The 128,207-nt window shown below is 36.5% G+C and overlaps 1 protein-coding gene across 7 annotated transcripts; it reads left to right on the forward strand.

Annotated features, from left to right (window-relative positions):
- Positions 1 to 18,881: 18,881 nt before the first annotated feature.
- On the forward strand, positions 18,882 to 121,625 carry STXBP5 (syntaxin binding protein 5). Of its 7 annotated transcripts, none has more exons than XM_017813745.1 (28): positions 18,882 to 19,061; positions 20,841 to 20,938; positions 45,790 to 45,871; positions 46,648 to 46,748; positions 57,803 to 57,937; positions 59,032 to 59,095; positions 62,540 to 62,623; positions 69,499 to 69,622; positions 71,068 to 71,146; positions 77,185 to 77,339; positions 78,365 to 78,437; positions 80,536 to 80,683; positions 81,074 to 81,141; positions 82,153 to 82,193; positions 84,258 to 84,478; positions 85,917 to 86,095; positions 87,335 to 87,460; positions 87,945 to 88,096; positions 95,513 to 95,578; positions 98,948 to 99,007; positions 99,103 to 99,150; positions 105,960 to 106,010; positions 110,130 to 110,369; positions 111,797 to 112,166; positions 114,659 to 114,824; positions 115,621 to 115,732; positions 117,870 to 118,090; positions 118,779 to 121,625. In XM_017813745.1, exons 1-28 carry the CDS (start codon positions 18,909 to 18,911, stop codon positions 118,818 to 118,820), a joined length of 3,459 nt encoding a protein of 1,152 aa, XP_017669234.1. In that variant the 5' UTR covers positions 18,882 to 18,908; the 3' UTR covers positions 118,821 to 121,625. The 7 variants fall into 7 exon arrangements, with proteins under 7 accessions (XP_017669234.1, XP_017669235.1, XP_017669236.1 ...); XM_017813746.1 differs by having other exon boundaries at positions 95,516 to 95,578; XM_017813747.1 differs by lacking the exon at positions 99,103 to 99,150.
- Positions 121,626 to 128,207: the final 6,582 nt, after the last annotated feature.

The following is a 128,207-nucleotide window of genomic DNA, read 5'->3' on the forward strand; positions in this document are numbered from 1 at the left end:
AAGTGCAACTGGGAGTTGTTTAGGATTATGTTTACTGCCTCTTTGCTTACTGTTCGTCTGCCTGTAGCTACCCAAGCATCCAGTTTGTTTAAGGCAAAGTCCACTTCAGGGTCTAGAAATACTTGCATTGTCTTTCATCAGTTCTTACCCAAGAACCAGTAACTAACAGTTGAGCAACTTCTTGAATTGTCTCCTGATGCAACAGGCCATATTTGTTTGAGGGCTGTGCCCTCAGTGATTGGCCTTAAATCACCAGCACTTCACAGTGATATGCAGTGAAGGAGAAAAATTCACAATTCAGGCAACACTCTCACCTGAGAGGCCACAACAAAAAGCTGAAGGATGATCCCTGAACCTTCCAGGAAAGGTCTTTCCCTGTCTGTGGGAGTCCTTGCTGCCTTCCTCTAGAGCAAACATTGAGGAGCAACATGATTAAGTGCTTGCTGTAAGGAAGTAGCTAAGAGTTTATGCAGCTTAGGGCTACTAGAATACAGTGGGCAAAAGCAGCAGTAAAAGACCATTGACTCAGAGAAGAAAAATGGAGAGTTAGTTTAGGATGCTACTGCATCAATTCTTTTATTGCCTAAAAGCAAAGGTTCACTTAGCCTATGCTAAAGACATATTTTGCTGCAAACAACATTGGCATGACCTCTGTGTTACTGAGTAAGCTGATAATATTTTAAGATGCTTTTGGAAGAGGTCCTAATGCAGCTGCCAGAGGGCAGAAGGGCAGCACAGCTCTCATCAAAACGCAGCTGAGAGGCAGAGTTAGGACAATGCATCTCTATGAGATACCACATGTAAGGCAAGAGGAATATAAGTGCTGGTCACAGGCTACTAAGGGCTGAGAACCACCCAAACTTACCACAGAATTATCCTGCTATAACAATCCTTACATTTGCTCCTTTAACTGTTTAGTTAAAATTCTCTACAACTTTTTTCTTTGGGGCTGAGGGACTTCACCTTTGTTTGTCACTGCTCTGTCTTTGATATATAACCCACCCCTGTCAGTCAATGCGATTTATGAGCTCTTCATGTCCCCTGGCTTTCATGACATTTACATAATGTAGATTTTTAGATTTGAGATCAATAGGGAAGTGCAGATCAATTAATATGTAATGCAACCATGGCTCCTGACTTGGCAAATTAGGCAAGTATTCCATCCTGTGCACTACACAGAACTCTAACCAGCATGCTACTTGCTAAAATCCAATAGGAATCAGACACCTTAGTGGATAGGTGTCAGTCTTCTCTAAAATCACCAAAAAAATCTGTCCCCTGTTTCCTGTCTCTCAAAGAACATACGTGGTAGTGCAGGCAGTCTAAGATGAGTTTCTTAAAGGCACTTTAGCTACACAGAACTGGCATAACTCATTGTCTGTACTCAAGAGCACACCATATATAAGCTTCCAATGCGGAGAGTCTGGGGCATCACCCAGCGCAACAGTCGATAACTGATATTATTAACGTGGAGCAGTTCAGAGGACCTAATCACAATTTTGCATTCATTTCTCTTCAGAGAAAGAAAAGAGATTGGCAGGTGTCTACATTGCTCCCAGAAGTCTGAGTGTAGATCAGATGCTGATAAGAGGCAACATCACAATGTTAACATGCAACATGTGTTCAGGATAACATATGCTTCTTTTTAGCAGAGATTTGCAGCTTGGATACAATGTCTTGCTAACATGGCTATGTGATTTCCAGAGAATTTGGAAGTCAGTCAAGTACACCTATACCTGCCACATGATCACATACACAATGCATCTCAAGTTGGGGTTTTTTTGCAGTTATATGAAATCACAGTGCATCTGCATTGTTTCATTAAAGACAAAGGCAGCATCTACTTTGAACACAGCAGGAAGAAAGCATTGCTGGCTACACCAACTCTGGAAACCTGAAAGTGGTTTTTGAAGCCTGTTTTTGCCTTTGAGGTAGCCATATGCATTCCAAAATGCAGGTTGTTGTCTGATAGGCAATTACAATGTTTTGATTTATTTTCACAAGGGAGAAGATTTGAATACAAATATAAATATTGCCAAAGCAGATTGCATAAATGGCAGACTGCTTATGTAACTCTGGATATCTGTCATAGGCAAGCATTTATAGAAATTCAGCAAGTTTCCTTCATTAAGTACAGATTAATTCTCACTGATCTCTAGCTTCTGCTGCTTCAGGTCCAACTGAAAATGAGTTTGCAAAAATGTGTATTTTCTTATGTCAGCTTGAAAGCTTCTGAACCATTGACCAAACAAATTTGGAAGATTCTTGAAACATGCAGCAAAGGGAAAACAATCACGTGTCTTTTTTGAGCATAATTGGCGAGAGGGAAAGGTCATTCTATTGACAGGCTGCAAACAAAGGGCATATTTTTTTCTGGCAGCTGCAAACAAAAGTCACCGTTCCCTCAGAAGTGTAATATTTGAGAGCTTGAAATACACTACAACAGCAGGCAAAAGGCAAGAAGTGCCTCAACCCATCCAGGATACATAGGATGTACCCTGTGCCTACCATACCCACTGTTCCTCCTTCAACATCTCCCATAGGAATGGTGCAGACCTGCTAAGTAAAATTAAGGGAGGAAAAACATCAAATCAGGCAGCTGAATATCTTTAATCTGCCGGCTACCACTGTGTAACTGCTATGGTAACCAACCACTTAGGATAAGAATTAAAGTCTACTAAAAAAATGGTCAGTGTTGGTATTCTGAAATAGTGATATTTGCAAATAAGACATAGTTTTGAGAAATGGAGCTCATAACACATATTACAGCTATTGTTTTAGGCTAAGGCCCTGATAAATGCAACATTATATCCATTGGTATTTAGAATATTTTCCTTACACACACATGCATGAAACAAAAATGACAACTTAATATCTGCTCATGACAAACAGCTTATTAATTTTATAGTGAGAATGGTTTGGGTGCCTGTAATTTGTGTATCATAGGCCTACGATGCTGGATAATGTCTTTAGGGATTTTATTAGGCTTGGCAATGGACTGTGGTAAAATTGTCTCTATATTTACTGAGATCATCTTGGCTTTTACATTGCATAAGCTAAAAAAAAACTTCTATGCAGCAGCATTAAAGAATAATTATTGTGAATGATTGGCTTTTGCTATTTTAGAGGTACATTTAAGCATGTTTGCATTCTTTCCCATACATGGAACAGACACTGAAGCTTCCTGTTTTTCAACAGCCTAGTGCTAACACTTATTTGCTAGGCTCAGATTTTGGTTTTGTATTTAACATGAAGTTCTTTGTTCTGTTACATAACATGGGGCATCACTTCAACTGTGTTCTCTGCTTTTAGTCAGGTACATCACATCAATTTTTGTACAATATACATTTTTTTTCTTAGTTTTGTCTCAGCTCCAACAAGACAATGGGAAAGTGAAACAGATTCTATATTGCCAATAATTAAAACACTCATTCCATTTTCCTCATGTATTGTGTGATTACAACAGTGCAATTAGAGGCAAATCAACTATTTCTAATATGCTTAGGGTGCCAAAGGGGTGGTCTATTATCATGATATGTGAGTCAATAAAACATTAATCTTGGTTTTCACATCTCAGAAGTAGTATATTTTGTTGCCAATTAGGAAAGTCTTTTTTGCCCATAAATTTAGCAAATTATAGCAAAAAAAAAAAAAAAGCAGAGTCAATAAACATGCAATTCTAATTTTCAGAACAGAATCAACAAAGTTCAATGCAAGCCTTGAAAACAGAATATTTTAAAAATGTCATTTATAATAGGAGTATTAAGGCACCAGTTTTGTTAAGTTCACAATGTCTGTTTAAGAAGTGCATTTTCCCAATATTTTATTAAAGGAAAGGAAGCTTCCTTAGACAAAAAAAGGTTTATTTTTTATATTATTCTCAGCTGCACATACTGTGAAATACAATTTCCAGTGCAGAGATTGCAACAACCAGTCTCTTGGTATATTTAGGAAAGTAAAACATGTACACACATATTTGGGAGGCTGTTCACCCCTCAAAATTTACTGATTTCCTTATCAGCTGCAAGATCCAGCTGAGGAAACTTTAAAGACTAATTCATCTTTCATATTATCAGAAAGTTGGCTGTAAATTTGGTACTACCCATAAGGCTCCTGAGATTCTTTCACAGGGCAGAATATTAAAGGCTCAGTCCAAGTTAAAGTTAATACATCATTTGTCACATAGAGAACTTCTATTAAAAATTTCAGACTTACATCATTACGTACCATCTTACCATCATTAAGATTGTTCTTCATGGATGACTAAAGTTAGCAAAGACACACTAATAAGCAGAGAGATATTACTGCTGAGAATTGTTAATGCCTCCTTTCATGCTGACCATGCTCAAGCATGCAATAGTTATATCTTCCTTCCAGCTATCTTTGGTTACCAACAGGTTCACAAATTGTTGTCCAGCCTGGCATCTATTCCCTTATCACAAATGGTGTTAGGTGTCTAAGTATAGACACATATCTAGACTTCATTATATTTTATCTTAATCAGACTGTAGAGACTAACAGAATATTAAGCTTGATGGAAAGTCTTCTCACAGCAAGCATCAGAAGTAACTGTCTTGATTTTTTAGGTCTTCTCACCATAATGTATGCCTGGCTTACACAGGTGTATTTCAGGGATTACACTTTGATAAGGGATTCCAGATGGCTAGAGAATTGATTTGTTCCTTGAACCCTTCCCAGAAGAACTATCTGTACTTTCTTTTGACCCTTCTTGTTTGATGCGTTATACAAAAAACTCAAGGGGATTCCTACTATCATAGTGAGTTTAAGCTCTCCAAAGCTTTTTCCTTAAACACAAATTCCAATTTTTCATCCCTTTGCCAGATTTGACAGCAAAAGGCAGCTCAGACCAGAAGAGAAATCTGGTGGTAGAAAGGCATTTGGGGGAGCAGATATTTTTTTCTGCCCTGTTCTTTGACAGCTTACCAGCTTTTACCTCCACACTGAGTTTTACCTGAAGGGTAAGAGAGGAGTTGCTTTTAAGATGTTGATGCTCAGTGTGACTGAAGCTCTGGGAAGCCCAGAACAACACCAGGGAAGTCAGAGGGCTCTCCAGCAAAACTCCTGGTTAATTGCTCAGTGACAGCTGCAGACTTCAGTCAATACATAGATCTAAGACCGACCTTTCTATCTCTCTAATTAGGGATTATATAGTTTGTGCCACAGTAGCATCCAAACAATTATGGAGTTACTCCTGCTTTATGTCTATGTTGAATTCAGTCATATCCAGTGACAGGGAATTCTTGTATGAGTGATCCTACCATTGGGAAGCGCTGCCCTTTAAGGCCTGAATCTTATATCCTCCAGAGCACCATGCCCTGATTTTTCAGATTTGCATTTGATTCACTCTTTTCCTTCTTATTTTGATTATCAATCCCCATAACAAAAATACTCATCAAAGCCAGTTCTTATAAATTACATTTTAAAAATAAACAAAAAAAATATAAAATGCATATAGATAGTCATAGTATTTGCATACTTTGAAACAAATAGTTCAAAGGTGAATTTCTTTGCATTATTTTGGGGTAAAAAAACCCATTATGATAATATGAAAACTCGTAAGTGAAATAACCAGTACAGTGTTCACTCTCAAATTTCAACACAGTTGAAAAACTCATACACGGTGTTAAAATTATGGGTCCAAATGGCCATGTTAAATCTCAGACACTTAAAATAAGTCTTGTATGTATAAAGCTACTTCAGAAAAGAAACAGTGGTCCTTCTTCTTTCAAAAAAATCTCCTGTAATGTTTAAAATTTCCGTGTAAAAGGTATATAAATTCAGATCCATTATTTTAATTTTGATTATGTTGTTGGGGTTTTTTTTGCTACAGTATATAGTCTGTGTTGTGAAGGAAGTTCATACACTCTGAGAAAAGTGGTAAGTTATATGTAATCAGAGACACACAAAAAAACCCAGACACCCCTTTTTTAAACTCAGGTCGCATGAAAGGAACAAGACCTCTACACTAGAGCAATAACAGGAACAGTGAGGAGCATAAGTGCCGAATAAAACAAGTGAAAAATGCATTAAAATAGAGCAGGCAGGGTTACATAGTCCTTTGCATAGTTCTCCTTTATGTGATACTGTGGCAGTTGGGATCAGCTGAAGTACTCAGAATTCCACATTCAACTGGGCACGAGCTGAAGGAAGAGACCTCCACCAAAGGATCTTCAGTTTTAGGATGTGTTTCTCTGTTAATCCAGTGGAGCTCAAAGTCACTGATCTCTAGGTCACACTATTGTTTATCCATTTGCACACTTTGTATCATACAAAAGAAATATCCAGCTTGTTCTGACTGGGGAGAGTGTGGTAGCTAAACCCTGTCCAAAGTTGCATGTTTATTTCACAAACACTACACAATGCTCAAAATTACTTTAGAAACTAAATATTTAGTTTAGAATAAACTAAATCAATCATAATTTATTAGATTACTAGATCATAATCTACTACTGTGTAGTAGTAAAGATAGATTTATGATTTTTTTCAATATGTATGAAAAGCAAAGCAGAATTCTGCTTTTATCTATTTATGCTCTTCCTTTAACTTGTTTAATTTTGGTATTTTTCATTATGAAAATACAGGAGAACAATTTGTTCCTCTTAGATTTTAGCATGTTTTACTTCTACTGGGCATAAGTTTCACTGATTGAACTGTCTTACAGTTTTGGATAAGAAGAGTTCTGTGGGGAAAATTTATTTAAACAACATTCCTATTTAAGCATCTACTTATTCTATTTATGTTCTTAGAAGAAAGCATTTTTTTATTGTTTAAACAAAGTTCTATTTCTTCACTAAATTAAATTTGATGAAATATGGATTGTCACAAACATTTTCATTTTCTGCTTGAAGTGTAAGGCATATTTCTTTGATCATACTTTACCACGCATAAAAATACAGCAGTGCATATGTGCCACTGACTCTCCACCTCAAAGAAAACTACCAAAGGGAAGCACTACATTGCTCATATATTTCTCCTTAAAGACTGAGAGAAAAGAAGCTACATATGACATACGAGTGCTGAACACAGAACTGCAAAAGAGCGATAAGAACACATGCAGAACAGAACAGGGAGATAAACTTATTTCACTTAATCGTTTACTTAGCTCAAAGATACCATGCTTTCAAAAGATGTGAGGAAGAAAGCATTATTCTTCAGCATTATGTGAACAGTTTAATGTACAGGGTTTTTTGAGGCAATGTTTGTTAATTCTATGTTCCACTTCGAAAGAGCTGAAGTTTTATCATAGTACAACTCTAATATGCTGTTTTTGTGAGAATACATCTTTTCAATACATATGCCAACACCTGAAAGCTCCAAAGTCACAGGCATTATGAATCCATCTGTTAGAGACATTCTTTACTAAATTTATGCTTAAATGAGAATAATTCCTTGAAAATACTATTCAGTGGCCTATGTTCTTTAATCTGAAAAACTGTGTTTTGTGTGGGATCAGCAAGACAGACAAAAGTATGTCAAAGCACTTCTTGAAAGACAGAGCAGCCTCAAGAATCTTTTAAATATATGGTGGCTTCTGGTATGTGGTGGCTACAGCCACAGACTGAAATTCAGTCTGTCTACAAGTGCCTCCAAATGGCATATCCCATAGGAAGTCTGCAGACATGAATATATCACCTGATATATGGAGAATTTCTAAATACCTGGCTAGGAATTGAGGAAAAAGTGGTGGAAAAGTCTAGCCTAGCCCAGCCATTGATAACACCTGATGGGTTTACTCCATTTCTAGGGAACAACCTACACTAAAAGCTAGTGCTAGGGATGACACACTATTTCTGATAAGACTGGGGGCTACTGAATAAGAATACGGATTACGAAATCTTTCATAATCACTTCCTAAAGTGCAGCACTTCTTTAATTTTACAATATACGTAGATGGTTCTCCAAATCTATGTTAGGTTTACAGTCCATAATATATAGCAAATAAAACAGAACTGCATGTTTGCACTTATCTGTGATGGGCCATTACAAGTCCTGTTTCCTTTCACTGCCACTCATTAAGACACTATGCAGTATTGGAAATAAACAGAACTCTATTTTAGCATCAAAAAACTGTGCAGACAAACGAAAATATGCCACAAGTGAGACAGTGTGAGTGACAGATCAGAGAAGCACAGGTTTTATTTGTTCTTAAATCAGCTCTCACAAAAATGATGGACTCTCATGCTTGGAAGTTACAAGACTGAGAGTGAGAAGATCTTTCCAATTACTCCTGTAATAGGAAGTAAGTGACATTGCATGATATAAATCTTAAAACTCATTTTCACATTAAGTCATACAAAATAATAGCTTTAATAATAGCTTTAATAATATCATTCATGTTACATAGGTATTGCCAGATTTCTTGATTTTAAATTTGTGAATGGAGCAACTTCATACAATTTTTCCTGAAAAGTCATTTTAGGAGCATGTCCACACTTAATATACAACAAGAGAATAACTCGCTCACATTTGATATAAGGTTTATTTATGAAATACATTTTTATCTTCCAAAAATTTGCTTTTTCTGAACTTCTAGACAAAAATAGTCATGACATAAAAAAAAAACCATTTCCATGGGATGTAAATTGAGACTGCTCTTCAGACATGAATTGCTACTCTAGATGTAGGCATGAAAATGCCAGGGCCTCAGGGGTAGTCTCAGTTCTGACTGCGTCTGCCAGCACCCTGGGGCTCCCCATGGCCCAGGATTCCATGTCAGCCCCTGGGGCCATCAACCCCTGGCCCAGAAATGCTGCAGCAGGGCCAGTCTCCAGTTCGCTATGGCCCTGCCCAGCCTCAGCACATTCCCATGGATGTTCTGGTGCCCAGGGCCAGGGCTGCCCCCCAGACTGCCTGCTCCTGGCTAGGGGGTGGCTCACACCCTGGCTGCCAGGCGCTGTCCCAGTGGACTACTATAGGCAGCCACCGATGACCCACAGAGCCACCAGCCCTCACAGCACCCTGAACAAGTATGTATTAAACCATCTTTACAATGAAACCTTCATGGCCCATAGTTAGTGCCGTTCAGTATTTATTATCATAGAAAATCATAGAATGGCTTTGGATGGAAAGGACTTCAAGGATCATCTACTTCCAACCCCTCTGTAACAGACAGGGACACCTTCCACCAGACCAGGTTGCTCAAAGCCCTGGCCAACCTGGCCTTGGCTACTTCCAGGGATGGGTAGTGGATAGGGATATTAGTTAAGCTGGAGTGTTTTTTAAAAGGTTAGCTGGCATTTTTGCCTTGAAACCTTCACAGTGTAACTAAGGGCCATTCAGGCTCCATGAGGAGTTGTGTGCTGTATGCTGACGAGAAGGACCAAGGGAGTGGGACTGGCCAGGGAAAGAGAAAATGGATCTCCACACCCTGGCTGGGAGGCAGAGCTGTGGATACCCTCAGATTGCACCAGAATGTTCTGGGATTCTTCCAGACGCACCTCAACATTGTTACAGGGAAGCTACTTGCGCTACGGGCAAGGGGAGAGATGCAAATCTAGTGCAAATTAAACAGCTTCCACTGCAAATCATAATTTAGGCATTTAGGCATAGCTGTATGCAGTACAAACTGTACCAGAGACTTGCACAACTAAACTAGTACAGCTTTATTTCTGTGTGTATCTCAATTTCCAGTTGCTAAAATTAAGACAATCTCTTTTTTTCCCATTAACCTGTCTGTCTTGCCTTAGGAGGGGGGGCACTCTGCGCAGAGTCTTTCTCCCACTGTTTCTCAGGAAACCTCTTTTCAAACTGAGCATCTATATGGCAATGCACTATAAAATACAGGTATAATTAATAAATGTTAGCTATTCCTAAATGGTGCTGTAACCAGCCCTAACTGGAGTGCTACAGAAGAAGGGATGGTGACTCACAGGGAGATTTGCAGGAGCAGATATTAATGACTCCTTACACACCTTGCCTCAAGTAAAGCTCAAAACCGTGATAATATATCAAGTTGCTGAACCTAATCTCAGCAATAGGTCTGAATTCTGGTCAGGACAATGCCATGCACTATAGAGCTTGCTGAGCTGATCTAATTAAAGCTTACCATTTCCTCTAGGCTTTAATTCAATCAGCTACCACATGCCAAAGCTCAACTGCCTCAATTAGGGCTTCAAAATGTTTAAGCCACCAACTAGACCTAAAGTCTATTCAAGAAGCTCACTGATGAGTGTCTTGGAACAGACTCTAGAAAAAAGTAAGGAATGGGAGAAAAAAGAACTGTCAGGATCATTGACTTTAATAAGCTGGAATCTGTCCTGCATACTTTAGGTTTCTCCTACCCATTTGCCTTGTTACTCTGAAACAATTATTTGCCTAGTTAATTTCAAATTATTATGTTGCTCTAAAATTGGAGCACACTAGCATTTTCATTGGAATGTCTCAGCTCTCCTTGTATTTCACCTCCTGTTTCAGTAGTTGGGAGGGAGAGGGGAAGAGGAAGAAAGCGGTACTGTTTGCCATGCTTCAAATGAAGTTAAAAGCAAATAGAATGTTTTTACTTTTATGATTAACATTTTAATTGTCTTCAAATCTGAAATTTTCTTATACAAGGGAGCTAATCATAAAATTTAAATATATATGGTATTTTCATTCTGAAGAAGGGCTTACATGCACAAAAAGAAATGGTAACATGGATGAAAATAACTGTACTAAAAAAAGCCTAAAATTAAATGAAGCATAGATGCATTTTGGATCTTCTAGCTTCAACATCTTTAAAGGGATTGTCCGCTTGCTTGCGTGCTTAGCCTTTCAGTTTATGTAATTCTCTGCTTTTAATTTAAAGTAGAAGAAAAAATACCAGTGAAATAGTAGCCATTTTTAACAAAGGTTAATGTTTCCATAGTCTAAATGAGTACTTGTCTAGATCATTAAACTACTGTACAACAGGAATCCCCTATCAACTAATGCATTGTAAGTACAATTACAGTAAAAAAAAATATAAGGGTTTTTTTTCTTGTAGTGGGCAGTCGCTTAAAAAGACTCATTGATGAAAGCTCCTGTCTGAAATGGTACATTTCCTAGAAAATACTGTATATAAACAGACCACTATATTTGAAAGACATTGCAGCACCGTAATTCTGTTTTAAGAATGGATAAATTAGTTTTGTCCATCATATTTTAGCTTTAATTCATTTAGTCTAAGAAAAACCTTCTTCACTTGGCAGACACTCATACTTAATTCTAATTTGGCTATTTTATAAAGCTTGTGTTGATTTCTCTTCTAATATTTTGCTGTCTTTTAATGGAGACAGATTGTACTTCATATTTACTTCACTGTTACACGATTTAAAGTGGTACTGTAATAAGAAGCACTTGTATTTTACTTGATTGAATACTATGAAATGTTTATGATAAATATATATGAAACAATATTCATTACTCAGTAAAGTATTGGCCCATATTTTTCAAGATAGACAATAGCCTTAAGTTGTTTGAAACTTGTTCTGAATGTACTAGCGTTGTTTGTCTGAGGTTTTAATCCTGGCTTAGGCCTAGTATTAATGCAAAACTCAGAAAACAGAAATGCAGCACATGGGATGTGAAACTGTCATTTATATTTTGTAATAATGTTAGAAAAATGGAGGTTACAGAATCTCCATCATGAGAGAGATGTAAAAATTAGACAGGACCCTGAGCAACATGCTCTGACTTTGAAGCCGGCTCCAGTTTATGACTTGAGTAGACCATTGGATCGGATGAGTGCCAGAGATCCTTTCTCATCTCAGTTATTCTGTGCTTATACGATTCTGCATTAATATGTCTCAAATATCCATCAGAATAGATCAAATTAAAGAAGCAATAAAAGGCAAGTAATGGTGTAAGTTATGTACTGGTTACTAGTATGTCATGCTATCAGTTGCATAAACAATGTCTTCTGATGTAGCTTAATCTTACACATACTGTTAATAAGGAGCACAGATTGAATTGATGGAAACATAAGGTTAATTACATGTTGAAGTGATGGTATAGATGGTGTCAAAATTAGAAACCCCTTAGTGTCAGTATTTGTAATTTTGCTCTGGCATCTTAAGAACAACTACAACACATTAAGCAAACTTAAATATTGAATGTACAGATTACCTGCTCCTCCCGTAAATCTTTACAATCCACTAGCAGTATCTGAATAATGACTTTCTTAAAAATATACAGAGACTGAAAACCCTCCAGTTCAAGTAAGGGATAAATATTATGAAATTAATTCTTACACAAAAAAGTATCCATAAAAATTATGATCAGTAAGGAATGGAAGAAATTGATAAAGGATAAGATACAAAGTATAACAGATGTGAATTTTAGGAGCCTAAGCACAACACTGCATTTCAAAATTGCTCATTCTATGACCACTCTAGCTCTGATGGTGCTTATTCGTGAAAATAAAATGAGAATTTTAATTCAGACATCTCATCTTCCACATGAGTAGACACAATCTAGATGAAAAGGTCTTGGAAGAGAATCTATCCTCCACTTTACATATTGACTTTTTTTTTTCCCCAAAAAATAAAGTAGATAACAGAAGGAGACAGTCTCTGCAGTTTACAGAATATCCTCTTGGAAGGCCAGCATCCTGAATTGTAAACCCTGCTCCTAGGACTGTCGATGCACTATAACCTAGAAAATCATGAACAAAAAAGAAGAAATACTGCCACCAAAACTGCCTGTTTTGATTGCACAGGAGAACAACTTGAATGGTACAGGACAACTGAGATAGCTGTTGTAAATAAAAGTGTGAAGCAGGAGAGCAGAGTAGATGCTAAGGTTGAAACAACTATTCTTAACACAGAGCTGGCCCAGGCTCAAGAAAAATGAAGAAAAAAATAGAAAGCAGAAAAAATCAACAGACTATATGAACAAAAGAGAACTGCACATTTTTAGTACAACATAAGAATGAAATTATTTAAGTGCCTGCACTGGCCAAATAAGATTTGGATAAGCAGAAAAATAAATTACTCCTTCAGATAGTGATAAAAGGAAGGGATTGGCTGAAGCCAAATTGGTAGACTATGCTGCTAGAACAACCTAACCTTAGGAACTAAAGACATGGCTGAAAATAATTAAAATAAATTTGAAAATAAAAACTGTGGTGTTAACATCCTTCTTAAATTTTCCTCATGTTATTCCAAAAGACAGATGGATGCTTAAGTACAACATTTTTTGAAGCATCTGTGTATCATCAGATGAGAATAATATCTAAATAGGTCAACAGATAATAAGTAATATTAGTAATCTATTTTAACTAGATGCAGTAAATTTTTTGCAGTTTAATAGCTGACACTGCCTTTGTCTGGTCCAAGACAACAGGGGTGAAACAAAGGTGCAAAGAAGCATGTGAGATACCGAGCAGGACACTGTACAGCCCCTTTACTGAGTCTCACATTTCCATGATGTATTGCTGCTGTTGTTCATTCCTTTTGCCTTATGTACTCTGCCTTGCTAGTGCATTCTAGCCATTCACCTCTTGTCACATAGCACTGGCAGTGGCCAGCAGTCAGACACCCGCAGTGGTCAGCTGGTAACGACTCCTTCAGTTCTTCCAAGACAGCCATGCCACTTTCTTTTGCCATGCTAAAGCTCAACACACAACAGCTACACTGACACTTGTGTATTATTAGCTATACTGGTTGTGCAGAACAATGCTGCAGACCCTTTCTAGTTCATACTTCACCAACTCATGTATGCAACTGGTGTTATATTTGCTGACCTGAGCTGAATGTGCAGGAATCTTGGTGCAGACTCTGTGGCAGTAGGATATGCCCTCTCTCTGCCATCCATGTCCATACAGCCTGATGACATCCATACAGAAGATGTTAGTCATGCTGCTCCATAGGTCTTTTATTAAGGATGCTCCATGATCTGTGTGCCTGCCAAAGACCACACAGGCTTCAAATGAAGAAACTCATCATATCGGTATAGCCATGGTCAATCAGGATGTTTCTGAAATCAGTGAATTTACAAACCATAGACAGTTCATCTCCAATTGTGGTTATCCCAAGCACTAGCATAGCTTTTTTTTCCAGGAGCTGACGATCTAATTGACACATGCTCTTAATTTCCTTCTTGTTCATGGTTTATTCAAATCAAGCTGCAGAAATATCAAAAAAACCTCACCTGTAGCTGGATTTGTCACCAATGCAGATTATTGGGGGAAAAAAATCACAGATTTTTTTTGGCAACAGCTCTGAGTCTAGAAAGCTTGAGCAGCTTCCCAGCAGGCAGGAAAGATTCCAAAACTCACTGGAGCTGTGGTTACACTGCCCTGTCCAATACATTTGAGTAGGACAACCTGAATAACATTACTCCAGAAACGTTTCCCAGTTTCTTTCTATTTATAGCAAGGAAATGTTTGGCTAGGGCTCAGTCAATCCTTACTGCAGTGTGAGTGACTAAGCACCATTAAGAAGTTCTCAGAAAAGCTAAGCATTTTTCTTAGTCTTCAAAGCCTGGATTGACTGACTTTCAAAAGCTTTAGTGCAGTTAGAGGCCAAGCAGAGATCCTGAGGACACTTCTGATGGTCCATTTCTCATCTATGCTGAGTATTGCAATAATTATTATGGTGTGCAAATCACCTGGAGTACACTGCCTTCTCTGGATACAACTGGTAATGCTTTCGGAGCTTATGTACAAAGTATGACAAACAATATGTATGGACCTGTCACTTCATTACCTACCCACTGCTCTGGATTATTCCACCACATCTTAGCATCCATTATAACTGGATGGGCTTTTACTCCTGCCTCATGTGGGACTACTATAATTCTCTTTCTTCTTCAGGGTAACACTGCTGGTACAGTCACCATGGCTGGGCTTCGCGAACGAAGATTTGAGAAGGGCTTCTACCCACGTTTGTTACAAGCGCACTGGTGGCTAAAAAGGCCAATATGAGATAGACACGTCCGGTTGCAAAAGGCACAGCAGAAAGACTCCTTAGGTGGTATATTCTGCAAGACACGATTCTTTCTGAGTTGTCTTTTCTCCTCAAGAGTGATCCTGCGTCCTTTCTCAAAAGCATCAGCAGTGAAAACAAACAAAAAAACCCCAAAACCAAATAAAAAACAACTAACCAACCAAACAAAACCACAAAAAAAAACCCCAAAGGCTCATAAGCACAGTGATGACTGCACTCTGCAGTTATCTGTTAAGTTATTGTGATTATCTTGAGGCTAAAGACCCAACAATTCTGACCTGCACCAACCATTGGTCTGTAGGATTGCATTTGTATCTAGGCCAACACTTCATGCCCCATGAAGAAGTTCCCCATGGCCTCAAACAACTATTAGGAACAGTGGCTATTTACGCGGTATCTGTAGAATACTGATCAAGAAATGAGCAGGTGATCCTCTCTCTCCTTTTCTAGCAGTGTTAGCCAATAGGCAGGCAAAGAAGACCAGAGCCAAGTGGATTCATTTGGTGGCAGGGATTTGCATGGCGCTGCTGAGGCCTAAACGACTTGTGAATATTTAACACTGGCTCTGTCACAGCTGGACTCTGCCACAGCTGAGAACAAAAATGTTGCAAACTAGTTGGGTCTGACTGCTTCTTGCCCAGCTATGCAAGACACTTGGACTTTGGACTAGGGTATAAAACACTGGAAAGAAATTTCAGACATCAGAGGCCGGAAGGTCTGAGTGGGACACATGAAGGAGGTTAAGCAGAATGGTCTCATCTGTAAACAGGATGTGGTTATTGTGTAAGAACTGGAGGCCCCAAAGAAGCTCTCAAATACAGCAGCTAAATCCTGTGAGATAATGTGGATTTTTGCTGAACTATAAAATTAAAAGGCCTATTACTGTTCCCACTGACATCCCAGTGAACCCAGGGTTTTTTTCACAAATTTTCTAGAGGAAATTACTCTAAAATTTTTTACAGGAAGAGCTCTGACGTCCCAGGGAGCATTGGTTTGTTGAATGGCATCAACCAATAAGCCTGAAGAAAGAGAACTGCTGTTCTCTCAAAGTTGTGCATATTGTATCATTTGCCTAAATGTTTGCAAGTATAGATACAATGTTGCAATAATGAATGGGGGTTCTCCCCGTACGTGCTAAGGTAAACAGAAAATCCAATTTAATCTCTCCTCTAAAAATGTACAGTCCAATTAAAGAATGCATTCATGGGCTAAGCACATAGAAGGCAAGAAAAGGAAAGAAATTCTAATATAAAAAAGTGGGTTTTTCAAGTCCTTTAATTCGTCAGCCAGTGTTTGAAGATGATTAATACTACCATAAATAATGAGGTTAGTTGTGCTATCAAAGTTGTAACTAGGAGTGTTTGCAGGGCTTGGCCTAACACATACTGACAAGAGGACTCAAATGGACTATAACTTACATTCTTAAAGATATACATGTATATGTCTTTACCTGTAACAGTTTGTATTTACAGTCAAACATGGCCAAGTTCTCCAAGCTTTTTCCTGGTTTATTGTGTTACAATAAGCACAAGTGAGTAGATGGGAAAAAAGACATTACATAAAATATGTCACAGATAACTAAAGACACACTGAAAATGCACACATGTATCTTTTAAAATTTAAGTTGGTTTTTATATCAGATATTTATTGAACCTTAATTAAGTCTGATTATTTTATTTCTAGGGCTTTTGCCATCTCTGGAAGCATTCTTTCACATTTTACTAAGATGATTTCAGGAGATGTCCAACAGTCCTGGTAGCACAAAAGAACAGCTCTGTACGTTCCCTTTGCGGGAATATGTGAACTGCCTTGGTTTCTTTCAAATGCTTATACATGGTATACCTGCTGGAAATATGGCTGTAAATTAACATGGGCTTAAAGGTCTAAGAAGAGTTTGTGGATTTTTTACTTCTAATTATGATGATGGCTGCATCATAGCGGTTTCGCTGCATTCCAATTATGCTTATCCCTCTGTGCACTACGGCCTTTACTGTGCTAACAAAGCATGCCTGGCTAACAGGCTGGAAACACCATTTGAAAGGACTATTTTACAGTGTGCAGAGACTTTTAGTGCTTAGGCATTCATGCTGTAGGTTGCAGATGAGAGCCAGTGTCTTGAATCACATCTCTACAAGTTTTCTCTCCAAAAGTGATGATTGATCTTCCAGTTGATTTTAGTTGAAAAGGAAGTTCAATAATGAGTCACAAATAATACTTATCTCCACCAATGTAACAACGATTAAGACGAGTAATACTTATTACCCGAACACTGACTAGATAATCCAAAAATGCAAACTAGTACTAAAAGAAAAATAAAAGCAGAGTACAGAATACCGTACAACAGCGGTTATCAGAAAGAAACGTTTGACTCTGTGCCACCGGTTTACATTGGTCTTTCAGCCGTAAGAATGAATGGAAGCGCCTTCGTAATCCCAGCGCTCACCTGGCGACGCCAGGAACTGGCTGTGCCTCCGCCCGAGCGGTGTTGGCCGCTTTAGGCCACTCTCAGCAGGCGCTCCCAGGTCGGGGCCACACCCCCAGCACGGCGGTCGGGGTGAGGGGTACGGGGGGCTCACACACACCCCTCCGCTACCTCCCCTCTCCTCGTCCTCAGTCCCGCCGCCGCTCTGCGCTCTCCCGGCCCTGGCGGCCCCGCTGACCGGCCGCCGCCCAGGGCGGCACCACCACAGGGGAACGCCCGGCGCTGCCCTGGCCCCGGCCGACGCCCGCCCCGCCGCCCGAGATGAGGCACAGCCCCGCCGGCCCCGCCGCCGGGGAATCTCTCGCGGGAAATACGCGTGGAGGGCGGCTCCGCGGCAGCCGCCGTGCACCTCCGGCGTCGCGCCAGTGGCAGGGGTGGCGCTGCCCACGGCAGCCGCGACCTCCGGCCGCCACTACCTGTTACCAGATGCCGCCTCCGCCCGTCCGGAGGCCAACACTCGGCTCCCGCCGCCCCGCCGCGCCCCACTCGCGCCCCGCACGCCGCCCCGGCCCCTGCACGGCGCGGCGGGGCGGGGGAAGCGCGCACCGCCACATCCGGGTGCCGGCGCTCTCAGCGCGCATGAGCGGCCGCCCCGCCGCTGCTGGGCACGGCGCCGCGGTATCGCTGCTGCCGCCGCCGCCGCTCCTCCCCGGGGCGCTGCGCTCCGCGCTGTCAGGCAAGGGGGAGCGACCGCGAGGCGGGGGAGGCGCCCTCCGCAGCAGGAGGAGGAGGAGGAGGAGGAGGAGGGGGATGGTTGTGGGGGCGGGCAGCGGCAGCCGCTGGCAGCAGCCGGGAGAAGCCCCACTGGTGACTGGCTGGCGGCACAGGCAGCTCTGAGGAGGCGGAGGGTGCCTGAGCCTAGCCGCGGGGCGGGCGACTGCTGCCGCGGGGGGAGAGGCTGCGGCGGCGGGCAGGGACCGGCACACACACACACGCCCACACACACGCACGCATACACACACACACACACACACACACACACACACATACACACACACACACACACACACACGTAGGGACAGGTGACAGCGGCGGCCGCGGCTGCCACGATGTGAGGCGGGCTGTGCGGGGGGCGCGGGGGCTCCGCGGAGGGGCGAGGCGAGGCAGCCCGCACAGCTCCGGCGGCGGAGGAGCGGCTGGGGCGGGGCCGGCCGGGCCCGCGGCGATCCGCGGCGGGCAGGGCGCGGGGCGTGGAGCGGCCGCGGGCGGCGAGTCGGGACCGTCGGTGGCGTCGCTTAGTGGCCTGACCGGCTCCTGTTTGCTTGGCTCCAGTCTCCGTCTCCGAGCCCGCGGGCCCCGATGAGAAGCGCCCCTGCGCTGCCGGACTGACGCCTCGCCGCCCTCCCCGCGCACGAGAAGGAGCGCGGCGCCCCCGATCGCGGGCCGCCCCTGCACCGCCCTCCCCGGCGGGGGCTCGTCTGCCGCCTGCGGGGCGGGCGGCGCGGTGGTGACAGCGCGGCGGCGGCGAGGCCGGGGGAGCGGGAGCGCCGCCGCCGAAGACCATGAGGAAATTTAACATTAGGAAGGTGCTGGACGGCCTGACGGCGGTCTCCGCCGTCGCCTCGGCGTCGTCCGCCGCGCAGCAACAGCAGGCGGGGAACCGGGAGACGGAAATCCAGGAGACGCTCCAGTCCGAGCACTTCCAGCTCTGCAAGGTGAATGAATGCTGCAGCCCCGAGCCGGCTGGCGGCCGGGGAAGGGGGCGCGCCGCCGCGATGGGCGCTGCGGGCTTTGCTCCTCCGTGCCGACCCTGCCGAGCCTGCCCGCTGCTCCTGTTTACTTGTTGGATTTCTGTATTTCGGGGGGTGAAGAAGGGAAGAAAGCGGCGGGTGTAGCTGTACAGGTCTTGCTGGATTTCTGTAGTCATCTTTCTTGGAGAGTCTCGGGGTTTGTCGTCTTCTAGTAATACTGACCATGTTCATGAAGGCTTCGTAGAAAGAGTTGGATGGATGGGGAAAGGAGTGATACCTAGCTGTAGCGCAGATGTGATTATCGCGGCATTTGAGTAGAAGCCTCTGCTAATGGGCCCGAAGGACAGGGGATCTGTTGCTCTGCGTTATTTGGAAATGCTTTTTTCCTGTTTCTTTACGCCTGAAAAAGGCTGTCGTCGTTTGTGGTGGTTTCACTGCAGTGTGTTGCCGAGTTGCTGATGCTGCTATTGCAAATCTTCTCTGGAGACAAAGTTCCTGTTTATTTATTTGCTTGTGTGTGATACACTAACTGCGATTTGTGTCTGCACATTTCAGAAAATGATGCAGCGAATTAACCACGAGCTGTACCAAGAGGAATAAAAGCTGATTTGAATATCAATGCCCATTTTTAATTTTGCAATGCACCCATGGCCTAGCTTGACATGGATGAGCTTGTTCATGGATTCTCCTACTTGTTTTTTCTAGTATTGCAGACATTTCTGCTGCTTTTGCAAGGTGTCACAAAGGATAGGGAAGAGAGCAGAGCTGTTGTCAGTTAGATCTTATTTGGTTGTGAAATACAGAGAGTTGTGGGGTATGCCTGCAACTTCAGTTAAGTAGAAGGAGTATATCAGAAGTTTGCTTTGTGTTTATGAGATCCTGGAATACCCCTGCTTTAAACTAAAGGTTTTGAAACAGAAAAGCTAGCATTTGTATGGCTTATACTGTGTGTCTGTTTACAGCAAAAATGAGAGTAGGTGACACTTTTATTATGTTCTCAATTCTGATGAATTGCAGCCTGAGAAGCATAATGGAGTTATTGCTTGGTCAATTACCAAATTAGTCTTGGCTAACTGAAAAGCTAGAAGTGCCAATAGCTTCATATTAAGAGAGAATCCCATTGTCGAGGTGGGGTATTTTTTGGTTTTGTTAATTCTGGGGCTGGCTGTTCTCTTTGGGGAAAGTACAGAGTGAGAGTTTGGTTCTGTCAAGCTCAGGTTGTTTTCTTTTTTCCCTGCTGAGAGAGGTTGCACTGTCATGTGGAGCCCATTGGATTGAAATTGAAGTGATTCTGAGAAAAGCAAGTCTTTAGTAATTTGTAATAGCTCTGATGGCAAGTCTAGCTTTGTTGCCAAACTTGCTAGGCGTATCTCACGTTTTAATAGTTTAGGGTCTTTGTTAGAGCTAAAAATAAGATTACTCAGGGAATGAAGTAGACGAAAAAATAAAATGCTGAGTTGATACAGTCTTTGTACAGAAGAAATGTAGGATTCAAATTAAGTTTCAGTAAGTCTGACTATCACTTGGTGCTCAAGGATGAATGAGTAATTATGACTGGAAAACATCGTTTATAATTGGTTCATGTAAGACAGCTGATTTTCTCAGTCTGTCATTTAAATGCTTTGTAGTTCCTTTTTAAATTGTGATTAACGCTGAATCCTGTTTTCTAACATACAGTATTGATTCTGTTTATTTTTGGTATCCTGCTTGACACATCATTACTGCGATCCTCTGACTTGTTAGACCGTACGCCATGGTTTCCCCTATCAACCTTCAGCCTTGGCATTTGATCCGGTTCAGAAAATACTGGCCATCGGGACTCAGAGTGGAGCACTAAGGCTGTATCCTTTTGTATTCTGAAGTGGAATTAGTGCACTTTATGCAAGTGATGTTTTGATTCAGCTGCTGGAACCCTTCAGAAGTCTGGTGGGAACCAGGTATGCAGGAGGGGAGAAAAAAAGCAAGCTCTGTTTTCTCTTTGTGGGTGGCTTGGCTGTTATGGTTGCTTTTTGTGTCAGTTCAAGTTGTGTTCATGATGTGAGGCATGGCTGATCAGTCCCCATTATCTCAAGTTAATATATACATTTTGTAGAGGATTACTAGTGTGCTGACAGTTTACAGCAGCTGACTGCAAATCTGAAGAGAGACGTAGGCTGAGCTTTATTTTGTTCTGCTCTGTCCTTTGGGATTGAAACATTCTGTGCTGCTTGCTAAGGGTGGGTTTTTGAGGTTTTTTTTTTGGTTGGTTTTTTTTGGGTGGTGGGCTTACTTTTACTTTTGCTTACTTTGTTCCTGAGATAAGCTTTGCAATGCTGTAGTTACCTGCTACTATTTCTGAGTAGCCAGATGATGGTTTCAAGTGGTAACAGTAAAGGGTACAGGAATTGTATCTCGCTAATAGTTTCCTAGTGACTGAGATAAGCGGAATGAATTTTTGAAATAAGGGCACCAGTAACCCTGCTTCCTTTTGTTCACTAAAAAGTGAACTACCCATATGTTCATAGCCATATGGTACCAGAGCCATATGGTACTATCCAAGCCATGTAACAACATATGTGTTTTAACTTTTATTTTTAAAAGATGATGTCCTGTAGATTCTTTAATCCACGCTGCTGTTGCCCAAACCTTTGCTTTTCAGCATAAGATAATTAATTGAATTCTTTGTTGTCCTAAAATTGGCTGAACTCTAAACACTATGGGGAAGGCTTAGGCCATCTTGCTAGAAAAATTGACTTAATCCTCTTTAAACTGTAGGTAAATATAATATTTTCCTTTGCTACTTATATTAGTCTACAAGTACACCTTTTTTGTTTCTTTCTGGAACATCACTACTGTCTGTAAGGTTAATTGCTTTAAGAGGATTGACTTAAAAGTTGAAAAACTAGAACTGAAAAACTAGATTTGTATTATGAACTCCCAAGGTTTCTTAATTCAAAGCATGATGAACAGTGATGACAATGCAGTGTTCTTAATGCTGTATTTGAAACTACCCTTAACTCCATAAACTGTTGTTTTGAAAAGGTCATAAAGTTGGTGTAAATAAAGAGTACAGTTCGTGTAGGTGATGTTGTTAATAATAATAAGTGAGAAAGCAATAAATAAGAAAGCAAGAGACATAAAAGTAAGGATTTGGATTGGAAGAAAAGGAGAGATGAAAATGCACCTATTTAGAGCTTGCCTATTATTTTGGGCAACATAATGTTGCAGTTTGGATAATGATGACTCAACAAAACCTGTTTATGGATGCTTTTATGTGACTACACACACCTATGAATTCTTGGAGTGTGAATTACTTTCTAAATAATTGAGAGAGCAATTGGAAAATTGTTGGGGAAGAAACAGTTACTGTGAGAAAACTGCAGAAAATGTATTTTCTAAAGATAGGGAAGAGGTTGCATGCAGAGGCTGAGAGGTTAGTGCTCCCCTAACTTGGTGAGGAATATGCTTCTCAGTACTTTGATACAGTTCTTGATTCGTGGAAGAACTGCTTAAAAGTCCTCAACCTAAGCTATAAACAGACAACACTGCAAAAGTTGCATCTCCTGTGATTACTTCCTCTTGTTGATGGAGGAGTGCAGGCAGAAGGAATAGACTTAGATTCCCAATACATATTCCCAGTGTAAAACCAGCCCCTCACTTTCTGCCTAATGAAACCAGTTTGAAAAGCACTCATTGGGAAAGAGTAAAGCTTGCAAGAAGTGCTTATTTCATTCTATTGCTGAGAGATAAAAACAGAGCCAAAAAGTGCTTGTTGACCCCCAGAATGATTTGCCTGCTAAGGTTTTTATGAATAATAAATTATGTGCAAGGGTTCATTAAAGTGGGAGCCACTTACTCTTTAAAGCTGCAAGAGTGTTTTTAATTGAAATGAGGTGTGGACTAGAAAGACTGAGTGTCAGTAAAGTGATATTAATTGAGAAATAAATCCAAAAGTGGGATCTTAATTTTCTTCTGTTTTCGTGCTGTGAGAGTATAGAAGTAAAGGAATGATAATGCTTCTTTCATTGCCTACCAGCAAATGGGAGCTGGGTATTAGTGTTTTCCTTGTGTCTTCAAGTATAGGTGAATCTTTTCAAGCTTTCACTGCTTTTCTATTGTAAGTAAGTGATCTGAGGAATTGGGAAACAAGTCTTTTTTCTAGAAAGGGTATTAAAGATAAAATATTCTTGAATCAAGGAATGAGAACCTGTTTGAAATTTCAGATGAGGAAATTAATGTTAAAGTCCTGATTTGACTTCAGGTATTTATCAGCTAAATAATGTCTTTACAGAGGTTATCTGTATTTGATCAGACTTCTATCTGGGTATTTTAAATTCAGAACCAGTATCGATCGGAACAGGTGGAATTTTCTTAGCCACACTTGTCTCATTCTTCTTTATGAGGACTGTAACCACTAGTGAAAGAACAGAGAGACTTCTAATACACAAATACTAAATGTTGTCTCTAGTACTGTTATAGTGATGTGTAAAAATAGAACTAAAGCTTTTTCTGAAAACACAAAATCTGTGGATGCAAATATACTATCAGTTCACTGACTTTGTCTTTATCTCTAATAGATAAATATACTAAATAACATCAATGCTGTATTGAGTTCACTGAATCCACAAAATAATTGTAAAAATGGAAATACCTCAACTATAGATGTCATGTTTCCCTAGTTGAACTGAAGTAGAATTACTACTCTGTTAATATTCTTTGCCTCTAGGCTCGATGGGTTAAAATTGGATGGGAGTGTTGTGTAGTTGGTAACTTAGTGTGCCAGAGGTATGACTGCCTTTCCATGCCTATAACCAGCAGTTGGTTCAAGATCTTGCAGTTTTAAGAGGGAGATAAGTCCATAAAAATACGAGGAGAAGACTGCTTTTAGTGTAAAACTTAAACCTAAAGAGTCATCAAAGGTGGTTTGAGATTATTCACTACCTTAACTTCAGCAGTATATTCCTTGTATTCCTTTTAAAAATCTTGATTCTACTTCCAGAGTTACTTAGGAATATTTCTAGCTCTTTAGCTAAAAGACTAAAAAGTGTTTGAGGCAGACTGGTGTTACTCAGGTATTAACCTTAAATGGAGAAGTATTTTTTCCCTCTGTAGAAAGGAATACTTTGAGCAATTACCAGCAAAGGCTGTGTTCTGTTTTCAGCTCTGAAGAACAGCTTGGTTCCTTTACTGTGTATGAGGAAAAATTGCAGCGAGTAGCTTAGTAGAATATAAACCTTGGACAGCCAGCTGACGTGACCATCTCCCTGACATAAGGATCTGTTGAAAATAGTTGTTTGATTCTGTTTTCACTGTTGCAGGGGAAATGGAGTGATGAGGTAGGCAGAAGGGCAGATGCACGGTGCTGAGTGACATAAAATCTCAAATGATTTGTCACAAACAGTTGCACTCACCTGGATATGCTGATCCAGTTGTTCCTCTGAGTATGTGGTATGTGATGCTGATTGGAGGACACTTGTTCCAGATGCTTGAGGTGTTTGAGTCTTGGCTTGAGCCTGCCTCTAGTGTGGCACTTCTGCCTCGGGCTCCCCCCTTCTTCACAGTGCTGGATTTTTGTGGATGTGATCCCCACAGGAAGCAGTTGTGCTTTCTATTGATTTCAACCTGCTATGGTCAGTGTAAGCTGCTAGTGACCTCATTTGTCATTGCAGGTCAATGTCTTTGGCTTTCTCCATACTTGAAGGGATTTAGCTGCTGTTACCAGGATGGCTTTTGCCGTTTGATCTGCTGTTGCAACTTGTGAGATACCAAGTAGTTAAAAGTTCATCTATGCTTTGCTTCTTTTCCATGTGCATAATTGGCTTTGCTTTGTTTTCTCAGCAGATATAAAGCCTTTTAATGAGTTAGCTTAGTATATCTACTCATGGTTTAACTTGATGTCATTGGCTAGACTTCACCCCATGACATCCAGACAATGTTCAGTGTCATAGGTAATAGCCCTGCTTCCATGCTGTCCATTGCTGTCTCTCTTCTACTTAACAGTCCCTCTAGAAGTCCATTGTGATCTGAGCGGGGTGGCATATAAACTCTAAAAAGGCTTAAGATGAAATGGACTTTTTCAGGACTTTTTTTTGTCTTTAGGATGATGTTTCCTCAGAACTTTAAGTCCAGGGCCCTGTACAATTATTAATTTAATAGTCTGCTGAGCTTTTTTGTTTGCTTTTATAAGGTAGAATAAACTGTGAAGCTAAAGCAGAGGAAATTGAAGTAATTCTCATGCCCTCTGCAATTTAACTGCTCCATATTAAACAAGTTTCTTCATTTTTCTGCACTTTAATTTCTCAGTAGAAAAACTAGAACAATATATCAAATGAGATGTATTGTGATTGTCTGCCAACATGAATACAATATCTTTATTGATGCTTCATGACTTAAAAATACACATTTACAGCTTGAAGCTCAGCCTATCTCTTGATAGAAGGAATTCTTAAAAGGAAGACCATTGCCACTAGAAATTCTCGAGAAACCTGTAGAATAACTGTTGTACCTTTCACACAGACCAAATTGTGCCTCAGACTCTTTATTCCCAGCAGAATAGGTTATTTAATTTAGCTTTTTCTTTCTCTTGGAAACCAAGTTCGCAGGAAGGAGAAAAATTAGATTGTTTGTCATTCTGTCATTAAATATCTGAAGATTCCAGTCATTCTGAGTGTCTGTTACTTTCTCCACAGACTTTTATGTAAGAAAAAGGCTGAAGTTTTTATGTATTTGAGGTGTATAAAGCTTGCTTTCTGTGATTTCCATTCTCTGCCCTTTGTGAGAACTCAGAACTTACTTTTTTTTATCAAAATAACCTGGGTGTGAAGTTCCACGCAGTCAGTTTCTGAATTCTCTGGAGCTCTAACAAAATACCATTTCAAACTTGTGATGTGGTTATATCCATTAAATGTACTTTTCCTTTGGATTATTCAGACTATGTAAGGCAGTCTGACTGTGATTTTTTTCATTCTCATGGAAGCAGGAACTTCAGATATTGTATATTGGGTTTTTTGTTTTGTAGGTATTTTTTTATTGAAGTAGTTCTACACCTGCTCTTTCTCTGTAGTAGCTCTACGCTGGCAGTAGGACAGTGGCTGGAGTTGTTTACAGTATGCAGAGCAAAGATTTCAGTTTTTCAAACTGAAGTTGACACAGCTTCAATTGGGACACTGGACCACATGAATGTGGGTGATCCTTTCTGACCTAAATTATTCTGTAATTCTTTCCTTTCTATGAATATGCCCAAGTTGAACTGAACTACTCTTTTGTGGATTGTCAGGGTTTTTTGTCATTCGTACACTGAAGAAAATGGTCTCAACCTTTGTAAGTAGTGTTCTGGACTTTAAACAAGTATTCCCGTTTTGGGAAGAGTACTTTGGTAAAGCTAATAAAAATATTGCAGTAGTGTTATGCTGGACAGACTCTGTGATTATTTATTAATAAGAAAATATTTATTGGCTACCTTGCCACCCAATTCACGTAGAGTAGTTTAAACAGGAAGAGTACTTAGCTTAAAGTATACGTCAATCTTGTCACATTTCCATTTCTTTTACCATTACTGCTTTTCTTGTCATATCTTCCAGCACATAATTCATGTGGCTATCATTAGTTCTCTTATATCTTTCTTTCAATGAAAAATCTCCATTCTCTAAATGAAGAAAATAGCTACCTTTGGATATTCTGAAATGAAATATGGACAAAATAGCATGATGAGACATCTATGTCTTAAAAATGTATGGAATTAGAACAACTTAGTCCTACACAGAGAAAGCTTGGACTGAATTCTCCGTAACAAATAGGATGGTGTACTTTTTAAATCTGTGATTTTACTTACTGGGAGACTTGGTGTGCTGGTTTTGGCTGGAGCAGAATTAGTTTTCTTCACAGTAGCTGGTATGGAGCTGTGTTTTCTATTTGTGCTCAAAACAGTCTTGATAGTACAGCAATATTTTCCTTATTGCTGAGCAGGGCTTACACAGTCAAGGCCTCTTCTGTCTCTCACTCCACCCCCACAGTGAGCAGGCTGGAGATGCACAGGGAGTTGGGACAGGACACAGCCCAGGACAGCTGACCCAAGGGATACTCTATACCATATGGTATCATGCTCAGCATATAAAGCTGGGAGAAAAAGGAGGAAAGTTAGGTTGTTTGGAATGATGGCATTTGCCTTCCCAAGTTATTGCTATGGATGATGAATCCCTGCTTTCCTGGAGGTGGCTCCTGCCTGCCCATGGGAAGCAGTGAATGAATTTCTTGGTTTGCCTTGCTTTTGTGCATGGCCTTTGCTGTACTTATTGAACTGTCTTTCTCTTAAACCATGAATTGTCTCTCTTTTCTGATTTTCTCCCCCATCAAACCGGGGGAGTGAGCGAGGGCCTGTGTGGAGCCCAGTTGCTGGCTGGGGTTAAATCACAGCAGTCCTTTAGGGCACCCAATGTGAAGCTCAAAGGGTTTGAGATAACGACAGGTTTGACTGGAAATTGCCAGATTGAATTTATAGCTGTAATTGCTGATTAGCTATTAATTGGCAGGTGCTTGTAATGAGCCTTGCTTGCCTGACAGTATATTAGTCTAGTGCTTGTTAGTGGCTGGTTTTTGCTTTCTCTGCGTGCTGTGCTGCTTATCACCTTACTGTGCTGTGCCTGGGCACATTCTGATAACAGCAGCGGTGATGCGCCTGGGCTGGCGGATGGCCAGGGACGCTCTGACGTGTCTGTGCTGACGGACTGGACTGGCTGCAACTCCAGTGTGAACTCAAAGGGACTGTGACCTGTGGATGAGACCATGTGGGAGCAGCTAAATCTTGAAGTGTCTGTGAATAACCCCATGCCAGAGCAGGTACATCTTGAAGTGTCTGTGGCTGTGTCTGTGTCAGTGCAGCAGCGGGAATACCTCTGAAAGGACTGAGGCCCAAGGATAAGTCTGTGCTGGAGCAGATAGAACTTGAAGCGTCAGTGGCTGTGCCATGAGGTCACGCTGGAACACCTCAAAGTGTGTGGCCATGGATAAGGCCAAAACAGAGCAGGTATTCCTCTGGAGGGACTGCAACCATGAGTAAAGCCATGTTAGAGCAGGTTTATTTCTGAAGGCACTTTGGGTAAGGCCATGCTGGAGCAGGTGTATCTCTTAAGGCATTGTGACCCAGGGAGAGGGTCATGGTGGAACAGGTGCACCTCAGAGCAACTGTGGCTGTGGGGAAGTCTATATTGTAGCAGGTCTTTGATTTGAAGAATTATTGCCTATAATTTAGTTCTACTAAAGCAGCTTTTAGTAGTAATTCCTTTTGTTCAAAAATACCTAAAGTATAACTGTATTGAAACTCGTACTGTAATTTACAAAAATGAACTTTACAATGAAAACTTCCCTCTAGGTATTTTACCGACAGAGCAGAGGCTTAATGGCTAAAGCCTTGCAGCTTCAAACTTGCTGGGTCATGGTGAGCCCGGGGAAGGAAATCTTTGGAAGGCAGGCAAAGTTTGCAAGGCTGCAGGTTACTGTAGCACTGGCATAGTCTCTTTCCTTGTACATCGTAGCTATTTGTGAAACACTGAGGTGGTATGGATAGTGTGATCTGATGATGTTAGGATAAACTGTAATAGGAAATTGGCTGACTGGGACCCAGCTTGTGCTTACTTGTGGTACACTGATAAACTCACCAGGATTTTAATTCAACATTTTAAAGGATTTATTCTTTCTTGGTCACTGTGGAAGGGCTTTTAGAACTGAGGTAGCATTATTGCTCCAGGAGATGACATGAGCAGTTTTAGTGAAGTTATGTCCGGAAAAGTAGAAGCAGCTTAAGATTTGAGATGTGATAAAGAAAGATTGAAGCACAAATCAAGGTTGCAAACCCTTCCTAATGAAACTTTGTTTGACAGAAATTTTGTAACTGCATTAGACTTCTAGGTGTCCAGGTCTCTTTGTTGTACAAAGGTTTCTCAAGGCAAAGATAAGTGTTCTTACAAAGTAACTTTAAGGTGACTCGAAGTGCTCTCAATTGTTTTTTTGTTTCCTATTGCTCTTCTAGAACTGTTTTTTGTTTCTTAGTTTAATGGAACATTAAAACATTAAAACATAAAATGCATTATTTATCAGAGTCCCATAGCACATCTTTTTTTTTTTTTTTTTTTTTTTTTTTTGTAGGCTTATCTGTGTAGAAGCTCAGTGAAAAACAGAATAAAACTTGTACATTATTACATTCAATATAAAGTTAAATGTAACTGCTGGACATCAATTTTGGGAACAGTTCACTTTGTCCTTGATCTTAGCTAACTGGTAATGGTTTCACATTTTGAAAAATAGAGTTCTTCATAGTTTTGAGAGAGTTAAAACTATGGTAAGTCTTTATCTTTAATCTCTTGTGTCTTCTCTTTTCCTCTTGATATTCTCAATGTGACTCATCTTGGAGCGTACTATCAAACTGATCTTTATAATTTTTTTGAAAAATGCAGATTTTTAATTCTGAAAAGTACATCTTCTTAAGTAGACAAGACACTGCTTTTCCAGAGATCTAATTCTTTGACAGATAGTGATTTATTTATTTACCAGTGGGAGGAATAAGTTTGTGGTACTTGTGAGGCAAAACCGCATATGAAAGCGCCTTGCTTACCTGCTGCCAGTGTGCTGTCTGTCAGCAGCTTTTGAAGTTACCTTGTTTTGCTGAACCATAAGTTTCAGTTGTGGTGTTGTAGTTGGTACTCCAATGCTAGTCTAGCGTAGCCTCTTAGTATTCAACTGGCGATACCTTAGTGACCTTTTTCATGTCAACGCTTCCATCACAGGCACTTGATAATTGTACAGCTTACATGTTTATCAAAGGGAGCACTAAGTTACTACTACTGTTGACTTCCAGTGCAAATACAGGTGAAGGTCTAGTGACATAATTTAAATCTGTCGGTAATATTTGTATCACTGAATTTAGGCACAGTTTAAAATAATGAAGGTTTTGGAAACAGCTAAAACTGAAATATTTCAATAGAGAGGACTGGTAGAGTGGTGTAATTCCTTATTTAGTAAATTTCTAAAATGTGTAGCCTCTTTCAGCCTGTGGGGACTCTTACTGAATCCTGATTTCTCTTGATTTTTACAATACTTTCATGAAATTACTTTTTTCTGTGGCTGTCATTTAGTTTGTTCTGACACACTGATGTTTGCTTTAAGACTTTCTGACAAAAATGAGAACCATTTTGTCTTACACTTAAAATCTCTTCTTAGTAAGAGATTCTAAAACTGCTTTTGTGTGTGAGATCTGTACAACTCGCTGATAGCCTTGGTCTGTGTACTGCTTGTTCTAACTTAATTCTTGCAAAGATTTAGTCTATTTTGAATCCTTAAACTTTGCTTAAAAGAAATCTAGTAATTGATAGTGCTAATATTGAGGCAGCTATATCAATTGCTGAATTAAGATTGATTTTAGTACTGCATTAGTAAGATTTTTTTATTAAAGTTCTGGAGTAGGTCCTCCCTAGTCTTTTGTCCACAATAGTTTTAATCTTACAGCTTCTTACTTGAGAGATTTTTGAGATTTTTTCATTTGCTTTGAATTCTGAGGGCCAAGAGTACTGGAAGTAGGTGAAGCTTGAAGTGTGTGTCTGCTAGTATAGAAAACAAAGTGCAAGATGAAATACTTTGAGAAATGCTAGGTTCACAGAATCACACAATGGATAAGGTTGGAAGCAACCACTGGAGGTCATCTAATGCAACCTCCCTGCTCAAACAGGGCCCCCTAGAGCACATTACTCAGGATTTTATCCAGATGGCTTTGTTAACATGAAACCAAAAGTTTTTGTAGTAACAATGATACTGATAATGTAATACTTGAAAAAGGGCAGTCTGAAGTGTTGCAGTTTACAAAATCAATTACTTGATCGCTGTTGTACAGAGAGAAGTTTATAGATCGATAGAAATAACTAGAGGCTGCTTTATTTACACATTTTGCTGAATATCATGGTATTTTGTTTCATAAACACTTTAATAAGGTAGTAACAAAACCTAGTTTCTGTTGGGAAACCTGAAGCTTAATTTCCTTCTAAGATTGAGATAATATTATTGCAGTGGCCATTGCTTCCATGTTCACATTAAGTTTTAGCCTGGCCCACTCAGCACACAGAGTGCTCTTACAAGCAATGCTGGTGGAGAAAGGAAGTTAGGTTCTCCACCAAGAAGGCTATAGATCAAACTCACCCTTTTATGAGGTATTTCCCGTGGATTCTTCAAGAAAAAATTGTCTTCTCCTGCTTCTATATTCTTTTGAAACTCTTCACAGGAGTTTAACTTTGGAACTTTGTAAGCTAGGGAACTGAAAAACAGATACAGATCCAAAGGAAGCAAGACCTCTGTACTTCTGCTAAGTGAGCTGTTTTATTTTGTGTGATTCCTACTGTTTCAAGCAGGGGATTGTATTTTGTAGCCTCTTGAAGCTCCTTCCAGGCTTGTACTCTGTATGTGTTCAATTAATATTATTAGATTTTTGGTTCACATGAACATGATAAATTTAACACTTCATGAGTAGACAACTGAAGAGGTAATCCAGCTGGTGTCCAGTGTTTTTGATAACAGTTTCTACTAAAGACTCTTCCTCTTTCCCATCTAGTAACACTGATTTGTAGTCAGCAGCAGCAGATGGACAAAAGCGATTTGCATTTTTCTACTTGCTCATTAGGGAAAAATATAGAATGCTAATTTTTTGTGATCACTTAATGTTGAATTGATAGGATTAGCATGCCTGTTTTTTTTAGCATATGCTCTTTCCAGTCATACTACCTTGTTAAACAGAGCAGATGTTCATCTTCACAGTTGAAAAACATTCTTAACTGAACTTTGTAGTGTTGATATTAGAAGTACAGTTACTAAGCTTTAGTGATGCTTATTAATATGCAGAATGGGCTGCAGAGCGATAACGCACCTAGCATTCCCTTTTATATGTGTTCCAAACCTGTGTAGTAAACTGATGCAGTGAGATTAGCTTCACAGCCACCCTTAAATATCAGATAAAAAGGAAACTCACAAAACCCTCTCCAAAAAACAATAAACCCCCAAAAACCCAAAACTCAACCAAAACCAACAATAAACTTGCTGGCACGGTGAATATCCTCTCATTCTTTAAAATAATTAAATGAGTAACATAACATTTTAAAAAGAAATCTTGTTACTAACCTGGAAAAAGGGTGGCCTAGCTCTTAAAAGTACAGTCTTTTTAGTAATGTCTCCATGTTTTCATAAGGGCTGTTGGTCAAAGGAAATAGTATTCAAGTAGCAGTCACTCACAAAGAATACTACTGTTTTCTTACACGTATTTTGTACTTCTCTATTTTTCAGTTTAAAAAAAACTAAATAAAGGCATAGGTCCAAATTTTTTTCAATTATCCACAGTTTATGTGGCTACTTAAATGTGATGGTACTTGTTTTCTTAAAGACATTGCCTGTGGAAGCATTTTGAATATAGTCCTAATTATGTTAATAGTCAAAGGGTTAGTAAAAAAAAGATAAAATGGGATTTATAAGTGTTTTACAGGAGAGGCAGCAGGCGTGAGCTTTTATAATATTGTTTCTTTTCTTACTGGAGTAGCAAAGGACGAAAACTACTTTTGAAGTCTGGCAGTATAAAAGAATTTTTTTTTTCATATGAATACTCTACTAATAATTTCCAGATCAAATCAATGCATTCTGGGTTAAAAAAAATATAATAGAGAGGATGTGGTATTTTCTGACTAAACTTTATTGACTTTTGATGATCTGTTCTTTCTGCTGACAATTCCCATGAGAGAAGCAGCACATTAGATGCTGCTAACAGTGACGTTTGGTTACAAAATATTTAGAAACTGCAGTTTTATATTTTAGCATATCATAACCAGAAGTCATTCCAGTACTTTGATAGTCATGTTGTTTATAAGACCAGTGCATGCTGTCATTTCCACTCTAATTTTTTTGATGATGTTTTTTCACCCTCTTTTACTTCCTGTAGTTTTCTATGAATAACAGATAGCTTTCCTGCATTAAAAGAGAAGTTTCAGTTATCTATAGCACATTCGGTGTAGTATTAGTGCTAAAAGCCCTAAAGTCCTCTGTTAGAGCAGTTTGCAAATATGATTATACAGAGAGAAACTTAACTCCTACAGATCTGCAAGTATGTAGACATCAAGGCTGGTGCATAGCTGTATTTGGAGAGCTAAGTGATCAATACTTGAACGTTAATATATTTGAATGTTAACATTAATTGCTGTTGTAGGAGACACTGCTAGGCTGCATGAACCTCTGACTTGAATCAGTATGGTGGCTCCTTTTCATTGGTCTGACAGACTCCTGTCAGAGGAAAGAATTCCTTTGAAGTTGCTTAACCGTGTGGTTGCACAGACTTCATTTAAACTCAGTACTTCACGTGGTAATAATTTTTATACACACAAAAATTTCTTAGCTTTTCTGGTTTGTTAGCAAGGAAACATCTTTGCTCCTTAAGCAAAACTTGAGATGCCTGAATGAACAGTTGATGGAAATATATTTCTGGTATGGTAAAACATGAATTTCCAAGACTGCTGAAGTGGTGTAGTGGTGAGTTTAATGTCAAGGCAGCTGCTGTGCAAACAGGAGTGTGGTAATCACGCTGTAATCTGGTGATGTTCTCTGCCTTCAGTTTTTCTTGTCTGCAATGGAGGTTACTGTTGTAATTAGAACGGAGTGCTGGGCAAGTTCAGAAAACAATGGCCTTGAGTAAGTTAAAGGAGAAATACTACTCTGTACTATTCTTCAAATGTCAGTGTGCTACTAGAGTAATTGTAACCAATTTGACAAAGAAGATGCTACTAATGCTTGCTGTTGCAGTCTTCAGCATTTAAATTGGTGTTTTTAGGAGTATAATCTCACCTGCCGTAGAAAAGCTCATACAAAGAGACTGTTCTTGCAAAATATTTCTGAAATTTATTTGTCAAATTTAGTAGACTTTGGTTACAATATAGGTAAAATATTTTAAAACATAGTTTGAAAACTTTGTCCACATAGGTTGTTCTACAAAAATAGAACCCTAAAAGTTTCAGCATACAGAAGACTCTCTACCTTTCATTGTTTGCTACAGTACAGACAGTAACTGTAAATTATACAACTGTACTTAATTTGGGGGCGTTCACTTCTGATGAAATTATACTCAGGGATACTTGGTTCTAGTATTGTCTTAGTGGTTTAATGGAGAATCTTTAAAGATGATCAGTGTAAGTGTGTTCTGTATGAGTGATACTGAACCACTATAAATATATCATTTTCAGCTCCCAACAAGTAGCTCAAGGCTGGTCACAGCTATTATTTGGTATGTTACTTCTCTAGTTGTCTTTTTTGTGTATAAGGCTACTTATAGATGCCATCCAATGTACTATTTTTGTTTATGTTTGACTGGAATACATGTATTGGTCTATCATGGCAGTTTTTAATAAAATAGACTTCATCCTGGATTTTAGCAAAAAGGCACTAGTTAATGTCCCCTTTTTCACTTTTATTTGAGGAGATTTTATGAAGATACTGTTTCTTTTATAGTTGCTGTTTTGATTTATTGAAAATCATTGGTTAATAGAAATAATTTCTGCTTGTCTTTTGAAATCTCATCTGTATTTATCTTAAACATATGCAGTTCTCAGTGTCTGTATGACTGGTTTCTTTTTCTCAGAAAATAATTCTTAAAAAGTACTACTTCACAGTTTTTCAGCTATGCTTTATAGTACTGCTATAGTGCTGCTACTAGTAGTGTAAATTATAACCCTTGTCTGTGAATAGTTTCCAAGGATGTATCTGTCCTGGGTCTCTGATGATCTGGGGTGAATGATTTAACTCTTTCCTCTTTCTTCTTTGCTTCAAGAGGATCGAGTTTGTGTATATATGTGGTTTGTGAGGAGGGGTGAGGCTTGTTTCTGTTGAAATATTTTTCTCTCCTGACTCTGCAGTTTTGTTACCTCATGGTGAATTTGAAGGCTGTCAGACTCACAAATTTTAAAGAGTCAGACTGAATCTATGTGGGAAACTGTAGGTGATTCTTGTTTCGATATCGTAGTTCTTTCAGCTGTTCCTAGAACAACAGCTTTCAGCTGTTGGGAACCTGCGCATTAGTGGGAAAAATGAGTAATAAACAGAGTTCAGGTTGCAATGCTTTAGAGTCATAGAATCAACCAGGTTGGAAAAGACCTCTGAGATCATCAAGTCCAACCCTTGATCCAACACCACCGTGGTTACTAGGCCATGGCACTAAGTGCCACATCCAGTCTCATCTTAGAAACCTCCAGGGATGGTAAATCTACCACCTCCCTGGGCAGCCCATTCCAATGTCTGATTACTCCCTCTGTAAAGAATTTCTTCCTGATATCCCACCTAAACCTCCTCTGGCACAGCTTAAGACCGTCCCCTGTTGTCCTACTGCTGGTTGCCTGGGAGAAGAGACCAACACTCACCTGGCTACAACCTCCATGTATCAATCAGGAGGTTTTATAGTCCTTTGTTGCAAAAGAAGTTGGGATACGTTGCAGGCAAAACGTGTCCAGACTTGTAATGCTTCAAAGAACTAAAGGGAATCTCCATGCAGTTGGCCAGAAAAAGTTCCCTTTTTATAAGGAAAAATATGCTTAGCTTTTTCTCATAATGCGTATGTCACTTGAATTTAGTTCTGGTGGAATTCTTTACCATCAGGAAGTTTAACTCTTCAATTTTTTTTTTTAATTCACACAGAGCTATTGACCACTGTAAATATACAATGGGATTATTTGTTCCTGTTTAAGATTGCCATTCTGGTATGCTAACATTTGAAAGAAGAAATAAACTTTGAATGGTACCTTGTAAAGGTAGTGTTACTCTCTTCAAAGTTTTCTAGCAAAATCTTGGAAATAATAGTTTTTTCCCCATGTTTGTTTTGTGAACATCACAGGTGACTTTTGTCTGAAAGATACTAACTTAAATGCTTACTATTCCAGCTTATATCTGAGCTTCATGTGTTTTTACTCCCCATCATGCAGAGCATATATAAAATTCCAGAGGTTACAGCTTCTAATGAGTTATAGTAACTGGGTGATGATTACATCTGTTTTCCTCTTGTATTTTTGATGGAAGGTGTTACAGAAGTGAACTTCCAAAATTAATTTAATTTTCTCTATTGCTGAATAGAAAAAGCTGTCTGACACTCAAAACATTAAAGCAAATATTTTAATCAAAACACTTTAAGAACTGATTTACACTGTATAAATGCAAGTTCTCCTGGCTCAAAGAAGGTCTGAACTGATGAGGCTACAATGCCACATTAATTTTAATTATCTGGATTTGCTGCTTAGAAACTATCTTGAGTTTGGGTGAAGAGTCCTGTTCCAGACTTTTGTCTGAGCTCCTGGATATTTTCATGCTATGGCATTTCTGAAGTGCTCTTTTCCACAGCTGAAAACTTCCCTAGAGAAGGTAGGAAACCCCATCTATTCAACATTAAAACCTCCATAAAAGTCTAGACTGTGGTTGTAGTCTACCTCAAACAGTGAGTGCTTGATTTTTTAATATTTTTGGTCTTGTTTTAATTTTCTTTGTGGAGGTAGTGCTGTGACTCGTGGTGATGATAGAGGTTACTTTTTTGGAATATGCATGATTGTTAGGTTTTCAAACATCTTTTAACTAAGCAGCAGCCATTTCATTTTCTTGAAGTGGTTCTTGTGTACATAAGTTGCTGACGATTCCAGTGGGAACCAAATTGCTTCAAAAAAATAGTTCAGACTTTGTTTTGTATTTAACGACAGTCATTTTGAAGGTAGTAATTTTCTGAGGAATCTGTATTTTTCTTCAAGCAAATCTTGCATAGACTTACTCTTTACCTTGCCTTCTCATTTTAAAAAAATTGAGAGGAACAGCAGTGGAAATGTGAATGTCTTCTCTTGGCATTTGGGGAGCAGAGTGGTAGTGAAGGAGATGGAAGTGGTGTGTGGAAAGGAAAACCCCTACTGTTTCTGTAGCCTTTATTTTACTATGCAGCAAGTGCACACAAATAGTCAGGTTTCTTTAAACCACCGAGCCCCTTGACCCTTTCCTTGCTTCTAATAAATCAGAGGTCGAATTATTAAATTCCAGTGCTTGCATTTTTTCATAAGATTATCTTATTCATGCAGAAATATTGCTGGATATTTCCGTTAAGCTACAGGATTGTGGAAGAAACTTAGAAGTGCTGAGCAGCATAAACAGGTATAGCTCTTTGAGGGCCTTGAAGCAATACAGGTGTCTTTGAGGGGCTTGGAGCAATACTTTGCTGTATATGGCACTTCCTTCAAGCCATAATATGAAAAGAATGGGGTTTTCCCTTCCCTTGGAACTGGAACAGTTACGGGAAGTGAGTTGCAATATATGGATATCCATTATTTTGGATACTTTCATCTGGAGGAAAGACAGACATTTTGCCTGTGAAACCTGCTATCATATGATTCAATCTTGTAGTATTATTACCTGTGTTATGTAACTTTGGAAATGCTTCCTGTGATTGCATGCACCATTTTTTACAGAGTTTCTTGTTTTAGGATGTTGAGGTAATGCTTTGGATGGATTATAGGCCTAATCTGGGTTTCTCCCCTCTTATCAGCTTCCTATTTTAATAAAATTTACAGCAAAGTATTATCTGCAGGAAGGATGTATGGGAGAACTAACTTGAACTGTGTGCTTTTCTGTTGATGATCTGTTTTCCATCTTGTAGTATTAAACTGGGCTGTGTGTGCTTGGAAATCTTGTAGCACTGTTTGAATTATTCCCTTCCCAGTGCTAATAAAAGCATTTTGCTTCTGACATCCACAGCTTGTACAAAACAGAAGCTCTGTGTTTATACTCTCGTGGGAACTCTTTAGCACTGTGCAGTAGTGCATTTCTTAGGGCCAAAGAAAGGACCCATCTGAAGTCCTCTAGTACAATGAGAAATAGCAAACTACAGTATCTAAGGTGGCACCTGCAACAACTTTTAAAAGAAGAGTTAAGATGGAATAGGTAGTGTTATTTTTAAAGCCAGGGTTTATATCTTAATAATATTGAAGAACAGCATGTTTTATTGCTGGTTTTTTTTTTTTAATCTGGCCATGTAGGTTTCGTTAGTGACCACTCATCTTTTTGACATTTTTAGATAAAATTTAAGCTAAATAGTGCAAAACATTTACAATAGATGTTGAGCTAGTGCATTAGCTTTTAAAAATAAATTACCATCATGCATTTAAGGAGATGTGAATTAAGGTTGCATAAGCAACTTCTGGGGACAATGTCAACCTTTTAATAGTCCATGTCAAGTTGGATTTCTGGTAAACACAAGCCATAAAAATACCGCTCCATGCAACACTGATATGCAGCTGTTTTTGTGGTGTGAAGTGGAGCTATATGTAATAGCACAAATTTCTGGACAAAATAGCTAAGTAAAATTACAGGTATTTCAACAAAACAGTAATTTCTTTTAATGTTTTGGCATATATTTTTCCACGTTCTGTGAAAAGCACAAAAAAATATAAGACACTCTAATGACCAGGCGTTGGGTTTGCATATTTAAAATAAGAGTTCCAGCTCCATGGTACCCATTGTTTATGTGAGGACATAGTTTCCTCTTTTGATTTTAGTGGAAGAGTGCCATCTACTGAGTTGTTTGAATTGTACCTTAGTTTATTTGTGATGGTAATTTTGAGCAAACTTATAAAATTGTCACTACTGCTTTGATAGTAGTGAAATAGTAAGTTTCTCAGTCCTTTGGTGATATGCAAAACTAAACATTATGCTGTAGTGGAACCTGAGGAGTCTTAAAATAAAATGGAAAATACTTGTCTTAGAAAGAATGTGTTACAAAATACTTAGAGTACCAATTAAAGGATAGCTATTGATCACTTACGCATGCTTGAGGCTAATTTTAAAATTATTTAGTGTCATTTTGAATGAAGAATATTTAAGATGTCTCTACTTTTGCCTTTAAGCAGACAAGGGAAACTTTCTCTTAAGACCCATTTATTGCATTTCATTTGTATTTTTGGCATTTAGACACTGCTAGCTGAAATACTTAAAAAGCAATAGCAGCAGTACTGCCTGTGAACATCACTTTGGGTATTTGGAAGATTTTACAGCTTGTGACTTCTGTGAGTCTGGGGACAGATTGTAATATCAAGTTGGTATAGACAGAAGAGTTAAATTTGTACCTACCACCTTAATTTGGGGTCTGATTTTCTCCTTGCCTATACCATGGAAATGTTGATACTTCTAATCTATGACCCTCTTAGTGCTTTGACAAGTGACTTTGCTGGTAACTACTTCAAAAAGCTGTGTAAGCAAACACATGGTATACCTGCATCACTGTATTGATAAAACTTCCAGTGATGAAAGAAACTTTCTTCAAAAGGATGTTTAGAAGAGGAAATTATTTTAGCACCATCATTGGTACAATGCAAAATGGCGTGAGAAGCAGAAGGGTAGATTTAAGCCTCATACACAAGTTGAGTGATAAAGGTCGATTGGTGTTGATGGACAATAAAGAATTGGGCAAGGATTGGCAATGTTCTTTGAAGATGTTTAATTGTCCTTTTATTAGATAATATCTATGGTTATTTATGCTTTCATAAGTTAAGTATATAAATTCACTTAGCATCTAGTTCTAGAACATTATATTTGATAATGCTGCTCTTGGCAATGTCTGTACGAAGTATCTGGACTCTGGGAAAAAACATCATTCTTATTCCAAGTATACCTTGGAGTATTCTTGGCCAAGAAGCTGTTGATGTAAGAGGAAAAGCCTGGCTAATTATTAATGTTGTGATATAGTAGGATATCAGGATACCAAAAGGATGGATGAGGTAGGATATCAGTAATAACACGTTAAAATTTGACATGAGAATTAAACTGGATTAAATGGATGACAGATGAGCAGTACTTTAAAGCCTGCAACAGAATACAAAGATTTTACTTCTGAATTTTGATGGAGTTCTTAAAAAATGCATAATTATTTCCTGGATTTACTGTTGTGTATGTAGTCTTTGGAAAAACTTTAGTGAATTAGCATTTCACCCATTTCACTGCATCTGGTGTAGCCAGAAGAAACAGTGTAACAGAAACAGTTGTAACAGTGTCCTACTCTTCCCCTTGTGTTCTGCTGTTCTTCTCTTCCATCCCACTGAGAAAAAAATACTGGATTAGTCATCTTCTTTGCACTGTTAGTGCTGAAATACAACCTTTAGACTAAAGTAATAGAATCTGTATCAGAAAGTGAAGCAAGTAAAATCAAGGAAAGCCTGTAGCCCTTTTAGTTTCTTGTTGTTTGGTCTAAATTGATGTTTTTACCTTTTCATTTAACAGCATGCTTTGCCATCTGTGAATTGTGCATATAGAAACTTATCATTAAAACAAATTTTGTTTCTCGTTTAATTTTAAATCACAGGGTTTGGTTTTTTTCATCCTGTTTGCATTTGTACTTCTCAATTATGTCTTGTTCCAATGAACGATTGCCTCTCACTGGCAGCTCTGAGAAAAATTCTACCAAATACAACCTCTACAGAAAATTTGCTGACACTTTTTGTAGCTGTTTGGGAAATGCTGTATCTGTGCATTTTTATTTAGGCAACTTTGAAGTTTAAGAAGAGCTTTGACTCCTATTTGTTGTTGTTAGAAGATGGAAAGGAAGCAGAATAGACCCTCAGTAATACAGGAGGAAGTAGTTAGTGACCTCCTGAGCCATTTAGGCACTTATAAGTCTATGGGACTGAATGAGATTCATCCAAGGGTACTGAGAGAGTTGTTGGAAGAGCTTGCTAAGCCACTCTCCATCATTTATCATCAGTCCTGGCTAACCAGAGAGGTCAACTGGAGGTTGGCCAATGTAACACCCATCCACAGGATGTGCTGAAAGGAGGCTCTGGGGAGCTAAGGCCTGTTGGCCTGACCCTGGTGTCCAGGAAGTTTATGGAACAGATAATCTTGAGTGTGATCACGTGGCACATACAGGACAACCAAGGGATCAGGACCAGCCAGCATGGGTTTAGGAAAGGCAGGTTCTGCCTGATCAATCTGATCTCCTTTTGTGATCAGGTGACCCACCTAATGGATGAAGGAAAGGCCGTGGATGTTGTTTTCCTTAAGTACGTAAGGACTTAAGTAAAACCTTTGACACTGTTTCCCGCCACATTCTCCTGGAGAAACTGGCTGCTCATGGCTTGGACAGATGCACTCTTTGCTGGGTTAAAAACTGGCTGGCTGGCCAGGTCCAGAGAGTGGTGTTGAATGGTGTCATATCCAGTTGGTGGCTGGTCACTAGTGGGGCTTAGTGTTGGGGCCAGCTCTGTTTAATATCTTTACTGATGATCTGGATGAGGGAATTGGGTGTAAGTTTGAGGACAACACTAAGTTGGGTAGGAGTGTTGATCTGCTGGAGGGCAGGAAGGCTCTACAGAGGGATCTGAACAGGCTGGATCGATGGACTGAGGCCAATGGTATGAGTTCAACAAGGCCGGGGCAAGGTCCTACACTTTGGCCACAACAACCCCATGCAGTGCTACAGGCTTGGGGAAAAGTGGCTGGAAAGCTGCTCAGCAGAAAAGGACCTGGGAATGCGATCTGACAGCCATCTGAACAGAAGCCAAGAAGGCCAATGGCATCCTGGCTTGTATCAAAAATAGTGTGGCCAGTAGGACTAGAGCAGTGTACTCAGAACTGGTGAGGTTATATCTTGAGTACTGTGTCCAGTTCTGGGCCCCTCACTGCAAGAAAGACCTTGAGGGGCTGGAGTGCATCCACAGAAGAGAATGGAGCACAAGTCCTGTGAAAAGCAGCTGAGGGAGCTGGGGTTGTTTAGGCTGGAGGAAAGGAGGCTCATGGGAGACCTTATCACTTTCTACAACCACCTGAAAGGAGGTTGTAGCCAGGTGGGGGTCAGCCTCTTCTCCCAGGCAACTAGTGACAGGAAAGGAGGACATGGCCTCAAGCTGCACCAGGGAAGGTTCAGGTTGCATGTCAGGAGGAATTTCATAATGGAAAAGCTTATTAAACATGGGAATGGACTGCCCAGGGAGGTGGTAGAGTCACCATTCCTGGAGGTGTTCAAGAAATGGCTGTATGTGGCACTTAGTGCCGTGGTCTAGTTGGCAAGGTGGTGATCCGTCAGAGGTTGGACCTGATGAACTTAAAGGTTTTTTCAATCTAAATGATTCTGTGATAACTGCCTTATGCTAAGTATTGAATTGATACCTACAATTTTTTCAACTGTCTCTGATGTCAGATGGGTCAACCACAAATGAAGAATCTCCCAATATCCCCTAGATCTACTTAGGGTAACTAAAGAATTAAAAGAAGACTGCTCTTCTGTCATTTTCATAATTATTCTGGAATTAATTTTCTCTTTCAAACGTGATTTCTAAGGGCAGATGTGCACGAAGTTGCTCCCATGTAACTAAACTATAAATAAGAGTAATAACTTTAAAAAAAAAGAGTACTTTGCAGAGAAAACTTGCGTGTTGCTAATGCAAATGCTCGAAGCGTAAGCGTAAGTCTGAAGCTTGTTGGAAAAAATATCTTTTGGAAATGTTACCTTTTCTCATAAATGAAAGTAAAATCAACATGAAAATGAACACTGATGTTAGGACATGAGTATGTTATCTCTTCCTTCTCTCAGGCACAGCTGTTGTCTCTTGTTTTTTTCAGAAAACGTGCAGTGAAGACAATGAAATACTAGTGTTTTCCAGGTTTAATTTCCAAGTGGGAGTGGGGAACACAGAAGCAATATTCAAAAGTACACCTTGCTATTAATTTATCAAATTTCTTAATATTTGAAACAGGGGTTGAAGCAGAAATAGTAGAATGAACTCCCTGGACGTGAAAGAAGAAGGAATGGATCTTTGATTAGAAAACTGCTCCGAGCAGAGTATTTCCTCCAGAGCTATTCTAGGGCTTTGGCAGAGAGTTTTTCCTGTCTACAGAATTAAAATGCTTTGCCCATCATGTCATTATTCATTATAATTTTTGCCTGGTTTGGGAACCACTATATAGTAGACGATCACTTCTTAGCACAGTGAGCTCTCTTGCCTTCAGGACACATACACAAGTATAGAGGACTTGGGCAAACTGCATTCCCTGGCTTGCTGCCTGTTTTGTGTGTTTGAGAAGTGCTTCACATGTACTGAAACAGGCGTGTATTATCCTTCTACAGTCAGTATTTAAGTGACATGCTTTTTCAACTCAGCATACCCCGCAAAACTGGGAGGCTTTGCATTGCTTTAGAAAAGAAGATTAATGCTGGTTAGGAGGATGATATTAATTTGAGATGAGAAGAATAATTTTAGCTACTAGGTGAAAAAGTGAAGATGACATAATCCTTCAGCAAAGGAACTATGTAAGAGTAGCTGCAAGGACTTTTTTTTTTTTTTTTATAACAGTAAGCACTATAGAAGAGGCCAAACTCTATTTTCAGATCTTCACTAATTTGTCAGAGAAATTTACTCTGCATACTTAAAGCTTGGGTAATCTTATTCTCAGTGCTGCATGTTTACGGATTTCTGGAAAAACGGTTCAGGTGTCCTGGAAAATGTAAAAGAATTTTTTGTTTAAGGAAACATTGAAGCATTCTTAATCTTGAAATTTTTACTGACCAGCTGTAACAGTGCTTCTAGAAATATTTGCTTCAAAAGTGCTTACAGAAAACATTTGAAGTATAGAATTTGAAGGGGGAAGTAACCTAAGGAATCTGTGGGCTTTCTGTTTTTTTCTGGGTTGTACTCCTCTGGTTTTGAGGTAAGGTAGCTGTAGAGCCTCAATTCCAAATAAACTCTGGGTGGATAAATGAACAAGGTTTACATTTAATTATGTTGAAAGCTGATGTTCAGGGGACAGGCTGGGAAAATCTTCTTTTATTAGAAAACTACTTGTGTCAGCGCAGATAAATAACAAGAATCAGAATTTCACATTTGGAAATTGCTTTTCATCTATTTCTGCAAATAATTATTAATTCAAGTGAATACAGATGCATGAACAAGGCTGAAGCCAATCAGTTCTGAATCTTATGGTATTCCTTGTGGGTTTTTTCCAGTCTGGCAATTTGTGTAGTCAATCCATAGTTAATGTAAAAGCAACGACTTCACATTGAAAGTATCCTGAGTTTGTGTAGGAAGGTATCACTTATGGGGACAACACCCCCTCCGCTCTTTTTTTTTTAAAACTGTAAACTGTGACTGGAATACAGATGACTGCTTTGTAAATAACCATATTGCTAAGAATGTAAAATAAAAGCAAAAAAAACCAGGTGAGGCAAGCTGACTCTAAGTCCTTCCATGCCAGAACAAAATTAAGCTACTAATTCTGTTTGGGGAAGAAAGATGGTATTAAGTTTGCTGGATTATTCAACATCTGTTTAGTGTGTATCTCATCACTTAGCTGGATGTTATGCAGACTCATTAGAATTCTAGAAGAATTATTTAAGTTTAAATGTTAAAATATCACAGTGCACTGAAGCAGACTTTTCCTCACTGTTATTCTACTTACATTTTATTTCACCAGCTTAGAGGCTGAGCAGGAGATGTGTTTGAGTTTTGATTTACATGCAGCCTAATACTCTTTTCAGCCTTTCAGCTGTCTCTAGCATGAATGCACATATCTTTTGTGAGTATTTGTATCCACGTTGGTTTTGATCAGCAATTTCTCAGAAAATGGAAAACTTGCAGAATGGGTGTGAATTGTACTCTTCTATTAATTTCTATCATATACTGAGAGAAAAAAAATTGTACATAATATTCCCTGTTTTTAATACAGCTTTGGGATGATTTCCTTTCTTCCAAAAGCTATGATGCCTGTTTAAAAGAAGAGTTGCTCAGCCCTGACAAATTATACTCCAGAAACCATGGGCAAACTATGATGATGAAATACTGACCACTTCGCATAATTCATCTGGACTTATGTTATTTCTGCTCTGTCTCCTAGAGGTTAGAGAACTTACTTAATTTTGTATCAAAAGCAAGTGGATAATCACATTTGAAATACATAATCTTTGCAGCTAATAAATGAATCACCTATGGAGAACTAAAAGAACCAGTGTTGCTGCTACTTCTATCAATACTCATTATGGAAGTATAGGACTGATCTAAGAGTGAGAGAGAAAATCTGCAAGCTTTTGTTATCTCATAGCTGGTGTGAATCCAGAAGTCTTGATACAGAGATCCTGGAAGCTTAATTTATACATAATTTTCCATTGACTCTTCTGTATTTTGACTACTGATCTTTTCACCTCTGTTACAGCAGACTTTTTTTAACATGCCTTGCATTACTGAACTCTTCTTTCTGTAAGTATTGTTTAAAAAAAGGAGAGAAGGATCTTGAAAAGCACTTGAAAAATGTTATCATTTGTTTTATGATGCTTATTTGGATTAACTTCATTTTATTCTAGTTCTGATATTTAACACTGTTCAAAGAACTTAATATTATGTTCTCCATGATGAAGAATCTCTTAAATAACTATAAGTTAAGCATTTTTTTTGTATTTCGAGGTGTGCCTTTTAATTTCTTTCTGTTTCAAGGTGTGCCTTTTAATTTCTTTGTGTTACTTTGTGGCTTTTATGAATTACTGTTTTCATGACCACTCTGCTCTGTGTGGTTAAATATTTTGAGTGCCCTAGCTAGAAGCAGGATGTCAGCCTGTGTGAATGTGATATTAGTGAAAGTGAAAATGTTGCTTGTGGTGTGTGTTTGTTTCTGTTACATGCAACAAATTATTCCTTAATGGTACCAATTCCAGCTTTGGTCGGCCAGGAGTTGAATGCTACTGCCAACATGATAGTGGAGCTGCAGTAATCCAGCTTCAGTTCCTGATTAATGAGGTTAGTAAAATGATGTATGTGTAATTCAAAGAAGATACAGAATGTATTTTCTTTAATTTCTCATTAACCAAACATAAAAGTTAGCTAATGCAAATGACTTAGCATGAATGACAAACAGTAAAAACAGTTATAAATAAATTAACTTTTTTAGTTTTAGAAAATGCTTGACTAACTGCTGAAAATATCTTTGTCTCTAGAGTGCTCTTTTTTGTAGTAAGCAAGAACTTAATAGGAATATCTTTTCATGTTGTTGAACATTGCAACTTATCTGTAGAAGTGGTAAAGTACTTTTTCCATAGTACTGCCAGTTTCACTAGGTAGTTCATTTTATTTTGATAGAGTTACTGTTTTAGGCATGAGCTGAATAATGTTCCCTCAAGTTCAGGTGTGTGTTTATAGGGATGTAGCATCTGACATCTGCAGCAGTGCTGTACTTGAGTTAGCTAGGGACAGATTTGAAGAGGGACATCTCTAGCTTTGTCAGCACATAGATATTAGCAGTTGAGTTCATTGCTTGATTTCTTTACAGACATGGGCATGAAGGAATTGATGTGCACACAATGGAAAAAGCTCCTTCCCCATCACCTCTCAGTATAGCTCTGAACCAAATGTGAGCAAGCTGAACATGTGATCACATCAATTACCTCATTCCTACTGTATCCTGCTTGTAATTTTTTTTCATCCTGGTGATAAATACGTGATATATTTCCCCTGTGATGATGTGCTGTTACTAGGGATATGAAAACAAGTTGACTAAAACTTTTTGTTTCTCATAGGGAGCTCTTGTGAGTGCCTTGGCTGACGATACCTTACACCTGTGGAACTTGCGTCAGAAGAGACCTGCTATACTTCATTCACTCAAATTCAACCGAGAACGGTAGGGTTTGGGTTATTATTGCCTTGCCCCTTAGCATCACACTACGTCCTATTGTAAGATCAGATTTATTAATGCAGTCCAATTCATAACTTCTTAAATAATCAAAACTGGATTTGCACTGGGCTTGAATTTCAGTCTGTTAGGGCCAATAGTACTTGTGAGTAGACACACTAGTCACCTAAACTGAGATGATTTTTCTATTACTTTACATTTTGCATTGTTGAACATCAGTTTTCACATCTTTAAAATGTGGAGGGATAGAATACTTTGAATGTATGTCTGCAAAGTAATTTTGGAACAAGAGGAAGTGTATGCACCAACAAGAGGAGTACTAGTTCAATTTTTTACCTGGAAGTTTTTCTCCCTTCATGACAAATTGAAGTTCTGCAGTGTTAGAGCTCCTGTGTGTGTCAGAGAAGCTGAAAACAACTTGCATTTCGACTAACACATTTGAGACTCAAGTAACAGCATTTTAAGCATTCTAGGGAGACTTTTAAGATTAAACTTCTAAAATTCTGCTGATTAAATGTCTGGAAAAAAAAGTCCTCTTTTTAATTGCAAATAGTACTTTCTTTTTAGGAAGCAGCCCTTTTTTTCCACTATGTATAAAGTCTCAACTGGAATAGTGTGTTTGCTTTTGAGGAGTATGCATTAGAGATGGACTGCTTGGAGAGCTCAAAGGATACTAGCAAGAACATAGAATAATCTGTGACTTGTATCTCTGTTGAATAGAGCAGGAAGTAATAAGCTTTAAGTAATGGATAGCAATAGAAAGAGGTAAGTTAAATACTTATATAATACCTTCCTTCTAATGTAGTGTCATACATAGTGCTAAACAAACTGTTGGTTGGGTTATGTAGTAACCTTGTAGTTTTAAAGAGCAGGTTATAAACAGTTTGTCAGAAATAACATAAATGCAGATTACTGGGGTTTTTTTGCATAAAGGACTAAGTGATTCTAAGTCCTTTTTGAAGTTGTTTCTAAGATCACAGTGCATAAACTTTTCAATGAGGTCTTTAGGCATAGGACAGGGGGTAATAGCTTTAAACTGCAAGATTTAGATTAAGTATTAGAAAGAAATTGTTCACTGTGAGGATGGTGAAATGCTATAACAGATTGCTCAGAAAAGCGGTGGATGCCCTATCCCTTTAAGTGTTCAAGAACAGGTTGGATGGGCTTTGATATTCTGAAAGATGTCCCTGCCTAGAGCAAGTGGATTGGACTAACTGGTATTTAAAGGCCCCTTCAGACCCAAAGCATTGCGTGATTCTGAACTGTTATACAGAAAACAGAAAGCTTTGTTGACAGTGCAAAATTCTTTCCCCAAGGGAGTGACAGTGTTCCTTTATGCAGCATAAAAGTCAAATGGAGAGAAATGCAATTTACAACCGCTAGTTTAATGAGGATTGTCCAAGTGTGGGAGATAGTGTATCCAAACTGAATTTTCTCCCTCTCCCTTCCTTTTTTTTTTTAATGACTTTTCTCTTGTAGCTCCTACTTTTGTCAATATAAAATTATGATTTGCAGCCTGAAACATTGGCTTCTAACTAATGCTTTAAAACAGGTATCTGAGGAGGTGATTCTGATTGTGTGCAAATCTGTTGTAAACTGGCTTAGAGTTTTAGATGTATTGTTATATTTGGTTAAGCAGAGTGAAAGTTTTTAACTGTCTTTTTTCTGTAAATGTGATGATGTCAATAGCAAAACCTGTCACAGGACTTGAACTGTGTCTTATCAGACACAGGACTCTTATCAGAAAGAGGAGTAGGGGTAGAAAGGATTCTAGGTCACTGATGTCACTTTAGTGGCTGTATTAGTTATTAATTTTGGGCAGAGTACTGGTTTTTTTCTGGGAAAACCTGTACCTTGCTAAGATAGGTAATAAGAGCACCATAGTCACCATGAGTGGTGTCAGTATAGTTTGAGACAAGGGCTTATTCTTCTAGTAATTTTAATCTTGACATAGCCATTACAGTAACATATAAAAGTAGCCAGAACACTTAAGATCCCAGATCTGTATGTTGGCATAGCCACTTAGGTCATACTGGATGACTGTTAAGTGTTTTCAAATATTCTATTTTCATTCAACTAGTTTATAGAATACAGCGTTAAACAATAATATGTAATAACATTACCAGGAAATTTTGATTTGAACTTGAGAGAACTGCAAAAAATTCACTCTTGAATAATTCTAAAGAGATGCCCTTAAAACACTAGGAGTTCTTAGTGATGAATTATGCCTAATAGCTTCAGTATGTGTTTTATGAAATTGGAGTAAATGGGCTTTGCTTAGGTCAGTTATGATGTGTATTAACTACTAATTTTATTGAGAAGAGCATTCACGAATAAAACTGGGTCTTCTCTGTGAGAACACATCCTTAAGGGGAAGGGAGCACCTAAGATTCATAAATGCTCGTTGGTTGAAAGGAACAACAAAAGTCAGAGGGTCTGCAAACAATCAGAGTTTTATTAGTAAATTACACAGTTAGCATGGAAATGGGTATATTAGTCCCTGACCTACTATACAAGCACATGGCTGTCAGTTTTGGATATAGGGGTAGGGTGAGAGGGAAGAGAGGAGTTAAAGAGGGAGAGATGAATTAAGAAAGAGGAAAAGAGAAAAGAGACGGGAAAAAGAGAGAATTTAAGAAAGAAAAAGAGGAGAAAAGATAGAAAGAGATCAGCAGTCATTCCAGCATTCCACCAATCCAGGTGATAAGTTTTGATCCAGCTGCTTCAGTCTGGCTGTTGAGACATTCAGGATCCTGGGGGCACTGCCCGGGCTTGGGGAAGTTCCTTTTTATGGACAGGTTTCTCTACCCCAAAGATAGATTTCGTGCTTTCTATATAAATTAGTTATCATGCATAGTCTGTTCTTTCAGGCCTTTCTGGAAATGGGTCAGAGGGCTTCAGGGGTCTTTGGTAGTCTTAACCTCACCCTATAGTCCATGTTCACTGCCTGCCACTCATTCCTGTGCTTGCACTGTACTATGTTGTGGTTCTTTCTAAAGGAAAAGTGCTTCCGTACCTCCACCTGGCCCCCCTTCTCCAGCCAAATCTTATTCTTTCTCATGGTATGTTAATACCAATAGTCCTTGATTATTACCAACAATTCTTGTCTATTAGTTACTAACAGTCCTTGGCTGGCTCCACAGCCGTCTGGTTATCAGTGTTTGAGACATACACATTAGCTCCTTATCTTCTGGGAATTGAGAGCTTGAAAGGATCTCACTTTGGACTGCTATTTACAGGGTCATTAGGGAGTGGGCTTTAATATACATTAACCTCTTATAATCAAGAGTTCAAAAGGGTCTCATTTTGGACCACTCCTTATAGGGTTGTGAGAGAGTGGGCTTTAGTCATAGTAATTTTCCATCCTGGCTGTTAATTGAGTCGGTAACTTTCTTTGAAGACTCAACAACAAAAATATTATTCTACTTGGGTTGTTAGTCACACAAGAAAAATGAATTTCCAAGACTATTTGTTAAAAACAGGTACTCATTAAATACATGTTAGTTCCTGGGAACAGACAGTGTTTCTGATAAGCTTAAGGGGGGCTTAGTCCAAGTGCACTTCATCAAGGCCGAGGCCTAATGAGCATTTCTCAGATCATAGTGTGGCCTGGGTGGGGGGAAGCAGAGAATGCAGCACCACAATCCATCCCGTGACTACAGTCAACTTCTTTTGGCCTCTAAATTCTCCATTCATGAGCACAAAAGTTGTTAGAAACCTAATTAATAAAATTTTTGAAATATTGTATGTTGTGGGAATATCTGCTCATAAGGATAACTAACTTCTCAAACAGGAGTTATTTGAAGTATTAAATACTACAACACAGGCTTGTAACTATCTTCACTAATGATACTTTGTCACCTTGTAAAGGGAGATTAAATGTCTTGGAACTCTTACTATATGACTGAAGTAGTTATTCTAGTTGCATCAGTATTTGCTCTAGGAATCTGTAGATGCTAAGGTTTAAAATTATATACCTGATTGGGATTACCTGGAAGTGTATTGACATTGCAGAAAAGCAGTATTTGTGTCCTGTTTAAAAGGAGTTGAATTTCAACATGTCACAAGTGAATTTTTATTTGCATTTTATTTCTAAATTGGGATTTGTGTAAGGTTTAGATGTGAATTAAAAGATTGTAGCATTGAAAGTAAACTGTAGCAGTTAGCTACCCAGATGAAAGGATTTTCTTAGTCTTGAAAACTATTCTTGAACCATGTTTAAAGAAATTAATTAAAAAAGTAAATTATAAAGCTATGACTTATTAATGAATGCTTTATTCTTCTGGCACAGCCTTTTACTAGCTCTGGCTAATTCCCTGCTTTAACCATGTAGAAGAGTTACTGCCCAATGTCTAACAACACAACTTTTAGATTTCATATTTGCTTATCCTGTTGGTAATTGAGTTTGGCTACCTTGCTTTCAGGTCTTTTGAACAGCTTTCAGTTAAGAAAAAAACTCTGGGTGTAGCTTGTTTATAAAAGCTTGTGTCATGTATTTAAGTATTTTTGTATATTTACGTGAAAATTAGAGTATTAAATCACCTGAAAATTATTTCAGAATGCAGTTTTTAGTATATGATAGGAAAGTAATGTTAATTCTTGTGTTTCTATTCATTAATTTTAAGAGCAGGGGGTAGGGAAAGAGTTTGTTTTTGATATAATTTTATGCCATTAAAGGCTTTGTTTTGAGCTGTGGAAAATGTCTTCATTGGGTAACTTAGATCTTTTTAGATCTGAGCAAAACATTTCTTTAAAAGCAGTGGCCAAAAGTCTTGAAAGATGCTGATTTCCATTGAATCATTAAATTAGTTGAGAATCTGTAGATAAATGACCATAATTTTATAACAGTGATGGTTAGTAATTTGAAGCAAGTCTTCTGAAGCAGGGATTGGTGAAGTTTTAGATGTATAACAAATCAGTTAGTTGAAATTACTGACAGGTGTCAAAAGCATAGTGAAAAATAAGGTAGTTCTGCACATTTTCTAGCCTTTTGTTTGTTGCATTTGTTGGGGTTTGCAGCTGCTTCATGTTCTGGTTACCAAACGAGTTAGGAGATAGTAAACCAATGTCATATTTGGCCGCTGTTCCTTGACTGTGGGAATCAGTGTGTAGGGACAAAAATGCACAATAATGCTTATATGGGAACAGTTGCCTGTGTGACTTGTCATGTGAGTTAGAAGTGTCCTAAGTAGTACCTCTTTTCAGAATGCATAATTTTGAAGTGTGAACTTACTTAGTAGCCTAGCTTTTGTATTTCCCTAAGATATCTTCAGTGAATCACAAACTAGTTTCTTTGTCATCTACATATCTATGTAAAAATATCCTAAGCATAGTAAAATTGTGTGTTAACATGTAATGAAAGCTTCACATCAAATTTGTTTAAATTTACTTAGTAGTAAATATTATTGTTAGGCTAGGTTAGCTCTGAAATAAATGCAGTTAACACCTCTTATTAGAGTAAATATTGAAAGGAAGTTGAGATAGGTACCTAATCTAGCTTTAGTTTCCTACAATACAGGAACTGTTAAACAGGATCTGTGAAAGTCCCTGGCTGGTTAGTGATGCATGTTTGACCTTTCACACTACAGATCAACACCAAGTTTAAGAGGGTGGAACAGACCAACTTGATTAAAAAAAAAAGTAAAAGTAGCATGGGATGACAAATTTGACATTCCTTTGCTGCAAATCAGCTTTATATACAAGTACAAAAACTTTGTTTTGTTATCCAAGACTTAGCGTCCTTCCTGAGCTGACATTCTCTCTTGTAACGCCAAAAGAAATAGTTTACATGTCTTTATGCTGTCACAAAGCAAGAATCAGAATCATGGCATAAAAATAGAACTGAGTGTTTAGCGTGAGTGCTCTGCATATTGATCCCTGAATGCATTGATAGCAGTTTAATTTTTAATATGTCAGCTTCTGTGCTGTGAGATTTAAATAGTTTTCCTCAACATGAAACTGCATAATTCAGAATTACAAAATCATGCTTAAAATATCTGTGATGTTATATCTTGCTGTAAACAGCAACTTAAACATTGTGCTTGAAACACAAACTCTGTCTACAGAGAGTGAAAAATCCCACTTGTATTTACTTCTCATTAATAATAAGACTTTAAACTACTGTTGTCACACGTATTACCTTGTTAGATACTGTAATTTTGTACCCAACCTGTGCATTAGCAGAGGTTAGTTCTGAGAGTTTTCTTCCACGTCACTGAATTTATAAACTGACCAATTCTGCCACTTTGTGGATAGCAGAAGGACATACAGGTTTTCTTGCCTGTGAAAGCAGGTAATGATAGACATTGTTTATGTGTTTCTGGCTGTGGTTTTTTTCTTCCCCTTTCTCTGTATAAATATTACTGTTTCACTTCAGCCTTTAAGGCCTGGCTTTTTCCCTTTTGCCCTGGATTACAAATACATACCCAAAACAATAAATCTGAGAAGTTAAATACTTGGAGTCTTTGCAGTCAGTGAAATATCAACTACAAGTTTAATATACAACACAACTAAGTTTCTTGCACCTAACTAAGGTTTGTTGTTTTTTTTTAAGCCTTTTTAAAATTACTTTCTTTAGAGTGAAAAGAAGTTATCACCGGGTCTATTTACTTGACAGGGTCATATAGAGTCTTTTAGCTGCTGAGGTTAAAAATTTAACTCAGTGGTGAACCACTAGATGATGTAATTAGGAGTTTGATCTTCTTTCAGGAAATTAGCAGAAGAAGATGAATTTATTGACTCCCTGGATTTGCTGTAGATGTGAATGTTTGTTTCATGAAGATCAGATTCCTTTGAAAAGTGTTGTCTTGAGGCCATGCGTTTGTGCAGAATTCCACATGCAAATGTGGTCAATGGAACTGTAATTGCATCAGTTGCCTTCTGCTGCCTTTTGGCACTGAGACAAACCAGTGTGCTGAATCCTGTTACTCAGAAATTTCAGATTTCAGTCAGCTTTTAGATTGCCTCTGTTGCCCTGTTAGCTGTTTTCCTTTCACACCGACTTTCACAGTGGTACGAGGCATATAATGGCCAGCTGTTCTTGGGCAGAATTTGACCTCTAATCTTTAAGCCGTGCCTATCTGACAGACTTCTTCATCCGTGACAAGCATAATTTTTCTGTCTTCTGTGGGAAAGCTACATCTCTGAAATGACCATTTATTTATTTATTTTAAAACAGAGTTTGTGACTTCCTAGGTGCCTTTTGAGGCAACTGATACAAAAATGAAAAGAATTTTTCAGTATTGAAGGAATTCACACCAAACACTCTAAAGATCTGATGATTCCTTACCACTGATGAAATACCCTGCACTACATATTTGTGAACTCCTCTTGGTATGTCTGAGATGACTCAAAAAGTAACCAGACCATGGCATCACAAGACACTTGAGTAGCTTTCTCTAACACGTTTACCCATTACTCCATCTTGACACCACTAGTGTCTGCCACAACTCAGATATTGAACTTAGGTATTTCTCAGCTGCCTTAAGAGGCAGCTGTTTAAGCCAATATATTTGGAGAAGCACCATTTGGAGTGCTGTTATGGATATAAATGAAACTGGAGTACCTGGTTCAGTTCCTATGATATATTGCATTTACCTGCATGGTCTTTTAGTAGAAAATTTTGAGATACATTGAAGAGGATTTCTTCCTCTGCATGTGCCTTCTGGTCTTTGAGTGCTTTTTTTGTACAGGTAGGTGCTTTAAGCTAATTGCAGTTACCAGATGTGAAAAAAGACCCTTTGCAGGCCAGAATCAAAGCTACTGCTTGCTTCCATCAGTATGTCATTCTGACACTGGTTCTTGATTTTTTTTAAGACCCTGGAAGGCTTTGACAAGAAACCATGGGTGTGGAATCCATGCTAACATAAGAATTAAACTTCTTAGCTTCTGAATTTTACATTATCCTCTCTCATGCATGAGAGGTTGAAGATAAAGGAGTGCAGAGTACAACTCTGGTATCTTAATGCTTTGCTTCTTAGAAAATTTTTATGTTGCTTATACAATAATGGTCAGAGCAGGTAGTATAGTTACAATAACTGCAGACCTATAATGATAGCCTGAGGCACTAGAAATAGTTTTAGTGGCTTAACAATGAGACCTGTTATCAGTCTTTGTCATACTTCATAGTATTTGTCACTGTGTTCTGTTAAAGCAATGGAAAATTCTGAAGAATGTATAATGCTTCATAATGCAGTAGACTAAGGAAAGGTAAAGATGAATTTAGAAGGATTTCTGTTGTCCTAATAATACAGTCAAGATAGCAGCTTATCATTTTTCTATAATACTTCTCTTAAAAACCTAATTTTTTTACTTACATATTAATTTAATAAGTCATATTCTTTAATATTTCTATAATTCCTCTAAAATGAAATTGTTATCACTTGCTGTAGTAATTCTTCTGATATATGTTGTGAAACAACAACAATTAAGATTTTTGTGAATGCCCACTTTCACTTCTCTTGATCTTAAAATATGTTATGGATGAAGTATATTATTCTAATCTTGTGGCAGGAAGATAGGTTTCTTAAAGAAAAATTTACATTTTTTCAGAGAAAAATATATCCTGTCCTTGGCCAAGTGTCAAATAAGCAAGTATAGATAGCATCACTACCAAGAAGACTCTAGCCTTTTGTTTCCATCCTCCAAAATGAGTCTGAATCTCTTTAATCCTCAGTCCAGTTCTCAGCAGAGCAAAAAAGGCCACCAAAAGCAGCCCGTATGACCAATGCTAGTATATCATCACTGGCCATTCAGATGATGGTTTTTAGTTTTTAAGAGGGCTGTAAAACTTGCAAGGTTATTTAAGATCTATATAGTTTAAGGTGAAGCCTTACTCAGTGAAGGGACAAACTCAGTACATGAACTCTAATGTTGGAAATTTTACTCTGTAAATTGCTAAAATAAATGCGGTTATCTGAAATAAGTCACTTTGGTCAAGATATAGTTGAATTTCTGAAAGTTGGAAGGCATAGTTTTTCTATTAAGAAAATAAAGAAACAGTAAATATTTTTATTTGCAAATGGAGTATCATTTACTATATTCAAGGAGAAACGTTGATTTTTCTAGCAAGATCATTGTGGCAAATTCCTTTCGGATTTAACTGGTTGTTCTGTGAAAGAAAAGCTCTAAGGATATTTTTTTGTTTATAGAAAAATCATACAAGACTTGTTCTGCTTGTGTAAGACTGGGAAAAAGCACACTTTGAAAGATAAGGTTAGGAACCCAGTTATGTGCCTATACTTCACAATTTTGGAGTCTCTTCAACCTCCTGCCTTCAAGAGTTTGTAAATATTTTGTGAAGTTACCTGTTCTGTTCTCATTTACTATTGGTATGGAATCACTTCATTGTTTGCTAACTCTTGACAAAATTAATCTCAGTTGCACAGAGGAGACGGTAAATTAAATAGGTCTTCATATTCAAGAAGAGTATCAAGATTATTGAGGAGCTGGGCACTTTTTTAAATGTTACCCTTGTGCTATAGCAATCAAAGATGCAGCCCCAACTTTTATTTTGCCCACTTTACTTGTTGTGAAATAGATTGGTTTTTATAATGGATGTCTTGGACAACTGTAATCGACAAATATTGACTTACTAATCAAGACAGGCCCACAACCCTGCTCCTGAATACTTTTTCTGGCTGCTAGGCCATGATTTTTGATCCAGCTGATCTGGTTGCCAGCTGCTTCTGGCATATAGGGTGCTGACACGTAAAGTAGTGGTGTTGCAGAGTGCTGAGGGTTTATGTTTATCCTTTAGCTGTATATATAGTAACTGCCTGCTTAGGAAGTGCATGTGCTGATGTTTGTGATTTAGCTTCCATTAAAATATTTTTTTTCAAGGACGTTGGGGAAACACAAGTCTTTAACCTGTTGTTTTTGCAGAATAGTGTGCTTAGTTAAATGTGTTACAATGTCTATAACTTCAATGAATTGGAGAAGCATTTTAGGTCTTTTTTTCTATCAAACATCAATGAAAAAAGTGCATCTTTTTGGCATAAATGTTCAAGGAAAAGAAATCAAGTTAAAAACAAATAAATTAAAGATTTGCTTGAGATAACTGCATTTCCTAATTAAGAGGGAATTAGTGATGTAAAAACAAAGTGGTACGCTTTTGAATCCAGGTAGTGTTACTACAGAAACCTTAACTTTTGAAACCTGCAGTGCAAATTAACATCTCTTCAGCCATAGCAATTTTTCATTGCTGCCATTAGCTTTTCCTTTCTGCTCAAGTTGGTGTGCATATACGGCATCTAATGCAAAGGATCTAAAGCTGTTCTTTGCATGAACACTTATTAACAGGCTTGTGAAGTGATGCATGGATTTGGCAATAAGGCAACCCAACTGGGAAAAAACAAGAACATAAAAAATTGTAAAGCTAAGGATTAGAGCTAACAGAACAATTTCCATTTAATAATTGTTTTATCTTATCACTGAAACATTTCTGAAAGCCCAAGTTTGATAGTCAAGTAGTTTGGTAGTTACTTTCATATTAGACCTTGTCAGATTAAAGTGGTTTAGAGTTTCCAGAAAGTTTCTAGACTCCAGTTTCAAGTTAGCATTCTGTCAATTTGTACAGACATTATTTCCTTATCTTGAAGAAATAGTCAACAATAATCAGGACCCAAGAGCACAGAAATAATCAAGTTTTCAAATATTTCAAAGACTGTCTAAAATCCTTAGTTCTTTAAAACTTGAGACTAGGTAGATTCCAAAGGGAGATTTGTAGAATATAGGAGTATTGTATTTTAAGTTAAAAATGACAGAAATCTTGATCAGATACATTCAATATGATAATTTTCAAAGGAGTCTATATTTTTTCTTATCTGAATGACTTAAGAGTTTTAGAATACTTCACTTTCTATTTTTTTATTTAGTCTAAGTTTGTCCATTGTCTGTCCATCTTGTACTTTTGTCTTGTACTGCCTTTTCTACTTGAACTTGTCTTATACCTTCCTGTTTGCCTATTGCATTTTTCCTGCCTTGAAGAGTAGGATATCCAAAAAACATTTCTTTAATTTCTTTTTGGTGGCTTTCTCTTACAGGATAACATTTTGTCATCTGCCTTTCCAAAGCAAGTGGCTATATGTGGGGACCGAAAGAGGAAACATTCATATTGTCAATGTGGAATCATTTACTCTCTCAGGCTATGTCATCATGTGGAATAAAGCCATTGAACTGTGAGTTTAGTCAAGTATTGTCTGTTGAGGGGAGGGAACAGCAGTGTCCCACTTGTTATTAACATGCAGAAATGTCGTTATTTAGAGTGGCCTCCATATTAGTCTCAGCACACTAAATATACAATCAAAGTACGTAGTCACGTAAATACTTTTTGTTTTCATGAATGTGAAGTGTTAATTAGTATATATGTTTCTGCCTATAACAATATTTTATCATCATGCCTGGAATACACATAGAAATACACAAAACAGACAATATGGGAATAGACTTAAAAATCATTACATGTAGTGCTAAAATAGAAGAAAAATAATATATATTAAACTATGATGTGGCTGGTACTTGGACAGACATGTCCCATCTACAGCTTTAGAGTTAAAGACCAAAGTGTAAAGAAATGCATTTTTTAAGAGGGCTGATGATACATTCTGAGTTTAAAATGACTGTCTAAAAACCTAAATTTAAATAAGCCTGTTCCAAGAGCAAAATACGTTTTACAGCTATTGTCATTGTTCTACCTTTTTTAGTGACAAATTTGGGTGTACAAATATAGTGGGGTTTGGGTGAAAAGATATACTTGTGTGCTTCTGTTCCTGTGCAGTTATTTTGTTCCCAGTATGTCTGTTTTCAAAAACACATGAAGTCCATCAGTTTCCAAAGCTGTTGAAACAAAGACAGCTCTTCTCTAGTCCATCTTCTTAGTAAGAAGTTAACATAAAGTGTTAATTCTGTGTTATTGTAACAATGGCCACCTTGGGCATTTCATGCCATAGCTGGTTTTCCAGCATAAAAGTAAACATTTTATCCAGCTGTATCAATTGTGTAACAACAGATGTTAAGATAAATTTTGTAAAGGTAATAGCAATTTTCTTTTGTGGATAGGCAGTAAATAAGTCTTTCCTTAAGACAGAAACTAAGTGTCTACAAATAGGCACAGTATTTATGGGCTTGAAGATAAAAAGTGAAAGTAACTCCACGCTGAACAACTTGCTTACATGGAATCTGTATCTGCAGAGCCTGTATTGCTTACAATAATTTTGAGATGCAGTTTAGAGCAGAGGAAATTCTTTTTAATGGAAATATTTCTTTTTTTTAGTTCGTCCAAATCTCACCCAGGACCTATTGTCCACATTAGTGACAATCCAATGGATGAAGGAAAGGTAGGATGTGTTTAAAGACTCTTCAATACCTTATTTTTCAAGAAAGACTTATTTTTAAAGTATAGCTACCACTGCTACTTAAGGAAGGATTAAGTATATGAGGACAGTGTTTAAAGTGTAAAGGAATTCTAAATCAAGATTTTAGGCTCTGAAAGTAACATGAAATAAGGTACAGACATGTCTGTAGAGCTCATTACTGGAATAAATCATCTTAGAAGCGTTTGAAAACACAGATGAAAATGCTTAGTCCTGGAAAATAAAAGCAAAGAATTTTACTTATGGCGATAAAAGGTAAGATGTTCCAAAAAGAAAACCCCAATCATAACCTGAGTGCTGAAAGCGTGATGGAAAATAATTAAACTTTACCATGCTCTTGGGTGTTGTAATTTCACAACTGTAAAATGCTTATTTATATAGCGTATTTATATGGAATACCATATACTTTATCTTTAGATTAACTGATCTGAGACAGTGTTTTTATGGAATTTGAGGTCTAACTCACATAACCACATTTTAAGCAATTTAATATAATCACTAGCTACTGTCTGCTATTGAAACTGGTCTGTAGTCCAACTAACCACTTCAGAAAAGTAAACTCAACTAAAATGCCTAAGAAAGAGCTATGTATTAGACTTGTCATTTCCTTCTTATGAGATAGTATTAACATAATCATCTGTTCCTCTTGGCAAGAAGCTTTACAATACATGTTCTTGAAGCCCTCAGAAGACAGGAATTTTTGTCCTGCAGCATAGCAACCACAAAGAAGTTGAGCTATGAACTCAACAGTCAGGAGTTCCTTCTGTATTAAAGTAAATCTACAGGTACTACCCTTTGCTGTGGGACATCTGTTATGAGGCCCATGAAAAAACAATGTAGAATGCATAACTTAATGAATTAAGTCTTCACTGTGAGCTAAAAAGAGAAAGCAAGGAGTTAAAATGCCAGTACGTCTTCTCTAGGTGACAGCAATTGCTGCAGTACCAAATCTTCCATTCCCCACCTAAGTCATGGTTACAAGGCTAAGTAAGTGGACCTCTTTGCAAGATTTGGGTTGGTGTCACAGGGCTAAGACACTATGAAGGGTTTTCAGATGCTTTAGCTTGTGTGCCCCATATAGTTAGTTAGCACATCTTAGTGGTCTACTGCTAATTTTGTTCAGATTACTTGGTCCACATTGAAGAGTAGACAGGAGGGGTTTTCCTTAATTTTAACAATAAGAATAATGCAAAATTTTAAAGAATTATTTGAAAGCAACAGTGTTATATGAACCTTTTCCAGAACTACGTAGACCCCTGGCAAAAGTACAGTTAAAACTTAGCCAGAGAGCCCTTGATGCTGATTTAAACGTCTGCATTAATAACACCACTCTACATTAACGAGGAATAAGCGATTGAGTAGTGTGATGAATTAAATACTGAATTATTATTTTTGTCAGTGTAATGTTGCAAATATACTAGAGTTTTGAACTCCCATGTGTAAAGAGTCTTCAGGGAGAGGGAAAATAGTTTGCTTAGTAGTGTTCTCCATATGCAGGAGACACATTTTTTTTGTTTACTTTTTGTTTCACAGGTCAGTGGTAGATTAAATTGGAGACAATCGAAGAGATACTATTGTCATAGTGGTTTGAATGTTTTAGCTAGTTATGAGTATGAGCTTGTATCATAGACACCTGAAGTTTCAGTCCAATAAAGAGAATGTAATGAGTGGAGTTTTTTCATTAGGGTGAGGCTCACTGCAGTAAGTCCATAACTAATGATTTTCTCTGTAGAATTAGGTTTGAGTCACATTCCAGGCTTATGGACTCTAGAATATGAACACAATAAAGCTATGGTAGTTTCAGAAAAGAAAAATTATTTATTTATTTTGGTGTATTCCACCCCACATCTAATTTTTGTCCACTGAAGTTTAAAAATGACTGGGTTTACTGATCAGGATATCAGTGGTTTAGATTCTGACCTTACACTTCTCTTATTTCTCCTAAGAAAAATATTGCTGAAAAAAACCCTGTGCTGTTGCAAGAACCCCTTATGTACTCGTTTTTAAATTTTGTTCATTCTATTAGCCTTCTAAGCAGTGGGTTTTCTAATGTTTAAGTTAAAATAGAAAAGTTATAAAATATGGCTTATAACTGGCAAGTTGATTTAAACTAATAGTGTGCATATCACTAATGGAAAAAATTGAATATTCACTTTTACTAGATCAAACATGTCTAATTTTTATGGGGTTTTAGTGCTGAAAGAGGTAAAATATTTTGTAAGCTGATAGGAGGTCCTCTCTTATTTTTCATATTGAAAACAGCTGTACACCCTGACAATCTTAACACTGAAAAGATTGTCCAAGCAAAACATCTAGGTGGGGCAATAGATCATATTGATTTAAATCTAAGTTCATGTGAAGGCAGTGGTTTCTGACTTACAATCTGAAGGACACTCCTCAGGGCACATTGCTCACAGGAAATAGTCTGTTTCAACAGAGTAAACTGTAGCAGCCAACTTCTCCTTTTTTTGTATGTCCATGTTGGGGAAAAACTGGAAGCGAAGGCATGCTACTCAATCCTAGGAGCAGCTTCTGCTGTAGCAACAATGCTCAAAGGAAAGATCTCACAGTAGATCCAGCAACTAGGAAAGCTGAAGCTGCACTGCATTCTTCCATGTAATAAGTGGCAAGACTGTTACTACTGCCTTATATTGGCCTTGTTTGGGTTTTTTTTCCATTAAGAGAAGTGTCACTTGAAATAGGAGAGCAAAACATGTAGATACTCAGCAATGTGTTAGACCAATTATAGTGAGCAATTTGAGTCTTCTCTCCCTTCAGAAAAGGTTTAATCTTGCTTCTAGCAAAAAGATTATTTGGGAAATTATCTTCTTGAATTTTTCTAGCTTTCCTCCTATAAATAAATAATGGTTTTGGTCTTTCTTTAGCCAGTTATGTTAATTGTAAATAATATCTGGAGAAAGTTTATAGTACTTTCATTGTAGAAAATGAACTCTTACCTAAAACTTCAGGGAGGGTAGTATATTCTTCCAGCAAATCTAAGCAGAATTAATTCCAGTGAGGAAAACGCACAATGAAGTTCTATTTTTCAACACTGCCACCCGCCCCCCCAACTTTCACTCAGTAAGGAATACACTTAGCAAGGTTTAGTGTTGATCTTTCTGGAACACAAAGCGATTTCCAAGGAATCTTCAGAATGATACTTTCATTTTTTTCTAGTTTTGCATGAAAGTCCATTGTATTTGCTGGGACTTTAGGAGAATGACAAGTACAAAGTAAACTTTTCTAGCATTTAGGTCTTCGCCTCTTTAATTTTTATTTTTGTAACTACTTTCAGTTACTACATGAAGTATGGTAATGCATATCTTTGGAACAAGAACTACAGGCATTGCAAATGGTATAATTTTGCTTTTCCTTATAAAGACTTAACAATTCTGCTTATTAATGCAGCTTCTGATTGGCTTTGAATCTGGAACGGTGGTATTATGGGACCTGAAGTCAAAGAAGGCAGATTACAGATACACACATGATGAGGTAACATTTTTCATCTGCATTACTTACTCTGAGGATATCATTCACTACTCTAATGGTGATTTTTATTTTTTTTTTCATTTCTTATACAGCTTCTGTCACCAGTGGATCAATAAATAGGTTTCTTTGAAATTACAAGTACTTGAAGTTTTCTCTAATAGAGCAGTATAGTTTGGACAATGAACTTCAAATAAGTTTACTGAATTTAAGTTTGTGAAGTAGTGAATGGTGGCATGGATTGGATTTCTTCACAAATTTTTTTGTGGGTGAAGCTTTCAGATCTTTTTTCTTTTAGTCATGTGATTTTCACCTATATTAAGAGCTTGAGTCTTAAGTTGAAACTACATGGTTTAGCAATTTCTGTAATTTGGAATCTCTTGCATATTCTGAAAACAGGAGGGGGAAGAAACTACTAGATAATTCATTGCGACATTTCTATAAACACACCTTTTCTCTGTAGGATAAGATCAGGGATAAGGCTAGGGGAAGTTTAAAAAAACAATGGCATTAAATGGCATTCATTTCTTTAAACCTTTATTCTTGAGAATAAACTTTTTGAAAGACTGAGATTAAGAAAAGTCATTCAGCATAATATGCAAGTTGATGTACTTTATTTAAAAATAACAAAAAGTTGTTTCAGTTATATTTTATTGATTGTAAAATGGCTGTGTCATTGTTCAATACCAGCTAGGCCTGTTACTTGTTTCACAGCAGGTGTATTTTCCATAGCCCTGTGCTGAAGTTTTCACGAGACATGATTTAGAGGAGTTTTTTGGTGTTTTTTTGGTGGCAGTTCTGGTTTGATACTTGTATGTTCTACCAATTAAGAGTTTCTCTGAAGAGGGAAGTCTCTGAAGTAGTCTAAGCTGTAGATCATCAGAGCTGAATGAGGTTTCTTTGTATTCAGAAATGTCTGTATAAGCCTTAAAGTATGTTAAGTGAAGAATATTTTTCTCTCCCATTTTCATTGCATGCACCTATTTGTAATTTGTTTCAGAAACTTACTCATATCTCCATCTTTTTCTAGTCTGAAACTCTTTGTATACCTTTTATTCTTCATGCTCTTCTCTACTTAACTCTTTTTAACTGTTCTATTTTGTCTTATGTCTGTACACAGAACCTTTCTAGATAGTTTCTTGTTGACTCTGGTTTAGTGGCTTTACCAGGGAGCTTCTTTCATACACTGACCATAAGGTCCATGGACATGTGTGATAACGCACCCTTAAGGGGAAGGAAGTACCTAATGTCACAACATGTTTTACCTCTTCTCACATTGGTGAAGGCACATGACATTCTGCCCTGTAGCAGGAGTAGGATTTTAAACCTCAGGATTTATGTCCTTGGCTCTCCACCTGTTCTTGGTGAGAGCTCTTCTGAGTGTGGAGTTGACAACTAGTAAGAAGAGAGCTACTTAGTTCAATTTTGTCATACTTGCCATCTTAGTGGGTGGTTAGGCTTTCTCAGGCACCATGAGCTGGGTGACCAGGCACATTGGTACCATAAAGAATGGTTGCTAGAAACTTTGCCATTGGATTAGTTTCCTCCTCTCTCATCACTTTATAGATTACTTTAGTCTTAGAGCATGTAACTTGAGTGCTTGTGCAGTCTATCACAGTCATTTGATGCAACTTTTTTGACTCAAAACTTTGAATGTGTGAAGGGATCCAAATGTCATCCTTTTGTTCCTTAGCAGAGGAAGATCATAATGAGGGTCAAACTCCGTGCGTGATCAGAGGTTTGTGAAAAGATATCTGTGTTATTTCCTGAGGGAAGAAGCTGAATCCAATTACGTTTTTGTAGCTTCCTGCTTGGTTTCATTTCAAATGGCCTGACCTTTAGGAGGCTTTCCTGAAGCAAATTCCCATGTTGTAGTGCGGCAGTCTCTTTTGTTGCTGAAACCTAGGTCAGTGGAACACCATTTTCTTCACATGTGTACCTTTCCAGCACCCTGCTCTAATAGTTGTTGCACAAGAACACTAGGACACTCATCCCAAGGGCAGAAACATCACCACCCCCAAACCATTTGTAATGGTATTTCTGCTTAACCATAGCTGAGGGAGTCAGCTCTATGTCACGATTAGTGTTGATTGCTGGCATATTCTTCCTTCCACAACATTCTAGTTCATGGAAAATTCAGGGAATTTAATTGGAGTTTATTCTTGGTTTTTCTATATTGGGAATAATATCCTGACTTAAAGTGGTGTATATTTTTTATTATAACAGTAATATTTTGTGTATTTAGAATTAGTTTAAATAATACACAAATGTAATATTCTTTTTCAGATAATTTAAAGGAAATTATCTCTGCATAGTAGAACTGAAGTTGTGAAGGGACCTTTCTTTAGAAGGTTTCTTTGAAACCCTTTACTTAAAGCATCCTTTTTTTTCCTGGGCAGGCTCAATGAAAAAATAAGACTAAATTTTTTTTGCACCATTCTTAAGCCTTTTATGTTCAGGCATTGGGGACTTAAAGTAAGCTTTGCATTTCTTATGTGGAATACACTTATATTGCAGTTATTTCCCAGCCTGTATTTTGATCCAGGAAAGAAATAAAACAAATTTCTCAACTATAAGTTTTGTTTCTAAAAAATACCCCTCAAATGTAACTTCTGAAAACTAAAACTAATTGTATAATAAAGTCTCTTCTTCAAGTAATATTTTGTTTGTTCTGATGTAAAGTAAGCTTTGATAGCATTAACTGTAATGTATTATAGATTACTATTTTTAGACACAATATTCTGGTACATGGCTGAGTGTAAGAGATTATTTTCCAGCGTTAAAAACATGTCAAAGTAGCCTGTGGAATTAAGAGGACTGGGGAAAGAGAAACAACCCTGGTATGTGACTTGCCAGAAAACGAAGTGTGTCAGTGTATTTCATTTCATCAAAACAATCTTCATGATGTATTGTCATTTAAATCTCAGTAGCTGCATTTTTTTGTTGTTTTCTTTTTTTTTTCCTTCCTTTTGCAGCTTTTTTCCCCTTCTTTTCTTAGATTGTTGACAAGAGGGTTAACATAGGTACTACCAAGTTTTACTATACTTTCTTTGAATATTTTGGTAAACCTGTAGAAAAGGAGTCAGTATGATCATCTGTTCATTAACAGAAATACTGAGAGTGTCCATGGAAATTAAATGACTTTCATAATAAGGCAGTGAAATCTGGATAGGCTATGGTTAATAATCAGTCTGGCTTGCAGAATGACTTTGCTTATGTCTTGCACAGTATATTTCAAGCTAAATTAATGTCAGAAGAAAGTAAATGATCATGGCAAAATCCAAAGAATTATGAAAGGAATTATCAGTGTCTCTGCATTCCTCTGGGAAAGTATTCAGAACTATTTTCCCACAAATTGTGTTATACTTGAAAAGTAAGCAATAAGATGCATATTAGTTAAAAAAAAAGGACAGTTTACTTAGATTTTTTTATTTCCCCTGAGTTTTACCAACTGTGTTTGCAGTAGTCTAAACTTGGTTTTGGAAAAATGAATTTAAAAATTCTTTTGAAAACAGAGTAAACTGCTTAAATTAATAGCTTTTGTATTTACATCAGTGAATTCCTGCATGTACTGGTTTTGGCTGGGATAGGTTTAATTTTCATCCTAATAGCTGCCACAGTGCTATGTGTGTTGTGTTGGATTCACTATGAAAGTGATAACACACTGATGTTTTAGTTTTGCTGAATAGAGCTTACTCTTTATTGATGAACTTGTATATTACATTGTAAGATTCCATTTAAATTGTTAGTTTTTGTACCTCTTAAAAGAGCCAAAAATAATACTGATTTCTAGGGATATAGACATAAAATGTTTTTAAATGTGTATTAATCTCTTGAAAAGCTAGTTGGTGCAAGAATGTTTCCTTCTTAAAATCAAATATGTGTATGTTCTTTGCAGGCAGTATGGCTGTCATTTTTCCACATGGGATAATCCTTCTGGAACAGGTGATGAAAGTGAGGCTGCCTTTGTGTACAGCCTGTCTCCACATAATACTCAGGGATAGATAGTTTCTACAATTTCTGGTAAAGTTTTGGCATACGTAGGGCAGTGTGGTCAATTGTGCTGTGTTTGTTATTCGAAAAAGTAAGATTTGATTTCCTTCCCTCCCAGGAGAACATGTAACTGTCTCAGAAGTTTTGAAACAAACTTCCTTACGGTCCAGAACAGCTACCTTAAATTTGAATTAAAGGGAAGGGGGTAGGAATACTTTTAATAAGAAACCTTCAGTTGTAATTAAGTAAACTTAAAGATTTATTTAGATAAACTTCATTGCTTTTTCAATAGAGTGTTCCCTGTATAAATTCCTGTAAACTTCACTGTATTTGGTTCAGGTTTGTAAATGGAAGGATTCAGAATGTTAGTTGAGGTCAGGACTTGTTTTACCTGTGCAGACAATTCTACCTGATACAGATGTCTTGTGCCTTAAATATAGTAACAGTCCTCTGTGGTACTTGTATACGATCTTGTTATAAGGTATTACTTTCAGTTTGGGATCTGTTTGACAAGTGATACATTCCAAAAAAATATTTGAGAGACAGTTGAATCTGCACCAGCTGATAAAAGCATACTGCTGCATTATGGTACCAAAGGGGTAACAGGTGAAGTTCAAATCATGATGAGAATTATGATTAAAACTTCGAGTTTTATTCTGAATCAGTAAATTTTTTAAAAATATTGGAAAAATATATTACTTGTGGGGGCCTTTTAATGTCTGAGAAGCTATGCATAGATTTGCAGCCTCAGTGGATTCTGCTTGATCTTTCTGTTTTATGCTAACCAACCAGTACTATGTAAGTTTATTGTACTTTTTTCATTATAGCTGACTTGTCACTGTAGATATACCAGCCTGTTGTACCTGGAGATTATGCTGCAGCTACTTACAGGTTTGGTTTTGTTTTTCAGGTTTGCAAGAATTTGTGAACTGTGTGATAGCAAAGGATAGCTCTGTACAAAACTTTATCATACCCAGCCCATAGTATTGTTAGTTGGATTATTTTATAAAACATAAAACACGTATTTTTGTTGCACTTTAAACAATATGTAGCTACATTACTAAATATAACAAGTGGTTCTATAAAACTAGCAATAAATAGCCATAAAACAAAAGACTCATCATTCTCTTTCAGTGATTTTTTTCCATCCCTTCATGTTCCTTGCAGAAACTGTGGTAGCAGTCATCCTTCTCCTTTGTGCTCAGTTTATCAGATCTTTTTATGTTCTTAAGCATTAATGCTGTTTCAACAGTAACAGATTGTTGCATTCCTCTTGAGATTGTTTTTCAAGAAAAGGAAGTAGTGTTCATTTCTCAGATTTGTCCTTCCTTCCTTACTTCTATAAAGCTTGCTTTCTTACTAGTTCTTAAGACCTATTTCTACATAAGTGTGTGTCAAACTGTTCCATTTGCACTGTGGGGTGCAAATTGTCAGAGTGTGGGAGAGTATGTAAAATGTACTGATTGGATTGTATTGCTAAGCATAACATAGATATTTTAATTTCCTAGTGTCAGAACTTTTTGAAATGAAACCTTCTCTTTACTGAGTCTCTTTACTGTTGATCTCTTCCTTTATTTGGTACTATGTTGGTAAATAAAAACAAATGTTCTGTATTTATGCAAAGTTTATTTTGTAAAACCTTTTTTTTGCTAAACAAAAATTTCATGTACAGAATGAGCAAGACTATTTCACTTTGACACTAGGAGACATCATGTGAATCATCTAGGTTTCTGAGCTAAATGTGCAGATGTGATATTGGTACAGACAATCTGTATTCTAGCAAAATCTATAGTGATTCCACAATACATAGGGAACAAGATTAAATTTCACCAAGAAATATTAAACTTAGTTAATCTGTAGTTTACATATATCCAGATCTTCTACTACTTTAGACTGGAAAAATTATTATTGAAGACTCCACTCATTTAGTGTAGCCATTTTCCTCTGTCACTTAAGCTCTGGATTCTCCCAGTCATATTGCTGGAAACTGTCTTGTTTCTTTGTATAACTGTATGAAATATGAAGACCTGATCTGTGTATAATCAGTTTGGGCAAAGATGGCTTGGATTTGTCTCATGAGATTTACTCTTCACCTAATAGTTATTGCTTAAGCTTTCATTGCTAGTTACAGTTCTTTACTACTCATACATCCATGTTTCCTCACAGAGGACTTTATTTAGTCAGCTTTTTTCTGCAGATTTCATGTGGCATGGCTTAATCATTCCATTCTTAATTTTATGAAAATAAAGATGTTCCTGTATATATGAAAGATTTTTATGAAAGATTTACTAGTAGATTTCTGTACTTTCCTGCACCTCAAAACTGCCATTGCAATGTTAGAGTATTTTCTTCAATAATACTTTGGTTTTGTCATCATAATTTCAAAAAACCTTGCTACCTCTATTCTCATTTTGCTTATATTTTCAGCCCGTGCTTGCCTTTTGTGCACATCCATATAGACACCTCAAAATGTCATATAATACTTGGACATAATAATCCCATCCCATGTTTTTTGTATGGACAGTATGTTTTTCCCAATAGTGAAAAATTTTGGTTAGCAAAGCTCAAATAATTGCTTGCAGTTATTCTCTGTGTGCTACCTTTCATTGAAAAATGCTTCAATGCTACGCTGAGGAGGATGATTTTTCCCCTCCTTAAACATGTCACTACAATGAAGACAGTATTTTTGATGGATAAAGTATGACTGAAGGTACTACTTAAGAACAGAAAACTTGCTATGGGTAAATTAGTACATACTAAGAGCAGTATATTTAATTAGTAATTTCTCTAATTTGCTTACACTGTCTAATGTCATTGAGGAAGATGTAAGGATAAAATGATAAGATACACAACTTGTGCTGTTCTGTTTTTTCTCTTCTCTTGCATAGGCTATCCACTCTGTGGCTTGGCATCATGAAGGCAAACAATTTATTTGTAGTCACTCAGATGGTACCTTGACCATATGGAATGTAAAATCTCCTACCAAACCATTCCAGACAATCACTCCACATGGTAAGATGAAAATGGATACCAACTGTGTTTGGCAGCTCTTAAAACACAGAGGACTTGTTTTTAATAGCAGTGTGTTTTGCAAAAAACAAATATTAAAAGTACACTTGAATTGCAAGAAAAAGCTTTCTCTGTCCTATGAAATTCTGGTAGATTTCACTAAAAAAAGTCTTTATGAAATAAGAATCCAAATCAGTGTAGTTTTCTCTAAATCTCTAAACTTCAAGCTTGCCTTTCACACAGTGGCATTGATCTCAAAGTTAACTAATTTTGCAGGGTTTGCTTTTTGCTTGACATTGCAATCCCATATGTTGTTTAAAATACATATAAGGAAGCATCTGTTTTACGTTTAAATGTGTAGATTACCACGTCAATTTCTGGAAAAGGTTTGTAACAGAATAAGACTAGCATCTGGTCAAATGTTCCCGCTTCTGAGAGGTCTTACATTAATGTTAATTTAGGAAATTAACATTGCATGTTGTTATTCTGTGAAATATGCTGCTGCTCTTCAACTAAGTTCTATAAAATCCTAAGGTTACAGGGTGTGCATGTCTCTAAGTTATGTCTTAACAATTTATTTACTTCAGATTCTTAAGTAATGTAACAGTGAGGATAATCTGTGAGGTTACAAATGTAGTGCAGAATGCTGTAGTTATGTGTCCTGGTTTATCTGTCTGAGCCTCTAGGAAGGCCATGTTTACTGTACTGACCATGGACTAGAGTGGAAAAACAGAAGCTGTGGATTTCTATATGATCCTGTACCATTTTTCATGTCGTTGAAAAAGAAACTGTTACTGTAGTAGTAAAACTACTTAGACAAAGCTAACGTTATTTTAATATGTTTTGACCTCTTTTAATAAAGATTATTTTTATTATGGGCTGGAAATTAAATTTTCTGCAGAACTTCGTAGTTGTATCGTATTTTATCAATGGTCAGATAGAAAAGATGTATATTTACACCACACCCTTAATTTCTACTGACTCTATGAAAAATTGTATCTATAGTAGCTTCAGTTGCCAATAGTGCACAGTTGAGGAAGAGCAGGGTTTCATGCTCAATTGAAGTCTTAGTCCTGAAGGATAACACCAGGATAAACCTCACTGTACTTGTAAGCTAACCGATTTTAATTGCAAAAGACTTGACACAAACTTTAAATCTCCTAGTGCTACTTAAAGCAAGACTTTAGGGGATGATTATATGTTTGAAAATAAATATTCTACAACATTTAGGTATAGGATTGGTGGTTGGGTTTTTTTGTAAACATTCAAGGTTGGTGTATTGAGAGTTTAACAAATTTTTAATTATATTAGTCCAAGACATACTCTGTAATTGTCAAAGTTGCTGAATATATGTTTATATGAATGTTCTACTTCTCATGTTGGATAGTGAATTCCATTAATTGCCATAATGAACTGTAAGATTAATATAAGAAAATAATTTGCTTTAGGAAAGCAGCTGAAGGATGGAAAGAAGCCAGAACCCTGCAAACCTATTCTTAAGGTGGAATATAAAACTACTAGAGCTGGGTAAGACTTCTTTTGTATGCAAAATGAACATACATAAAAGAAATGTAGTGCTCTGGCAATATACATTGTTTCCCAGTTGTTGGGATGAATATTCTGTTGCTACTGAGCTATGGTAAAATAGCTTTGTTTTAGTTTTGACAAATCAGGTATTGATGAACAAACTACAAAAACATATATAGGAACTAATTAATATACACAAACCTTAACTTAGGTAGAGATACTGCTAATGCATTATCTACATGCTTTTCATGCTACTAAAACTTGTGTGTATTTTTGCTAAATTTTTGAGACTATTTAAGAAAAGAAAGGCTGATAAAGCACAGAAGACACCAAAACACAGACATGATAAACTGAACTTCAACAAATGGCCTGATGCAAATATTCTAAATTCTGAATACATGTTCTTCCCCCAAAAAATGTTGTTAACAGAAGCTTTTCTAGTAGAGTGCAGTGATTTACACAGTGAAATGTGCCTAATTATGCACATTGAGAATGTAACAAAGCAGTAATTGCAACAAGAGGCTCAGATGGAATTACATATCTAGAGTAGCGTGTTTTGTTACCAAGACTGCAATTAGGACAGATGGATTTCATGAACTGTGTGGAATTTCTTTTATTTGTGGTTGTAAAGTGCTTTAAAGTGTTAGAGTGAAAAGTGCAGTGTAAAGAAAATATTCATGAAAACTTTTTTTTTTTGATTGGTTGGGTTTTGTGGGTTTTTTAATTTGGTTTTTGGGTTGTTTGGGGCTTTTGTGTTTTTTTTTTTTTATTTTGGTTTTGGTTTTTGGGGGGATTTCTTTTGGGTTTTTTTGTTTTCTTTTACTGTTGGGGAGGGTGTTTGTATCACTTTCATTTGTTTTCCAGGTGTTCAAATCTATAGAATATTGTTATTGATGCAATATAGTTTACTACAAATTGGTGTACCCATACTTATATCAGTGGCTTTATGTATTTTTATTTTTTGCTCAAAGTGAGCTAAATAGAAATTTCAGACTGTGGCTAGCTCCCAGATGTATGAAAATCTATGATCAGCTGGAAAGCCATGCAGAAGTCTACATCTGTCTGCATAATCCTTTCTCAACTGAAAGATCAAAAGCTGATCTAAAGAAAGAGAAATAATCAAAAAATCTCAGCTTCAGCAAGTCACAATGTCTGCAATCAAAAGCCTTCTATTCTAAATAGTCATTCTGAAGGAGAAGATTAGTTTGAAGCTTGTTCTGTGACATATTACAGTGTGAAAACTAGTTGACTTTTCACACAGTTTAAAGAGGAGCTTATTCTAGTATAACTTCTAAGAATACATGGGGTTTTCAGGAGGCACATCTTTCCTAGTGTTGGGCTTTTTTTTTGGTTACACCTCTCACTTGCTCACTTTCCAGTGTTTCTCCAAACTGAATGTTTTGCTATATTTCAATTTAATATACTCTCTAATGTTTGCTGTCTTCAGTGTACTGTTAAATCTGCAATTGTAGATACTTATCCTGAACTTTAATTAAGAAAGGAGATGAAAAAAACTCACAACAAACAAAACCCCACCAGTTTGCACTGTGGTGAAGCAGTGCACTGAAAATCTCCGTTCATTTGCCTGCTACATGTACTTCAGTTTGGAGTTTGTTTTCAGTTTCACTTGTAATCTTACAAGAATTTTAAGGTGAGGCAGAACTACTTTTCAAGACTTAAAATTTTGATAGGTTTTCTCTTTACGATTTGAAATTGGTTATATATGAATAAGATAACTTTTATGTAAAGCACTGTCATTTCTTGTTCATAGTTTAATTTCTGTAGCACAGAGGAGAATCACTTCTGGACAGGATAAAATTTTTTCTAGCTACTGAAACAATGTAAAAAACAAACCAAATAAACTTGTTTCTATAGCAGTCTGCTATAACTGTTCTTCAGAAAGAAAATAAAAAAAAATCACAGAAGAAAATGAAACAAAATAGCTTACATTTGAGGTACTATTTAATTCATATTTAAGTTATATTTCAATTCTTTATTGTGAAAAACATTCACTTTTCCCATGCTTTATATTGAACCTCTAACATCTTTCTGTCACCCCTTTCTTATTTCCCCCTGTCTAGAGTGCTCAAAGATCTAGGTTGTTTCAGTATCTCCTCCTGTGGAAAACACTCTGTTGATATGATCTTAATTGTTTTCTTTACTGCTTCTAATTCTAATAAACTTTTTTTTTGAGAAAAGATGTTTGGAGCCCCACAAAAGGAAGGAACATGACTGCTGGCAACCTGTATTAAGGGCTACAGACACTATTCTTTTTACTGTTGCAGCTCTTATTAATCCCTTCTCATTTTTTTTTTCTCCATTATGTTCTCCATATTGCAAAGCTGGAGTCAGGGAAATGGGAGGACATGATGCTTTTTCTGGTTTTCACAGACTAGCTATTTATTTTCTAACTTGGTGGCTTTTTCTGTTGTGGGTTTTTTTTGGTTTTTTTTGGTTGGTTGGTTTTTTTAAGTCTAATGCAGATACTGCCAGTGAAATCTTCAGAGCCAAAGTGGTTTACCCTACAAGAGTTGTATGTCTGTGCCTTTATCTCTGGGAGAATACATTTGGAAACGTTGCTATTGACAGCTTGGGAGTCAAAAAGGCAAATTCTTGTTATATTCCTTGAGCAAACTGGCATAATTTTACAATCCCAGAGCATAAGGTCATTGTACTGCAGCTATTTTTCATCTAAAATGCTCCATCTTTTTGTGACTCAATGAATTCCAAAGGTAGGTTACCTTTTGAGCTTTCTGAAATGACGTCCACATTGCCTTTTATGCGTACTTTTTCTGTCTAAAGTTTATTTAGAGAAGCTCTTGAGCTTCCTAGTGCCACTTCCCACCCCCCAGAATTCAGTCCTTCTTAATGCCACTTCCCACCCCTGGTGAATCAGTACCTTATAGTATTTACTCTGATTGATATTAGCATTATAGTAAAAGTGCCCAAGCTTATTATTTTCTACTAGAGCTTTGTCTAATAGAATTTAGAGCTCAAAAGTCTCCCCATAAAATGTAATCAAAAAAGAGTATTGTCTTGGCAGCTGATGCAGCTGTCATTGACTGACTATAGAGCAGTACTTTTTAGCAAGATGGATGTATATAATTGGGACCTAGAGTTTACGTAAATAATGATGTCTCCTGCTAAGTAAAAGTTCTTGATCTGTTAATTTAGTTTGAATAGTACTATTTTATTGTGTAAGCTTGTCAGTTCAAAAGCATAGTTCCCAAAAACTAATTGGTAATTTATCTTTACTACCTCAGGATTGCCAGTATTAAGGCAAACTAACTCTCGAAGTCCTTTCCATCTTTATAATAGCATTAACTTTTTGACAAATTTACTTATGGTTTGAAAAGTAAGCCGGATGGTACCAATGGCTTTATTTCTGTACCTACTGTTCTCTCACACCTCTGGACTGCCAGAAACTGGCTAACATTTGACAGTTTACTTCTAAAATTTACTAGAAACATTCTCCAGGGTTGTGAGCCATTTGGCTCTCCACTGTATTATGTTTTCATATACTGCAAGATCTAATTCTGTGTTTTCTGAATTTTTTTTCAATGAAACATTGCCCCCCTCTGTAGTGAATTTCTTATAGTGTTCTCCAAGAGATTTTTAGAGATTTAACTCATGAGGAAATTCGTGTAAGGAGATTACTTCCAAACCTGCTGAAGCAGAACTGTTTCACAGAATCTCTATAGGAGCAGCTGCTAAAAATGCTACATAGCAGTTCTCTAAGACTTGAGCACTACTTTTTCTTAAATTACCAAAGTTGGTTCGATCGATGTAATGTACAAATCTCTTTAACTTTTCTTTTAAATTAAGTATTTCTAATAACATTCATGTGTACTAACCTTTTAACATGTATCACAGCTGAAGAACAACCCTTTAATTAGAAAATACACAGCTTGTGCTCATGGTAAATCCATGGTTTCATGAAAATATGAAAAATTCATATGGAAACCTCTAGCTGTCTTTCTGGCAGACTAAAGTCAACTTTAATCTTTGATTCATTTTGAAAAATCCATGTGACAGATCAGTGTAATGTATTCGTATCTCCTCCATTCCTTGCTTCTTAAGGATATGGACTGGCAAGCCTGCCCAAAGCAGTCTGATTACCTGGAGAAATAAAACCAGGAGAATCCAACACACTGTCATGTCACTGTGTTGTATGAAAATTAAAAACTAAAATTTGTCACTTTAGTATTGTCAGTTGATCTCAGTGAAGGTGCAAGTCCATTAATTTCTGCAAATTGTCCTGGCAGCATTACTGCTTAAAAAACCTAATTATTTCTATGGACAAAAAAGTACTGCAGTAAATCATTCCAACACAATGAGATATTGCACATACATCACACCAGTATTTTTCTCTTCACTGACATCCTGAAAAATATCAGGTTAAATTCAAGTTTGTAACTTTCTTCAAATTATTTCATGGACCTGACCATAAAAGATTGTGTGAAATTTCAATATGAAGAACTGAGATTGAATGAAAACTTGGAAAAAACTTAATCCTTTTCTAGAAATACACTTTGTGCTACTGTTGGAGGCAGGATATTTAACTCAATGGATCTATGGTCCAGTGTATGGCATTCCATTCAGGTCTCTTCCTCAGCCAGCAGTACTCTTTGATCTTATCAAATCTTCAGTCACAGGTCTTTCTGGAGGATCAGGCAGATTGTGAAGTAATTGTAGAAGATGGAAGCTTGTCTCAGTCTGTTTTGCCTTCAATGCTACAAACACAGAGCACATTTCAGCCAAGCCTTAAATTCATGAAGGCCAACATGTGCATAAACCAGATGCTTTATAGACATCTTTATTTCAAGAATAAAGATGTATCTAGTCTCACATTAGTGTTTCAAATGCTAACTAGTGAAAGCCATTTAGACAGTATGGGAAAGATGGTGTTATAGGAAAGGATAAAAAAAAGTTATATCTCTTCAGCCTCTTTTTACAATATATCAGGATGGCTTTTTTTACTAGAAATTTTCTCCAGATACTGACATACTAGCTGCTTCTAAGAAAGACACAAATGAAGGGTAGGATTTCTATGTAAAGTGAGCATAAAAGTAGATCAGAGATAATTGTTAGGCACTCAAAGTGCCTATTTTTCCTTCAGAAATATAATGTGGAATTTGAGGCAATAGTCAGTAATGGGTGACATTTATTTCTTGAGCTATATACTTATAAACACTGCTCTTTAAAAGATATTATGTCCTATTTCAAACATAAGAAGTATTAAAATGAGTGACGCTTGATAATCAGGAAATAAAAAAATATATGGTAAAATGGATATATTTACTTCATCTTGTTTTTCAGTAAATGAAATAATAAATTATATGTTATGTGCATATTTGAAAAATATGGGTGTATTTAAAAATATGTTCCTCTAAAGGCTTTTTAAAAATCTTTCAAGGGAAGCATCTAATCTGTTCGCAAAACTAGAAGAAGTATTTTTGCTCTATACTCAGATATTTGATTATGCAGTAGGAGTAGTCTGTGACGTAGTAGTTTCCTGAATTTTGTGCATGGTAGTAGGGGGGGAAAATGGCTAAAATGTCTTGAGTAAATGTGTGATACTACTTAAAAGATGTTAGGTCTTTGAAATTTATCGAGCTTCTCCAAGGCAGTCATATTACTCTATTTCTTCCTGATTCTGCTAGACTGTTTTATATTATGGATGAATGGGACTGTTGGCAAATCTGACTGCAGTTCAGTAGAAGAAAAGCAATTCTAAAGTTGTACAAAGTTTTAAAAAATCTCATTTTGCCAAGCAGTTGCAAAGATTGGTAATAAGCAATATGGAATGAAAGGTTTGGAGAAGATGTCTGACTTAAAACAAGAGTTTGAAGACTATAACTTAAGTTTTGAAACTCACACTCAAGCTGTATATTGCATGGAGAGCTGGTTTGCATTATTTTTACTCTATCTCTGCTTAATGATATCTCATTGAACTTTATTGTAAGGTTGCAAAACCTGCCCAATATCTTTTAGTATATTATCTTGGCTTGATCCTAAATGCCTCTGCTTTATTCCAGGGAGCCTTTCATCATTCTCTCAGGAGGCTTGTCGTATGACACTGTAGGAAGAAGACCCTGTTTAACAGTTATGCATGGAAAAAGTACTGCTGTGCTAGAAATGGATTATTCTATTGTTGATTTCCTAACCCTCTGTGAAACACCATATCCTAATGGTAGGCTCAAGATTTTTCTCAGTACCTTGATTTCCTGTCTCTGGAGTTTTATCCCATGAGAATATTCTTGACTATTTCCTTTCTGTTTTGTTTCTGGGGATTGGACTTCAGAAGCAACATCTGTTATCCCTATTTATCTGAAGTATGGTTTACTTCCCAAAGCATCTTAATAGCATAGTTTATTATAAAGCCTGTTTTGCTTCTAGAAGGAAGCAAGTAATGCAGTACATTTTTTTTTTCTTTTTAATCCCAAAAGCATGTGCAGATAAAAAGTAGCATTACAACTTAAAGCTGTAGTTACTGCAGCAAATGTGTTCACCAGTACATATTTGGGTGGAAAGATAGTATGTACTCAATGCTAAATCATGAAGAGCATTCGTGTATTATTTGTACTTTTAGTGACTTTGTTCATTCCAATACTTACATGAAGTTCATCACTAACCTATAATCTCTTTTCTGCAGCAGGTGATTTTTTTTATCATAGTTTAGCTAGTTGTCCCAGATGAATAGCATTATGTTGCTGATGACTACAGTGTTTTTAGCTGTCAGCTTCTATCAGAATATATAAAACTGCTTAGCTTGGAATTTGAGGTCTGCCTGAAAGAGGGGAATATGCACTTCACCGACTGCTTAAAGTTTCTTATTTTACTGTCAAGTCAGCTATCTTTAATCCATTTTGTAACTGCTTAAAACTTAAACCCCACTGAATATGAGGCAAAGAGTTTGGGGGTGGGAGGATGTTATTGTTGAGAAATTTGGCTCTATCATATAACCTGCTTATACAAGTTATTCTGCATGTTCCTTTTTCTGTTATTTGAGCTGTTGAAAATATTGAATTAATGGAAGAGCAATTAACTTGGAGTATTCAGGAGGGTGAATGTATAAAATATCTTCAAAAACTGTAGTCATCTAAGTGGCTTTTTCTAATTTTAACTGCTATAGTGCGAAGACTGATTACATTCTTGAGGTTATACATGCATGAGCTCCATTTACCAGTAAGTAACTTTTTCTTCTTTTGTTTTCAGACTTTCAGGAACCATATGCTGTAGTTGTTCTCCTAGAAAAGGACTTAGTAGTGATTGACCTTGCACAAAATGGGTAAGAATCTTGTGTAGTAATGGTTGGCTGTGGTGATCAGCCTGTTATTCTGCTCTATAGCTTTAATCTAGCATAATAACTCCCTGTCCAGAGCATAAAATTTTGAATATTAAATATAAAATTTCATCAACTGAACTGAGAATTTTAATATATCAACTTTTCACAGCTTAATATGTAGTAGATGAGTAGAATATCATGTGACTTTTTCCAGGCTTGATTGACTAACAGAAATTACTCATAGATCACTGCTGCTTTTTAAGTATCACGGTTTATTTTGAAGTTGGTTCCTTAGTGCTGTGAGGGGGAGCTTGCAGTTTTAGGGAAGGGAGCAGAGAGAAGAACTTATCAGATAAGCCAGGTAATTTTGGCTGTTGTCATCGCTTAAATATTTGCAGATATAATTGCCAAATAAATTGCTATCAGTATTGCTTAAAGAAACTCAATACTGATGCAATAACTATCATATACATAAAATTTGAATGATAACATCTACTCCCTAGTTTACAGCTGTGGTAAGAAGTTGCTTAAGAGTAGTATCCTATTACACTTTTCACAAATAATACTTGCCTAGCACATTTTGAGTCTCTTGTTTCTTTGTCTGTTGACAGTCCATACAGTCTTAATAGGTGGTGATTAAAAGTTCAGGATACTACAAAAATTTTAAGAAGGGTTTTAAAATTAGTATAGGCAGCAACAACTAACCATTAAGGGATTAGGAGCAGAGGGACTCGATAAGATGTTGGTAGTGTTCCTGATTAAAAATCTCCAATGGTCAATGAAAAAAAATCCTTGTGAAGAATATCCTTGTAGGGCAAAACTAAACCCTGTAAATATTTATCCTTAAAGTCAAGTGTGTTATCTAAGGTGATACCTTAGATAATAAAGACTCTATGGAATTCAGAAGAAGATCAGGTTTTATCCTAATATCTCTCCAGGTACTGAGCAATCTCATTTAGCTTTTCCCAGTGTTACAGCCATATGCTGTATCCAGAACTTGTTTCTGATATACCAGTAGCATTAAGCTTCCAAAATTCATATTTAATTTGCAATGCCTGAAATTTGAAATTATGGTAAGGCTTATTCTATTTCATGCTAAAAAAATCTTTAGCAGTTGTGTTTTTAGAAGACTTATAATGGTCTTTGTTATGATTGACTTGCAAAGTATTAATTGTTTGACACCTAAAAAGTCAAAAAAATTAATGCCAAAATAAATCTACAGGCTTCCTTTTACCAAATCCAAATATGGATTTGTCATATTTTGTTAAAGTGAAGCCTAGTCTTCATTCAGTTTTAAAAGATTGTTGTAAGCTTTCCAGATAGCTATGTATAAAATTCTTGGTATGCAGTAAGTTTTCATCTGTTCTTGCCAATTTTTCCTTTAGATGGCTTGAGAAGCTGTGTCTCTTTTCACCTCTCAAAAAAGGGGGATAAAAAGGGGGAAAAAACATACACATAGCATGCATTTCTCTCGAGATAAATGTTCTTTGAACACAGATATATTTACCTCTATTAGTATTATTGACTTTTTTCCTCATAAAGGCTCTGTCACTTTTCTGATGGAGATGGTGGGGGGAAGCATAAGTGTTTATATTCTTCTAATTGGTAACTGAATGTTGCAATCTGTAGCTTTCAGAAAGTGATCGTGGAGTTGCAAGTAGACTTTGAAAAGCGCTGGACAGCTGTCTCACAATGGTATACTAATACAAAGTGAGACAAGACTCTTTCTGTCTTTTGCCACAGAAGAATAGACTGAAGACTTAGAAATAAATTCATATCTCCACATTACTACAATTAGGACTTGGTAACTTAATTTTTTCCACAGGCCTAAATTAGTAAGCTTTTAAAAATATATAGCTATAGGGAATAGTGGTGTTCTAGAAATACTCTATAAACAGTACAAACTTCCAATTCCATCTATCTTTATAGTGTATTAGATGAGCAGTAAAGTTGCATATTTCTCCATAATCTAATTTGATATGCATTTATTTTTCTCTGTACAAAAAGAATGCCAGCCTAGTCTTCAGTACTTCACTTGTGTTCTGCATTTTAAAAAAAGGTTTTTCCTAGATTAACAGTCTTCCCCTTTCTTCCCTTGAAGGTATCCTATCTTTGAGAATCCCTATCCTTTGACTATACATGAATCTCCAGTTACCTGTTGTGAATATTTTGCTGATTGTCCTGTGGACCTCATACCTGCACTCTATTCAGTTGGTGCTCGTCAGAAACGTCAAGGTTACAGTAAGAAGGTACAACATCTACTACATACATGTGTGGTTTAAAATACTGAAAATCAGCAGGTCTAAATAACGATTGGCCATACTAAGACCAGAGCTCCATCTGACTCATCCTGTCACGTGTCAAGCCTTATAATCATGTTTTCCTGATGTGCTCCCATCAATTGCCATATCACTGGAAGCTAAAGGAATTCCTGGAACAGGGGTAGTGTTTATAACCCTTGTTGATTTTGTTTGTTTGTTTGTTTGTTTGTTTGTTTCCCCTCACCCCCTGCAGTGGATATGTCTAATTCTTTTGAAGTCATGTGAAATACTGGATTCTGCAGTATCTGCAGTAATTTCAATGGCTTAACTTTGCATTGTATGATATTTTCTTCCTCAGTGTTTTTGTTAATCTTCCAGGAATGGCCTATCAGTGGAGGCAACTGGGGTTTGATCACTCAGAGCTATCCAGAGATAATTATTACAGGGTAAGTGATCCCATACTGTACTAATAATTTTCTTAGCTGAATAAGTAAAATTGAGACTATTTTATTCATCTTTTAGAACATTGTTTTTTATGAGTGGTTTGAATGATTATGAAATTAGTTCACCAAACAAGTCCTTGGCATAATGTCCTTGAGGCATTACTGAGAAAGTAAGGCAGAATGTGGAAGGGAAGGTAGTGAGTGTTTTCAGAGATTATTATTATGATGCGGTATTGTGATTTTGTGTGTTTCTTATCTAAGTATCCTGGATCAAACTTATCGTATATTCTTTAATTCTTGGAAAATATTGAGTACTGTTTTAAAGCACAGGAAGTCCATTAAGTAATTTTGAGTTCAGTTCTTAAAGGGAAGCCAATTTTTTATTTCAGAAAGGACAATCAAATACTTTTGAGCCTGATCCTTCTAATAGTACTGTAAGGAACAATTTAATAAACAACATTTAATTTATTACTGTGCAGTGTGTCACTGAAATTAAGAGCACTAATGAAGTTTTTTTAGAACAACCCATTAGCCCGAATGAGGATTACTGTGACTTTATACTACACCTTGGAGAGAGTTTGAGAGACAGTCTTGAAAAAATATAGTCATCTGATTCTTCATTTCAAGGCTAAATAAACAAATTAGGTGACTCATTTACAGTGGGATACTGTATCTTTAGGTGTCTTCTTTACAAGTGTTGCTCCTAATATAGGGCATATTTTAATAAGCTGCACATGGTAAGGTATACCTCAGTATTTAAAATGGTAAATTAGTATTAGTACAGTGGAGTCATCAGGGAGGTAGCCTCCAGATGTTTTTCTAATCCCTTCCATCCAAAGTCATTGGAGCACATGTTGGTAAAATGTCAGCTTCCAATAAATTGTGAAAATAAAGTGTCACTAAGAGTACTAATAAAAATAGAATGTTAACAGTATACTTTCCAATCAGTAACAAAGAGGTCTAGCACTCCAACTAACCATTTTACTGTCTTATTAATTTTTTAATATTTCATAGGCATGCTGATGGGTCAATCAAGTTTTGGGATGCCTCAGCAAGTAAGTGTTTTCAGTAGAGATTTTTTTCCTGTGCAGTAGGAGTTTTCTAAACTGATTTCTTTATTGGAATGTAATTGCAAACTAGTCATTGTCATTATTTCTTGCCTTCTGTAGAGTCAGTAACTTCACAGAAAATTTTTATTTAAAATTAAGTATAGTTGACATTATTTCTTTGGTGCTTCACTGTTTCTTACTACCTCAGAGTAAATGCATTGGTAGTCTAAGGGCCAGTTAATATAGAAGAATTCTAAAATTTTTTAGAAGCGCCTTAAACTTTACTTTTGAGCATGAAGATGCATGACAGGGAAATGCATTCCTTTTTAATACAATTGATTTTCAGTAAGTTATTTCTGTCTTTTTGGACAGGAGAGAGGCATGTGTTCAAGACATCAGCTCTCCATAAATTACAGTATCTAAAAATGAGAATTGGAACCAGTAGAAATTTGTGCTACTAAAATGATTTATGCATTTGTGAAGAAAGGCAGGAGAAGAGTAAAATAAAGAAACTTTTCTTTGGAACACTGAACAGGCCTGAAGAGTCTGATACTATTTTACATTTCTCATCTTCAGTCAAAGGGTCAATTGCATCTGATGGCCTACACAGCTCACAGTGAGAAATGCAGTAAGAATTCAAAGTAGAAATGACTGCATAGAGTTAGATGTTTTAGTTAATCTAGTTCTGACTAACCTTACTCTTGGTACTTAAAAGTTGTTTAAAGCAATCTTGGAATCATCATTAGTTGTCTTTGAAAACCTGTGGAAAACTGATGAGATTCCAAAATGCTAAGGCGTGTGTGGTTGTGGGAGGGAACAGATGCAATGTGTATGTTAAAAAACTGGGAGGAGGACTATTTGGAGTGTAATAGATCTTTAATTTGAGTTTGGGGTGGGAGTAGAACCTGGGAGAGAGAGGAGAAGGAGGTTAGCCAGAACCAAGTGATTCTGTGTGCTTAAAAGATCTATTCAGCATAGATTTGTCAAAGGAGATTCTCTTAAAGACACTTAGTTTCTTTCTAAAACAGATAAATAAACCTGTTAAGCGAGAAATTGCAAGTATCCTCTATTGATTTTAAATCTCTCTAATAGGACAGTCTTACAGGTGAACTAGGGAAATGTGATTCAAGTAAAACCACTGAAATATGGAAGAGGAGAAAGGATGCTATAATTTAAGTTTTCCTAATGTTATGATTAGTATTTATAGCAGTGATTTGGGCCATTGACTAAAGGATATGCCTGTGAAGTTTGAAAACAGCATGAAGGTATTTGAAAGAAAACTTAATACAGAATTAAAATTGCAGTTGAGAAGGATACTATTCAAGAGGTAGCTATATCAAAGACAATTTACTTGACTATAGTATGAATGATGTACACTTAGTACTTAGTTTCTGGGGAAAAAAATTGGACATCTCATGAATTGCAGTGTGTGTTGCATAGAAAAAAATAATCACTGCTTTAAGGAAGTGGGTATGTCTGTAAAACCAACATGGAGTAACTCACTATTTAAAACTGTGGAAAGGCATCACTAGAAGAGTTCTAGGAAACCTGTTATCAACAAAAAGTGGACTGATCAGAGGGCAGCACTTTTGAATGATCAGACAAAATAATATGTAAATTGGAGGAATTTGGGGTGTTACGTATGAGAGCACAGGTGAGAGGCCATGGATTTGAAATACTGTGGAAAGAAAGAAAAGGAGCTTTACTTCCTTTACCATAGACACGACTAAGTTGTAGATATGGCATATGTAACAAGATGATGTTGTTATAACGAGATCCTGAGGTACAGTAAAGCCTTGAGAAGCTGTGAAGGCTTAGTTTATAACTGTAGCTCAGTATATATCTCTCAGGATAAGTGTTGGGGTATTTCTTTTATACTAACTGATACTATATTGATCAAGTGGTGCACTGCATGGACAGAGGCAACACAGATATTCATTGCTTCTACTCTGCCCTCTTTTGCTGAACATAATTTCTTTCACTATGAAGACAAGTTAATAAATTAAAAATTGAGAAGAAAAAAAATCTGTTCTGATCAAAACTAATTTTTCTCTTTTACTTTGTTCCTAGTAACGCTGCAAGTACTCTATAAGTTAAAAACAGCCAAAGTGTTTGAAAAATCACGGAATAAAGATGACAGGCCAAACACAGATATAGTAGATGAAGATCCATATGCTATTCAGATCATCTCGTGGTGTCCAGAAAGTAGAATGCTGTGCATAGCTGGAGTTTCTGCACATGTCATTATTTACAGGTTCAGCAAGCAGGAAGTGACAACAGAAGTCATTCCGGTAATTAGTTATGACCATTTTTGAATTTTTTAGGATTTACCTATAAGAAAACTGTTCTAGCAATTTACTGCTTTGTTATCTTTTATTTTATTAGTGAAATGGACAAAAACAGTTGTCTCAAAATGAAGAGATGTGGTTTTTTGGAGGAAAAATTATTACTTTTGTTGAATTTTGTAATTAAATATCGCACACCAAGATAGTGGTTTTCAGTGAATGAGATGTGAAGAATTTCAAAGCTTTTAGGGAGTAGATTCCTTTTTCCTTGATTTCTAATAATTATCATCTGTCCTGTCAAAACTGCAGTGTGCAGAGCTAGAAGAGTACAAGTGAGCCAAACATTCCCCAGAATCTGTTAAGGACTTTGGTGTGTTGCTATTTTATTCTATGTAAGATACAATGATTCTATTACAAGAGTTTGAGAAGTCCTTTGTTAAATCAAACACACAAGTTTATGTATTTGAATGTATGGGCTAGAAGCTCATATTTAATTATAAAATATTGTATGTTATAAGTAAAATGTTAATTGTAATGTAGTTGGTTTTTCCTTCCACCTCCTACCCGCAACACACACACACACACACAACATAAACCCCGTCCCCTTCCTATTCTGCTCCCTTTGAATAAGTCTTAGTTTAAAGACCTGAGGGGTTTTTTTCTTCACTCTTCATGGGGTGTTTACTTGTGTACAAGTACATTCCCTTCTGAGGAAATAATTTTTTCTAAACAATTTTCCTGAATCTGTCCCTAGCAAATTATTCTTCAGTACTAGGAAAGTTTTAAAAATACTATATATTCTTTGTTTCAGTCCATGAATTAAGTTCTACTTTGCAGACAATGAGAATAAAACAGTGGAAAAGTTTCTTTTCACTGCACTGCAATTAATACTAATATTGTTACTGATCCAGCAGAAGAAAATCTGAAGTCATGATGAACTTGCAGTTCTTTAAAATGTATGAGCTAGTTGAGCACATCCAATATTGAACAAAGTCCCATGTGTACAGTGTTGCATCAGTATAAAGGGTAGCTGTCTATGTGCCTTTAGCTCTCGGTTTTACTATTCCAGAATTACATAAACCGAGTCATCTTCGTAACTGAGAATGTATGTCAGCAGAATGATAATTAAATGGGTTTTCTATCCAGTATTTAATTTCTTTCAATATTAAGATGCAAACTTTTAAAAACTGGGAAATATATCAGACTTTCAAGTTTCAGTAATCTTCAGATATTCAGTCTGTAGTAGTTACTAAGACTCTATTTCTAAAGACTACATAGGTATTTAGGTTGCACTGTTTATTAACCTAGTGTTGTCTTTTAAAAGATGAAAAAGACCTGGATGTCACTTATCACTACAATCTTCTGTTGCACTTCATTTATTTTGTATCCAGTTTTTTTGAAAGGCAGACTTTACTGATTTTTTTTTTTTAATTTTAATTCACAGATGCTGGAAGTACGTCTGCTATATGAAATAAATGATATTGAAACTCCAGATGGTGAGCAGGTGCCACCTTCATCAACTCCAGGCGCAAGTTCCAATCCTCAATCCATTGTTCCCCAGTCTCACCCATCTACTAGTAGCAGTTCATCTGATGGCCTTCGTGATAATGTCCCGTGTTTAAAGTAAGTATATTCTGTTACACTGTCATGGAGTGTGAGACTTTATGAAAATATGTCATTAGAATATATGTACTTTGATATTATTACAGATATGTAATTGCTGGTGACAATGTTTTATTTTATAGAGCAACATTTTCCAAATATATGAAAGTTGAGCTCTGTTTTAAGAAATGAATATTGCTATCCCAATTTCTTTAAACTTCATAAGCTGATTTGCTAAAAATTTGAAAATCCTTATGTTATGATTTAGGAAAATTTGGCACAGATGTTAGTATAGTTATATGTGATCACTCTTTAGAACAAACATTTTTTAATAGCAGCAATTTAATCACTGTGTCTCATTGTCCATTGAAATGAATAGGAAACTTGATGTTCTGTGGCTGAATACATTTCATCTGTTGGTTTTCCAGAGCCTTAGGGTTTAGAGCCAAATCAAAAGTGGTGAAAATTCTTACAAATAGCTAGCTGAGTGGTAACTCTTTAGGCTTATAAATATACATCTTTTTTGAAAACTCTCTAAGAGAACTACTTGATATTTTGAAAACAGAATTTAATAAACGTCCCATTGTCAAGGATCTTCACTTTGCATGATGCCTCATAGTGCTTGCAATATAGGTCTTTGACCACTTTTTAAATTGGGAATTTTTCTATAAGCTTCTTTGTGTGAGCTTTTACTCATTTGAGAAATGAAAATTAAAAGAAGGAAATCTTTTTCTACTCTTCTACAAGAGTGCATTATGAGACCTCTTGGCCATCACTTTTTCTAGCAGAATGTATATATCTTACAGATATAAGTATGTACTTTTTGTTTTCTGAAGTTTTAAGGTCCCAGCTTGGATTTTAATTCTTTCAGTGTGTCTATTTAGAAAATAACTAATTCTGATGTGGTTACTTTGTCTGAGTGAGGATTTTCAATTGTATTGATTGTACCAAGTTGCAGTAGTGTATTTCTAAAGAAAATGTTATGCCTTACTGTGAAAATGGGAAAAATGAAGTATTTGTGATCACTGTTCTATTAGTTTTCAATTAGGTAGTGAATCAAAGGGGCCCCTAAAAACATGAATTAACAATTTCAATGTGGATTTTTCTTCTGATTGCTTTTATGTGATTTTGATCATATTTTTTACAATTTGTAAAAAATTCTACAGTGTGGTGTAGAAATTAATGAACTCTGAGCCCCTAAGTTAAAAATGGAGACTATGGAGGGGAATAAAAAGACACCATGTTTTGTTTATTTTGCAGAGTTAAAAATTCTCCTCTCAAGCAGTCTCCAGGCTACCAAACTGAGCTAGTTATCCAGCTAGTGTGGGTGAGTGGAGAACCTCCTCAACAGATAACCAGCTTAGCAGTCAACTCAGCATATGGCCTGTAAGTATATTCTACGCAGTTTTTTCATTATCCTGTCAAAGGGGTTTAAAATTATGCATTAAAACTAAGTCTCTATGTGTGTTCACATGAGCTGCACGACAAGACAGAGAGGTAATCAGCCTCTTGTGCTTAGGAGATAATTCCTATTGGGTCATGGCAGATCCTGATTATGCTAGCAGCAGAAACAAATCGTCATCACTCTTTCTCAGCTGCCGCTGTACAGCCGAGAATAAATGTCATTTAAGGCTCTGTCAGATAGGTAGGCAAGTACAATGACAATGATCTGTTCTACTCAGTGCCATGTTTTTACAAGAGAACACTTAAGCAATACTGCACTCTAAAATAGTAATTTATAGATATATTCGATCTAGGATAATTCTTAAAAAGTAGGAAGTCTTCAAATGCTGAACAGTAAAAAATCTTTATGTGAAAATTTACCAACATTTAATTAGCACTGTCTTTCCTTCCACTTGTCTTTTTCCAGAGTAGTTTTTGGAAACTGTAATGGTATTGCCATGGTTGATTACCTCCAGAAGACAGTGCTCTTGAATCTAGGCACTATTGAACTGTATGGCTCCAATGATCCTTATCGCAGGGAACCACGATCTCCCCGAAAAACTCGGCAACCGTCTGGAGGTGAGCAACCCAAAACATGTTTTAAGCTCAGAAGAAAGGCACAGCTGGTCATCTAGTCTTACAAATATACTTTTCTATACTGCAGTTACATTCTTTCTCCTTGATCTGTTCCTAATAGCACTATTTCAGGTTTGTTAAATCATGTTTCCTTAAAAATTGTTGCTGAGTGGAATCTAGTGATGCTTGATATCATTACTTATTTTTTCAATGTAATGTTTGTTTTAAGAAAACATAAACTGGAAAATACTGTGCTATGTGTAAGTAGATATAAGTATGTACAGTGGATTTATGCAGTTTATAGGAATTTAACTTAATAACACAGCATGAGGAAGTACCTGATATTTCTGATAAAGCTAGTACCCGTTTCATATGCTTGTATAAACCCAGTAATGTTTGCCAATAACCAGTGCGTTTGCTGGGAGCTTTGACTTCCTGTTTTAAACTTTGAATAGGAATGTCCCTGATAAGCTAAAGCATGTTTTGTTGTTTATGCTGTTATGTTATGCTTGAGAGGAAGCCAAATGAACTTCCACATATAAACTCACAAAATAAATAAATCTTTGAGAAAAAAAAAGTACTTTGATTTAAAAATATGCTGAAGAGTGTTCTTTTTCAGCTGAGCAGGAAAGTGGCTTTTCAGTCAAAATGCCACGTTTTTTGAAACCTAAAGGAAAATTTAGTATTTTTAAATTTTCTTTTCCCTGATATGTCATGGATACTCCTAATTTATTTTAGGAAAACAGCTGAAGACAGAACAATAAACAGTGTCATTGCTGCCCCAAATGATTCTTTTTTTGATGGGAAATCAACTGTTCAAAAAACCCTTCTTCATGCACTAGTGTTGATTTCTTTGAGAGATCCAGAATAAAGTCCTGTTAAATTCTTCAGATTATATGATATTCAGCTGGAAATGTCTAGGATGTATTTCAGCAAATGTTGGTTTGAAAAAGATCCAGTTAACACTAGTCAGCTTATTTCAGTTCAGGAAACTTATCTAAAAGTCATTAATATAGAACAGAATATATGCAGTTTGTATCCTGTCAGAAAAAATATTTTCTTCTACGAAATGAAAAAACAAATTATTTTGAGAAAAAGAAATTACTAGTTAACTGTGTTAAGTTGTCTTGGGAGTAAAGGGCTTAAATTCTGCTTCACGCACTTAGATTATAAACTGCCTTTTGGAGTGCTAAACGTAATTTGCCTTTGTTTTCTTAGCATTCGTTATTTTAATGTGTTGGATCCACATAACTGTTTCAACTGTCTCTAAGACATTCACAATTAAAGTCCTTTTTGTTCATGAAGCTGTTACATGAAGTCATATTTTTTTCATCTTAACTTTTAATACTAACAATTTGCATGGCAAAAGCATTTTAAAAACCTGGTTATACAAGTTATTTGGCTGGCTTTTCTGTCTCAAATGTACTGTTAGTGTCTCCGTCTTTCCTTTTCTCATTGCTTCATAAAGGTATGCTGACTGTGGCTTCTTGCATGTGCGGCCTTTCTAACTTATATTCAGAGTCTGTGAAAAAGCTTCGCACCTCTTATATAAGTAAGTCATCTCATGGCATTCAAATATTTTTGAACATCTGAATTTGATTTTTTTTATTTGTTCCCTCAACATAAGTATTTTTCTTAGTCCATTTTAAGTAATTGTTTTCCTTTTGGAAACTGATTTTAATCCATCACGCATCTATTGTATTTCTTGTTCATGATATCTTTAAAAGAAACTTGAAGAAAAAGGCAACCATAATAGTCTCTGTATTTTGTATTTTTAAAGAAATAAATATCAAAATCAAAAGGAGATTCTACCTTTAAAGTTACTGATGTTTTCAGACCTAAGATCTTAGGAATTTAGTGTTCTTTTACTATAAGCTTCCCTTGCTTGGTTCCCTTTCTGGCAGAAAAAGTTTCATAACTCTAGTTAGACTATTAGTAGTAGTGATAATAATAAACATTGTGATAAACAGTGATTTTTCTACTACAAAAGAAAATTTACTTCTACAAAGATGTTTTTTATAAGGATTAAGAGTGGAGGTGTTTGTGTGTTGCACAATACTGTACAGAACCTTCCAAGCAGTTTTGAAGTTCAGGTGTCTATGTAAGGGAGGTAGCCCATCAGAACTATGATTTACCTGAGAGATTCTCTGACTTACAACATCAGTTACAACATCTAAGAAATTGGAGAATGTAAAGCTTATTTTTTTTAAAGCATAACACTGTTCCTTTCCATAGGATGTCAGTTTTTTCCAGCCCTTGGCAGAGGTAGGTAATCTCACCCCATTTTTTAATGGAGTAGAATAAAACTAAGCTACAGGAAGACTGAACTGGAGTTTAAAAAACAAACAAAAAAACAAAAGAAAAACAAATAAAAACCCAAACACTTGATACTGTCATCCAATTCATAGTTCTGCTATTTTTTCCCTGAACAAGAAAAAAGAAATACATCTCAGAGAGCAGTCTTAATAGCAAAAACTTGCTTTCTCTATAGTCTTCAGTCCTCTGCTGCCAAGGCAGAAAGGGAACTAGGCATAAAAGAAATGCCTTCACCTTAAGATGATACAGAACTGAAAAACAGAATCTGACACTGATTGATTGTTGTTTTGAAGAAGAGTGAAAGATGAGTAGAAATCCCAAAACTAGTTTTTGAAACTAAATATTGTAAAGCTGAATTCTGTTGGACTGTTTTATTTAGGAATAGATTAAAAAAGTTTTGTACAAAAGAGTTAATTTCTTAATCATGTAGTTTTTCTGTTTACCATCTTGACAATATCTTGGTTAGCTGGAGCTACATTCATTTTAAAACCTGAAAATAATTTCTCCTTCATTTAAAATTTCTCATTATTTGTAGTTCTTTCAATGTATGTGTTGCCCAGACTTCAATAATTTAAATAAGAAAGTATTACTATTGTGTAATTTTCCACAAATAATAAGTCTTAATATTTAAGCACTACCCTTTGATATATTTATGGGATTGGAACTGTATGAGTTAGTCGGAACACTTTTGAATTTTGCATTCTCCCTTTCTTGGACATTAGTATCTGCATTTTCAAAAATGCAAGGAACTTATGCTTCCTTGGTTTTATTTTGAAAGATATGCCTTCATTGTATTTTTTATCTTGAAAACATTTATATTTTAATATTTCAAAATTAATTTTTCTGTGAATAAGACATTTTCACACTTTTACAACTCTAAGAATCTTCAGGGAGTATTAGTACTTAATATCTAAATTCTCTGAGAAAAAGTACTTAGGTAAGTAATGTCACGTAGTAGTTTTTGAAAATTCCTGTATTTAACTGTATTTAAGAAAAAAAAATCATACTAGCCTATATATATGCATTCAGACAAGTTCTTAATTAGTTATATTAAATTCACATTCAGACAGCATGCAACAGAGCAGAATATATTGTACATAGTATCACAAAATTGGCTGAACTGAAAAATTGTTTCCATATGAGGGCAGGGAGGGGAGTAGGAAAACATTATTCTCTATTACTCAACCACTTCCAGAAAATGGAGGAAGGATTGGTCCTCTCTCATTAAGAACCCCAATATTCTGTATGTTTCAGCATAGAATGTCAATTCAGTAGATCATCAATATCTGCTAACATATTTACAATTTAGTAAATGGCATGTCCTTCATCAACCAATTGAAAATTTACAAAGGTGTTTTTTAAAGAAATTCATATAGTAAGAGTTACGTATCTTCTAAAATATGAATGGAAATGCAAGATTTTTCCCTTCGCTTATGTTGCAAGAATATGATGTATGTTTCTGTCATCTTATTTTTTCTACTCAGAAAAGAAATTCAGATTCCCGTCTTAAAGCAGCATCTAATTAGAGACAAGGCTCTCTACACTAGCTAGACTGTAAACTGTCATTTCAGGCTAGCTCTACAGATACAAGCTCCCAGTTGGGATCGTGTTTTGGAATTTATCAGTGATTCATACCAGGTATACTACTCACATGTTTTGGGTGGAAATTTATAGTTTGTGAAGCATGCAGTATATGTGTTTTGTTAAGGCCTGCTAGACAGTGTCATCAGGTGCTTGTCAAGCTTAAAAACAAAATCAACTTTTGCCTTCAGACTGTAATAGTAAGGGAGGGGTGGAAATCAGCTTTGGGCATGTGCCAAAGCTTTACAGTGTGATGAAAATTCTGTATATTCTATACACAGCGGGGGCTTACACCAAGACCTTTGCTTGTACTGTTTGCTAAATATGACAGGAGCCATCAAGTCAATACTGATACCAAATGATGAGACAAGTCATAACTTCATGATGAAACACTAAAACTTAGACAGCTGTTATTTTTCCTTCTTAGTTACTTAAGTTCATATAGGACACCAATTTTAACTCTTTTGCAAATAACTGTTGTGGGGGATTGCAAGATTTTATGTGACTTTTTGATTAGTCCAGTATAAAACAACTCTATAAGTTAGCATTTCTTAGTTCTACCAGAGACATTTTAGGTTTCTGACAAAATTGAAGCATTTCTTGCATGCATGTGACTTTTCATAATTTTTATTATACATCAAAAAACCTTCTTTTGAATGTAAACTACGAGATATTCAGAACTGGAATTGAGGCAAACTGGAAGAAAATACATGCCTAGAACTCTTCTGGGGTTGCTTGGTCATGCTGTTTGGTCATCCCCTTTCATGGCCTGTTTGAATTTTAACTTAAATGTCACAAGACCAACATCAGCTGTAACTGACATCAGCCAAGGCGAGAACTGTATCAGAAAGTTTGATTATTGGGTTTGGGGAGCTTTTTGACTCTGTTTTTCAGCTTAATTGTTTTTAGTTCTAACTTTTACATCTTCATATCAATCTAGTTTTAGTTGTAATTTTTAATTAGACCGATTTCCAGTCCAGTTGTAGGTTCTTCAGGTATGTCTGTCTAAAGCCTATGCAAAAAACTGACAGGGAGGTTTTTAATGCAGCATGGTAATGTTTATGTCTTTGACATTTGATTTTATTTTTTTTTCCAATTTGGAGGGTTTTCAAATTTCTTGCTTCTGGAGTTCAGAGAGATAAATAAACTAAAAGCTTATTAGAAGGTCACTTGTATATACCTTGATGTCATAGGAAGTTACAGTCTTTGCAGTTCTAAAATGGAAACTCTTGGATCAATTTGCTTTGGTAATTTATAGCAATTTGCATGTGTACTGTAAGCCCGAAACCAGAGAACTTTTCCAGAAGAGCTGTGTTGCTGCCAGACCTTCCATCAGGGTACCTGGGGTTTTAAGATGAACAGCAATAGAGACTGTCATGCCAGTTTCTTCTTGTTGGTCATAGACAGACCCTCCTAGTTCACAGCTTAACTCAGATCATTCTTGTTATTCTCTGCTTAGTTTAATTACTAATATAGTCATAGGTAAAATTACTTTTCATCTCTTCCTGTTCCTTTTCTAGATGGCTATGATTAGATTTCCAAGGTTTACATGGCATAATGATTACCATAATGCACGCTTACACTTACTGTTCATTAAGATGTATATTAATCAAATTATAGCCTCAAGACTTCTTACAAAGAAATCAAGTATGCATGTGTATAACTTCATTCTTGGCTAAAACTATTCCTGTCAATTCATGAGTTTTCATAAGAGAAACAGTGCAAGTAGTTAAACTCTTCCTTTGAAGGTAAAGAATTGATATTTACAGAAAAGAGAAAATTGAGTTCCTAAACTGTGTGTTTGGATTTGTTTGGTTTGGCTCCTGAAGGAGCAACTACTTCTAAGAGCACAGTACAGGTTTATCCTCCCAGCACTGTTACTATCTAAAAACTTGTATTGCTTGTTGTGAGAGCAACATCAGGATTTTTGAAAAATCTTTTTATAAAATCCTGTCTAGTTCAAGACATTTAGACTCCCATGCCCATTTAAAACTTTGGTGCTTTCAGAGGTCACATCATATTTAGAGAATATGTACCATGATTACCCCATAGTATTCATCAATTTACTGACAGATAAATAACAAAATAAATTGCTTTTTTCTTTCTCCTGTGTAGTGGAAAGACATAGCTTTCACCTGGAATTTCGCTTGACTTTTTAAAATTGAAATTGGTTCCAGGACTCTCAAGTGTAGGGTTAACGAAGCCTTAAGGTCATTTGACAACAATTCTAGTGATTGAGTTTTGAGGTTTAAGCTGTACATGCTCTTAGTAATATTAAAAAAGACTATTTAGGATAAATGAAAATGTTAATGCAACATCCTTTCAGTGTGTTCCAGATTGATATGGTATTTCAGGAGAACCTTTTTCCCTTAAAACTATTAAATTCTCATTTAGTGTTTGGAAATTTTAAAACTTTGATAGAATAGAGCTGTTCTTATGTTTTCTATTTCTTCACAGATGCACTTGTGAATGTGTAGTGTACAGCTGTATAGACAGGCTTTCCATGTGATGCCTTTATTGTCTTAGCCCTTACCATTACACTTCTCAAACTTTTTGACTACTGGGAACATTTGTGTGCATGCAAAAACCTTTAAATTCAACAAATATTTCTTAACTATTACTGTTCAGTATTCCATGCTTTCTTGCCTTAGTATCACATCATGAAATTTCTGTAGGAAAACTTCATGATATAAACCTGAAGACGCATTACTAACCTTAAAATATCAATAAAATTCACTTTTCTTAATTGTGGACAGCCTGGACAGCAATTTCGTGTCAAAAAGAAAAATAGAAAAATTCCTTGTGTACTTCTAATTTGTGCTATGGAATAATACTTGGAGGCTTATGAGGCAACTTACATCTTTGGCATCTGATTGTGGATTACTAGACTTTATTTCCTTCACTGGAATGAAAGGAATTAGTTTTTACATGTTAACATACTGCAATTATTCCAATTGATCAAATTTGATGATGTAAAAATTCTATTGAAATTCCTCCATTCTAGGAAGAACGCCTTTGTAAACACCCTAAGATCTGAATTCTGTAAGTGACATCAATAAGGAGTTTTTCTGGAAAATGAACTTGGCAATGCAAATTGACAAATATAAAGCATATCACAGTATCACCGGGAAAGTAGTTTGAAAAAAGGCACTGTAGTTTCACATATGTGTTTGTAATCTTCAAGATCTTCTTTGACTTTTCTTTTGCGTTTAAATTTTTAATATAACTGATTTTTTCAAAACAAATTTTGCTTGTACTTAATATATATCTATAGTGTGTAAATAATTAACTATTCTGATAAGTCTGTCTTGCTGAATATATGGTGGTTTTCAGGGAAATTTAGTGAGAGTGTATTTTGTTAGTGACTCTACGGTCACTCTGGGTAGTGTCAAAAAGAATACGTAACAGAAATTCTGTCACAACTAGCTTGTTTGTATCTAATAAGAAATGAAGTTCCTAACTGCAGTGGAAGTAAGAATAAAATAGCAACTGTGTTTATAATACTCTGGCTTTGTGTTTCAGCAGGTCTTTGTGATATTAATGAAGGTACAGTGGTGCCAGAAGACCGGTGCAAGTCGCCGACATCAGGTAATCATAACTTTCTGTGATCTTCAGCTTCTTATGTTCCTATGCATTGTCAACATTTACTAGTTAAGTAATTATATAAAACCTGTTGCCCTCTCACAAGCTCTTTGAGCTGTCATAAATTTTGCTGTGTTGCACAACTGCGTTTTTAAAACAAGGCTGATATAAGAGATGCAATAGGAATATGTCATAAAGATGAGTGGCATCTTTAAGTGGCAAATTACTATTTTTCTTTGGAATCAGAGGTCTTCAGAAACCAGCATCCTAAACAAGGAGTTGTTTGATTTTTTTTCAATTGCAACTGCTGTATGTGAACATTTTAAATTATATTTTAAAGATTTAACATTTTATTTCATATTGGCTAGTTGAGGCTATAGCCATGTTAATTCTTAATAGTGTATGTAGTATTAGAGGTGTATTTTTTTTGTAGTAGCTAAAAATTGTCGCTTATCTTCACTTCTTACTCTGAGAACTTTTAAAGATGTCATTTTGTTTCATTCAAAACTACTCAAAGTTAGAGTAAAGGACTAAACTTCAGGTTTAAATCAAGTATGTAAAGTAGTATGTGCAATGTAGTGCAAAATGCTAATCAAGATAGGAATCTAAAGATAGATTCCTTTTCTATTGTAGCCTGTATCTTTCAAAGCCAAGTTGAAAGCATAATAAAACAAAATATTATGTTTGTAGCTCTAGTAGAAAGTTTAACAAATTTTAATTTCTGATTTGACAACTGCTGTGTTTTGATGTTAATTTTAATTTGTGCAAAACTCACCTCTAGATCAATCAATGTCATTTTTGCTAGCTCTTTCTAAAAGTAAATTGAATTTATTTATAATTAAAGCAAAAACTGGATGGGAACTTTAATTAAAAGTCTTAACTGAAGATGTGATTTCATGACAAACATCTGTAAGGCTGAGGACTGGCATGCTAAAGTTGTTAATTTCAGCATCATTTATAGTGAAAACATTTTTTTGTGGTGTTTAGAATAAAGTGCATCTTTCCTATTTCATTTTTGAATATGAAGACTGATGTCTGTGAACAGTTTGCTATGCAGTGCTGCAGCTGCAGTAAATCCCTTTGTCTGTCAAGGTTGAGGATAGTTATCAATCTCACTAAGGTGTTTGAATTTGACTTTTTGACTTAAAAAGTCCAGGCTAAGTGTGGTTTCTGGTAGACTACTATAAAATGTGTGCAATGAACAGCTAATGAGTTGTAAACCCTAATGTGTATCCTCTTTTCCCCTTGCTCCAGCATCACCCAAATATCAGCCCCAACTGCTTCCAACTCATACTGCTTAAACGTAACACCCCGTGCAGTATGAATTAGAGAGTTTCTTTCATAAGTTGGAATTCAAGTAGAGTAAACCTTGATTCACCATTTCTACTAACAATGAAGGCAAGTCCAAAGATGAAAATCAAGGAAACTCCTAAATTTAACAATTTGCTTCCCTTCCTCTGTTTACCCCCTCCCTCCTGTCTGAGTTCTGTGAGCTGTAGTAGGTTAAAAATTAATTAAATTTGAATGTTTCTTTAAGAGGATCAAATAAGGAGACAGCTTAGAATAGGTGAATTCAAATGTCCTGAAAGGACACAAAATCAGAGGGAAATTTCCAATCCTCTAGAAGTAAAAATGAGTCTCCAGTTTGGGTTGACTTTCTGAGAACACTGTTTTGAACTTAGTTCATTTTAGAATAAAACCTGGAAGTTTGGAGAGCTGAGTATTCTGTGAAAAGATATATAATTTATGATGTGTACATGCACAATACTGTGGATAAATAAGTCTAAAGTACCAAAACCAGCAAATGGACAAAAGATGGAGGACGAATAGAACTGTTGCATTCTCATGTAAAATATAATCTTGAAGTAGTGAGGCTGGACTGTGCCTTGCTTCCCTTGATTCTGTCCTCTACTCCCAGCTCTCAGTGAATGAGATTAAGGTCATGGTAGGCTTCTCAATTTTTCCTTTGAAAAAAACTTGGAGGCACCTCCTAACATGGAAATAATTTGAAGTTTGTGAAGGGAGAAGAACTGCAATTCCTTAGGTTTGGTTTAAGTTTTATATCTTTTCTGGACAAGAGCACAAGACAGGCTTTAAAATTCCATCTAATTTTCAGAGGTAAGAGAGGACATTTTTGAGATATTTGCTGCAAAGGGTTGGTGAGCTTGTGAAGCAGGATGGAGGCAAGATTTAAGTAAATTTTTTCCAATCTAGAGGCTCTCTAGTTAAGAGGACAATACAGAAGCACAAAATGTTTGCATGTTCCTAGTTTTAAGACTGGAGGATGGCATTGGCAATTGAGTCCCTTATTGGCTTTGATTGTTACAATGGGATCTATGAAAGAGACTAGTCTCTGTTTGGACCGAAGTCTAAATTTGCTCAAATGATCTAAATCTTCCACCTTTCAATGTCCAGGTAAAGAGAAGTGGAAGCTAACTTCCATTAGACTTTCTCCAGTGGGTAGCTATATAGTTGAGAGGACTGTGAAAGGGACTACCTGCCTATGCAAGTTAGGACAACATCCTACAGTTTCAGTAACACAGAATTGTAGAAATACTGTGAAAACGTCTCCCAGTTTTTCTATAAATGTCAAGCAGTAATAGGCCTAGACTCTAGGGGTGTTTATCTGACCTGTAAAACATTATATAGCGTTGTAATCTGACAAGATTTTGTCTTCAGGAGTGCCAAAATGCTTGTTTTTTGTTCTTATTTTACACTTCAGCAGAATAAAATCCAATTAAATTTGGATGGTTTTAGTTAAACAATGTTTTACTTTCCTGACAATATTTTCATTTCATGACAACAGTAAGCCTGAAGCTGTGATCTGTAGCCACCACCAGTATTTCAGGGTTAGGGATACAGAAAAATCCCAGATGGTAGCATTGGCTCAGAGCTGTCTGCAGAATAGTTGAAGAACTGTGGTCCAACAGCGACTTTACTGCATTGAAAAAAGACAAAGAAACAGCTGTATAGAACTTGAGTTTATTGTTACATCAGTGTTTTGTGAATCATAATTTAGGTTAATCATTGTGTCTGGAGGAATGATTAGTACATCTATTTAGTTATTCAATATAAACATTTAATCAATGAGGGAAATACTTCTATCAATAAACTTGCTGCAATGTGCAGCATTGTACCTTGCATTATAATTTCTGTGGTTAATCCTGATATGGCAGAATTCTTATCATACCAAAATAATTTGTACTGTATATATCTAGTGCAGCTACAGAGAATACCAGTATCAGTATTTGATATTTTAATACCTCTTTTTATCTTCATTAAACTCAAAGCTTGTATTCATACATTGATTTTGTGTCGTAAATCCACTTCATTCATGACAAATGTATATCCATTTCATTCTGTCTCCACTTGTAGGTTCTGGTTCACCAAACAATTCTGATGATGAACAAAAAATGAATAATTTTATAGAAAAGGGTACAGTATTTTTCTTTTCTCTAGTCTTTTTTTTTTCTTCAGTTCACCTTTTGATATACTTAGATTGATCTTTTTTATTAAAATATTATTTACAGTGAAGACCAAAAGCAGAAAGTTTTCCAAGATGGTAACCAATGACATAGGTAGGAACTAGAAAAATTCTGCTCTTTCTAATCCAGCGCCTTACTCTATGCAAAACTAACCCAGCAGCAAAAAAAAAAAAAAAAAAAGGCAAAATAACAGTCAAATTTCAGTGCATTAAGTTATTTATTTTTTTTATTTTTCATTCTTTATGCTAAGTGGTAATTTCTGTGGGCTGCTTCTGTACTAAATACACTGGGCACGATAATTTTTAAAAGAATCAATGGTATTGGTGGTTGAAATTCTCTGATTTTACAGTTGCACTTCTCTATTTTTCCGGATGGGTGAAATTCTAATACATAGTAAGAGTTCAGTCTATGCAAGTCACAACATTATTCCACTGCTTTTGCAAGAATCTTTGAGAACATGTGGCTGATACAATTTCTTTTTTATATGTTGTATTCATAGCCATATGGTCAGATTTCTATATGGCTATGGTCAAGAAAGATGTAGTTTTGTGGTTTCTGTTATTCATCTGGAAGAGGACTTGTTCATTTATATAAGTATACCCCATAACTGTTCCAGACCTCCATTTACTTTTCTGCATCCAACAGCGACACAATACCCTCCCTACCAGCTCTAGACTTGTGTCTTAACAATTTGGCAACAAAATTGCCTTGGGATATGTTGTTTGCAGGTAGATTGAACGCTTTTATGATTGGCATGGAAATAACTCTGCTTCTGACAGCTGGGTCGTTAAATAAATGAAGGTGAGAGCTGTATGATTTAATTTTGGGAAAGGGACTCTTCTGCCTGAACTGGGATATGGTTACTTTCCTTGCAAAATCACTTTGTTAATGGTTCGTTTTGTTTTCATTTAGCAAATTAGTATATCATTGTAGGATAATTTCATTTTATCTCTTCAGTCAGTTTAGGTTGAAATGACTTTAGATAGTAAAGCATAGGGTAAGACTAGGGAGGAAGAGATTTATTTTCCTACAGTCTCCTTTGGATTATTCTGTTTGGCAATTTAACTTCTGTCCTAAATCATTAATCCCCTTCATTGCAATTCAGTAATTAAGATAAAGAATCATTCAAAATTCAGTGAGACAAATATGAGTATGATGAAGTGGTCCTTGGAATCCGAGGTACAGAATGAGGAAGAGCAGGAATATGCCCTTTGTACAGTACCATATTGAGCCCTTCTTGGAGCGATACCAGAAATGGTAGGAAAGATGAGTTCTGAGGCAGCAGAAGCCTGAATATAATTCCAGAAAGCAAATGGCTGTCAATAATATATTATGTGACTTTGTAATTAAAAAAAATTTATTATCTTTTACATGACCCTTAATATGCTTCTCTAAAGGAAATTTAGGGTAACTAGAACCTAATATTCAAGTCTTCTAATGAGAAAAACAACACTTGTGCATGTTATATCAATGTCTGTTGACGTAATGTTTCCCTTTTGTCTCTTCTGAGCATAAGACACCGTCTCATGCAAAACACATGGAAAGTTTGTCTGTGACCTCTTTTTTCACTTCTTTTCAAAGAGTTATGTTAGAGCATTAATAAAATATGCTAATGACAATTCTATAGAGCTATTTACATCTGTTTCAGCTTGAAGCCTTTCAACTGAAAACATTGTGAATGTTTTTCACAGCTAAAGAAAGAAAAGCATTTATTTACAAGTAATGCATTCTTCATGCTCTAAGTTATAGTATGATTTCTGTAACTTGCAGAGTTTATTTGAACTTTAAAGATAATTATTTCTTTTGCATTCTCTTCGTTTTGAGTGGTTTGGTACTGTGTACTGAATGTGGATGTTTCACTGCCATGTTTACTATAGCTTATCTGGCATGTTTACTCAAGTTTTTTCTGAACTTACATTCTAAGCTCTTTCACACAAATAAAACACCTCTTCTGTGTTAATAGTTACATGTTTTTGCATTTCATTGTTTTAAACTGAATCACCAACCAAATGTGAATGGACAGTGAGTTTTGTAAAATGTGTCACTGTCATTAACATTACCGTGTTGTATGAAACAAGTTGCTTACCATCAACTGTGTTCTCACGGAAGAATTTGATGTATATAGCATGGTCATAGCTCTCTGCACTGGCAATTAGTGCAATCAGTTCAAGTTCCTTCTGTTCTTTGTCAATATGTGAAATACAACCTGATAAATGTGTTGCAAAATAGAATAAGAATCATTTACATTGATAACTTCAGTTGCTGTTAATATCACTCCTGTGTTTGTCACATTGGAACAGGGAGCAAGGGAATGCTGCTAGCAAAGTGTGAAGTAATTTCATTTCAGTGATAGGACTGTAAAGTGGTAATGTAACATAGTTAGAAATATGAGACATCCTAATTTCTACAGATTTCTATAATTAGTGTTAGTACTAAACAAGGAGTCTCCGATTTGTTAGAGGATCAACACCCACATAAAATGAAACAATATCCTAAGTAAAACAATATGCAAATGCTTCCTGTACCAACATTCTGATCAGTTGGTCTGTTTTATTTGTTGAGTTTTTTTAAACTCAATTGTGAATGCTCTGTGCTAAGGAATGGATAGCAATTCAAGTTAAGACCTATTGTGAATATGTTGCTTCTGTGTTGTGTTTGCCTTTTATTTGCAGAGATGAACTTTGAATAAGTTATAGTTATCTTGGAAATGCTGAGATAGTTGATTTAACTATTTCTAGAAATTCTAGAAAGTACTGTGGCCATTATTGAAAGCAACCCATTCTCTTAGGAATGTCAAATATTTGAAAGTATAAATAGTATGCTGTAAAGTGTTTGTAGAAGCGTACTAATTGTAGATGAATTTACAGAAAGAAGAATGGTAGGAAGTACCTAATTTCTAAGGCTGTGTCATTTTTATAGAAGGATATTGGACTCCAAATTCACTGGAAGCAAAATCTTAAGCTGTTTTACTTGTACTTTGGTTAGTTAATTATTGGCATGAAGAGATACAGGTGATTAAATATTATAGCTAAAAATCATGTTGAAAGTTAAGATGTATTGTAATGGCCATTTCTGGGAAAAGCTTTCGTAAAGGTTATTGCAAAATGTGGTAGATTTTAAGACCTATAACTGCTCTAGTAGCCTACATGTCAAAGGCTTCTCAGGAAAATTGGTCTTGTTTATTTTCTGCAGTTAGTAAATTTAAAAACAACTGCAAACATTATAGTAGACAGAGCAGAGCAGGGTAGATTTAATTCCAGACTTCTGTAATCCCTGCTGCTACTACTGACATAAAGTTTTGCACATTTGTTACATTCTAAGCGTACACCTAAGTTTTTCAAACATTACCAAAATAATTTTCATTGAATCAAATTTTAAGATGCTCATAATAAGGTCTCACTTGCCCTATTGTCAGACTATGACTGTTTCTTCCAATGTGTTTTTAATACTTTGATCTAACTTTGGATGTACCCAAGTACATGTTTTCTTACACTCTCTTATAAAATGGTTTTATTATTCTTATAGGAAATTTAGAGATTTCAACATTTGGTAATTGGTAATATAAGTATTTCACTTCTGTGTAGTTGTCAAATATAGAATAACTTGGGAACTTGGGTACGTGTAACAAATTCTAAGCTGCTTAGTTATTTCTCATGTAATGTTATATGAAATAGGCTTTATAAACTGTTCTCTTAGTTGTCAAAACTCCAAGACACTTGTCTCCTTTATAATCTTTAGAATTTTATTTTAAAAGGTTTAGACTATTTTCTTAAAGAAACCGAGGAGAAATTGCTGTAGCTTTCAAACTGCTATACGTTGTAAAGTATAAGCTCAGGATAATCCACTGCAAATAAAATGTATATTACTTTTAAGCCATAGCTTCCTATTGATAGTTCAGTCATGTCTCAGCCTTCAGGTTTTCTTCATTGAATTGAAGGTTGCACCTGCCATACTGACATGTAACATGCTATGCTAAGGCAACCTTTCATATTTTAACACCTGCCCTCCCAAACCTGATGTATGAGAAATGTCAAGAACCCTTGGTTTTGGACAGTTCTCTAATATGATGCCTAATCATATATAATAACAGAAAGAATATGGGTGGGCCTGTGTATTACTCAAGGTTTTCTAATTTAGAGGAATATTAAATGTAGGTCTAAACTCAGGCAAAATAGTCACTGATGCCCTGAGCAGTAGTATGCCAGGAGGAGCAAAACAGCTCCCTGATCTGTCTTTGTCTCACACCAGCGGCAGAAGGGTAGTCTTGGCTGTAAATGCTGCAGCAACCACCACCCACAAGAGAGGTGTGGAACTCTGATATGGCAGCTACTTCTTGAGGTCAGCCAGGTGCAGCAGGAGCAGTCAACATCACCTTTGTCCTGTTGTACAGCTGGAGTGAAAAGCCTGGAAATGAATGCTTTCTCTGTAGATTTCCATCCTATATATTCCATTTTTCTGATTTTTATATTTTACTTTGTAGAAGGTGTCTAGCATATTGCTAGTTTTCATCTGAGGTGTAGCAAAACTGAATCTACCAAAAGTATTGTAAACAATAAGCTAGGTATGAATACAAAGCAGATTTTTTTATACTGAGTAATGATAGTTAAAAGTGGCTTATCTGGTGAAATAGTCCTATTTTCTTACTGCACATTTAGGCAGTTTTTTCTTTAAACACAAGATGGCACCATTGCTATTGAAATAGGTTCTTATTTCTTATTTACATTTGAATTATTGGGAGGTTTGGCACATTAATATATGGTTTGAAATGTTTTGGGGTATTTTTTGCATAGCACAGTTATTCACAATTTCCAGCAATGATATCCTTTCTCACAGTTCACGTATCCTCTCATCCTATTTATGAGGCATAGTTCAGTGTATGCTGAAAATTGTCTGACAAATTTATCTTGTAAACCTAATTCACACAGCTGGCCTTTCACTAAGAAACAAAAAGCTAAAACTGTGGATCAGTACTCAGAATCCAACACACTTGCCTGTACTTTTATTACCTGCTACATTATCTATTACCTAGTATCTTCTTATTTTTGTCAGTTTTCTCCAAATTATTAAAATTGTGCCAAATGTTTCTGTTTGAAAAGCCAAAAGTGACTACTCTGGTCTTCAATGACTAAGTTAATTAATCATTGCTGGTATTCACACATGGTAAAAGCTGTTAAAATCCAAAAATAACTCCAATTATTTTCCATGTACAAACTCTAGGGTTTGTTCAGTATCTCAGCTCTTATGATTTAAATGTCTAACACAGAAAACAAGTCTTATAAGGAATGCCCATCTTGTAATTCACTATTCCAGATGAGAATGATCTCTTTGCAAGCTGATTTAAGTTCAAGCTGACAGCAAAAAGATGGGCTCCTGATCACTAGTGCTGTTTTGTACCATGGTTTTCTGTTTGTATGTCTGAACTCTGATCTGAAACATGAGATAATCTTGCTCAGATACAACCCTTGGCAGAAACTCCAGATGAGTTTTGGCCTCAGCATTAAGCTAGGTATGTGACAGTGTTAATGCAAGGATGAGGGTAGAAAACATGCAGTCAGACTGCCCTTTTCAATTTCAGCCTGCACTAAAATAAGTGACTAGCATTTCCATCTGAGAGTAAGTAATTTCAATTTAATTTGAACATACTTTTAATATTGACACATGCAGGAAATTAGAAGATTATTTCTGGAGTCCTATTTTCAAATTTTTATAATGTATAACAGGAATAAAACTGTTCAACTATTCAGATAACTAGCATTTGCAATATTGATGAGCATAATTGGTGATACAGTGAAGAATTACACTTTTTGAAGGAGTAGAAGTAACTTTAAATCACATGCTTTTCTTCAGGGTATGCAGAAAATGGAATGACTTCTATTGAAGTGATAATTAGAATGAGTTAACTCCATTTTTAACAGAGAAAAGCAGCAAGATTCAGGGTGCTTTATGTGTGATATCCATTGCAGGGTACTTCTAGAATTATGAGGCTATTCTCAACATCTACTTTAGCAAAAGAAGTATTATCCTTGCAAGATGGTGAATAATTAATTGCTATAGCAAAATTCAAGCATATGTGTGGGAAATAAATTCAGAGTGTAGTCCTAGTCTAGTAAGCTACATCAAAATAATTCCTTCTCCAGTAATTGTTGAAAGAAAGATGGAAGAGGGATGTATATGCTACTAGTTGAGTTGGTATGTTTATTATAGCAGCATTTTTAAGTATTTTACTGCAGTTTAAATGCACTGCAAGAATTCCCTTCCTATAAAAGGAATTTTTAAGTTAGGAATAAGTTCAAGTGCTGTTTATCATTTGAACAGTATTATCAAAATTATCTATCTTTTTTTTTAATGGTGATGTTGCAAGTGTTTGTATGCTGCTGGTTTTGTGATAATTCTTCTAAGGTTGTGGGTTGCATCTCAAATTATTAGCTTTTTACGCATTTGCATTACTGTTTTAGTACCTCCGAGTTCATGTTTTTCTGTTTTAAATGTCTCCAGTTTGATCAGAAAGTAGTCCGTAAGAAAGGGGGGTTGTGTCTTAATTTTATGTAAACTTAAGTGTGCATCTTTGCAGTGGCCAAGAGTCTGTATTCTGTTCTCTCACCTGAGATAAAGCTTGGGGTTGAACCAAAGTCGTCCAATCTATCAAGTTCTGCCTGAAGCCTGAGGAGAAATCAAGCTCAGCAAAAGTCATAAAATGATGTATTTAGGGATTTAGCTGTCTTCCATGTTTTACTTTGCACCCTTCACTTGTGGAAGTGAGGCTTTGCTTTAGTGGAAATCCTGTAAAGTACTGCGATTAATGTAATAAACAATTATATATTAAATATTGGGAAAGAAGCAAATAAAGGCCAGCAGAATTATGTTTATTCTTTTTTAAAAAAAAGATATACTTCACTTTTCAGCAAAGATGTCCAGGAAGCTAAGTTTGCCAACTGAGTTAAAGCCTGATTTAGGTAAGTTTACAGAGTTAATTTTATTTTTACGAAAACTGAATGCAAGTGCGTTAGAGTCCTAAATTATGTAAGCTATCATGACTTTATGTTGCATTTATCTGAAGTATAGAACTAAAATTTTAATTCCACTCTTTCTGGGGACTCTCAGGCACAAAATGTCTTTGCCGTCATCTTAAGGTAAGCCTATAATTCCTGTATATGGCTTATCACACTTCGGTCAATTTTTAGGCATCTGTCACTCACTTTATCAGTAGTGCTGTGATAGCAAAAGCATGACAAGCAGACAACATAAGGAAAACTGCTGCCATCTGATATGTTTTAAACTGAAAATTGAAATATTTTAACAGGGTATGTTGAGGTCCTCTCAACAAATAGTTGGCTGTAGTTTTATAAACTTTAATTGTCTTGTGACCACTCTCTCTAAATTAAAGGAACATACAGCTGTTTGGATGGATGACCAGTCTGAGAATTTAATTTTTCTTGAAAAAGCACAGTAACTTTTTATATAGGAAGCAGTTCAGTTTTGAAGTCTGTAATACTAAAGGTCATTGTGTTGCATAAGTAAAACAGCATACAAATGAGTAGATTATTTTTTAAAATACTTTGACAGCCAGCTTGTAGATCATATCCAGCTCCCCTTGCCTTATTCTCTAAAGAAGTGATGGGGAACAGCTGTAGACCTACAGCAGTAGATGCAGCTGCTTTCTGCCTGCCACAGCTCACTCCCCTTTCTGCAGCAGAACTGCTACCACAAGCCCAGCAGAAGACAGACCAGGATCAGACTGGCAGCTGCAGCACTGTGTGTGTGACAGCTGCTGCTGCTATTGACAAGGAAAAAGTCCATGACACTGGGATATTCCGAAACTGAGCTGGACCACCCTGATTTACAATTACAGCTTGCCCCACTCAGAGAAATGTGAAGTTGGAAGCAACCCTCAGAGATCCTTTAATCCATTGCTATGGCAAGGATGTTTGACAGTTAAACCTCTGATCTATTCATAGACCTACAGAAAATACGAGACAGTTTCAATGTTTTATAGTAATTAGACAAATTTTCTGTTATTTAATCAAACTTCCTTGCTTTCATATGAACTTTTTCTTGTCCTTTCTGCAATGAACAGGGGTAACAAGTACTCCCTATCTTTGTTAGCCATTTTATGCTGTTGAAATCTGTCATCATATCTCTAATTTCATTTTTGCAGATTTTTTTTTTTTTACAGAATTCAGCTCCTTCTTCTTTAGATTATGTTGTCTGAACCTAGGATGACTTGTTTTAATCTTCTCTGGAACTGGAATTTTTCCTTCTCTTTCTAAACTCAGTGCCCAGAACTAGAGGGATTTAACTGTGACCTTTTTTGCACTAAAGAGCAGAAGAATTTGACTTCTCTTTTTGATATGTTTATATTCTTCCTTACTATGTTTACACATGGTTTAGGGGTAATTTTGGCACAGAGTGAATTTTGTCGTACTTTGCAAGCTGGAACACATTTGTACTTAAATATTATCCAACTGTAATTCTGCCGTTTTGCTCCCAATTCTTTGGTGGCAATAAGTACTTTGAAGTGTTATTTTTTCTAATGAAGATTGGAGAAAAGTGAATGTTGAAGTTTTTTCAGCATTTTCCGATCCTGAAAGAGTTGAAGCATTTTCTACATCACTTAGTATTTGCCATTCTTTCTAGTGAAATAATGGAAGGGGGTTTTTGTCACATTACTTCTGATATACTCATAAAATAGTCTGTACCTTCTGAATTGTAATAGCCTTTGACTGGTTTTGTTTTTTCGTGTGTGTAAATATCTGCACTTAGATGCCTCATTTTGTTCTGCATAAAATTCTTCAAGGTTTTTAGGTCTGTAAATAACTTCCTTAAGCAATCATAATCTTTTTTTTTATTATTTCTATCTTTTCTCCTAGTGGGATAGCTTTTGCATAATATTCTTGAAAGACTGTTGCCTTGCTTGTTTGGGTTTTTTTGTTGCTTATGTGGCTCCATCTATTGCCTGTAGGAGACAGCTGAAATGCTTTTCTCCCAAATTCATTATCCTATCATTTTCTCTCATTTCTTTCCATGGCTTCTTGAAATCTACTCTTCCATGATCTTGTTCTTTCAGATTACTTTTCTGTCTTTAGATCTTTAACCTACCCCTTTTCCTTTCTGAATACATTAAAGAAAATCTAAAGTGTGTTTCTGTATTTATTCTCCACTTTCTAAAACAGAAGTTTCTTGAACATACCCTTGTCAGCATTATACCATTGCTTTTCAATGTTCTAATCCAGTGATAAAGATACTATTGCCACTAGGTCCTATTCTTTGGTTTAGTTGCTCAAAAGAGCCTCATCTTTCCATCTTTCTGATGAAGTGGTGTGTAATGATTCATCACACTGTTGTTCCTTCCTCTTCACCTGAACCTAATCCATTAACAAATCATTGACTTCTTTCTTGAGTTCAGGATAAATAAGATGCACTAAAACAGTTAAACTGTTTACCCTTAGTTCTCTCTTCAGAATGAATTGACCCCTCTCAAAAATGCCCATATTATCTGGCAAGTTAATTTTTATTGGGTTTTTTTTCCTGTCCATTCCATTGCTTTTGGAATTTGTACACATGTTCTTCAGTTATTCAACCAGCTAGAACTCAGGAATGCACATTTAATGTTATGCGTATTGCAGTTACTGTATTATTATATTCAGACTGATGAATCCATGTTAAAGTTGAAAAAAATGCATTAAATTATTAAATATTCAAGCCTGAAAAAAAACCAAGTATCATAAGAGGTGGTGGTCATTAGAAGAATTATAAAACCAAATAATTGTTTTCATTGTTTTACTCTGGATTTAATTTTATTTAAATGGAAAAATGATGTTAATATCTGAGTGGTTGAGTTAATTTCTTTGTATAATCCATGTTTTACATTTGACAGCTAAAATTCAACAGGACAATAATTTTTTTGTATCCTTGTTGGAATGAGACAATTATATCCTGAGAAGATTCACTGTTTGTGTTAAGTAGATGTGTGTATTTAGTCACATGAAATCTCGTATATATGATTTCTAAATGCATGTTAGATGTTCTTAGTAGAAAGTTTTGCCATAATTTAATGAAACTAACATAGTATTACTTCCAAAAAGTATGTGGTTGAATGTTGCTCTTTAGCTCTTAGTCCTGCTTTAAAGATGCCAAATGTATACATCTACACAAAGATCTAGACCAAGAACTTGATTTTTTTTATAAAGTCATTATATAAATTGCATCAAACTTTTACTGGTAAGAGCTGTCTTGTGCTAAAATTTTGCAATTATGAATTAAGAAAGTAAAGCAATAATTTTTGAATGCACAGATAAAGTCAGTGTATGCGGACGTATTAAGTGTTGCCACACCTACAGGCAGCACACGGTTAGAATGGAGCAGCACATTTATTCATTTGAGCTTTTGTTAACATTAAAATTCGTTTATTTGCTAAGCAGCGAGCAAGACATCCTGAAAAGTTTTAGTGCCGTTACTGGCACTATGGTACAACATTCAAAGTGGAAATCTTCAGCTTTGCATACCAGTACCAAGTGGCATTTGGTAGCATTTGTTGTTTCTTTTACCGAAATTTTGGGGATCTGTAAATAGGCTGTTGGATCTCCTCCATACAGTTTCCTAAAGTGGGACAATATTATTATGAGCCATTACAGGTTCCATGTTACCATGCTGTCTGGATGTCACTGAAGTTCCTAAAGTAAAATACTTGTTTCTTCATAAGATTAGTAAACCGTGTTCCATGGAAGCCAGTATTTTTTAGTCTGATCAATGAACTAATTGGCAGAAAGGTTTGTAATTCAATTTTTTTAAGGAGTCCTGTTTGATGACTGTTTTTCTCTGGCCCTAGAAGACAGAAATATGCATAAAAATTGTTCATGATCATTATCTAATGACAACCTCTGTAACAAAGATTTGCTCAGATACAGAGTTGAAAACTGGGCCAAAAGCAAACATGACTAAGGAAGAATACAGGGGTAGTAATCAATAGAATGGTAGTTAGTATACAGTTGATGCTAAAGAACACACAACAATATTGAATTCTCTTAATGCCTGCATTTTGCCATTCTTTTTAATTAATACTGATTTATTTTCAGATGTCAAAGACAACTCTTTCAGTCGATCCCGGAGTTCTAGTGTAACTAGCATTGATAAAGAGTCACGCGAGGCAATTTCAGCTCTTCATTTTTGTGAGACTTTCACAAGAAAGGCTGATACATCACCTTCCCCATGCCTGTGGGTTGGGACCACGCTGGGCACAGTGCTTGTCATTGTACTGAACTTACCCCCAGGAGGAGAGCAAAGACTTCTTCAGCCAGTAATTGTTTCTCCTAGTGGTATGTACAAAGCAGACAGGCTAAAATATACTTTGATAAAGTATTGTTGTCCTTCTTCATATTTTTGTAAGAAATTGGTTTTTTTCAATTATAGAGTAATTAAGAATATATATTCCATATATAAGATAACAGTCTGGACTGTTTAGTTTATTACCAGAGTTTTAAAGTTGGAAAAGTTGAAAATACAATCTCATAAAATATAAAAATACCACTTTAGTGTATACTTGCTGAGAAAACCATGTTTGCAATTGTTAAACAGAGATACCAGAAGAGATGAGTAATATCAAATGCTCAGTTTATTATTTTTTTTTTGTCATGAGGTAAGAACCCTTCAGTTTTTCTTCATGAAGAGAATGGAATGCAAATTAAGGCTGTATGTTGAACAACTAGCTTGAAATATTAGTGACAAAATATTCCCTTAGATTACTGTAAAAAGTCTTGTATCTTTTCTGATACACAGCAACTGATTTGGTTGAAATTATGTATTAGTGGTTTGTTGGATATGCTGTTAAGCATAGATTCAGCTTTCCTACTACCACTGTCTCATGAAAACATGCTGCTCTAGTCCATTTTGCTCACACAGATCATATCATACATACAAATTACTATGCTATTTGATTGTAATAATGATTAGAAGTGGTGTAATATCTAGACTATATATGTAATTTGTGCCCAAATCAAGTAAGTATTGGTAGCAGTATTCAGATTTGGTAACATTTGATCATAAAGGCAAGGCTGCAGGCTAGACAGTAGGTTTCATCACTGGATCTGCAGCATAATCCATTAAAGATCTTGCCACGTGTGTAGTATTTTTTTGTACTTAGCAAATGTTCATGTTGTTACTTATGTGTGAATATACTAAGGTAAATTAAGAAATCTATTAAAATCTGGTCTACAGATACAGTGGTTTGAACAGTAAGGAAGGAAAACTTTCCTCTTTCATTTTATGCTAGAGAGATGGATTCAAGAGTGAACTGCAGGGGAGGAATAAGACACACATTGCTTGTTTCTGAACCAGTTGAAGGAAAAAGTGGTGCTCACCTTTGACTAATAACATTTATTGTCGATATTAAGCACACTTATACTTCTCAGGAGAGAGTGAAATCAGGTGCATTTGTGGCACTGAACTTGAATACAAATGTGTATGGCAGTCTGGTTCTCTTACTAAATGTATACATTTCCTGGGAAGTTAATGGAATAGAATACATACACCCTTGAAAACTGATCTAAAATTTTCTTGAGTACCTATGTGCTTCCTTGGTTTTTAGATAAATGTACAAAGTTTTTGGTACATCTGTTTTGCTACAGAGGCAAGCCGAAGTTTTTGTTTTCTTTTCATTCTGCTAGCTTCTTAAAGGAATATTTTGTAGCTTGAAAGGCAATTTAGGAGAACTGTTTCAGAAATGTGCTCAACTCCTTTTTCCTAGGAACCATCCTGAGGCTAAAAGGGGCAATCTTGAGAATGGCTTTTTTGGATACCACAGGATCTTTGGTCCCACCAGCACATGAACCCTGGAGAGAATACAATGTTCCTGAAGATAAAGATGAAAAAGAAAAAGCAAAAAAACGACGTCCTGTCTCAGTGTCCCCTTCTTCCTCTCAGGAAATCAGTGAAAACCAATATGCAGTGATATGTTCAGAAAAGCAAGCAAAAGTTATCTCACTGCCATCCCAGAACTGTACTTATAAGCAAAATATAACAGAGACTTCTTTTGTTCTTCGTGGAGACATAGTGTCATTGAGTAACAGTATCTGCCTTGCATGTTTCTGTGCCAATGGGCATATTATGACTTTTAGGTAAGACCTGTTTGATAGTAACTTAAACATAAAAAGAAGTAGTAGCCTTCTGCTACACAGAAAGGTTCCTTTTCCATTAGAAGATAAATTTAAAAAAAAAAATCTACATTCATTCAGGGTTAATGAATCTCTAACACTTGGGCCTGGATAATTTTGATTACACATTGCTATTAGTTATGCCTCTAACACATGAAAAAGTTTACCATTTTAGCTCAAGCTACCCTGGTTCAACACATAGTTTCAAACGTGATATAGGTCCATGAGTTGAAGTTTGTCTAAAAGATGAATTTACTCCCTGATGGAGAAAACTGCCTTGAGTCAGAACTTTACCTTGTACCTGACCACAACTCTATCGATTTTTGTGCAGCTGTTTGCATCACACTCATGCCTCAAGCTTACTGATGTTGTGTAGCTTGCTCATGTCTTGAAGGCCTTAAACTCAGGCTATAAAGGCAAGATTAACTGCTAGTAGTTTTACAGGAATTGCTACAATTGTACAGGTTTAAGTTATGAGTTTAAAAATGTAGTAGTAGTTTTTGAATATACTTACTTGTCACTTATGTAATTTTCATGAATTTTTTTTCTTAATGTTTCTAAATGCTATTTTATTCTGAACAGCAGTGTATATGCTTATACCCTTGCACCTGCAATTTAGTCATGGCCTAATGCTAGGATGAATATGGAACATGGCATTTTAAAATTATGCCAGTAAAATTCCTAAAATGTTATTTTTAAGGTTGACAAAAGAAGCTCTCAGCTTGGGAAATACTTATTTATTAAGTTGTCATATATCAGCTTTAGTTTTATTCCTACTACAGTTAAAAATAAGTTTTGATTGTAAGTCTGTAACTCCATTGGTGTGTATCCCAACATATATTCTAAACATCTCCACAAGATACTGCTCACCTTGCAGGGCAAACACTGTTGTTTTTCCTCATTAAAACTAAACTTAGTAATGTTCAGGTACCATATATTGAAACAAATCCTGTCTTACTCAGGATTCATGTTGTTTTCTAATGAGCTCTTCATGGGTGCTAAATTATAAATACTGAATTGTTACATTGTGTGAGGAAGTTGGACTCCCAAGGATTAGCTCCGTTATTTAAGCATGAATTGCTATTGGGAAGTGGATTTAATATGAGGTTTGTGTAAAGCTGTCAGTATGATACAGCTGTCACTGTATCATACCGAAGATGCCCAATACTTATCTACTGATATAGATTTAGATAGTACTTAGTAAGAAATCTGTAACAAACTATGAAAATGCTATTATGGATGTCACACTTGTCCTACTTGATCTAATGGTTTTGTGTTTTGAAGCTGTAGGGATGTTTTATGCTTCCATTGATCTGAAGCAAGACACTTCCCTGTTATTAACTCTCTCTTAAGAATATTCTTATTTTAGATACATGCATGGCAGAAGTGTCGTTTCTGGGTGATGTGTTACAAAAAAAATATTGCTTTTTATTTCTCATTTTTAAAACTTGCTTCCAAAGCCAATCTCATTATTATTCAAGAAAAACAAACCGAAACAAACCCCAAAACAAACAAACAAAGGCAACCCAACACTTACCGTTGTGGTTACTACATCTTTCTTTGGTTTTGACTTCACTTTGCTTCTTTTGCTACTTCTTTTAGTTTCTAGAAATAATCTTATGCAGGTGGTGTCTGCAGCAGAAGCTGTTTAATGTATTGTTGGGACATTTGCAGCTAACAGCTTGTGTAAGTTCTTTTACAAAAACTTCACAGAGGATGTTTCAGAGACAGCAGTTTATTTTGGCTTCTTCTTGTCAAGAAATCAGGTGTTCTGTCACTCACTCACATTTATTGTTACGTTGAGGGAGAGGAATGTTTGGTAGCATGAACATTGTTATAGCCCAAGTGTGCTGTGTCTGTTCTTCAGTAGATTGATGCAATAAGTACTGCAGTTACATGTGCAGAATCAAAAAGTACAAGGTAAGCAAACTTTGCTCTAAAAGAACTTTCTCTTAAGTATCCAGTCAGACAAAAAAGGTGGACATAATTAGGTGGATTGTTTGAGGCTACTGAATTCTGTTTTCCTTTGACAGCACACCCCTGCATATTTCTAAGTGTTCTTGAGGACAAATCTTTTAGACTTGTATTTTTAGTCAAGGAGAGAAGAGACAGGATGTTTCATTGTAAACTCTTGATAAATACTTACTGAAATACTTTGTAAGTAATTATTAAGTAATGTCTAATTCATTAAATAGTGAATTTGTAATTTACATGCTCAGAGTATCATTTAAGTAATGCTTTTAAATGCATCTGTGATGCAGGTGCTTAAATTTCACTTTTGAGCTGCTACCTTGAAAAATCTCACGTTTTGAGATTCTGTAGTTGCATTTGATGAAACCCTGTTTATGTGGTACTCATGCAGATGAAGAGAAAGAATAATGTATTGCAGTGAGCCATTTGATCAATAATAGACATTTCTGCTATATTTAATGGAGTTTAAAATTCTTTTCCTTAAGTTTGCCAAGTTTAAGGCCATTGTTGGATGTATATTACCTGCCACTCACCAATATGCGGATAGCCAGAACATTCTGCTTCACCAATAATGGACAAGCACTCTATCTGGTCTCACCAACTGAAATACAGAGGCTCACCTACAGCCAAGAAACATGTGAAAATCTTCAGGTAATGAATTTTTTTAAAAAATATTTATTGGATATATTCTGAGATTCTTGGTTCTAAATTCACCATGCCTACAGTAATGAAGTTTGTCATAAAGCCAAGCACTTTGGCTTTTGTGCTTTGATTTATTTTTTTTTTTCTTCACTGTACAGTCTTATTCAGGATGAATCACTTCTATCCTTAATTTTTTCTGTTCCATCCATGCTCTTGTACTTGAATCAGTTTCTTACTTAGTTTCCTTTTGATCAATAGGAAATTTCCTTTTGTAACATGCAGTTAAAATTCCCTTGTTTGATTGATGCTAGTGGAGGTGGGTGCTGACACAAGAGGGGAATGCCAGCTCGGGATACTTGAAGGAAGCTGTTAATGTTTCAGGGGTATTAACAGTTTGAAAAGATTCTTGGTCATGCTTCAGCTTGGTAGTTGTATAGAATAGTGAAATAGCAGAGATGCAAGCTATAAGTTCTGCTTTGGTACTGCTGAATGGATATGCATATCTGTAGATACAGTTTCCGTAGAACAAAATCAGGAGTATTACCCAAGTTGTTGAGGGGCAAAAACAACTTTGAATGCATTTCTTTGCTTCTGAATTCCATGAGCTATAAGCTTGCAGACGTCAGAACAGAAGGTTTGATCTTCTTACTGTGTTTTTATATTTCCTAAGTTGCCTTGCAAAGGCAGATGTCCATTTAAGCATATTGATTTTGAAATGCAAATCAGTTAAATAAATCCTGAAAGTGAGAGCATTACATTAATTTTAGTAATGTATGCCTTGTTATGTCCCTTCTTCATTGCAAAGGAAATGTTGGGTGAGCTCTTCACTCCTGTAGAAACACCAGAAGCACCAAACAGAGGGTTCTTTAAAGGCCTGTTTGGAGGTGGGGCACAGTCACTTGACAGAGAAGAACTGTGTAAGTTTTTATTCTTTGTTATTTTTCTGGTATTTCTACCCAAGAAAGGCAGTGATCCTTGATAAATGTATTACCTGTGTAAATAGAACATAACATTTGTAAAGAGGAAAGTAAAAAAGGCAGTGACAAATACTTTTTTTGTATCTTTTTTATGTTGTACACCTTACCAACAAGATCAGAAAAGCTTGTTTTTTTCACAGGCTCTTTTACCTCATTTATTCAGGAGCAGATTATAAGACAAGAAATGGAACAACTAATCTTATTTTTATTCATCTTTGTGAATTGTGTAGTACTGACCGTGGTGCTGTTTATGCTGGTAAACTGAAAGGGAATGTTTTTGGAGAATGCTGTTCTGGACAGTGGGGAAATTAAGACTCCACTCTAGTTCAGTTATTTTGCCAGATTTTACTCAGTTGATTTGTGCAGAGATGCCTTAGGAATTGCAAGGAAGGACAGAAGTGTTTGATAGTTCGATTCAGTCCTCTGTTTATAGGACAGTAAAATTCAGATTTGGCAAAATTTTCATTGCTTTATCATTTTCTCTTTTTTTTTTTTAATTACACATTTCTTTTTTACTGTAGCATTCAGCACTTTAATATATTTAAAGAAAAAACCTTCTACTTATTCAGAGATTTGCTAGGTGCAGCACCATATTATGCAAGTTTATTTATAAGAACTGTTTCCTTATTAACATGAAACATACTTGTTTAAATGAACATGGTGCCCTGGCAATCCTTTCTCTTACATTGGTTCTTTAGATCTCTACAATAGAAATTCAATTAGACTTCATTGCTTGTTCCTGTGCATTTTTAACAGACATCAGATATTTAGAGGTCACTTTCTGTGTTAAAGATTTCTATTTATATAGATAATACTTCAGAAGGTTGGTGAAATATTCTAGGAGAGAAGTTTGTGTGCACAAATTATAGTTTAATAGTATGACTGGGACAGGGGAAAATACCTTATAACTTTAGAAGCTGCCTCTTTACATAATTTCAAGTTTTGGCTTGGATCTTCACAAGGAAAATAATATTTAATGGAAAAAAAAAAAAGCATAATGAATTGTAGCCTGAAATTGAGTTTAATGACAATTCAAAAGACGTCTGAGAATGTCTCTAGAGTAGCCGTATTTACCATGAGGGTCACAGCAATGTCTGTCATAAGTGAAATGAGTTCTCTTTTTTATTTATGGAAGTACACAGAAAGATGTTTATAGTGTTAGTAAATGTAAATTATTCTTAATAGAAGCATAAAATCAAATGAGAATCTTGAAGTACTGCATCAAAATATATTAACAATATTATTTTTCCTAGAGCTGAAAAAAAGAAAATATTTAAACTATATCTTAATGTTTGAAAAAAAACCCTCAAGTTTTTGTAGTGTAAACAATTCAGCATGAGATTAGCACATCCATTAATGGTCTAGAATGAACTAGGTGGCTGATGTCCCATTAGGAGCAAAGTCGATGTAGTCAGTGCCAGCACTGGAGTCTGGAGCTGTTCAGCTGTACAGCTCACCATTCGTGGGTGTTTACTATAGGATGAGGTGGTTTGTTCTTACAGTCATTCTATATTTTTATGGTTTACATTGCTTTTTTTTTTTTCAAGATTTTTACAATAGTGAGAGCATAGATACCTAATCTTCAGGTGTCTGCATCTAAAATTGAACTTCCATCAGGAAACTTCGGCTGGTGGAGTCGTACTGGCTGGCTTACACACCAGCAAAGCACTTCCAGAACCGACCACAGCTTGTATTTTCAAAATTATCCTGCTTTGTCTGTTGAACTCATAACATGTTTCATGAGAAATAAGCTACGTTGTTAAAAAACACTTCACCAGCACAATTCTGTTGATGACCGTGATGCTAGCACTGCTGAGCATTTTAATTTCACACTTGAGCTGCGAAGAGGTTACAGTTTTATAACCTGCCTGCAAACTTGGAAAAATCTCAGTTTTATTAAGTAGTAATATCTAATAACATTGTGTAGTGAGTGTTGCTCATAGTCACACCTACAATTAGGTGTTGGGTCTCCATGCAAAGAAATTGCACCTCTGTATAAACTAGTTTCATTGATATTTATTTAATAATGATGGAAAACCTTACTATTCTGTTTTTGCTGTTTTGCAAATGCCTCCAGTTGGAGAATCAGCATCTGGGAAGGCATCAAGGAGTCTTGCCCAGCATATTCCAGGACCTGGAGGTATTGAAGGTGTCAAAGGAGCAGCATCTGGTGTGGTTGGTGAACTAGCACGAGCCCGGTTGGCATTAGATGAAAGAGGACAGAAACTAGGAGAACTGGAAGAAAAGACTGCAGCTATGCTTTACAGTGCTGATTCTTTCTCAAAACACGCTCATGAGGTAAGTATGTTAAACTGAACATTGATTGTCAAATAATGCAAGTTCTGCAAGTATCTGAGTTCTGCAAAGGCATGTTAGAGGTATCTAAAGAGAATGCAGTATCATTGATAAAGGATACTTCCCTTTTGTCTATCAATTGTTAGTCCTAATAATTAAGTACTAACCTGAACAGCTTTGTCTTGCGGCACATTGGTCTAGAGCACGCAGTCTGCTGGAGTGGCACATAAGCTTCTAAAATTGTAACTCAATTCCCATTTTTGAAAAAATTTTTGCTGAATTAATAAGAGTAGAATTAATAAGAAGAGTAATGCTCTATCAGATTCCCGCGGTCCTTAAGAAAGATCCAGTTGTACGCAAACCCCACGAATGCAAGTTAGTCTTTCTCCTCAGTAGCTACATAGAATGGCTGTTCTCATCCATTTTCATGTGAACTCCTGAACTCCTGTGCAAACGTCCTGTTCTCTCAAATATGCCTTTTTCTGAGGCCAGATCACCAGCAATCCTGCTACCATTAAAAAATTCATCATGCTAAACCCTCACTGTTCAGCAATGTTGTTGCTGTAGCTTTCAGAAGCCTTACTAGAATCCCTCTTTCTCATGCTGCTTTGTAATCATATAATTTGTGTCATTGTATGTTTTGGTACATTATAGAAACAGTAATTAGAAATTGTTTTTTGGTTTTTTTTAGATGATGTTGAAGTACAAAGACAAGAAGTGGTACCAATTCTGATGACGCTCATCAATTACATCTGTTTAATTTTGTCCTGATGGAAAAAAAATCTTGTTTTTTCATTAATTTTGGCAGGACCACTGAAATTTAAAGGAGTATTCACCGTTGGATACTGTTGTTTCCTAGCACAAATGACACACTGTTTTACCTCAGTCATGGCTTTAACTGAGGAGCTTTATATCTAAGAAACACATACACAAAACAAACTTGAGTGTTTCTTAGCTGTTGGTTAGAAGAAAGGTGGAACTGAGAAAGTAACTAGAAGATGTGGAAAAGAAAGTAAAGGGAAAACATAGTGTGAGATGGGCAGGGGCAATGCAGGGTCAATCCTGTGTTAATATTTCATATGCCAAAAGTTTTTGTGCTATTGTAATTGCTGTCAGTGTTATACCCTCCTGTGAGGAGCGGCAATAAATCAGGGGTCCAAGAGCTGGAATTAAGTGGTTTGTCTTGCTGGACAGTACCTGACTTACACTTACCATCTCTAGGACTCACTGTATTTACCATTATCATTGAAGAAGAGTTGAAGTTTGCTGTCACTTCTTTCATCGGAGAAACTGGAAGCTTGGGAGATTCCTTGTTGAAAACTGTACACGTAGTTAACCTGTGCATAGTCTTTTCTTGGACCCCTGATCTAGTATTCTTGTATTCACATCATATTCTGTGAAGTGCAAAACAAAAGAAAACATAATTTTTGCATTAAAAAAGTCAAGTGAATAATATGACTGGAATGTGTCATGCTGGGAGTTTTCATTTGTGTTATGGCCGTGCAATGTGAAATGTGGTAACATCTTCATTGTGGTAAGAATACTTCAACTTCTGTTTAGTTAAATGCCATTTTTTTGCCAAAAGTAGTTATTGGTTAAGGTTGTGTAACATTTAGAAATGGCTGTGGGTTCCATTCATGCTGTGAGTTTTTATAAATGTTTAACAGAATGTGTCTTTACAGCCATTAATTAAAATAGCTGAGAGGGTTTTGCTCAAAACTTGAGTTCTAGATGCCCCTTTAGTCCCTTTACTATGAAATCAGATAACCGTGGACTCAGGTTTTCAAACTTTTACATGCCATGGAGGTGCTGATGCATGAATAATGGCAAGCAAGCATCTAATATTTACCAATTGTCAGTATGTGGTTTAGCAAATCTCTGAGTTCTGCTAGTAGAGCTATTTTACAAGTACCTGTCTCAGCCCCACTCATCACTAAGGCAGTTGGCCTGAAGTTTGGATTTAGTTTCTAAAGCAGTGTTGTCAATATAAACAGTGGTAAAGTGTGCACAGAAACTTTAGGAATTGGTGAAATAATTCCAGTTTGGGTGAGGTAAATAATACAGCTGAGTTAACTTACTAACTTTAGGTTACTGCACTAAAGCTGATATTGTGGGAATGACCCAGAGCTCTTTTTGAGAAGATTTCTTAAAATAAATGCTTGCATTTCAAAAATTTATTTAGACATTTTTCCTCAAAGTAGAAATAGTTACTGACTGGTTTTGCCTTATAAAAGGGAGTACTTAGAAGCTGATAGGTCTGCATTGTCTGAAATTAATCATTTGAGTTTGCTTCTCCAAGCATTGTTTTGTTTGCTTTTTTCACAAATGTTTTGAATGTTCCCAAAGCAAAACCTTGGTTATATTTGTATTGTGATGTTGCAGGTACACAGATAAGGCAACCTTACAAAACACCTAAAGGATGCAAAATATTGAAGTTACTGATGGTTTTTAATTTCGCTTTTTAAATGAGAGGCCAATATGTTTGGGCTTTGTAGCACAAACTGATAAATTTTCCTGCTTTATAGTAGCATTTAATTTAAAAAGACAAGTGAATTCTTTTGCCAATATGAGGGCATGCCATACCACATCCACTGTTCAAAGGACTTATGAGAACGTGACAATTTGAACAAGCAACACTGCTTTCTTGACGGCTCTCTCCCATACTTACTGAGGCAATGTTAACTCCAGTTGCTTAACTCAGCTTGCCATGCAATATTTGCCTCTGCATGTTAATTTATTTTTTAGTGTCTAATTAATGCATATTTAAATTAACACCATTTTGTTAAAAATCCAGGTAGAAGAAAACTAGATAAACTCATATCCATACCACATACGAAAATAAAATACCCTGGCTGACACTTGTTCCCTTCCTTATCTCAACGTTTATAAATTGAGATGACTGATTATTATTTGACCAGGTGAAGATAAACTATATTTCAAGGCAATAGAATCCTTGAAATTAATCTGGCCAGGCTCCGGTTGAGAGGATGGTAAAATTACTTTTCAATAAATCATGGTATCATTCAATGGAAGATGACCTTGACGTGAAAGGAAATGTACTTAACTTTCTCATCAAGACACATTTGACAACCACCAGCAAGCAAAAAAATAAGAGGCAGTGAGAGACCATCTGCCAGTACAAGAAGAGTAGTGGCTTATTTGATATTATAGAATCTATCATAGTTGAATCTCTTTTGTTGGTTAAGTTCAGAGTATGCTTCTAGATATGAAGACTAATGAAATGATTGCTCATGAGATAAACACACAAATGGTTCTTGGTCAATAAAAGGGGCTATGTACAATTTTAGTCTAAAATGTTCCTTTTTCCTTCCCTGTGGAAGGAAGTTTATCATAGATACATCATTGCATCTTGTTCTGCTATTGGTGGTGCACCTTTTGTACAGCAAAGTAAATTGAAATCCTTGTGGGGAAGCACCCCTGGTATTTTCACTAGCATTTTAGTTGTGTGAAACTTTTTCAGAGTGTCTGGAAAACTATAAAATACAATTGAGCTATTACTTTTTTTTTTTTTTTGGATGAAAGTAAGAAACTGCTGCTACCTATCTGTTTATATGTAGTGTGTCTCGTTAGGAACTGTCAATTGAAGAAGCTTTTCTTCACCTTAGTCCTGCCAAATTGTAACTTTTGAATCCTGGTATGTGTAAATATGCGTGTGTTCGAAATCAGTCTGAAAGTGTTACACCACAGGCATCTCCAGTGATTTGTTCTTCAGCAAACAGTCAGTTCTAAAATATAGTAATATATAGCTGTGTTCCTTGTCTGTCTTTATGCAAGGTTTTTGTGCCTGAGGTGGTACTTGCATGGCAGGTGATATTGGAAAGCTACATCCAAAGGAGAATTTTTGGAAGCAAGTTCATTTTCTTTTTTTTTTCCCTTCTCTTTTCCTTTGGTTTTTCTGTTTCTTTGGGGGGGAGGGGGGGGGGCTTGAGGGGAGGGGGGCTTGGGGAATTTTTGTTTGGCTTTTTTGGTTTGTTTCTTTTCTTAATTAACAGCACTGATCTTACCTGAACTTTTAAACTTGAATTTTTCCTGCACTTTAATTCAATCATGGTATTTTATTCCTTAATTTTTTTTCTACATTTGTGCAGTTCAGGTTCATTATTTGTATATAAACACACATGTTCAATAAAGACTTTAAAACAGATTACTTTCAGGCACCTTTGCTAATCATGTGATTTATTTAGAATGTGTGTTTTCTTAGCAAAATATGTATATACAGTATAGAGTCTAATTAAAGGCACATATCCTGTGTCAGCATTCAGTTTATAAATTACTGCAACACTTTCACATTTATTACTAGATAATGCAAAAAAAATCTGTTATATTTATACATACTGCTTAAGAATATACTTTTAGTTTTAAATAATTTTTATATGTACACTTCTACCTTTAATTTTAGAAAGACTTACGTTCAAGTTTTAAGTCAAAGTACTTAAAGTATGTATATTATCCATAGAAGTTGTTTTAAGCTTATGAATACATTCATATCTCATATCGAGATGATACAATTACTAAGCAATGAAAACAAATTGCCCGTTTTGCTTTGCAGAAAATAATCAGTTATTTTTACCTCCCATTTTGAACATTCTTTAACAATTCCCTAAGTATGGAATGAGAAGATAGAAAACTAGCCTAATGTGAAAGTTTTCTCAATAGGTGCAGTCTGTGGCTGACTGCTGTTCTATGTTTTGGTTTTTTCTGGTAAACACAAGAGACTTTTTTCAGCCCTATTTCTCAAACTTTTAAAATTCTCCAAAATTGAAGTGAGGTTTGTCCAATAAACATTTTCTTTGATTAATCTGTGTATCTTGATTATACATCAGCTCTTTACATGAAAATCTTGGTTGGGTTTTTTTGTGGATTAGGGTTTTTTTTGTAACCCAGATATGTGTTGGAAAATTTAATGGCCTGTGGCTGAAGTGCCCTCTACTTTCTTGTCATGGTTTAACATCCCAGGGCAGGCATTGGCTGCAGCCAAAGTCCAGTTCAGGAGTGAAGGAGTGCAGTGCCTTGCCTCCCTCCAAGTAGAAAGGTAGCTTGTCAGTTGAATCTTTGCTCATTCTAACCAATTTTCTGGATAGTTTATGTGAATCTTTTTGGGTGGATGTTGATACCTTTGCTACTACTGCAAAATCTTCAAATACTTTGTAGACAGAGATTAATCGTGTTTGAGGGGAGGAAGTAAGTAAAACCGAATAAAAAAAAATGTGTAGTGTAGGTGAATCAGCTAAACCGATTTTACTTAAATTTTCATTGAAAAGCTAAATTAAACTGGGCCAATTTCTTCTTCTTAAGCCCATTATAAAGATGTGCTATATATCTACTCTATTACTGTTTCAAGCCAGATGAGTGTGCTGCATTTCTGGGTTCTTTTACATGTTATGAAGTTCAGGCTTAAAGAAGTGGGCATTCATTTTTAACAAGGGAGGGGGGGAGAAGAGAAATGAGGCAGAAACAATGAACAATCAAATGAAAGGTGTCAATCAGTATTTCTTTAATATTTCCATGTGCGCCTAGAAATGTTTAAGCTAACCTACTGCTGTAGGTTACCTTTATACTTGTATTTCTTTTTGTTAGTATTTTTGTTAGTTACATATTACCAGGCAAATAACTAGAAGTTAAACTGTTTCAGTTGAAAACATTTAAGGAGTTGTATGTGGATTACCACTACCATTCAGTAATAGGTGATGCAAAGGGAGAGGGGTGGGAACATGTTTTAAATATTCCCTTTTAAAACAGAATTGTAAATAAGCAGTACTGTGTTTATTTTAGACCTGAGCTCTGCTATCTGTAGTGGTTAGAACTAGGAAAACTTGCTGCTTTCTAGTTACGCTGCTGTTTCATTGTACCAGCACCATGGAGGAAAAAAAAAACCAACCATCCGTAAATTTTTCTAACGTTGCCCACTCATGGGTAAGCATGCTTGATGTGTAGCAGTTCTCGTTTATGTATATGTTAGTGTGTACATGTGTGCTTTCTTTTTCCTTTATGTTCATTGCAACTTATTCTTCAGTTAAGTCTTGCTGAGCCCCACTAGCTCTTCTGAGGATGATTACTGGAATATGCATTTTTAGGTAGGGTTGCAAATCCATCTGTCTACAAATATAGTTTCATATGAACTGCAAACTGTACTGTTACAAACACAACTATGTTAGATTGCATAGAGTTATTTTACTTACATGTACTTGGACTGAAATATGTCATCATAATGAAGTTAAAAAATTAAGTATGGAATATTTTTGTAAATAAAAATACCTGTGCAGCTGGTATTTTAAATTTAAAATGTATTATACATTAATGTTTCAGAAAAAAAATGTTCATATATGTGTATATGAATGTGTCATTATGCTGAAGGGCTCTTGATTGGGCAAAATAAACTATTCAAATCTCTCCTGAAATGAGTGGAGCTTACTCCTTTTCTTCCTAAGCAGTTCTTTTTCTGCTGGCGGGAGGAGCAGGAAAATGTGATGTGCTTTATAATGAGCAAAGCGGTGGATGCTTGAAGCACCAGCAGGGAGGCTGACGTTGAGTAGCCCTGAAGGAGCACGAAAGGTGAAATGGGTTTATCTGCAATGATGTTCTCAAGCACATCTAAAACCATTCTGAAACGTACATACTGCTGGTGAAGATGCGAAGTCGTGTTATCCTTTTAAGCTACCAGAAAGTTCAGGTCATTCATTGCACAGACTCAGTAAAGCAAAGTATTTTCTTTAGCTGCATTTTGACAGTGTTTATTAAGTTAAAAGTCCAGAGTGTAGGGGGAGAAGAGATGCAACTGATATTTTTTCTTTACCATATTTATGTCACGGCAGATGTATTATATTTTTGAGGCTGAGCTTTGCCAATTTCTGACTTGCAGTCTATTAAATTTTGTCTTTTGCTGTTGGGGAGGGAGAGGAACACAAACAACCTACCTTTGTAAACATGTTCTCCCTGATGCAGAAATAACAAATCCAAAGAAAGGCTGGGGCTTTAAATCTGAAAGGTGAAATTGCTGTACCTTGGTGAAATTTTTGGAATTTCATGATGGCAAATGGCAAAATATTTCAGTGCTAGTTATTTTAGCATGTGAGGACGCAGTTTCATCTGTGGGAAAAGTCTGCTAGTTCCAGGCTTCTTCTGTGTTCCTGTTTTGTTTTTTCTTTAATATCTGATAGTGACATATTATGTCACTCTGCTGCTCTGCAGCACATGGAGTTATAAATAGGACAATGCATTGGAGTGAAAAAATTATTTTATCTTCAGTTTAATTGGACTGACAATATTTGGAGCTGTCACACTGCCTCCAGCCACTCACTAGCTCTGGTAGTCTCCAAAAAACTTAAAAAAGCTACAGTGAAACTAGCTCTCTTCCTGTGGGGGCTGTGGGGCTGCACTGAGCATCAATGGACTAAGGGGAGGGGAGTGCCAGAGTGAAGTTGCAAAATGAACACTTTGATTTTGTGAAGGTCAGGATTTGATGAGACCTATATTAAAACTTGGTTCCATCGCACTTCAGGTGTTCCAACAGTTTTGGTGCTAATGTACTATTAATTAAATGCATCTAAGAGCTACAGGTGCATGCTTATGTGCCCATCAGTATTTTTCTTACCCAGATTTTTTAATTGGGAATTTTCATCCAGGCAGGGTCACTGAACCAGCTCCTCAGTGTTTCCCATTGGCCTGTGGGTGCTCAGTGGTATCCCTGATCTTGCTTGCTCTCTCCTCCTACCGTGGTGCACTAAGACTGCTCCCTTGACCACAGGTCAGCCGAGCAAGAGGCCTCTTTTAAGAGGAAAGGTTGCAGGCTTGCTGGAGGTATCCTAGTCTGGCCTAAGGAAATGGGATGTTTTCCCCCACAGTCCTGCACTGAGATAAGCCCATGAGAGCAGAATGTCAGCAAGCACCAGTTTGTCACCTTCTAGTTTGCTGGCTGATTTTTCACAATGTGTAATTAATGCTTCCTCAATAAGGGCTTAGGGGCTTGCATATGTAGCTCATTATAGTAGCAGAGTTCTGCTCAATGGCTGTAGCAAACAGTTTTCTGTATTTTTCAGCCATAGGAGACAACCTGGGCTAAGGCTTGTGCACAGCCTGCTCAGACGGGGGGATCTGTACCCACCCCCACCACCTTAGCTGAGAACTGGGGAGCACTCCTTTAGCCTCAAACACTCATTTAGAGCTGTTTGATTCCAGCACTACTCAGAAGGAGTGATGGAGGACTGTAAAAAAGCCACAGTCAAGATAAAAATGGAAAGGTTGATGTGTTTTGGAGCAGGTAACTGTGTTTCTGTATCTTGCTGCAGTCACAGTGTGAGCAGGACTTCACAGAGAGTTGAGTGTTTGAAGAAGTTTGTAATCAAAATGTCAGACTGTGCTTATCTTTTGATAAGTTTACCAACTCCTTTGCCTAATTAAGCAGTCATAATGAGAAATTTGATATAACTGTGGTTTCTGTGGTGCAAGGCGCTCCTGGGAAGAAGAATGTGAAATGCAGTCTCCTGTGTCGGAGTGAATAGAAAACAATTTCAAGCTGGTATCCCCTAATTCTCTTGTGCACCTGCAAGTCTCTTAGCAGCACTTGTGTTAAGTACTTTTTATCTGAATGTTAGTGTCACCTATCAGCTATGGAACTTTTCCTTACAGGATCTTGAAGGACACACTGCAGTTGGTCCAGGCCCTACTGAGACTTCTTTTCCCTATAGTCGCTGTCTTCAGATTGAAGTATGCACGTCTGTTGTTCAAGATGGATCTCAGAACTTAACACTAATTTATGTAAGGAAGGAATGTTTTTTGGGCTGGGTTTTATTTAATTTTTTTAATCTATCTCCTATGAAATGGTTAGAAAAAGGACTAATCAAGGTCATATCAGGTTTTCTTCTTAATATGCTCAAACTCAAGACAATTCTAGCTGTAAACTCAGAGGTCCTTTACCTCCCATTTTGTCCTTAAGCACAGCAGTTTTTGTTTGGGTTTTACAGTTTCCAGAATCTCCTGAACGAAATCTGTGAAGTTCCTGGGAAGATAGAAATAAATTCTTTACTCTTTCAGTTAAACCCCATTGGAAAACATTTTTTTTTACACATTTTTGAATGTAATTTTTTGCCAAAGCAGGATTCCTGGAAGTTGCATAGACCTCTAGAGCTTTCCCCTGGTTATAAAAGGCCAGTAGTTGGTTTGGCTCTGTCTAACATGCAACTTCTTGTTCATGTTAGGATTCTTTGGAAGCAGCTGCTTTCTCTCCAGTAGTCTAGTTATGCTGCATGAACTGGTTCTGGCAAGTTGCTTGTGGGCTGTAGTCACCAATGCAAACTTTCTCTAGGTAAATAAAACTGAAAAATACCTGAATATTGCTAAGCTTATGAGACTGACACCAGTATCACAACTACTTGAAAGTATTTAGCAGATTATGCCCTAAGGGACAATCAAAAATCTCTCCCTGTGCCCTCTGCAGGACACAGTGTAATTCCTTGAAACTTGCACTGTGTCAGACCTGGAGAGCATTGCATCCAAGACCTTTCACTATCTCAGGAAGGGGGATGGCTGAAGTGGATGCATGGTTTACTGTATAAAGACAATGACAGGGACTGGCCACGTCTTGGAGAGCAGATTTCAAACCTGAAAACCCCACTCCATGTGATTTAACCCGGGAAAAAGGCAAAACAGATGTGAATAATGGTCATTTGATGTAGTCCCCCATCGGACTGATGACAAGCAATAACCTAAAATTTCTTCTGTAGCTATTAAAAGGAATTTCTTTACATTTGCACTATAAGCTATAAGGTTATCATTTACTCTCAGTCAGAGTGTGGATTGCTTTACTGTTGAGCTGCTATTGTTGGTCTACTACCTTATTATTACAGTCAGTGTAAAAACATTTGAACAAACATGGATCTGAGCCTGTGGCTCCATAAGCTTCAGCCCAGTAAAAGAATATCCAGCATAGCTCAGAGAGGCAAGGAGAAACAAGAAAGAGATGTTTGACTGAGCTGGTTGGCACACTGCAGATTCTCTTCTTGCTATGTTTGTGCAGCTATTGTGGCAAAGAAAGGTTTTTAAGAATGCATTTAAAATGAGAAAAAGTGGCTGTTTTGGTATTTACAGGAAGCTGCTACCTTTT

This window comes from Lepidothrix coronata, unplaced genomic scaffold (genome assembly GCF_001604755.1).
Source record: "Lepidothrix coronata isolate B3197 unplaced genomic scaffold, Lepidothrix_coronata-1.0 Scaffold42, whole genome shotgun sequence".
NCBI classification, from domain to species: Eukaryota; Metazoa; Chordata; class Aves; order Passeriformes; family Pipridae; genus Lepidothrix; species Lepidothrix coronata.

Excerpts from the sequence above, each read along its gene's own strand:
- STXBP5 (XM_017813745.1), top strand. The coding sequence starts at position 18,909 with ATGAGGAAATTTAACATTAGGAAGGTGCTGGACGGCCTGACGGCGGTC. Across the intron at positions 87,461-87,944 it reads GTCAACTCAGCATATGGCCT|AGTAGTTTTTGGAAACTGTA; the intron begins GTAAGTATATTC and ends GTCTTTTTCCAG. Across the intron at positions 99,151-105,959 it reads GATGGTAACCAATGACATAG|CAAAGATGTCCAGGAAGCTA; the intron begins GTAGGAACTAGA and ends TTCACTTTTCAG.